This window comes from Oryctolagus cuniculus, chromosome 3 (genome assembly GCF_051225735.1).
Source record: "Oryctolagus cuniculus isolate XC-2025 breed Fujian yellow rabbit chromosome 3, ASM5122573v1, whole genome shotgun sequence".
In the NCBI taxonomy this organism is placed as follows: domain Eukaryota; kingdom Metazoa; phylum Chordata; class Mammalia; order Lagomorpha; family Leporidae; genus Oryctolagus; species Oryctolagus cuniculus.
The window spans coordinates 100105637-100249815 of NC_142869.1; the positions used below are offsets into that span (position 1 = coordinate 100105637).

Sequence of the window (144179 nt, forward strand, 5' to 3'; positions counted from 1 at the left end):
TTTGATTCTATCAGCTAGTATTTGCAGACACTAGTCTTTTTTATGTGATCGCTTTGGTTCTTAGTCCTATCATTACGATCAATTGTGAACAGAAATTGATCACTGGGACTAGTGAGATGTCATTGGTACATGCCACCTCGATGGGATTGAATTTGAATCCCCTGGTATATTTCTAACTCTACCGTTTGAGGTAAGTCAGCTTGAGCATGTCCCGAATTGCACATCTCTTCCCTCTCTTATTCCCACTCTAATATTTAACAGGGATCACTTTTCAGTTAAGTTTCAGCACTTAAGAAGAATTGTGTATTGATTACAGTATTCAACCAAAAGTATTAAGTAGAACAAACAAAAAAAATACTAAGAGGGATAACATATTAAGCTGCTCATCAACAGTCAGGGTGAGGGCTGATCAAGTCACCATTTCTCATAGTGTTCATTTCACTTTAACAGGTTTCCTTTTTGGTGCTGAGTTAGTTGTCACCTATCAAGGAGAACAAGTGGTATTTGTCCCTTTGGGATTGGCTTATTTCACTCAACATAATGTTTTCCAAATTCCTAACAGGGATCACTTTTCAGCTAAAATTTAACACCTAAGAATAATTGTGTGTTAATTCCAGAGTTCAACCAATGGTACTAGAACAACAACAAAAAAATACTAAAATGGATAAAGTATTACATTGTACATCAACAATATGGCACTTGTTGCTGCCTCTTCCATAGGGTTTGCGAGACACAGAATAGAATTGATACACCATCAAGCCCTCTTATAATCCCATTCATGAAGGCTCTGCCTTCAGGACTTAATCTCCTGTCAAAGCCAAACGTTGTATTATCATCACATTAGTCATCATGCTACAATCTGAATATCTGAAGATGCATTCATAACCAAAACTTCACTCCTAATAAAATGATAAGAGGAGGGTGGTATTTGGGGAGTTAATTAGATCTCCATGAGATCATTAGGATAGAACTTCATGATGTGATTAGTATCCTCCTAAGAAGAGAAGAGAGAACTGTCTCTTGACTTTGAGAGGATGTAGCAAACAGTTGTCATCTACAAACAGGAAGATTGCCCTTGCTAGGATCTAGATCTGCCAGCACCTTGATCTTGAATTTCAAAACTTTGAGACCTGTGAAAAATAAGTTTGCTGTTTAAGCCAGCCAGTCTATGGTGTTTTTATTATAGTGTTTACTGACTAAGGCATTGTGAATAGTAAATTAATTCATTTAAATCTTTTAGGAAAAGGAAATATACAGAGTTAGATCCCAGAAAGCCTTGATATCAACATCAATAAATCAGTAGATGACTCAAATCACTATCAACAGAAGAGTAACTAGAGAAGTTAAGAACATCTATAGTATCAGTGATCAAAATGAATAAGAATATCTAGATCTGGTATAATAGATTAATAATTGAAGAAAAACAAATTGCAAGACAAATACATATGATATATTTATGTAAAAGTATAGTTCTACATTCTTTATGCAGACAATACATGAATATTCATTGGGGACCTTATCACATAAGTGTGTTCATTGTGGGTACCAGGAGTGGATTGTAGGCAAATAAAAGTGATTGTATCCTATTGTTTTTCAAAAGGACATATTTATGTTTTATTGAACAACTTTTTCAAAAAGGGAACATTTTTACTAAACTTTTTATTAACATTGGTATGACAAAAAACCCTGCATAAGTACAGGAGAAAATGTATTATAATATACATTTTAGATATGTAATGAAAATGCATACCTTTTTATCTAAAACTGCCAAATAATTTACAAAGGAATACACAAAATACTTTCAAATATTGCTATATTTATAATTTTCAAATACTTAAATTAGGAGATTCAACAGCTTCTTTTACTGAAACACTAAGCAAATTTCAGTCATACAGTGAAGAGTAATTCCTTTTCCAATGAAAATGTCTAGAGGAGTTTAGGTAGGCAAACTATCATTCTGCCCGGATGGTTACATTGCTTGTTGCTTCATTTAATTTTTGGCAAATTGATCCATATTGCTGTAATGAATACATTTCTAGAAATCATAGGATATTTTAGTTTCAATTGGCAGGAAATATTTTCCTCAATAAAACCAAGCAGCGTATTTTCTAAGTTCTTTGCAGGGCAATGAGAAAGAAATTTTAATCATTAAGCTTTAAGGATTAAGACTGGGCTCTCTTCTATAAAACTTTAATATGTATCTCCCAAATATGATCTTACACCATGTCTTAGATAGCACAGCTATCCTCAAAGGCAGTTAATGGGTTTCTATGCAATTTTCTTTCTAAAAATGATAATTCATTGCTTTATAGTTTACAAATCTCATTCAGAGCCTTGTTTGATCTTTTCACACATGCAATGCCTCTGAAACTCATTTGTAAAGGCAATAGGTTTTAATAGAAAGAAAACTTATTAGAGAACTTAAATTTCCCATTACTTCTGATGAGTGCTGGCTCTAAGTGATTTCTGTGTACCCTAATGTCTTGATATGAAATTATTTCTAGTCTACTTTTCCCTTCTACAATTGTTGAATTAAGCTTGTTATGTAATCTTTAAGGATTCCTAATCTGGAAACCTAAAGTTTTTGTCAACTGACAAAACAACAGAAGTAGAAACTTCCATACACACTTTGTTTTGCCCACAGAAGTATTAAAATATTGTATAAAGTTATGTTCAGATTAAATGTTTAAAGTAAATAGCAAACATAAATTAAATTTGTGGTAAGATTTGGGTTTCATATACATGATATCTCATTATTTATGTACAAATATTCCAAAACCCCAAGTATAATTAATAATCCAAAAAACTTCTCTAAAGCATATGGAATAAGGGAAATACATTTTACAGTAGGATCTGTTATGCAAAAATGTAAAACATGTCCTCTACTCTCAGATCCTTAGACCCTAAAACAGATATTATAATCATCAATAAATATTTTCAAAGATGAACTTCAAAGATGTGCCATTGAGATACTATGAGAACCCAGAGATGGGAAAAAGTCTGGATATCATGATAGTTTCAAAGAGAATATGCAATGCACCTCCCTGCGATGGATAATACATAATAATGCATAATAATGTCAGAAAGAAACTGACACTCCAAGAAAATGCCAATGCAAAGAGAGGAAGCTTGGAGATGATGAAGAGGCCAACATATAGACTGAAGGAGGACTGACATGGTGACAGAGGTGAGACTGGAGAAGCCTATTAGAGCTAGAATATGGAAGATCTTGTGCATTACAAATGTAGTTCCAATTCAGGAACAATGGAAGCATCAGAAAATTCCAGGAAGTCATGTGATTCATCCCCACCAAAGAGTACATCACACAACAGTATGGATGGATGCAAATGAGACCAAATGCAGACATTTCAGTGAACTGTATGTATATGAAGTGAGCCTAGGGAATACAAAGTTCATCATATTCATATATGCCAAAATCTGAATATAAATTTCAACATTTTGGAAAATTCAGATAAATAAAAATACTTATCCTCAATACCACAGCATAATTACAAGTGGTTAATATTTCAATATGTTTATTTCTAGATTGTTTTTTATCACACATGTGCACTTTAAAACAAATATCTTGGCATCTATATGAAACACACTGTGATGTGTTCTGAGACATCAAATACTGGACTCATAATTTCTGTGATGTATTAGCAGTTAACACCACGAATTGAAATGTAAGGATTCTTACCATTTAAAAAAATTGGCAAATGTAGTGTGCTTGTCTGACTGCCTAGATAGAATAAGCTACTCTACTAGATATAGAATTTCTGGGCAAAAGGCAGTGTACATATTAAAGGTTTAAAAATGTCTATTCAAAATTCCTTTGGTTAAGCAGTTTGCATTCCTTACAAGCAGTATCTTTCCCCCACAGCTTTTAAAACAATATTTTTATTTTTCTTGACAATAGGCAAATATGATTCTCAATGTTTAATTTGCATTCCTTTGATTACTTATGAGGTTTAGCTCTTTTATGGTTATTGTAACTTGCCTGTTCTGTCAATTTTTCTAGAAGTGTTTGTAGTTTTATGTTTGATTTTCAAAAGGCTCCAGGACCTTTTTGTTTAGGCAAAGTACGAGATAATAATTGAAATTAGTTATTCAGCCATGACAGTCTGTAGAGGCACCTCAAAAATTCTAAACATTTGAAAAACAGAAATATTAAGGCTCAGGTAAAAAAGAAATGTGTGCAAATATTTGATGGAAAAGTCACAGCTATGCAAACTTGCCTACATCATGCCACAATAAAGTTAAGGCATGGCCAATTGGCAAATTTCCAAGTTCCAAGAGAATGAAGCAATGGAAGTGAGAGCCTTTGTCTGTGTGAATATGAAGAAATTCTTTTGGGTTTGAGAGAAGAAGAATACATTTCGGTGTTTCCAATCGTGAGTTAACAAGGTCAATTTTCTATATTCCACTTTCTCTTAAAGTGTAAGTGAGAATACACATCAAAATGCCAAATTGCAACAACCTTGAAAAAATATAATAGGTATCATTCACCTATTAACTTCAAGAGAAATGAAAGAAAACAAATCAAGACAAAAATATACAAGAAAAACTCATCTGTCCTAAATGTTGGTCTCTAAAATATAGGCAAGTTGTTCCAAATAAAGTGAGAAATCTTTCCTAAATTTGCATGAATGATGTTCTGACATGCTTAAGAAAATAGAATAAAATATGCTGATTTGAATAACCATCATTGTGATCAAGATTTAGAAAAGTATTTCCAGCACATTAAAAAGCTTCCTCATTTTTATTTGTTTTCTATCACTATGAGTTGAAGCACCTTCTTTTCTTTTATTTATTTATTTATTTTTTTGACAGGCAGAGTGGACAGTGAGAGAGAGAGAAAGGTCTTCCTTTTCTGTTGGTTCACCCCACAATGGCTGCTGCGGCCGGCGCACCGCGCTGATCTGAAGCCAGGAGCCAGGTGCTTCCTCCTGGTCTCCCATGTGGGTGCAGAGCCCAAGGACTTGGGCCATCCTCCACTGCACTCCCAGGCCGCAGCGGAGAGCTGGACTGGAAGGGGAGCAACCGGTACAGAATCCGGTGCCCCGACCAAGACTAGAACCCGGGGTGCCAGCGCCACATGTGGAGGATTAGCCTATTGAGCCCTGGTGCCGGCCTGCACCTTATTTTCTTTTAAATCATGTAAATGGAATCATAAAGAATGTTTTCTTTTGTATCTGGTTACTTCTGTTCAACGTAATGTCTGAGATTCACCATGTTGTTGCATCAGCAGTATGCCTGCAGCAGAGGTATTCCTTTATTTTGTTGCATGATAGCCCCTGGTACAGAGATGTCACAAATTCTCCATGCTTCTGTTGATGGGCATTTCAATTGATTGTAATTTGGGGCTATTGTGAGTGAAGTTGCTATGTTCATTCACACACAAATATTTGTGTTGATAAATATTTCATTTCTTATTTCTTTTATTTTTTATTTACTTTAGAAATGAAATTTCTGGGTCCTATGCTATGTACGTGTTTCTCTTTTTAAAAAACAAAAAGGCAGTTTTCCAAAGAAACTGTACTGTTTTATTTTTCCATCAGAAACGTATGAGAGATTGAACTTTTCTACATCCTGACTAGCCATTGCTGTGGCTAACTTTTAAAACTATAGTTCTTTTAATAGTTGTGTATAGGTATCTTATTGTGGTTTTTAATTTTCATTTTCTCGATGGTTAATAATGTTGAAAATCATTGCATATGTGAATTGGCCATTTCTGTATATGCTTTTAACAATATTTTCTAGATATTTGCCTTCTTCTTTACTGTTTGCTTTGCTTTCTTACCATGCTTCATAGATTTTGGAAAAAAATCCTTTGTTCAATATGTGTATTTTAAATAATTTCTCCCAGTATGGCTTGTGTTTTTATTTTTTGTAGTGATGTCTCTAAAACAGGGGAATTTAGTTTTGTAAGCATCCATTGAAAAAAGCTTTTTCTTGTATATTCTTTTGTTTTTGTCTCCAATCTAAGAAAACATAGCCTCTCATAAGGTCAAAAACATTTTAAGAGGTCTGCAGCTCTTGATATTTACATAAAGATCTGTAATCATTTTTAGGTTCTTTTGCATATAATGTTAGGTGAAGGTTAAAGCTTTTATTTTTTTTTAAAGCTTTATTTATTTAATTGAAAGAGTTACAGAGAGAGAGAGAGAGGTCTTTCATCTACTGGTTCACTTCCCAATTGGCCACAACGGCTGGAGCTGGGCCAATCTGAAGCCAGAAGCCAGGAGCTTCTTCCGGGTCTCCCAGGTAGGTGCAGGGGCCCAAGGACTTGGGCCATTTTCTACTGCTTTCCCAGGCCATAACAGAGAGCTGGATTGGAAGCAGAGCAGTTGGGACTCGAACTGGCATCCATATGGGATGCTGGCAGTGCAGGTGGAGGCTTTACCCACCGAGCCACAGTACCAACACCTAAAGCTTCTTGTTATATATGACAACCGAGCAAATTGAGAACCTGGAAGTGGAAAGCTTATCTCAGCTGAAAAATGATTTGCACTCATGAGTTTGTTAAGTAAAACGTACTAGTACTTAGATGTTTCTGAAATACATGGGTTAAGAGAATGCTGAGGGACATTGAGGTAGGAAAAAATTCATTTATATTCAAAAGAATAATATCAGGTTGATCCCCCACTCTTTCCAATTCACTAACTCAGTAAGACATTGAAATATGAAAAGAGTTTTAGGGAAAATAATGCATTTGGAATGAAAGGAAATCTCAACTATACATCTCAACAATATGCTTTTCATGCTCTTCCAAGGAGGCAAAAGCCCTCTCTAACATATTGTAGATGTTTGAAAGCTGCATGAAAATATGAAGTTGTTGAGTTGGCAGTCATAATAAGTCTGAGTGGTCCCTATGAAGTCAGTTAAATTTAGCACTAAAGGAGCAAGATGTTTGGCTCAGCAGTTAAGATACCACTTGGGATGCCTCCATCCCATTTCCAAGTGCTGGGTTCCAGTATGGGCTCCATGTCTAATTCTAGCTTATTGCTAATAACTACCCTGGGAACAGTAGGTGACGGCTCAAGTGCTTGGGTACCTGCCGCCCATGTGGGAGACTTGGATTACTCCTCCTGGTCTCTTGACTTGGGTTGGCTGTACCCTAGCTGTTGCAGGCATTTGAGAAGTTAATGAGTAGATGGAAGATCAAGATTCTATCTCTCTCTCTCTCTCTCTCCCTGTTCTCTGCATTTCAAATACAAATAAATAAATAAAATTAGACAAAAATAAATGTATTGACTAAATTAACTGAGCACAAATGCCTCATTAAAAATAGATACATAGGCGCCGACTCTGTGGCATAGAGGGTAAAGCTGCCACCTGCAGCGGTGGCATCCCATATAGACACTGGTTCGAGTCCCAGCTGCTTCACTTCTGATCCAGCTCTCTGCTATGGCCTAGGAAAGCAGTACAAGATTGCCAAAGTCCTTGGGCCCCTGCACCCACATGGGAGCCCAGGAAGAAGCTCCTGGCTCCTGGCTTCAGATCCAGCAGCTCTGGCAGTTGCAGCATTTGAGGAACGAACCAGTGGATACAAGACCTCTCTCTCTCTCTCTCTCTCTCTCTCTTTGCCTCTGCCTCTCTATAACTCTGCCTTTCAAATAAATACATAAATAAAGAAATCTTTTAAAAAAGGTACATATTATAAAAAAATTGAACCTTAAATAAAAATATATAAAATTATATCAAATTAGGAAAATAATTAGTATAGGAAAAGAAAATAAATATTTAATTTAAAAAGTTTTTCATCTTGTTGAAAAGAATAAATATAAAATGCACTAAAATAATTGTGATAATTAGAGAATTATAGGTTTGAGTATGTTATTTAAGAATTTTAATCAATATTCTAAGTCCAAAGTGTTTATATAACTATGAAATAACTAAAGAAGGCACAGAAGAAATTACAGTCAAAACACTTGAAATCATTATTATAAGTTTTGCAATATATAATTCATAAATGTGCAAAAATCCCCTTTTATTTCTTAAAATTAATATTCAAGCACATTCTGATGCAGACTCATTGCATTTGGGTATTTTACGTTTACCAAAAGTTCAAGCATTTTTTTTCTATAAGCAGATTATGAAAGATAAGAGTCCCAGGCTTCATGTTCAGATATCTTTCGTCAACTGCTACATGTTTACAATAGACAAGTTAATGGCTTTATCTGTGCTGTGATTTCAATTGTAAAATACAAAATAACAATACTCTATGTTATAGCATTGTTCTAATGATTATTTGAGTTTGAATAAATAAACTGCTCAGGATATTGCCTGTTCATAGTGAGTACTGCGTTAATACTGGTATGTAAAACAAATTAGGAAGAGAAAGTTTAAAAGGGGAAAATCACCTCAAGCTCTGAGGACATTAGAATTACACTTGGTCTAAGGCTGACTGGGAGTTCACATTTTGTTCCAGTGCAAACACTTGTAACTGGGAGTTACAGCTCCTGATGCTAACTTGAGCAGTATTTAAAGTTTCTGCAAGCTCATTGGACATGTCCTAAAACAGTGCAGAAATTCAAGGAGCCAAGAAGGAAAGATTTGCAATTGGAAGGCTTTAGCATCATTAAAGCTTGATTATCCTGGTACAGTGGTCAGTTGCAATGAACGATTTCAGAATAGAAGAGTTCAAAATTCAAGAATAAAGATAGCTATTCAATTGAATGATGAGAAATTCAGTGTTTTCAAAGGAAAACATAGAATAGCTATTTGTTATGTTTGAACGAACACATAATTATCTTCTCTTTGAAGAAAATCAAAGATAAGCTGAATAATGACTTGGATGCTAAAACGCTCTATATATTTGCTATTGTGACTGGCATCCCTACTCTGAATGGGTGGCTGGGGAAAGAAAAGAAAGTGACAAGGAAATGAGGTCCAGCAGCCCATTTAGTTTCTACTCTGATTGCAGATTGAGGACTCTCTCTCAGGGAAACGCATTCCACATTTGAAAGCAGCATAGTGCAAAGATGAAAAAGAGAAAGAAATGTGCAGGTTACATTCATGACATAGGTCTTTGTGCTGCTGTTTCTCTGAGTGAGAGGCAGAAAGGGAAGATTATTTCAAATCTATAAAAATCATGCCAGAGAATTTGGATTACAAGTCAATAGGAAAAAAAAACTGCAAAGGCAGAAATTTAATACATAAAAATCATATGATTTATTAAAGTAGAAGTTTCAGGAAGAAAAACACTTCTGCACTTCTGATACATGTTGATAGGGAAGGGATATCAGATAAAAAGAAAAAGAAGAAAGGAAAAGAAAAGAATACTGAGCTTTTTTTTAGGTTTATTTTATTTATTTATTTGAAAGGCAGAGTTAGAGAGAAGGAGGTGGGGGGAAGGAGAGAGAGAGAGAGAGAGAGAGAGAGAGAGAGAGAGAATCTTCCATCCCCATCTGCTGGTTCACCCACCAAATGGCCACAATGGCTTTTTAAAGTGGTGATTCACTTATGGTTCACTCTCACAAGTGAATATTATTTGTGAATGATGTGTTTCAACCCATGATAAGTCCTGAAGATGCTTCTTTCTGGAACAGTAGGGCAAATTCAAGCAATATGTGGCTTATATGCTTGACACTGAAGGTATAGGATTGGGCAGAATCAATACAAAGTTCTGTTGAAATTGGATACATTTCATGTTTCTACATTTAAAAAGAAGACACCAGGGACCAAAGAGTAAATTTCTAATTCTTCCTACCCATGGTGATCCTCTTATAAATGGAAGAAGTGCTGATTATGAAAAAGGTAAATTACAAATGAGAAGGTAAAACATAAAAAGAGAGGAGCTGTACATACAATTTGTGCAATGATAGTGATTAGGAAATAATGATCTGAGAAGTAGAACTTTAGAGTGTATCTGAGAGGAAGAAAGAATTCAAGGGATAAGAGGAAATATATGGCTTCCTAAAACCTTCACTAAGTTTGCCCAGAAAGCTTGCAAGATTTGAATGAAACAAGGAGGCTAAACAAATTCAATCTCTATATGTCGTAAAGCATAGGGCCTCTTGATCTAGTTACTCTACTAGATAACAAGAACAAATAAAATGTAGTTACAGCAAAAATATTTAAGGGAGGAAGGGAGATTTGCTAAATATGAGAATAAATACCGTTAGTACCATATGCATGCAATAAAATGCCAACAGATAAACATTCCAAAAATTAATTAATTAATTAAATAGAACAAAAGAATAAAAAAAGATAAAGAGAATCAAATTTTTTGCATGCAGTTATTCCAATTTAAGTAATTGATATTCAACTTCTGTAGAAACTTTGTTGGACTGGCTTATGGGAGCTGGATTGTAAATATGTATAATATGCAAATAACTTTTAATATACTTGAAGGATTTAAAAAGAGGGATAATAGAAGTGAAAGTGCTATACAACGAATATCATTATAGACCTTGTGAATGGTGAAAGATATACCCAAAGAACATTTCCAATTCTTGTCTCATAGCTACTTATATGGATTTAATTTCCTGCGTAGAGTTGCTCACAAAATATAAACCCTTCCTTATTGAATTTATTTTCTTTCAACTTATCTTTTTTTCAGAACATTAACTCTCAGGACTTCTTTACAGTGGAGATTCATTTGTCTGCTTTTCTGTGTTTGTGTTTATTGTTTTTGTCATCCATTTAGGCCCAAAGATTCTAAAAGGCAGGAAGCACATCCATTTATGTTGCCTGGTCCGGAAAAGTAAATATTATATGATAATGATTTTCAGAGATTAATTCACTAGATGATATTTAAAACAATTCCATTTCGGAAAATAAATTCAATTTCAATTTCTTCTCTAGTGTTTATCTTTTAGTAAAATTCATGGTAAAATTGAGTGAGTCCTCTTAATACCATATTCATTTCTAAATTATAAGACAAATCTTGCTTGCAAATACTGAATATTTCTTTGAAAATGGTACTTTAATTACATTTTAAGAATCTTAAAGGACTCTCAGCCACATACTAAATAGTAATACAATAGTCAAGGCTTTAAATGTCCCACCCATATCAACATAGTATAACCACAATAGTCCTTTGTGATTTGCTTTTATTACACTTTGCCAGAACTACCCAGCAAAAACTTTTCTTCAGTCTTCGGTACATTCTCAGTTTTAAATACTCCCTTATAAATGCATGCCTTTCCTTTGCTCAGAACCTACTTGCTTCTGTAGCACATTATTGAAATTTTCCTATGTGTTAGTAATAGTTCAGATTTTTCAACAGAAAAAGCATCAATTCCAATTATTTCTGTTTTGGAACAATTTTAATAATTAAAAAGGACCAAGGTGATTTTTATGTGTACAGCAGAAACCAAGGTTTATGGGAAGGAAAAGAAAACAGGTACTTCTCTGAAGGAAAACCTAATAATACGGAATCATTGTGTTTTGTCCAGCAGACTTCATACAAATCTTTCTTTGTTTCCGGTTGGTGCTGCAGCTCGATAGGCTAATCCTCCTCCTGCGGCGCTGGCACTCATGGATCTAGTCCTGGTCGGGGCACCAGGTTCTAGTCCCAGTTGCCCCTCTTCCAGGCCAGCTCTCTGCTATGGCCCAGGAGTGCAGTGGAGGATGGCCCAAGTGCTTGGGCCCTGCACCCCATGGGAGACCAGGAGAAGCACCTGGCTCCCGGCTTCGAATCAGCGTGATGCGCCAGCCGTGGCGGCCATTGCAGGGTGAACCAACGGCAAAAGGAAGACCTTTCTCTCTGTCTCTCTCTCTCACTGTCCACTCTGCCTGTCAAAAAAATAAAAAATAAAAAATAAATCTTTCTTTGTTCCCCATTTCTCTAGATGTCCATTTCTTTCCCCCTTCATGGAGACCACCATCCTCTCTCGCCTAGATTTATAAGGAATGCCTTACTACCTGATTTTTCAGTCTAGTATTCTCTTTCTACACCCTAGTTTCCATGTTTTTCATACCAAATAATTGTTCCATGATGGAATCTAGTTTCCCACCACTTTAAATATCCTCAATAGCTCAAGATTATCTTCAGAGGATCAGTTTAGTATGCATTAAGTAAGGATTTCAACAGTTTGCACCCCCATAGAAACACAAAGTGAAATATATTGTTTGAGTACTCGTTATAGCATTAAATCTCAATGTACAGCACATTAAGAATAGAGATCCTACATGAGGAGTAAGTGCACAGTGACTCCTGTTGTTGACTTTACCAATTGACACTCCTGTCTATGGCATCAGTAATCTCCCTATGCTCCAGTCATGAGTTTCCAAGGCTATGGAAGCCCTCTGAGTTCTCCGACTCTTATCTTGTTTAGACAAGGTCATAGTCAAAGTGGAGGTTCTCTCCTCCCTTCAGAGAAAGGTACCTCCTTCTTTGATGACCTGTTCTTTCCACTGGGATCTCACTCGCAGAGATCTTTTGCCAGAGTGTCTTGGCTTTCCATGCCTGAAATACTCTCATGAGCTTTTCAGCCAGCTCTGAATGCCTTTAAGGCTGATTCTGAGGCCAGAGTGCTATTTAGGACATCTGCCATTCTATGAGTCTGCTGAGTATCTCACTTCCCATGTTGGATCACTCTCCCCTTTATTTACTCCATCAGTTAGCGTTAGCAGGTACTAGACTTGTCTATGTGCTCCCTTTGACTCCCAGTCCCTCCACCATGACCAACTGTGAACTGAAACTGATCACCTGGAACAGTGAGATGGCATTGGTACATGCCACCTCGATGGGATTGAATTGGAATCCCCTGGTATGCTTCCAACTCCACCACTTGGGGCAAGTCAGCCTGAGCATGTCCCAAATTATACATCTCTTCCCTCTCCCATTCCCACCACCATGTTCAACAGGGATCACATTTCAGTTAATTTTCGACACTTAAGAATAACTGTGCATCAATTACAGATCTAAACCAGTCATATTAAGTAGAACAGATAAAAAAACTACTAAGAGGGAAAAAAAAAAAAAAGAAATTATCAATTCCCAACTTGACTCTCACTGGGATTAAACATGACAATAGGTCTGCTCTGATTTCATCATCATTTAAAAAAAATCATCTATTATTCTTCACTTTATGTTTCTGTGTGGGAGCAAACTGTTGAAATCCATACTTGATGTATACTAAGCTGATCTTCTGTATATTAAGATAATCAAAAATGAATCTTGATGTGAATGGAAGGGGAGAGGGAGTGGGAAAGGGGAGGGTTGTGGGTGGGAGGGACGGTATTGGGGGGAAGCCATTGTAATCCATAAGTCGTACTTTGGAAATTTATATGCATTAAATAAAAGTTAAAAAAAAAAGATTATCTTCAAAGTAATGACTGATTTCTCTCCAGTGTGCCCAATGTTCCTTGCTGTCTGATCCCCACTCACTGCCGTGTTTCCTCTGTGAACTCTCTGTTAGGCTCTTTTTTTGTTGTTTAATATTTTTTAATTTATTTGAAAGACTTACAGAGGGAGAAACAGAGAGAGAGGGAGAAACAGAGAGAGAGAGGGAGAAAGAGAGAGAGGTCTTCCATCTGCTGGTTCACTCTCCAAATGTCCACAGTGGCTGGAGCCAGGAGCCAGGAGATTCTTCCTAGTCTCCAACAAGGGTGCAGGGACTCAAGGACTTGGATCATCCTCCACTGCTTTTACAGGTGCACTAGCAGGAAGCTGGGTCAGCAGTGGAGCAGCGCCCCCCCCCCCCCACTCTGCCTTCCTTCTACTATTATTGTAGTTGAGTTCTTGGCTGAAACATTGCTTCTCTCAAGTATGTAAATGTATTTGTTTCCTAAGAACAAGGTAACACAGTGAGCTTGGACGATAATTGATTGTCTCACAGCTCTGGGAGGTGGAAGTCCCAGATGAAACTAGCAAGGATGCAAGGAAAAGTTGTTACAGGCCTTTCCTCTATTCTTAGAGGTTTGTGGGTTAGTGTTGGTCTTCCTTGCCCTGTGGATGCCTCACCTTCATCACTGCCTTCATTTCCACATGACATTCTTCTGTGTACCTTCGGCTATCTCCAAATTTGCCATTTGTACAAGGACACCAATCATACTAAATTAAGGCCCACCCTGATGACCATTTGACTTAACTGCTTCATAAAATTCTTTCCTCCGAATGTGAACACATTCTCAATGACTTATTGGGGATTAGAAATCCAACATGGTTTTTGAGGGACACCTTAAATCCATAACAATAAATGTGCTACTCCTTTCAGGAAATTTGCTAGATGGAAATTGTAATATTAAAACCGTTTTTGTTCCTATAATTCTTCATTGAAATGTTGAGGGAGAAGAGTCATTGTAAGGTTTTCATTTTTTGGCACAATAGAGTCTCAAAGAGTTTTCTTAATAAATAGATCCTGATTTCCAAATAATTTGAATTTCAGATAGAAAGTATCTCACAAGATAAGACAATAGAATGATCCACACAGCCTGGGACTCTGAATAATTCCATCACAGCCTGACCTCCTATTTTAGGAAGTGTTTTTTCTCTGAGTAAGTCATGTTACATCTCTAGACCTCAGTTACTTCTCCATAAAGTCAGACCTAGCTAAACGAGCCTGTCTCTTGTTAGAGTAATACTTTATACTTCTAGAAATAATTATTCAATTTTAAATTCTCCACATCTGCTTGTCTTTTTAGGAAAAGATATCACCAATCCTATGAAATATTTTCTGACTTCTGTCACAAGGATTTTAAAATCCCTCAATGTATAAGGACGAAATTCTGTGAGCTTCTCTTCTTTTCTGAATTGTCTACAGATTATTTTATGATTAATGACTGCATAACTTCTCACCCAACTGGGGAACCATTGAGAAAGAAATGTATACTAATATGGGGTGGGTGTTGTGGTGCATTGAGTTAAGCCAGTGCTTGGGACACCTACATCCCATATTGGAATTTCATTTCAAGTCCTGGCTACTCTGTATCTGATCCAGGTCCCTGGAAACACATCCTGGCAGGCAGCAGGGTATTTTTAAGGACTTGAGTTCCTGCCACCCATGTGGGAGACAGATGTTGGGTTTTTGGCTCCTGATTTTAGCCTGGTCCAGCCTAGCTGTTGTGGGTGTTTGAGGAGTGACCCAGAAGGTTGGCGACCTCTCTCTCTTTCTCTCTCTCTCTTTCTCTCACTGTCTTTCAAAAAACAGCTAAATGTATAAGTAAACAGATCTTTCTTAAAAGAGAAATGTTCACCAAATATTTTGCTAGATTTGCAGGCATCCAAGAGACACATTAAAAAAATGATATATTGTTATCCTAGCTACAATTTGGGTATATGTATTTGAATGCATGGGATTTGAGTGGAATGGAACTAAAGTTCCAGAGGGCAAAAAAAAAACAAAGGTTTAGAAAAGATCATATATATCATGCTATTTGATAAAGAATAAGTAAAGGCAGAAGAGGATGGGAAGAGGAAAGAAGAAATTTCTGGGAACTGAGAGATAGCCTGGTAGGAGCAGACTGTGCAGCTGCTGAACAGCGGCACTTGGAGCAGGGAAGAAAGTTCCTGAACAGTCCCATGCTCTAATTTTGGGTTCCTCTGATGTTCCCAGAGCTTGCAAGCAAAAAGTGCAGAGTGAAAATTTCCCTTTCATTGTGACCTCATAGCATGGCTATGCATCTTCAAATATAATTCCACACATTACAACAGGACAGACGTCTCCAGGGCTTATTCAGATTACTCCAGTAATTGTTAAGGTTTGCTTTTTGTAGTCCTTGTCTGTTGTCTGCATTTTTACTCTTCATGGTTTGTTACCTGTAGTCAAGCATGTCCCAAAACCTTTATGTGGAAAATTCTAGGTTAGACAATTGATAAGTTTTAAGTTGGGCTCTCTTCTGAGTGGTGTGATGATTCTCATGCCATCCTGCTCCATCCTGCCCAAGACATAGGCCACTACTTTGACCAGCATACTCATGTTGTACACTCTACCTACCTGTTGGTCACTTACTACCTGTCTTGGATATTGGATCAACATCATAGTATCATGGTGCTTATGTTCAAGTAACTTGTATTTAATAATGTTTCCAAAGCACAAGGGTAGAGATGCTGGCAATTTGTATATGGTAAAGAGAAATTGTAAAGTGTGTCCTTTAAGTAAAAAGATGAATTCTCTTGACTCAATAAGAAAAGAAAAAATTATGTGCTAGGTTGCTAAGATCTATGGTAAGAACAAATCTTCCATCCATGAAATTGTGAAGAAGGAAAAACAAATGTGTGCTACTTTTGCCACACTACATCAGACTGCAGAAGTATGGCCAGAATGTGTGATCAGTTTTTTTTTTTTAAGTCCGAAGAGTATTAAATTTGTGGGTGTTGTGGGTGGAATGCATGAACAGAAAACATGTTCAGATTGATGGCAACGTGTTGCACCAGAAATACTTGAACCTAAACAAAGACTTCTAGAAGTGATCACTTGAACAAGACATAGCCACTTACTGCAAGTAGGGGATAGTTTCACAGATTCAGGAACAGGTTTGGATTGAAAATATAAACATGACGAGAGAGGCTGTTATTGTTCTTAATCTCTTACTGTGCTTAATTTATAAATTACTTTATCATATGTGTTCATGCGTAGAAAAAACATAGTTTTAGTGTATACAGGTATACATAGGGTTCGGTACTGCTTATAATATCTACTTAGTATCTTGGAACACATTATCCTCAGATAAAGGAGTACTACTTTTATGACTTCAAAATAACTTCCAAAGGGCATTGTGGTAACAGCTGTCTAGCATATGAAATACAATTTGTATATTTTTATGGACTTCATTTATTTATGTAACCTTATTCAACCTAGATGTTTGTACAGACAAATTATTTGCTCTTGCCTAGTGCTCTTCTACCACATGACTCACCACTCTTTCATAGGAAGATGAAAAACTTACTGCAGTTATAGTACACTGCAAAATTCCCCATTTTCATGGATCGAATGTCATAATTAGAAAGTAAAAATAAAAACAGCAGATGGGAGAGGGAACGAAACAGATTTCGGCAGCATCCCTTGGATGGCTGGATGAGCAGATTGTGGGAAACTGGAAAACAGCAACCGAATTGCCAAGGATGAAGTCACCAATCAGTTATAATCAATTGACTGTCAAACCACAATCCTGTGCAGATTTCTCGTGGACCTCAGCCCCTTATTTTTTTGTGAATGAAATACCAAGGCAATTTTTAAAGTCAAACAAGCCTAAGTTAAAGATCTAGAAATTCCCCATTACCCCCCATATTTCTTGTATCTTCACTCTCATCTCTAAAATTCACAGCACTGATGCCTAATAAAACAATAAGCCAGATGTTTATAATTAAAAAAAAAAACAAATCCTTTACTTGTTTACCATATAGTTTATATAGTACAAATAAATTCCAAGTATCCTTTTTAGTGTAACTTGTTACTTATATATCACAGGGATAAAAGGAAAAATTAAATCCTTTTAGCTAGAAAAAACTACCACAACTGCAGAATGTACACAGGAAGGAAGGTAATAATGCACAGTTAACTTCTTGATTCTAAAACTCATTTATTTAAACTATACTTAAGAAAAATTTTGCCATACATTTAACAAATATTTATGAATTAATAAATCAGATAGGGTACTCTTTTTAGATTCACAAATCTAATCCCAAATGAATTATGTGAAATAAAAGTGACAACAATGAAGCAGATTAAATGAGTTTTAGATAAATGTCTAAACGTAAGACAGACCCCTGTTTTCAAACTGCAACCAAATGGCCTAGGACAGGAAAGAATGGAGCAACTCCAAGAGGAAGCTTTCTGATGGATGGCAAGAATGGCAGTTCTCTGAAGAGGCTGTTGAGGTAGGTCTGATTTACTAGCTCTATTCTTTTGTACAGATGGCTTGATGAAATAAAATACATGTCTCCATCTATAAAATTTGAATAACACAAACTTACAATGTCTTGTTAAATTTAAACAAATTAAGCATATAATATAACCCATGTTTTCATTATTATTACTAATATTATCATTTTCTTAAAAAGTTTTAATTTGTTTCACAGTTGGAGAGGGAAAAAGAAAAAGAGAGAGAGTGAGCTCCTATCTGCACTCCCCAAATGCACACCATGATGCCAAAACAGTAGATGGGAACTCAATCCAGGTCTTCTACATGGGTGGCAGGGACAAACCATGTGCGGCATCACCTGCCAATTCTTATGGTCCACATTAGCAGGAAGCTGGAATTGAAAGCAGAATCAGGACTTAAACCAAGGGACTCCAAATGAGAATTGGGTTTTTTTGTTTGGTTGGTTGGTTTTTTGGTTTTTTACTTATTTGTTTTTGTTTTATTTGAAAGTTAGGGAGCCAGAGAAAAATCTTCCACCTGATGGTTCAACCCCCAAATGCCCACAACAGCCAGAGGATCCCAGATCAAAGTCAGGTGCCATAAATTCAATCCCGGTCTTCCATAAGGCTAGTTGGGACACAAGTACTTAAACCATCATCTGTTGCCTCCCAGGGTGCACATTAGAATCAAGCTGGTTTGGATGCAGAGCTGAGACTTTGGTCAATCACTCCCATGTGGGATGTGGGCATCCCAACTGGTGTCTTAATCTTTGCATCAAATACCTGCCCCAAGAAATTGGACATCTTAACTGCTAGGCCAAATGCTAGACCCTAATATTATGATTCTTACATGCATTCCTTTGTGTTTTGGTGCTCTTACAATGCCTGTATCTTCTGTAAGTTTTCTCTGATCCACTTATTTATTTGTTGTCGACATCTTAAATATGACAATAATACAACAGAAATTCTTGTTTATATTCATATGTTTTCTTTTGCTATAGCAAAAGTCTCTGAGACTGGAAACTTAATATGGAAAAGCTATTTGGTAGCTCACAGGTTTGGAGATGGAAGGTGCAGGATCTCCATCTCTGGTGAAGACCTGCTTGACTGTATCACAGTATGGGTGGAGGGGTGGGAAGGGAAGTTGTAACATTCAAAAGGGGCCATGTGCGTGGGGTGTCAAAAAGGTCAAGTGTATAGGGTGGCCATCACTTCATAATAACCTATTCTCATGAGAACTAACTCACTCTGAGAGATAAGTACTAACATCTTCAAAATGTGATGCTGGCCATGATCTTATTACTTCCCACCAGATCCTGCTCCTAAAAGGTAAAACCAGCTCTCAGCATCATTGTATTGGGAATTAAGACTCCAGCCCATGGACCTTTGGAGGTGAATCTTCTACCAAACCACAGCATTTTGCAATAAGCCAACAACCCTGAATTGCCTTTTGATCCTCTGCTTGGCAAGAGTTTTTCATGAGTGTTCTCTATAATGCAAAAGCCAAGAAAAATAATTTATATAGAGTATATTAAATTAAGCACCATTCTATTCTTATTCAGACTAGTAAATATTACTTAGAATTTTATTTGCTTATAGAGAGTAATCTACACAATATACAACAAAAAATGAGAGGTTTAACTTGGATAATTAAATGTTTTCGTTCTATTAACTGATTTAGCTGTCTAACCACTTTGGAAAGAAATTCTTCTGCAATGCACACAGAATAGACTGCGCAAAAGTGTCTAATGAATAAATCAGTGGATGAATGAGTGTATTTAAAAACAGAAACACTTTTTTATCCTCTCCACAAATACTCAAGATAATGCACACTTTTCTTGATTAATCAAAGTCTTTATATTGTAAACCAATTATGATTCATTTTAAAAGCTATGCTTTATTTTACTTTAGGGTAAGTATGCAATGCTAAAAATTGTGATAAAAATAAAGCTATCACAATCTTATGATAAGTTAATAGAAGCATAATGTAACCTAACAAAGAAGGAGATAACTACATTTTTTCCCACATCTATCCAACAGTATGTAGTACAATACAAGTATTTTAGGCACAAATGTGATTATCAGGAGAAATTTCTACCTGGTGTTAAAAAATATAGATGGAGAGTAAGCAAAAGGGGAAAATTATGATTTGGAATTACAAAAAATAGCAGGTGATACTTGCAAAACTTACCATCTGAGTCTCATTCCAGGAAGTAATATAGGTTAAGAATGCAATAAAGGGACCGGCACTGTGGCATAGCAGGTAAAGCCGCTGCCTGCAGTGCCAGCATCCCATATGGACACTGTTTTGAGTCCTGGCTGCTCCACTTCTGATCCAGCTCTCTGCTGTGGCCTGGGAAAGCAGTGGAAGATGGCCCAAGTCCTTGGGCCCCTGCACCCACGTGGGAGACTCAGAAGAAGCTCCTTGCTCCTGGCTTCGGATCAGCACAGCTCCGGCCATTGCAGCCAGCTGAGGAGTGAACCAGTGGATGGAAGACCTCTCTCTCTCTCTGCTTCTCCTTTCTCTGTATAACTTTGACTTTCAAATAAATAAATGAATATTTTCTTAAAAAAAAAGAATGCAGTAAATTTTAGGAATATCTGAAGCACACATTGCAAGTAACAATAAGATACTACTTATACATTTCCAAGTAATGCTTTCCTTTTAGTAAAGTATGTTGGTTTATATCTGCTTTATTTTAATAAGTGATTTTTAAATGTTGAGTACTTAAAAAGTGAGATATAATAATGCAGATTTTCAAAATATTTTTATTCAAAGGTATACTTAGGGATCACTTGAAGAGAATATGGAAAGGATTATGCCATGTTATTTGTTTTTTAATTGTGTATGCATGGAATTAGTTTTGATATTGATAGATTGAAGTGTGTATTTATAATAGATGGATTCTAGGTGGGAAGAAAATTAGTCTACAAAGAATAGTATTCTGCCTATTTAGTGTAGATGTTAATGTGTGAACCAATTTCAGTGGTTGGAAATATTTTTCAAGCTAATATTTAGCTATATCACCACAGGTAAACAATTGTGGATGTTTAGTTCTAGATAGCATTGTAGCTGTAGCTACAGTTTTCAGGACAGCAAACATTTTTATTCAGAAGAAAATTTTCTACTGGTGAAACTTACTTAGAAGATTAAAGTTAATGAAACTATATATTTGAAATTAGCTTCGTGATATCTGATAAAAGTGCCACCAGGATTTTCATAAATGTTGAGTTTTATTCATATTTTTAATTCATCAACAGAGTTCTTATGAACCTATCAGGAATCTATGATTCATATAAGATATCATTTAAAAAAGCTTTTATAGCCTTAAGGTACTCACATTTAGTGGTTAAAAAAACAATATATAACTAATAAAAGAACACAGGAAAGTGGCATTAGCTAGAATGCATTCTGGGATGGAGATACTATAACCTGTAGAGAATGCACCAAAGTTTCTAAGGGCAGGTCAGAAAAGGTCCCCCCCAAAACAATGGTATTTAAATTAAACCCTTAACTTGGACCAGAAGGAGTTTGTTTTTACCAGGTGGGAATTATAGAACTGGAAGTTAAGCTAGGCCTTGATTTGGAGATTGCTCTCTTTGTGATAGAAAGGGGAAAGAACTTGGGGAAATGGATGATAATTTTTATTTATATATTTAGAAGGCTGAGTTACACGGAAAGAGAGAGAGAGAGAGAGAGAGAGAGATCTTCCATCTGCTGGTTCACTCCCCAAATGGCCACAACGGCCAGGGCTGGGCCAAGCTGAAGCCAGGAAATAGGAGCTTCTTTTGGGTCTTCCACGTGAGTGCAGGGACACAAACTTTACTTGGACCATCTTCTGCTGTTTTCCCAGGCACATTAGCAGGAGCTGGATCAGAAGTGGAGCAACTGGGACTCAAACTGACGTCCATATTGGGATACTGGCATCATAAGCGGCAGCATATCCCACTGCACCACAGTGCTGGCTCCAAAAGATAAGAATTTGACTTTCCTGGAACAAAGAGGAAGACGTGTAGGTAAGGAGAATAAACAGGTGCAAATGTAGATAGGAGATAAGGGAGGTGTTGAAACATTGGTTGCCCTGCTCATGGACTTGTACTTTATATATTTTTAATCAAAAGGCAATGAATGGTTTCATTCATGGGAGTAACAGCTAAAATATGCTTCAGAAAGACTGCAAAGCACTAAGGTCATGACCAGAACACTTGGACTGAAGGCAGTGATTGGTTAAAGACCTTTCACCTGGTCTAGATGAAGGATGATGAAAGCTGAACCAAGGCAGGGCTGACATACTAATTTATCTTCTTGTTTTCAAAGTAATGAGAAGTTTAAGGAGATAGGAAAATTTTTCTACTGTATTACTTTTACATAAGAAAACTGTGGCATTCATACTGAAGTATAATTAAAACATAGTTTATTATAATTGTGCTCATGTGTAAGTTTATTCTACTATCATATCTAATAGCTATGCCTGTGATAATGGTTCCACATATATCTCTGTGCCAAAGAAAAAGCAACAGCGGTTCAATTTGTCTAAAGGTGATGTGCTCAGTGCTATTATTATGGGTAGGAAAAATAAAATTCCCCTGATCAATACAGAGTCTCTCTTCTCAGAGATCAGTCAGTTCACCTTGACAAGGTAATGTTATCCCTTTGTTCCTTATCTTTTTCCTCACTCGGTGTGATTCTTGATTCTTTTATTTCTGCCAATTCTGGGTACTCAATCCATGTAGCTAAGTCCTACTGTCTTTTCCTAAAATGTGTCTAGAGTTTCTGGGTGTCCTTCTTTAGCATTTTTGCTACTCCGGCTCTTCCTCATTCATCCACAATTCTTCATGTCCACCAGTGATGGGCTTTTACTAGTCCTACATAGTTCTTTTGTTTAGCACAACAAAACTTCTTTCCTAGTATGTGTTATGTTAGCTCAGTTAACTAGAATTTATATTGCCCTTATTCCTGGTAAAGTACCATTTTTGATGCTTAGTCTTTATAGCCTATCTATAAAACTTATCAGGGAAAGAATTTATCACCCATTCTCTTACCTTAAAATTGCTACCAATCAATGAAATTAAGTCCTAAGCACTAGATTCAATGCTACTTAATCTTTTTCTTTCATTTTATAACCTTATGTAATTTTATTAAAAGGAGAGTGAAAAATCTGAATTATAATAGGACATATAAAATGCTTAATTTATAAGATGTAAGCAGGAAATTATAAAAGCATGTGAATATAAATTAGTTAACACATTCCTAAAGAATGTTCATAGTGGATGATATGGATTTACAGATTCTTTTTAAGATTCTAAGAAATGATTCACAATTTCCTCTGAAATTTATATCTGAAAAATCTTTCTTAGTAAAATATTTATTTTTTTAATATGCATGCTCTAAGTTCCTTTGATAAGGAAGTTTGCTTTCAAATATATCTACTCCCTCTAAACATATATAAACAAAGTGAGAAATTATAATTTTATTTATTTTCTTGAGTATTTAGGTGGTGCTTGATTAATTTATATTATAATGCCTATAATTTCTATGTGAAGCATGATATTACAATTTCAAAATCTATGAATATCTGTAAAAAATTGTGGCACAAAGATTTCAACAATATTTTCCTGTACAAAACGTTTAGAAGCTGCTCTTCAATTTCTATTTATCTCTAGTAGTCCCAGTGCTCCACAGAGTTTAATTCAATCATTTATGTGTAAAAAATATCTAAATGAATTTTCTTAAATCTAATAGTCATAATTATATCAGTGACTTAAATATATGTAGGAAATGACAATTGTCATAGCAGCTAAGATGCCATTTCGTATCCCATATTGGAATTCTCGGGTCTCAAGTTCCAGCTCCATTTCCTATTCAGCTTCCTACTAATGCATTCCCTTAGAGGAAGCAGATTTTAGCTCAAGTGCTTGAATTCCTGCAACTGATGTGGGAGACTTGGAATATGTTCCAGACTTTGCCTTTTGTCTTACTGTCCAGAGTATTTGGGGAGTGAACCAGAAGATTCTCTCTCTCGCTCGCTCCCTCTCTCCCTCCCTCTTCTCCCTCTCTCCTTTCTCTCTTCTCTATCCGCTCTTTCAAATAAAGAATGTAGAATTTCTTTGAACATTATATAGAATTAAGGACAAATATTTAAAAAACAAAACTTGTAAGTGTAATTTTTGAGTTTTCATAATACCCTATTACATAGCCTTCCTAACCACATATTTTATGTATTTATTTGAAAATCAGTGACACAGAGATCTTCTATCCGCCCCCTGACCAGGAAAATTAAAGGAGCTGGGAACTCCATCTGTGTCTCCTATTTAAGTATATAACTGGCAGGGAACAAAATTCTTGGGCTATTGAGTGCTTCCTTCCCTAGGGTGTGAATTAAAAGGACATGATCCAGAATCAGAGCCAAGACTCTAACCCAGGCACTTTGACACGGGATGTAGTCTTCCCAAGAGGCTTAGTAACTACTGCACCAAATGCCTGCCCCAAATCTATATATATATATATATATTTTTTTTTTTCCTATTCTGATGCTAGAATGCCTTTGTAGTAGCATCTTCCCAAATATGGAATCTTTATTAGATTGCACAACTTTGGAATTAAGCAGAAATATTTTTTTTTCTTTTTTGCATTGCTTTAGTACTCATTTATGTGGTATGATATATGTTTTTATAGCGTTTTTGAGGTTTCTTGAATCAATCTTTGACATGTTTCCTAGCAACAGACTCTGAAAGATCATTTTTGAGGGTAAGTGAGAGGGTAATTGTTTTTGGAGAGCCATCAAACTTAGGATAGATTTTTTTACGTGTAGTTATCTAGTTATTAAAAATGGAGCATCAAACTGCAGTCTGTTCTACTTTTTTTGTAGTAATACATGACACTGTTTACGTAAAGCTCTTTGAACAAAGCTTCATACAGAAAACAATCTAAAGAATTGTATTTAAAATTGAGTTGAGGTAAAGTTGTATACTTTTCCCATAAAGTTAAAATTTCAACATGCAAAAGATAAATTTAAGTATTAATCATTCTATATTCAAATTCAATTAAGTATATTATAGCTTAAGAATGAAATGTCCACAGAAAACTATGTCATTCACCAAAAGTAGTTTTTCACCACCACCACCACCACCACCACCATCACCATCACAGAAGAAGCACAAGGTAGAGTAAAATACCCATTTTGCAACTTAAATCACAATGTGCAATTTAAACACATACAGGATTGTTCATTCTTTTGAAATAAAGATGGCTATTTTTGCTATGCTTTAACTTAATTTCTAAGAGTGGTGCTCTTAGGCTTTGGTGAGTTGAAGGAGCTTTGAAAGTTAAGGATAGAAGCACAAATATTTAAGACAAAGAAAAAATTTGCAGGTAATTGCAGACTCTATTAAAGCCTTAATTAAAGGGCACTAGGAAAGCGAATTAGTGCATCTGAGGTTTTAATCAAACTGCTATTTCAACCAATTTATTAATTGACTCCAGGATTAGGTTGTAATGTGCACTGCTAAGATGTTTGTGCGTGATCTGAAAACCCGAGGACTATCTAACTTCTTGTTTCAGGAACAACCAAGTTGAAATGTGCATTTAAAAGTGATCTAGTTTTGTAGTGATAACTGCAGATCCTATAGTTAACATTGATCATTTTGCATGTGTGATAGCTAATTCTAAAAAAATATAATTTGAAATTTAGCAGACACCTGGTGAGTGGCAGAATGGTTATAGATAGCTTTTGATTCATCTCAAGAAATCCTTCTCAATCTGGACACATTCATGATTTAAAATAAGAACACTTATACATAATTATATAGAAATAAAATGTTGTCCAAATACCTTAAAAAAGATATTTGCAACAAAACCAAATTAGCTTGTCAAGAATATAGAGCAATTCTACGATTTTCAATCTGAACATTGAATATGGGGCCTATTTTAAACTGGGGCTTTCATTGAAAGATTGCCCCACTTTATGCAATAAATATATGCAATATTAAAGGCAGAATAAGACAACTTCACATGTTTCTCTTGATAGAATATAATAAATATATTACCTGCTTTAGAAAGAGAAGACTTCTGATCTTCTGTAGTAAGTTGTTGATTACTTCATCTAAAAAGGGACTGACTCAATTCCATTATGAATTTCCTTTCTCCTAGAATATTGTAGACACTAGCTGATGTCCTATTTTGCTACTTGAACAGGAAAATAAAAATTCTTCTACTTAAATATAAATCTTGAGGCTGGTACAGTGGCATAGTGGGTAAAGCTGCCAACTGCTATGCCAGCATCCCATCTAGGTACTGGTTTGAGTCCCTGCTGTTCCACTTCAGATCATGCTCCCTGCTCATGCACCTGGGAAGAACAGCAGATGGCCCAGCTCCATGGGCCCCTGCACGCTTGTGGGAGACCCAGAAGAGGCTCTTGGCTCCTGGCTTCAGCCTGGCCCAGCCCCGGCTGTTGCAGCCATTTGGGGAGTGAACCAGCCGATGGAAGACCTCTCTCTTTCTCCCTTCCACCCCAACTGTACCTTCCAAAAAACTAAAAATAAATCTTAACATAAATAAGACTTGTAAAAGTCTTTGGAAATAACTAAAAGCCAATTTTGAATTGTCAGCTTCAGCAATAGGAATAATGCTTATCCACAATTTGCTGGTTCCATCACAGAGATTTACCAATTAGGACTTATTAGAAGTGAGAACAGATTTAACCATCCCCGGTTTGGGTGAATAAACATAAAGTTTTTAACACCAATAATTGCATTAATAATGATTTTTAAATTTTCTGTATTTCTGATGTTTTGGCATCTGGGGTCTGACTGCTCCTGAAATAACTACCCTTTCCAGAGCCTGGCAGTTCCTGGAGATAGTAAAGGCCTCACCTGCTTATGCAAACCCACCAATCCAGAACCCATTGCTCAAACACCTCCTTAGACCTTCATAAAATTATTCAAAGTAGTCGATCTTAAACTTGCTTACTCTGCTTTCCCAATACTTCCCAAAGAAGCACAAAGAGAGTTCTTGCCTGCATTTTCTCCCTGATACCTCTACCTGCTGATAGTCTGGTACTCTTCTCTGTGGCCTGTTAAGGTATGTTATGCTCTCTCCTCTTGGGAACAGATTTTTCAATGTCAGTCATCAACTGATCAGTTGGCCTCACTATATGGAAACCATAATAAAAACTACATTTTTGACATGAGTGAAAAGCAGATTTACTATTTAAAAACCAGATTTGTCTTACCACTTCTATGTGTGGTGTGACTTTCTAGCCATAACAGTAAAATTAGAAATGTCCTATAAGTACATGCTTTGTTTCACGCTTTCTACCAATTCATCAAAGAACAAGCATTGAGTTAGCTTAGGTGGACAGCAACAAGTGACAGTGAACCTGCTAAGAAACACCTGAATGAAAATGCTCTTTACCTCAACATTCTACAACAAGCAGCCTTTTATATATCTTGCCTGAAGTATTGGCATCTTCCCATAAAGATAAGTGAAGCACACAGGTTAAGTGAGTTCTTCTTTGTATATAAGGATGCTTTAATGGAACGTTCTTGCCGTAAAATAATAATTTGGAAAAAAAATCTGTAAATTTGCTACCTTTTACCATTCTTTGGCATTTGGAGTAAATTGATTTAAATATCATTTTACTATTCTGGATTTTTTAAAAGATTTTATTTATTTGAGAGGTAGAGTTACATACAGATTGGGAGAGACAGAGAGAATGGTCTTCCATCCGCTGGTTCACTCCCCAAGAGAAGTGAGGGTCTTGAAGCACTTCTTGATGAGGAAGCTGCTTGTTCTTACAGGTATTCTATTTAGTTCTCTTACAATCTTCATCTTCCTGAAGCAGATGGCTCACAGAGTAAGCGTTAGCTTCTTTTTTGCTGTAGCACAAAGATTGTTTAACATGCAAACAGGAGATTATGTCCAGCCTCAACGTTGTTTAAACCAAGGGTAGAAATTATTTTCATTCTGATTCACAATGAATTTCTATAACTTGTATCCTCAGTATTTGTCACAGGAACTGAAATATGGAAAGATTTAAATATTGTATATGCTTAACTTATTCTGACTTGGAGAGATTAAGTCATGGAGATTTTCCCTGCATCACAAACATCTATTTTTATGAAGCAGGGATTGAAAGAGTGCAAACATTTGAAATAAAAGGACATTGCTTACGAACTCTATTAATTTCTCTGTTTAGTGTTCCCCTATACTTTTACATTCCTTTCTGGTATCTCTGTCATTTATCATTTTTCTCAATTATGTATCATACCCTGCATTTTTCTCATCTCATGCTGGGCACAATATGCATTTCAGTTGTATATATTCAATAGAAATTTAAAATAATATACTTTCATTGCAAAAATTCAAGAATTTTAGAAATGCTAATGGGAACTTGCTAGGAACTTTTGTTTCATTGTTTACCTGTGAAAATGCACCTTCATAGAATGCGTCTTATACCTATTCAGAGAGATCTCCTTGACTGCTTAGACCAATTTAGGGTGTCCATATATCAGCCATCATAAACAGTCTTGTGTTTGCAAGGTTCATCTTGATTATTTAACCATCTTATTATGCATAGCATTTTAAACACCAAGACATAATGCAATTAAATTCAACAAAAATTACTATACATCATCCATATGAAAAACAATCTGTTATATTCTAAGGAGTTAACATAAATAAAATATTCTTTCTTTCAAAAGTTAATAAAACATGGCTTACCATCTAGAAGAGAAAGCTTCTATTTGTGTAATTAAAAGAAATATGAGGCCGGCGCCGTGGCTCAATAGGCTAATCCTTTGCCTTGCTGCACCGGCACAACGGGTTCTAGTCCTGGTCGGGGCGCTGGATTCTGTCCCGGTTGCCCCTTTTCCAGGCCAGCTCTCTGCTGTGGCCAGGGAGTGCAGTGGAGGATGGCCCAAGTGCTTGGGCCCTGCACCGGCATGGGAGACCAGGATAAGCACCTGGCTCCTGCCTTTGGATCAGCGTGGTGCACTGACCGCGGTGTGCCGGCCGCGGTGGCCTTTGGAGGGTGAACCAAGGGCAAAGGAAGACCTTTCTCTCTGTCTCTCTCTCGCTGTCCACTCTGCCTATCAAAAAAAAAAATAAAAAATAAAAAATAAAAGATCTCTCTGTCTCTCCCCTTCTCTCTGTAACTCTTCCTTAAAAAAAAAAAAAGAAATATGAAGGAAAATGACATAGATACTAATGTGGTATACAAGTAGTGTGTTGAAAGGGCTTAGAGGAAGGAACCTGCACTTCTGAATAAGACTTATTTTAGCATGCAATTTTGGACAGCCTTTTTAAATTCAATCACATTTTTTCTTATACCTTTTTATTTCTTATAAAGATATTTTTCATCCTGGATATACTTAAAATTCTTGCATTCCATCTTTTTCCTTGCCAGGGGACCACAACTAGGAAAATTCCATGAGTTTCTGACTTCAAATAAGATGCTGTGAGAATTGGCTTCAGAAGACAGAACTGACATTCTTTAATTTCCAAGTTCTTACTGTGTTAAAATAAGCATAGCATAAAATTGACCATTTTAACCAGTTTTAATTGCACAGTTCAGTGGTATTAAGTGTGTTGATTTGCAACAATTACCACTCTCTATCTCCAGAATACTGGTCTTATAAAACAGAAACATTACACCCATTAAAGAGAAACTCCCCATCGCTCCTTCAAGCTTCTGACAACTACTGTACTACTGTCTGTTTCTATGGCTTTGTCTACTTGAAGTACCTCATAAAAGTAGAATCTTGCAGTATTTGTCTCATTGTGATTGGTTTATTTCACTTAGTGTGATGTCTTCAGAGTCATAAAGTATAGAATGTGTTAGAATTTGCTTTATTTTAGGGATGAATAATACTCATTATATGAATATACTGCATTTTGCTTATCTTTTCATCCAGAGAACTGATATACTTACCTTTTCACTGATAGGAAATTTTTTAAATGTTATTCTTAGACAATTATGTCTTAGGTGTCTTTGATGAGTCTAAACAATGAGGACCAGCCGGCGCCGTGGCTCACTAGGCTAATCCTCCACCTTGCGGCGCCGGCACACCGGGTTCTAGTCCCGGTTGGGGCGCCGGATTCTGTCCCGGTTGCCCCTCTTCCAGGCCAGCTCTCTGCTATGGCCAGGGAGTGCAGTGGAGGATGGCCCAGGTGCTTGGGCCCTGCACCCCATGGGAGACCAGGAAAAGCACCTGGCTCCTGGCTCCTGCCAGGATCAGCGCGGTGCGCCGGCTGCAGCGGCGGCCATTGGAGGGTGAACCAGCGGCAAAGGAAGACCTTTCTCTCTCTCTCTCTCTCTCTCACTGTCCACTCTGCCTGTCAAAAAAAAAAAAAAAAAAAAAAAAAAAAAAAAAAAAAAAAACAATGAGGACCTGCAGTTGGTCATTTCAACAGAGTTTGGACAGGTTGCCATGTTTCTTTCTGCTGTGGTATCCTATTCTGGGCCCTTCCAATAATGTGAAGATCAGCCAAATAACTAACTTGCTACCTGCTACTCAAAAGTTTACTGGTGATTGCAGCCATTATGCTATGCACATCAAATAGCAATGGAGGATGGGGCTGAGTTTGTATTTGTGGTAGGAGTAGCACACACATTGACCAGCGACCATTCTGTTTTGCAAGACCCAAAATGAGACACATCAAAGACCATAGACATACTCAGGTCAGGGAATCAGGAAGCTCCCCTTGTGTTTTGGACAGTAGAATACAAGCCTCTGTAGGTTACCCACAGGTGGAATACTGTACCTTTGATGATGGAATAAAATTCGCTTTTAAAAATATCTTTTGTGATATCTGTAGATTAAACAAAGAGAAGTGATTTATCTTCTCATGGCATTTGTATTGTGACTGTAAAATTTTCTCCTGTTTAATGATAGAGCAAAGGAATATCTGACTTCTTTTATAGCTCAAAGCAGTTCAATTTCTGCATAAAATATTTATCATTTTAATAACCTTTGAGAGCATCACTTAATATTATCATGTCATTTTGGGGGCAATTAAAATGGAATATTACCTTCTGCATGGTAATGTTATAAGGAATAAAGGAAGGATATATGGTAAACAATTTGTGCTTATTGATTGTGATCAACATTATGGTGATAACTGAAAAGGTTGTGATTTGACAATCATAAAGCAATTGGAGGGAAGTATTTGGCCCAGTTAGAATGCCCACATCCCAAATCAGAGTACCTAGGTTTAAATCCTATCTGTCTCCATTGCCATTCCAGATTTTTACTGATTTGTACCTTGAGAAACAACTAATGACTGAAGTATTTGGGTCACTGCCAAATTGAGTTTCCAGCTTCCAGCTTTTTCCTGGCCTAGCCCTTGCCATTGCAAGCATTTGCAAGATGGACCAGTAAATGGCAGCTCTCTCTCTCTCTCTCTCTCTCTCTCTATATATATATATATACATACATATATCAATATATAGATATAAATATAGAGATATAGATAGATCTACCTACATATAAATACACATACATACTTGATGTATGTATATATTGAATATAAAAATAAAAGTTATTTTAAAAATATTTATTTTATTCATTTGAAGGCAGAGTAGTGACAGAGAGATAGAGACAGAGACAGAAACATGTCCCTTCTGCTGGCTGCCCAAATGGTCACAATGCCTGGTGTTGAACCAGGCTAAACTAGGAGCCTGGAACTCCATATGGGTGGTAGGGCCCCAAGCACTTCGGCATTTTCTGCTTTCCCAGGTGCATTAGCAGGGAGCTGAATTGTAAAAAGGGTAGCAAGGATTCAAACTAGCACTCATATATTGGATGCTAGCATCGTAGGCAGCAACTTAACATACTGTATCACAGTGCTGGTCCCAATGTTTTTGGTTTGTTTGTTTGTTTTTAAAAGAAATCATTTGATGATATTAGGGAGGAATTCACAGAATGATATTGACAGGAAGCAGATTTGGGATTATGAGATAAACTCTTCAGTGAAGACATATATACATTAACTATTATTGGCTTTTCCAGAAAGTTTGATATTTAAAGGAAAGGGGGCCAGGCATTTGGTGCAGTGGTTATCACAACATTTGGAATGCCTGCATGCCATATCAGAGGGTTTGGTTTGAGTCCCAACTCCTCTCCTATTCCAGTTTCCTGTTGATGTGAACCTGGGGTGGCATCAGGTGATGGCTCAATTAGTTGGGTTCCTACCATCCATGAGAAAGACTTGGATTAAGTTCTGTGCTTCCAACTTCAGCCTACCATGTTGCAGAGATAAATGTTGTAGGCGCCAGGGGAGTAAATCTGGATTCAAGATTCCTGTATGTGTCTATATGTCTGTCTCTCACCTCTCTCTCTCTCTCTATCTCTCTCTCTCTCTCTCTCTCTCTCTCTCTCTCTCCCCCGCTCCTTCTCCCTCTTCCTCTCCTTCTTTCTCTACACCCCTCTATTTTAAAAATAAATAAAACATTTAAAAATACATCCTAGGCCAGCGCCGCGGCTCACTAGGCTAATCCTCCACCTGCGGCACCAGCACTCCAGGTTCTAGTCCCGGTTGGGGCGCCGGTTCTGTCCCAGTTGCTCCTCTTCCAGTCCAGCTCTCTGCTGTGGCCCAGGAGTGCAGTGGAGGATGGCCCAGGTCCTTGGGCCCTGCACCCGCATGGGAGACCAGGAGGAAGCACCTGGCTCCTGGCTTCGGATCGGCGCAGCACGCTGGCGTGTAGCAACCATTTTGGGGGTGAACCAAAGGAAGGAAGACCTTTCTCTCTGTCTCTCTCTCTCTCACTGTCTAACTCTGCCTGTCAAAAAAATAAAATAAAATAATGTAAAATAAAATAAAGTAAGATAAAATAAAAACACATCCTAAAATAATAAAGGAAAATATGCAATTGAACTAGTAGAAATCCAAAATCCAGAGAAACTTGCTTAAATGGTTATAGATTTTAAATTGAATTTTTTAAGATTAAAACAAGTGGGTTGGTGCTGCAGCACAGTGGGTTAAGCCACTACTTGCAGAAGTTTCATTCCATATCGGAGCAACAGCTCGAATCCTGGCTGCTGCACTCCTGATCGAGCTTTCTGCTGACGTGTCTGGAAGAGCAGCAATCCTGTCTACCATGTGGGAGACCTGGATGGAATCCCAGGCCCCTGGCTTTGGCCTGCCCAGCCATAGCCATTACAGTTATTTGGGAGTGAACCAGCGGATAGAAGATTTCTCTCTCTTTCTCTCTCTCTCTCTTCTCCTCCCTTCCCCCTCCTCCCTCTTTCCCTCCCTTCTTCCCTCTCCCTGCACCCGTTACTCTGTCTTTCAAATAAATACAAATACTCTTTAAAAAATTAAATAAAAACCACCTTTTATTAAGATAAAATCATTTTCAGAATGGGTCACACAACACATCCAATGGTGTGTTATATGCTGGAAATGCATCTACACACACAAAAAAATTGGAAAGCTTGAGAATTAAGCATATGCCAGGGAAATAGACACACGGAAAGCAAGGGTGGATATATTAGCATCATTAAACAAGGAAATCAGGGTATTTTATCATGTAATGGCTGTATCCTCTAATCTGTGTCGTGGCTGCTACAGCCAATAGAAGATGGTGGAGGTAACAGTCAGTGACTACTGAGGCTGGGACAATAAACGCCTTACTGCCTCTGGCTGGATCTCTCAGGCTGTCGTTCTCTGCACGTTCACAGAGTCCATGACCTCGGAATCCAGTCACCATCCTAGGAGAAGCCCAAGTCTAAGTGAAAACTCCAGTGGAAGGTGCTATAGTCAAAAATTCTCAGCTGAACCCAGCTTTCAGTTACCCCAGGTAGCAACCTTGAGTGTGAAAGTCCTCCAGATTACTTCCCTCCAGGTTTTCTAGTGACTCCCACGTATCAAGACTTCCTTCCTGAGCTTCCAGACAACCTTGTCGAGAGACAAGCAAAGTCTGGTGTGTTCCGTCTGAATTCCTCGCTCTAGAAATCCATAATCAAAATCATTTCTTTTGTTGCAAAATAATCCAATTTCTTGATTCAGAAATCCATAATCAAAATAAAACAGTTGTTTTGGCCATTGATATTGGTGTGGTGTTATTGTACAAGCAGCAATAGATATCTTTAAGAAAAAAAGTATATAGAATTGTGAAGGAAGTTTAAATGTTCATCAGCCAGAGGGAGAGGAGAGAGGAACCATAAATGAAACAATTAATAATAGACAAAAAAAGAAAAATAAATTTTAGATCAAGGTTCTAGAGTCAATCAGAATTGTAGGGAAAACCAGGGGTTGGGTGGGGGCAGGGGGCAGGGTTGGGGATGTTGGCAGTCAGACCATTGGTATCTGTAGAAGTCTGGGAAGCAGTAAGAGGACTGCCACCCAAAACATGGCAGCCCGATGTGGTGGTTATTAAATCGTAGGAACCCAGCAGCAGATGTTAAATAAGGATTCCTTATTATATCCCCTTTTCTGCTTAAAGTCAAAACCCCTGAGCCATTAATATATCTCCGGTCTTCCTCAGTTTCCATTAACTACACTCACATCACATGTACCCATACATGTTCTCCAAGTCCATTGAGTTCCCCTAAAAGTAATTTAAAACCCCTCAACTTTGTCTACATTCCCCATTCTTTAGATCCCTATAGAAAAAGGGTTGTGTATGTTACAGAATAATTTTGAACTTGTGTGCGACTGCATCCATACATGTAATAAAGCTGCATGATCTTTTGGCTATTCAAATGTCTTTGTCAATTGATTCCAGCAAAACTTCAGGGGCAGAGGGAAGAATTCCCGCCACACCCACATTGGTGACAAAAAACTCAGGACAAAGCTATGAAAAGCAAAACTAGAGCAGTTATGTAATTGCACGTATTTACTGAGTGCCTCCTATGATCTACACAGAAACAAGTACACACAAATTCACATTTCAGTTTCTGCCACCCATTTTATTATTGTTTATTATCATGTTCTAGGATGTCCCAGATAATCCCTTGCACACTTGGAAAATCTTTTCAGAAGAAAGCTTGTCTAATATCTTATAATTGCTATTCAAGATGTTGTTGCATTTTTTAAAATTGCAGTTAATGATGGCTGATTCATCATCCACTCATTGCTCCATCCTCATAGACGGAATTAAATGAGGCTTCTGGTGGTTTACAAAGAATATTTGAGAAATGTGGTAAAATCTTGCAGTCAACCATCTGTTCAAGGAGCTGTTTCTTTTCATGGATAACATAAGCCTTATCAACAGTTAAAACTCTTGATTTCTTACCAGAGGAGTCTGGACAGTGTCCAGCACAATTCAGCCACTTGCTCTCCTAATGCATTCTCAAAGCCAGAGAATAAATCATGGTTTGGAGAACATGTTAAAATATCTTCTAATCATTAAATAAAACTCATTTTCTAATTTCTTCTCGTTTATTTAAAGGTCACAGAGAGAGGCAGTGAGGGTGGAGGTGGGGAGTTAGGGAGAATTTCTGTCTACTGTTTCACTCCCTAAATGCCCGCAACAGTCAGGGCAGAAACAGGCTGAAGTTGGGAGCTGGGAATTTAATTCAGTTCTCCCACATGGGTGGCAGGAACCCAAATACTTAAGACATCGATCTGCTACCATCCAGGTTGCACACTAGTAGAAAGCTAGAATTAGAAGTGGACCCAGAACTTAAACCCAGACATCATGATATGCAATGTGGGTGTCCCAAGCAGAATTTTCACTGCTATGCTAAATGTCTGCTATTCTATCTTCTTTTGTATTTGTTTTAATAATACTATGACTGTGGACTAATGATATAAGTAAGTACTCAATTACCTTTTGAGTCTTTGTTTCTAGAAGTTGTAATGGCTGTTAAGTTCATGGTTGCTATGAACATCTCCAGGTGTTAGTGCACACAAAAAAGCAGAGATATGAAACACACTACTCAGTTTCTAAGTAGGTTTGGCATAAGTGTAGATTTTTGAAAATATATAATAAATAATATGTTTTGTAATGATACACTCAAAATAATTACCACCTGCTCTTGTTTCATTAGCCTCTCAGCCCCCTATGTGTCTTCTACTGGGTAATTGTTAATTCTTCCTATCGGCAGCCACTGTGACTACCCTCTTTTATTACAATTCCATTGCTCTTTCAGTAATGCCCTCAAAGTTTTCTAATGTTTTTCTGTCAACCATAAACAGTTACCATAAACTTCTCCAGGTGTTAACCAAAAAAGTGGAGATTTCAAACACAATATTCAATTTCTAAGTAGCTTCAGCATAAATGCATGTTTTTGAAAACATATTGAAGGGCCGGCACTGTGGCTCACTTGGTTAATCCTCTGCCTGTGGCACCGGCATCCCATATGGGCTCCAGGTTCTAGTCCCGGTTGCTCTTCTTCCAGTCCAGCTCTCTGCTGTGGGCCGGGAAGGCAGTGGAGGATGGCCCAAGTGCTTGGGCCCTGCACCCGCATGGGAGACCAGGAGAAGCACCTGGCTCCTGGCTTCGGATCACACGCAGCACCTGCCATGGTGGCCATTTGGAGGGTGAACCAACAGAAAGGAAGACCTTTCTCTCTCTCTCTCTCACTATCTATGACTCTACCTGTCCAAAAAGAAAAAAAAAAGAAAAGAAAACATATTGGAAAAATATGTTTTGTAGTGATACACTCAAGGTAATTACCACCCTTTCTCATCTCATTAGCCTGTCATCCTACTGTGTTTCTTCTGCTTGGTATCTTTTTACATATTGGTAGACACTAATGGCTATCCTCTTCGCTTACAATTCCATTGCTCATTGAGTAATGTCTTCATAGTTTTTTTTTTTTTTTAATTTTCTGCCAACCTCACTGTATAGAGACACCATCTTTTTCTTTTTCTTGACATTTTAAATATAAAAATCCTTTGAGAATCTCTTCTTGACTTTTTAAATTTAAAACATTTGTCTATTTGAAGATTTGTATATTTCATACAATTTTTATTTTTGTTGTCTCTCCACTAAAGCTGAAAGGTATAGAGTTTCCAAAATCACATCCAGCAGGCTGCAGACCAAATGTGGATTACGGTCATATTTTTTCTATTTGTCCACAGTGAATTAGTTTGGCTCAGTTAGTTTCTTTACCAACGATTGAGAACTGGGAAACAATCTACGTATCTGACTTTCCTTAGAAAAGCAGGGTCTGCAGTTATAAGGACACCAATGTTCTGAAGCCGAGTGGCAGTTCGCTCCTTTAGAAAGGCCTCTTTGCCAGTGTGTCACATTCACTCTGACTTTACTGTTTCCGATGCGTTCTGTGACTTCAGTGGTCCTGTAAGCATTTGAATTTGGAAGCCCTGTTCTAATCCAGACCTTGAGAGCTAGAGCTCTAAGCCTGAATTTCCAGCTGGCAGTTGGACAGCTTCATTCTAAACATCTTCCATTGGTCTTTATGTGTAAAACTCTCCCTGGCTTGTTCTGGCAAAAATTCTCTCAGATATTATGGCTGGAAGCTGTATACATTTTTTCCATTTCTCTTTCCTCTCCCATTGGTATTGATTAATAGTTAGCATAGCTATGGATTCAGCTGCTCTAATATATTCTCTCTGCCAGTCCCTCATTACCTCTTACCCAGGAACATTAGGAGCCTTTAAGTGAGTTTCCTACAAGTGTTAATCCTGTGTATTTCCCTTAGACCAATCTTCCCAGTGTAAAACTTTAATCATATTACCTTGCTCCAAACATGAATAAAAAGAAATTTCTCAAGTTAGCAAGCTAGGCCATTCAAAAGAGGAACCAATGTATTCTTTTTAGATCAGAGCATTTCAGAACCGGCATGACCTTGATGATGATCTAGTTCAATTCCCTCTACATGTAGCTAAGAAAACTGTGTCTCGAAGGGCTAAGCGACTTATGTATAATTCAGTAGATAGTTGGCAGTGTGAAGATCAAAACCTGGTTCTCCAGGTAACTTCCTAGGACTGCTTCCATCCTCATCAACCAAAGTGCCTGTGCCAGCCAGATGACTTGTTCCTGGCCCCTATTCCATTCAGCACCACCGAATTCTGAGTTGGTGCTGCAGAGAGAATCTACAAGTTAACTCCCTCCGTAAAAGATTTACTTATCTTCTTCCCTTATTGAACACAATACAGCTCTATTTTTTAAAATGCATTATACATTGTAATTTTGTTGGTGCACTCCCCATATTCTCTGTTACATTTCAGCAGCCTGGACTCTCTTGTAAGCACATTTCTGAAAGAGGGGATGATACGATTTTATATCATTATAGCAACAGTACATTGTGTTAAAGTAGCAACTAACAAGTTGAATTGCTATTGAACAGCAACCCTGGCCTCCTTTTCCGTTGTTCAGCTCTGCTTTCCTCTGCAGATGCCCATTATGATCTCTCTTGAGAAATTCTTCCTTCTGCCCCAGGACAGTTCTTTTCCAGATGATCCCCCCTGTGTGTGTTTCTTTCATGCTTACAACTGCTGGAGGCCCTACTTCTGTTTTGTTTTTCTTTAACCCATATCTAATTTAAATATTGCTTCCTGCCTGTGGCTTTTAGAAACAGAAATCAGGAACATTAGCTATTTGTATTTTCAGTTTCATCAGCGAATTGCAGAAATTTTCAAATTCTACTCGCTGGTCTAAGGGCCAAAACCAATATACTTTTAGATTAAGAATTGTTCGGCCACAAAGCCCAAATCTGTGAAAGTCTTCCAGGTTTGCAATTGAAGAAAATCTACACTATTCCTCTGGCACTTGCTATTATACCCTGAGAAATAAGCAATTTAGTAGTTACTTAGCCTAATATCTATTACTAAGTAATTTTAATTTCATCAAACTGTTCATTCCAGTTATAGCTCCATGCTGTGTTGTGAAATCTAATCAAATATTAATTTGAATTCAGGTGATAGCACTCTGGTTATCTCCTCATAATTAAACCCTTGTTTCAAAAGGAACTGAAAAAATGTACTTATGTCTAGAATAGCCTGCTACTTGTTTGTTTTTCTGAAAAATCAAAAAAAAAATTAATGCTGAGTACAGTAATACTCTGCCACATATTTAGAAATGCAGTCATGAGAATCTATATATTTTTATTTGACTTGACTGGGTTAGATATCAAATAATCTTTTACCATTAACCTGTTATCATCTTGACATAAATATATGAAGCCTTATCTGCTAATTGTAGTAAAATTAAAATTGTGAAAACTACCCATTCACTTAACATTTCAAATACTTAACTTCTAATATCTTTCATAAACTGAGATAAAGTAAATTATTGCTTGTTTCCAAAAGGTTTTCACATCATTTTGCATTACATTTAATGTTAGGCCTTTTTTTGTAAAAAAAAAAAAAAAAAGCTTTATTTTACTTGAGAAGCCTGGTTTGATTTTCTGTTAGTTCTCTACAAACATATTGAAGGCAGAGACTAAGTCCTACTAGCAATGAGAACAATGCCTTGGATGTACCAAGGGTAGATGGAATATCTGTTGAATCGTTACTGCAACCCAACCTCTAACTAACTTATTTTAATTTCAAGTCATTATTCTTCTACAATTTTCTGTTACTGCCTCCTAATATATTTGCTCTTTTCCCGACAGAGACACATATAGTATAGCTGCAACAGAATTTTTTTGTCAAAAATAAATATATAATTATGGTGCTTAGGAATATGTACAGGCTAAATTATCAAAATATATCAATCAGTGTTTTGGATTTTCACAATTCAGTAGATACCACAGCATTTTTATATGATGACAGCAGGAATAGGTCTTTGAGATCCAAAAAAGAATAACATAAAGTCCTGATACTGAGGATCACATAGTACTGGGAAAACAAGGCAAGTACATATTACAAGTACAGAATGTCATGGCAGTACAGTGGAGGGTGTAGATACAAAGACACAATGAGGCAAGGATATCACACTGAGAAAATAACAACTTGGTTAGGTTTGAGGTATGAATCATCATTCAATCAGGTAGGGAAAAAGTAAGGGAATCATTTTTTCTTCTTTTTTTTTAACTTTTATTTAATGAATATAAATTTCCAAAGTACAGCTTCTGGGTTACAATGGCTTCCCCCCCATAACGTCCCTCCCACCCGCAACCCTCCCCTTTCCCACTCCCTCTCCCCTTCCATTCACATCAAGATTCATTTTTGATTCTCTTTATATACAGAAGATCAGTTTAGCATACATTAAGTAAAGATTTCAACAGTTTGCTCCCACACAGAAACATAAAGTGAAAAATACTGTTTGAGTACTAGTTATAGCATTAAATCTCAATGTACAGCACACTAAGGACAAAGATCCTACATGAGGATTAAGTGCACAGTGACTCCTGTTGTTGACTTAACAAATTGACACTCTTGTTTATGGCATCAGTAATCACCCTAGGCTCTTTCTCTGAAGGGAGGAGAGAACTTCCACTTTGACCATGGCCTTGTCTAAATATGATCAGAGTCCGTGAACTCGGGGGGCTTCCATAGCTTTGGCAGCTCATGACAAGAGCCTAGGGTGATTACTGATGCCATAAACAAGAGTGTCAATTTGTTAAGTCAACAACGGGAATCATTTTTAGCACTGAGATACTAGAGGCCAAAATAAAGCTAGGAGAGAGCAAAAGGAAAATGTTTGGTATGACTGCAGTAGAAGGTTGAGTGTAATTAAAGCTTGGAGCATAACAAGTTGTGATAGCATAAAGTAACTTGAAATAAAAATTTTAAAATAACCAAAGTTATATTTATTTCCTAATCTCCAGACATTAGGGTCTAGTTGCTTCTGAAGAAATATAAACATGAAAGCTATTCAGACACTTCAAGAATGGATATGAGGTGGTGACCTCACAATGAAAAAGCAAACAGGGATGAGCCCATGTTAGCCAAGTTGAAATGTTTGCTTTATCTGTTTTAGTTTAGAATGACACTAAAAGTAAAAATATATTAAAACATTCAGAACACACCCAAATAATTCTTTTTATATTGATAGATTTTTCTGATCACCTGTATATATTAAAGTTATTTCCATATAGTCACCATTGTCTTCAATATATGGTCACACACAACAACCACATACATATAAGTGAATAGAATCTGAGTTAAGTGGCACATTAAGGAGTACGTTCACATCTACCTCTATTTGGGGGTATTTGTTTTGGTACTTCCTAATTACACAAATAGGCAGCCTGAGGACAATCTGTTTATTCCTACTGTTAACCAAATGGAACGAAAAGTTCAACACCCTCCCCATTCTCATGAGATCACAGTAAGACTTGACAGCATGGCTACTGAGTTCTCTAGCTCTTACTCTCTAACATGATTACTCTTCACTACTCTTTGAAGCACTGGAGTTTTATCTAATATGACTAAGGCAGAGAAATTTGAACAGACTTTTTGCATGCATTTGTTTAAAATTGTGTATTTATCTGGTACCTACATGGCTCTTCATATGTGATTGCCAATATAACTCAGATGGTAGATAAAACAATCCCTGATTTGGCAGACAATATAATATCAAGTAACATGTATAAGAATGTCTAGCATTTTAACTATAAACATGTACACGTTAATAAATATAAAAATCAATGCTATTTTCTTAACATCCAATGAGTGACTAAAATGAATGTACAGTTTTTTAGTTTTTATCATTTATGTCTCCTATCAACAATAATACTTCTTGTAAAGACAGTGGTAGGGAGATAGAATGTGTACCCTTTTCCTTTAGATTATTTAAAATGTGACATTGAAGATAAACATGCAACTAGAGGTCTTCAAAAAGTTCATGGCATATGTGTATTGTGAAAATATTTGCATGCATTGCAAATTTTTTATCTTTTCTTTCTGCTTTCCATGAATTTTTGAAGTACCCCTCTATATGCTAACAATCACTAATTAGATAATATATTAAAAATTTTAAAGTATCATCATTTAATAGTAACTACTTTGATTTAAGTTAAGGGTATTATATCTTACTAATTATGTAATAACTACTGTAGTATGTCCCCCAATCTTGTGGCGGGACTAATGTATTTATTCCAAGATCTCTGGAAATTGCCTTTGGAGTGATGCCTTGCCAAAATAACTCTCCCTTCATAGAAGCAGCCTAAATCTAAATACTGCTTGGTATGGGATTGACCCCTCTTTAAGGCTCCACATGGATTTTGCCAAGACCTTGTCTGAGGCTGCATTGCCTTCTACCTTGTCCTCTACACATTACTGCTTCTTTTCATCACACAAGTGATGATTGCAATAAATTGTCTACTTGCAGATCTCAATATTATAGTTGCTTCCTAATGAGCTCAAGCTGAAATATGAGTAATGTAATTTAATAAAGGATGACACAATATTTTTTAGATGATGAATTGACATGGTGAGTAGATATACAATGTTAAATAATCTTATGTAGAGCTGTGTTTCTAGAGAAAGCAGATTTAATGAGTTTTATCTTAAAACTTTAGTTATCTTTCTAAAGACTAGGTGGTTCATCTTTAAGAAAAGGCATAAAATTGGTGATGAGCTGAATCTACTGTGAAGAACATTCTTCAAGCAAACCACAGTGGAGGGGAACCTTGGTTTCTCACATTTGTGAATAACAGAAGTCAATTTTAACATTAACCACACACCTTTAAAATGATGTTATAACAGACAAGGGTTTAGGTAGGCAATTTATTCATTCACTTAAAACTTATTCAGTATCTATCATGTTTCAGCACATCTGTTAAGAGCTGAAATTTTAAAAAAGTAATAACACATAGTCCCTAACAAGAACACACTTACTGTGTACAAGAGCTAGCTGATTTGAAGAATACTTTGAACAATAAGATGAATATCACATAATCTAGAGCACATTTTCTCAAAATGTGGTCCTCAGATGAGCAGTATCAAAATGCAAAATTTTGGAGAACCAGTTCCCAATAGTAATAAAAAGTGAAATTTTGATGGCAGCAATTCAGTCACAATTTCCATTTAATGAATAGAAAATCTAAGAAGGACTAAATTCACCCCACATCACTGTGATATATAACTACATTCTTAGACAACACTGAATAACAAACACAGTTGAAGAGCATAATGATAAACCTGTCATTTACAATTTTTTTAAGATTTTTATTAATTTATTAGAGAGGCAGAGTTACAGACAGAGATATCTAGAGAAAGCTCTTCCATCTGCTGGTTCACTCCCCAAAAGGCTTACATGGCTAGAGGTTGGCCGATCCGAAGTCAGGAGCAAGGAGTTTCTTCCTGGTCTCCCAATCAGGTGCAGGGGCCTACGCACTTTGGCCATTTTCCACTGCTTTCGCAGTCCATGGCAGAGAGCTGTATCAGAACAGGAACAGCCAGGACCTGAACCCGTGCCCATATGGGATGCCGGCCCTTCAGGCAGAGGCTTAGCCCACTACTCCACAGTGCCGGCCCCAACTATGGATCTTTTTGCACAGACTACTTCAATCCCTTTGAGGCAATTTGAGGACCACTATTTGAAATAGATGGTAACTTAAACTTTTTGTGTTACCAAGATCTGAGCCCAGGTTCTGAGTGTACAGCAGGCTTCTGATGAACTTTGAGAATCCATGGGACACTCTGAGACTGTTTGAGGTCCCAACCAGTATGTTTTTCTCCTGATATGATCTAGACTGAAAATACAACTTGGACTATTGTCTGAGACACCCAAACATATTTTAGACAAGAAAGTACCTATGTATGTTTTTGTTTTCATTGCAGTAACTCTTGGATATACTACAAATACTACAATCAAGATTTTATTATACTATTCATTTATTAGATTAATATTTTTGGAATGTCTACAATGTATTTTGGGAATATAACAATGTATAAGACAAAAACCCTTGTATCTGGAACTCACATTTTATTAGATAACAATTAATGTCAAGGAAGCACAAAATATATGTTCATGACGTGGTGCTCTGCTTTATAAGTAAGATGGTGTATTCTCTCCTCCATAAAAAAAGAAGGTAACCTAGAAATATTTAGAGAAAACAAAATTAGGAATTCTTAATGTTTTAGAGTAGACTTACAATGATGCATTTTAATTACATATCATCATACTCCTTTCAAAAAAATTGTTTTGAAAGAAAGAGAGAGAGAGAGAGAGAGAGAGAGATCTTCCATATTCTGGTTCACTCCCCAGTTCACATCAGGCTAAAGCCAGGAGCCAGGAGCTTTTTGCAGGTTTCCCATGTGGGTGGCAAAGGCTCAAACACTTGGACATTTTTACTGATTTTCTAGGCCATTAACAGGGAGCTGGATTGGAAGTGGAATAGCCAGTACACAAACTAGTGTCAATTAGGAATGGTGGTTTGACCCACTATGCCACAATGCTGCCTCTAGTACTCCTTTTTAAAAGATTTATTTTATTTATTTGAAAGGCAGAGTTACAGAGAGGTAGAGACAGAGAAAGAGGTCTGCCATCCGCTGGTTCACTCCCCAGATGGCCGCAACGGCCAAGCTGCGCCGATCCAAAGCCAGAAGCCTGGAGCTTCCTCTGAGTCTCCCACATGGGTGGCAGGGGCCCAAGCACTTGGACCATCTTCCACTGCTTTCCCAGGTCATAGCAGAGAGCTGGATCAGAAGAGGAGCAGCTGGGACATGAACCTGCACCCATATGAATGCCAATGCTGCAGGCAAAGGCTTAACCCACTAAGCCGCAGCACCAGCGTCTCTATCTCACTCTTTGTAACTCTTCCATTAAAATAAATAAATCTTTTTTTAAAAAATTGAAGATTTTGCAGTTCAGGTCATAAGAACCAAATTTTTCTTTAAGACTGGTAGGTAAAGGCATTGCACAAGGCTTTATGCAATAATGTAATGCATGTTCTAATTATTAGAAAATTTCCATGAAGTGGCTTAGTATGAAAAATTATGAAGACCTAACTCTAACATGCCTAAAGAACAGCTTGTGGAAATCTTACAAACTAGGAAAGATTTTAGCACTGCTAAATTTAATCCTATGGAACATCCTTTTCCAATAGGCAAAGGATTGGATCAACTGTGAATTCCAGTTCAGAATCAAAATGTGACAATTGACATTTCAGAGAAATTTAGTAACTTAACTTTGATGTTGGATATGGTATATCAGAGCTTCTAAAAATTCTTCAGTTTGGTTACAGTTATCTTAGAAACAGTAGCGGAATGCCCAGTTGAACATTAATCAGTGTGTGTGTATGCATGTGTATGTGTGTGTGTGCGTGTGTGTGTGTGTGTTTATGCTATTATGTTTGTCCTAGTATTGAATTAACTCCTTAAATCTGTGGCTCAATGAGTACAATTTAGAATCTGCACGGGAATCACAACAGCACAGTCACTTCCCAAGGTACTGTTTAGGGTAGTTAATCAGTACATTCCTCCTAAACTACAAATGTGTTTTTTGATAAAGAAACATAGGACAGGGGCTGGTGCTGTGATTTAGCAGGTAAAGCCTCTGCCTGCAGTGCCGGCATCCCATATAGCTGCAACTTTGAGTCTTGGCTGCTCCTCTTCTTTCCAGCTCTGCGATGCTCTAGGAAAGCAGTAGAAGATGGCCCAAGTCCTTGGGCCTCTGTGCCCACCTGGGAGACCTGGAAGAAGCTCCTGGCCCCTGGCTTCAGATCGGCTCAACTCCAGCCTTGGCAGCAAGGAGCCCTGTACTTAATCCAGGTGACCTATGTGGGTGCCTGGCTCAGCCCCTGTTATTGCAGCCATCTGGGGAGTGAAACAGAAGATGGAAGATCTTTCTTTCTCTCTGTAACGTTGCCTTTCAAATAACTAAAAGCAGTCTTATTTTAAGAAAAAAGAAGCAGTGAAAACTCCTGTGGAGAGACAGACCATCCAAACAATGGTATCATGATTAAATTATAACTTTCAGGTAGACTGTATCTTTCATGACTTTAAAAATCCTAATGATAATGGGATGTACAAACAAATAGACCACTGGAAGTTTATAGCCCAGTGCTGTGTTTTGTTTGTCCTTTTCATGATGTCTGCACAAGGATTTTTTGTTTTTGTTTTTGTTTGTTTTTAAATCAGTGAATTTAAGTATTTACTGTGCTTGCCAGGATACAAGCAACTTCATCTATACACACACATGTGCTTTAGAATGAGCACTTAAGCAGGGCCCATAACCAGTGGCTATCAAACATGCATTCATTTTAATATTGAACAATTGCAAGTCTCCAGAATCGTAAAAACCAGTGTCTTTTTAAAGGAGTACGCAAAAAATGAGGAAAAGTTCATCAGAGACTAAATTGTTTGGAATTGAATACATTAATGCTGTAGAAATGGAGTCCGTGCTTAAACTCAAGTTATTGTAGTTTAAAAGAATAGAGTTAAAAGGGAAAAAGAAAAAGAAAAAAAGAGAGGACATTTGTTAATGTTGTCTTGAAAACTAAAATAAAATCTTTTATCATGAAAGGAAAATGATTGCAAAACTATTTCCAAATTGCCTTAAAATTAATGAAAAAAAAAAAAAAGGAGCGACTCATGCAAATTGAATGAGATGAAACAGCTCCAGCCTGAATCAGAGTTACACTCCCAGTGTGAAGTGCTGCAAAAGTCTGCTAAATATATTTGGGTTACAGAAAAAAATCAGAAGCTAGTATTATTTCTTCAGAGGGGTAGGTGAGGAGATAGAATAGCCATCTGGGAGCAAAATCTTTTTAAAAGGACGTTTATCATTGGAACAGAAGGACTTTAGCTCTGCAATCTGGTTGCTATGTTTATGGAAAAAGCACCATTTAAAATGTAGACATTTTTCTATTTCGTGGGTCTTTTTTTGCATGAAAAAATAACTCTGGTTAGTATGTTACTCTAAATAATTATTGTGTCCTTTGTGTCTTACATTAACCCATACTGTACTTTCATGGTAGACATCACTAGGTTGACCTTGGAGGTGAAAAGATATCAGGGGAGTAAAATATTTCATCACAGTGCTATTCCTCTGCTGTCCATATTGTACATGCTAACATACACCTACCTCCTTTTCTCACACCGCCCCACAATGGCAACTTTCCTCTTCTTCCCTTCCCCCCACCATATGGCTCTACCATTGCTTGCAATTTTTTTCAATATGTTCCTGCTCATCCCCTGAAGTGAAGGGTGGTTTGTCTTGCTTCCACTTTCCTCAGTGCATCTTGATAATGGAGGCTAACTTTCCAATAAAGAAATTCAGCAATAGGTAAAAATTAAATATCAGTATGAAATTCTAAAAGAAAATTTTTAGGATTTTTTTTTTTTTGACAGGCAGAGTGGACAGTGAGAGAGAGTGACAGAGAGAAAGGTCTTCCTTTTTGCCAGTGGTTCACCCTCCAATGGCCGCCGCGGCTGGCGCGCTGCGGCCGGCGTACCGCGCTGATCCAATGGAGAGTTAGACTAAAAAGTGTATTTTGTGTTGCATATCTATAGAAATGAAGACTGCCATGTTCTAAAAGTATAGACAAATAGATCAATGAAACAGTGACCAAATTCAGACTCTTATAAATATAATCAACTGGAGAGGGAGACGATGTACCGTTTGGCACACATTCCCTCAGACTTACCCCTAAGGGTAAAACTAAAAATTTGTCATGGGACTCTAAATCCCATTAAGTTGGCAGGTACCAATGCCATCTTACTAGTTAAAGTGATCATTTTAAGTTCATAACTGATCATAAAGATAGGAGTAAGTGTCAAAGGAATCACATAAATAAGACCAAGTGTCTGCTAATAATAATAGATAGAATTAAAAAGGAGAGAATGTTCAAACATGGGAAGCAGGCCACACAGCACACTCATCGAATGACAAATACTCTAAGCAGTACTCTGGCCTCAGATCAACCCTCAAGGCATTCAGATCTGGCTAAAAAGCCAATGAGAGCATTGCAGGTATGGAAAGCCAAAAAACTGTGGCAAAAATGACCAACAGGAAAGATCTCTGTGAGTGAGATCCCAGTGGAAAGAATGGGCCATCAAAGAAGGAGGTACCTTTCTCTGAATGCAAGAGAGGACAGGACTTCCACTTTGATAATGACCCTGTCTAAATAATGTCATAGTTTGTGGACTTAAGAGGCTTCCATAGCCTTGGCAGCTCATGACAAGAGCCTCAGGTGATCACTGACATCATAAATAAGAGTGTCAATTGCTAAATCAACAACAGGAGTCACTGTGCACTTGCTCCCCATGTAGGACCTCTGTCCTTAATGAGTTGTACTATGAGAATTAACAGTAAAACTAGTATTCAAACAGTATTTTATATTTGTGTGTCTGTGTGGGTGTAAACTATTGAAATTTTTACTTAGCATAGAGTTGATCTTCTGTATATAAAGATAACTGAAATGGATCTTAATAAAGAATGGGATGGGAGAGGGAGTAAGAGGTGGGATGGTTTGGGGATGGGAGGGCAGGTATGGGAGGAAGAACCGCTATAATCCAAAAGTTGTACCTATGAAATTTGTATTTATTAAGTAAAAGCTTTCTATAAAAATATAACCAACTGATTTTTACAAATGTCAAATACAAGTCAGTGGAGAAAAGAACAGTGTTTAGAACAAATGGTGATATAACAATGGGATACCCGTATGCAAAACAAAAAGTCAAAGAAACAAATTTTGCCAAATATTTTACACCTCACCAAAAAAACTCAAGAGTCCTTTGGCTGTATGAAAATTTATGGAATTTCTAGGGGAATGCGTTTGGTCTAGCAGCAACGTCCTTTATAGTAGTTAATTGGGTTTTATACCTGGCTCTGCTGCTGATTGCAGCTTCCAAGTAATGTGCATCGTGGAATACAAGAGGTGATAGCTGAAACGGTTGCATCCTTGCCACCCATGTTGGAAACAGATAGAATTCCTTGCTCCCAGCTTTAACTTGGCCCAGCTCCAACCTTTACCAGCATTTGGGGAGCAAACCAGTGGACGGGAGTTCTCTCCCCACTGCCATGTGTATGTGTCTTCAGATAATTTTTTTTAAAAGGTGTACAACTTGTAGAAAAAAATCAGGAGTAAAAATTTGTGACTTTGAATTGAGCAAAAGGATTTAGATATGACACCAAAACCAGAATTCATTAAAATGCCATGCTAAACTGAACTTTGTAAAAGTTTTTAAAACTTTTTGGCTTATTGGCCGGCGCCGTGGCTCAATAGGCTAATCTTCCACCTAGCCACGCTGGCACACCGGATTCTAGTCCCGGTCGGGACGCTGGATTCTGTCCCGGTTGCCCTCTTCCAGGCCAGCTCTCTGCTGTGGCCAGGAAGGCAGTGGAGGATGGTCCAAGTCCTTGGGCCCTGCACCCACATGGGAGACCAGGAAAAGCACCTGGCTACTGCCTTCGGATGCGCCGGCCGCATCGCGCTGGCCGCGGCGGCCACTGGAGGGTGAACCAAGGGCAAAAGGAAGACCTTTCTCTCTGTCTCTCTCTCTCACTGTCCACTCTGCCCGTCAAAAAAAAAAAAAAAAAAACAAAAAACAAAAAAAAACAAAAAAAAAAACCTTTTTGGCTTGCAAAAACACTGTCAATAGAATAAAGAGATAAGTTTTTCGGTGGAAGAAGCTATTTGCAAATTTATATACATAAAATATTAAGAATGGTCAACTCAGTTTTAAAATTGGATAAAAGGTCTGAACACTTTACTAAAGAGACATTTAGGTATCTAAAAACCCATGAAAGATGTTCAATAACATTAATCATTAGGAAAATGTACATTAAAACTGAAGTGAGATACCACTGCACATATATTATAATTCTTATAATAAAATTTTAAAAATGAGCTGACAATAATGAATGTGAGGATGTAGAGCAACTGGAAATTTCATTCCTTGTGAATGAGAATGAAAAATGATGTGGTCATTTTGGATAGCAGGTTGAAAATTTCATGATTTCTTTGATTCTCTGATATGTCAATAATATTAAAAATTCCAGAGGGTCTGTCCAGGTGTACATCCATCTGTACTACCCTAAAAAGTCACTGTTTATCCTCCAACTCAGAAGAACATTGTAAAACCTGAAAGTGCTGTAGTTTGAAGCACTATCAACCCAATCTCAAGAACTTTTTTGAGGTGAGGAATTTTGTTACTTTTTGTTTGCTTCTGTCACATTGTTTGCTTTTAGGTTTCCTTACCAGGACATGTGGAATGTTGCTACTTTCTGGGTCATTTATAAAATATGGAATGAATTGATTGAACACCAAGGAAACCAGTTCAGAAACATATGAGTATTTGAAGTTTGGGTGCTCTAGTTGAAGACCAGTTTTCTCCTTTCCCAATTTTACCTAGAAATTACCTTGTTTCCAATGGGGAAATGGGTGGATCATAAGTGAACCCTGGTTAATATCAAGGGTTATTTGCATCAACTTAGTCAGGCAACAAATTTTTGTCCAGTTGTTGGTAGTAGTCAATGGGATATTGATCTAAAAAATCTATATTATGTTGGAGGGGTACCAAATGTTTTATTTTCGGCTCATTCATTTCTAACCTGGTACCTTTTAAAATGCTAGTAAAACAATTATATTTCCTAGAGATTTGTACTTTCTTTGCTTACTGTACTAAGCTAGGGTCCAAACTGTTTCACAAAAAAATACGTAAGGGATAATATCCTAAGCACTTAGGCAAAATTACATATTTTCTAAGGTTCTCTTATATAAATATGTGGCTCTTAGTTCATCTTAATTATTCCTTTTCCATGTTGGTTTTACATAAGATTTTTAACAGCAAATGAAAGATTTGATACTGCTCTGGGAACCATTGACATTCCTAGGTCTATTCTATATTGGTCTGTAAATTTCCTATCTTATCTAGGTTTGGGAGGTCCTTAAAAAAGACTCTAAGCTGACTCAGAGATCAGGGCTTAAAATCCATCACAGTGGGCTTGCTATGTTCTGAATGGCATTACCTTTAAGAGACAATTTTCTTTGTGAGTGTCTGGTCAGCATGAATTAAATTTAGTTGAGTCAGAAATAAGGATATATACAGAGTGTATTGAAAGTTTTATAGTGAGGGTAGGGCAAAACTGATATAAAGTCTATTGGTTAATTGCTATGTGAAAGAATTTAAAACAGAGATAGCGGGTTTAAGTGTTCACAAATTTAACCTGTTAAATTCATAGGAAAATTTAATGTGATGTTATCTAAAATATTTTATGTTTCTTCATATCTGTAAAAAATAGATATAAGTAGGTTTTTGAAAATTTTTCCATATATATTTATTTATCTTAAGAGCAGAAAAGCAAGTTTTTTTGAAAGGCAAAGGGATAGTACACACTCAGACTTGAGTGTGGGCAACCTGAAAAGGAAGATTTGCTAAATTTTCAACTTTAAAGGAATCTCTTCCTAAGTGTAATATAATTTTTAATTATAGTTGGTAAAATTATGTAATTAAAGTAATAGGATTTAAATTTAAAATGTGAGTTGATGTAAAAAACAAGACTCTGAACTAGCAAAAATATAAACTTAATGCGAATAAAAATCATAGTAGCTTAGCAGTGGTTGATCAATCTGTTGCTGGTGTACTTCTCAGCTCAGGCTCCCGCTCTTGTGGCTGGCTGACTACAATAATAGGTCCAACAAACACAGCACAGGGAAGCTTTGGAGAAAGTATCTGTCCTTGAATCAAACTCTCATAGACCAAATACGCAAAAGAAGCCATGGAGAAAAGTTTTCATCCATTTTAAATAGAAGACTAAATTTGTTCTACAAGTACAGCCTACTGAAAAGGGAGAACATGGAACTGAAATAGTTATAGTGGTTTCTGAGGACAGAGTTTTCAGTACATAATATTTGTAGGGATCTAGAATATGGACTGGAATTGTTTAACATGGATCTTCCAAGGAATGGAGGTAGCTGGGAAGGGGAGAATTTGTGATATAGCTGTTTAGTATTGGATCCACCAAATCAGTAGTCTTCAAGTGAGCCCTTATAAGGAAATTGGTGTTTGTTGGTGTTTGAAAAGTAAGTTGTTTTGCTCAAGCTGACTTGCCCCAAATGGTAGAGTTAGAAACATACCAGGGGATTCCAATTCAATCCCATCGAGGTGGCATGTACCAATGCCATCTCACTAGTCCAAGTGATCAATTTCTATTCACAAATGATCATAATGATAGGACTAAGAGCCAAAGGGATCACATAAATAAGACTAGTGTCTGCAAATACTAACTGATAGAGTGAAAAAGGGAGAGAATGATCCAACATGGGAAGCAAGATACACAGCAGACTCATAGAATGGCGGATGTCCTAAACAGCACTCTGGCCTCAGAATAAGCCCTTAAGGCATGCGGATCCAGCTGAAAAGCCCGTGAGAGTATTTCAGGCATGGAAAGCCAAGACACTCTGGGGAAAAAAAAATGATCTAAATGAAAGATCTCTGCGAGTGAGATCCCAGTGGAAAGAATGGGCCATCAAAGAAGGAGGTACCTTTCTCTGAAGGGAGGAGAGAACTTCCACTTTGAATTTGACCTTGTCTAAATAAAATTGAAGTTGGTGAACTCAAAAGGCTTCCATAGCCTTGGCAACTCATGACTAGAGCCTAGGGAGATTACTGACACCATAAACAAGAGTGTCAATTGTTAAGTCAACAACAGGAATCACTGTGTACTTACTCCTCATGTAGGATCTCTGTCCTTAACGTGCTGTCCAATGTGAAGTAATGATAATCTGTGTGGGTGCAAACTGATGAAATCTTTACTCAATATATGCTAAACTGATTTTCTGTCTATAAAGAGAATTGAAAATGAATCTTGATGTGAATGGAAGTGGAGAGGGAGTGGGAAAGGGGAGGGTTGTGGGTGGGAGGGAAGTTATGGGGGGGGAAGCCATTGTAATCCATAAGCTGTACTTTGGAAATTTACATTCATTAAATAAAAGTTAACAACAAATAAATAAAGGGGAGAGTGATCCAACATGGGAAGTGAGATACTCAGCAGACTCATAGAATGGCAGGTGTCCTAAATAGCACTCTGGCCTCAGAATCAGCCCTAAAGGCATTCGGATCTGGCTGAAAAGCCCATGAGAGTATTTCAGGCATGGAAAGCCAAGACACTCTGGCAAAAGATCTCTGCGAGTGAGATCCCAGTGGAAAGAACAGGTCTTCAAAGAAGGAGGTACCTTTCTCTGAAGGGAGGAGAGAACCTCCACTTTCACTATGACCTTGTCTAAACAAGATAAGAGTCGGAGAACTCAGAGGGCTTCCATAGCCTTGGAAACACATGACTGGAGCATAGGGAGACTACTGATGCCATAGACAGGAGTGTCAATTGGTAAAGTCAACAACAGGAGTCACTGTGCACTTACTCCTCATGTAGGATCTCTGTCCTTAATGTGCTGTACATTGAGATTTAATGCTATAACAAGTACTCAAACAATATATTTCACTTTGTGTTTCTATGGGGGTGCAAACTGTTGAAATCTTTACTTAATGTATACTAAACTGATCCTCTGTTAAAAAAAAAAAAAGAAATTATCAACTCCCAACTTGACTCTCACTGGGATTAAACATGACAATAGGTCTGATCTGATTTCATCATCATTTAAAGAAAATAATCTATTATTTTTCACTTTATTTTTCTGTGTGAGAGCAAACTGTTGAAATCCTTACTTAATGTATACTAAGCTGATCTTCGGTATATTAAGATAATCAAAAATGAATCTTGATGTGAATGGAGGGGAGAGGGAGTGGGAAAGGGGAGGGTAGTGGGTGGGAGGGACGGTATGTGGGGGAAGCCATTGTAATCCATAAATCGTACTTTGGAAATTTATATTCATTAAATAAAAGTTAAAAAAAAATCTTAAAAAAAAAAGTTAAAAACAAAAAAAAAAAGAAAAGTAAGTTGTTTGACAAGGTGAGTAATATATTGTTTTGAAAGGACATACTTTTGGCTGGAGGCAAAGTATTTCCTATGATAAATTGGCTTATAGAAATTTTGCAAAACAAACAGTTAATCCATGTTAATTCTGATGCCTTCAATTCCAAGTCCTGATGGCTAAGTTTTGTGAATGAGTGAATCTTTTTTTTCTCACATTTTCAGTTTGGGGTGGGGGGAGATGCAAAACAAAAGAAACCACAAACTTTGACACTTCAGCTCACCTAACACTTTTTCTACTTTATGAATATCTACCTATGCACACATTAGTATGCTGAGGTCACACATACATATAATATAATAACACTACCTTGCATGATTTTATCAATATTAACTTTAAAATACATGTAAATAATGTAAACCAGTACCAGTCACATAGAAGTTGTAGAAAGCCTCCTGGAGAGATATAAATTAAAAGAATGAACAATCAAAGTAATATTTTAAGTTCCCTGAAGTTATGGAATAATATAATACATGAATTTTTATGTTTGCAAAGCAACATCTTTATGTATATTTGAGATATATATATATATCATATATATCAATATCATATATATATTTGAGACATTCAACTTGTGTTTACTGATAATTGCTATACAAGAAAATGTATTTGTGAAAAAAGAATATTTGAAGAGTAAATTAAGAACAGTTTTATTGAGTTAATTTTTATTTTTAGGGAATTGCATATTATACAATTCACATGTCACAAAAATATAGTTTGATGAGTTTAGGTAGGCTTACATCATTGTTCAAACATTACTATGTATGAGTTTTAAAACACTTTAATCATCAGAATGACTTTCTTGCCCATTGCAGTCAATCCCTTCTACAACCCCCAACAACAAGTAACCACTCATATTTTCTGTGACTATAAGTTTTGCATTTTCAAGAAATTTCATATAAATTAAATCATATAGTTTTTGGTAATTTGCATCTGCCTCCTTCTATATGGCATAACGTTTTCATGAATCACTTATGATGTATGAGGGCCAAACATCTTTTCATATACTTATGGCTACTTAGAGGCTACTTTTATTCTCTTTTATGAAAACTTTTTTGTAGGGATGCTTAATATTTTCTGCTTACAAACTGTCAAATTTACTATACAATTATTTTCTCATAGTTTCTATAACTGTGTGTTCATTTTCTTCTTATTTACTCATTTATTTGAGAGGCAGAGACACTGAGAAATAGAGACAGACAGAGTTAGCTCCCATCCACTGTTCACTCCCAAAATGCCAACAGCCATATTTGGGCTGAAGCCAGGAGCTGAGACCGCAACCCAGGTCTCTAATAGGAGTGGTTGAATTAAATTACTTGAGTCATCATTGCTGCCTCATAAGATTGAGAGTGTCAGACTGAGGGAATCCCGAGTCAGGAACTTCCTGGTTGTAAATTCCAGGCTCAATACTTGCCCTTATCCATTGTCTTACTTGCTTCTTAAAAGCGCAAAAGTTTTTAATTTGACTACGTTCATTCATTTGGTCTACTTTTCCTGTGGTTCAAGTTTTGTTGTGTGTATGTGTTCTATCTAAAGAATTTTTTTTTTTTTTTTTTTTTTTTTTTTTTTTTTTTTTTTTTTTTTTTTACCGGCAGAGTGGATAGTGAGAGAGAGAGACAGAGAGATAGGTCTTCCTTTGCCATTGGTTCACCCTCCAATGGCCGCCGCAGCCGGCGCAATGCCGCAGGTGCACGACGCTGATCTGAAGCCAGGAGCCAGGTGCTTCTCCTGGTCTCCCACGGGGTGCAGGGCCCAAGGACCTGGGCCATCCTCCACTGCACTCCCTGACCACAGCAGAGAGCTGGCCTGGAAGAGGGGCAACCGGGACAGAATCCGATGCCCCGACCGGGACTAGAACCTGGTGTACCAGTGCCACAAGGTAGAGGATTAGCCTATTGAGCCGCGGCGCCGGCCCTGAAGAATCTTTCTGATATAAAGCTACATATGTTCTCCAGTTTCCTCTAATAGTTTTATGTTTAACTTTTATATTTTTTTTTTGATACATTTTGAGGTAAATTTTGTGCATTGTGAGATGAAATAGTCACGATTCATAGTTTTCCATACTGAATATACAGTTATTCTAGTGTGATTTGTTTTATTAAAAACTATTTTCTTGGCCGGCGCCGTGGCTCACTAGGCTAATCCTCTGCCTTGCGGCGTCCGCACACCGCACCGGGTTCTAGTCCCGGTCGGGGCGCCGGATTCTGTCCTGCTTGCCCCTCTTCCAGGCCAGCTCTCTGCTGTGGCCAGGGAGTGCAGTGGAGGATGGCCCAAGTGCTTGGGCCCTGCACCCCATGGGAGACCAGGATAAGTACCTGGGTCCTGCCATCGGATCAGCGCGGTGCGCCGGCCGCAGCGCGCCGGCCGTGGTGGCCATTGGAGGATGAACCAACGGCAAAGGAAGACCTTTCTCTCTGTCTCTCTCTCTCACTGTCCACTCTGCCTGTCAAAATAAATAAATAAATAAATAAATAAAAACTATTTTCTTTATATAAATATTTTGCATATTTTTCCAAAATTTGGCAAGTGAAAGTCTACTTGTGATTTTTCAGATTTGTTCTTTTTAACTATATGTCTCTGCTTGTATCAATATTTTACCATCTGATTACTGTGGCTTTAAATATAAAGTCAATTTCAAGTAGCATAAGTCTTCCAACCTTTGGTTTAAAAAAAAAAATTATTTTGCTTTGGGGACGACCTCATGGAGTAGTGGGTTAAGCCACTGTTCAGAACATCTACAAATTTTGTGAGCCTGGCTCACATCCTGGCTACTCTGTGCTTCCCATTCAGCTTCTTCTTGCCTGGAAGGCAGCAGATAATGGCTTAAGAACTTGGGTTCCTTCCAGTAATTTTGGAGACCCAGATGGAGTTCCTGGATTCTGGTTTAGGCCTGGCCCAATCCAGGCTCTCTGTCTCTCCCTTCCTCTCTTTCTTTCAGTCTGCCTTTCAAATAAATAAGTGAATATTAAAAAAAAAATTGCTTCTTCTACACCTGACATTTTTATATAAACTTAAAAATGTTCTGTAAAATGAATACTGGGATTTTAACAAGATTTTCATTAAATTGATATACTAATTTGAAGAGAAATGATAGTCTAGTTAAACTGAATCTCTCAACTGAGAAAAACATGTTTATATATATTTATTTTTATATCTTCTTTAATTTTTGTAAATTTCATGGATAAGTCTTACATTTATCTATCTTGTATATTTCCAAAATATTTTGATGTTGTTTAAAATGGATTTTTAAATTTCAGCTTATATTTTTATTGCAAAATGTTAGAAATAAAGTTGAGTTTTGTATATTGATCTTGTATCCAAAGCCCTTGCTGATATCATTCATTAGTTCTTGAAGCTTTTGCTAAACTCTCAGTATTTTTCTTCATATATAATTATGTCACCTGTGCATAACATGATATTTAGCTTTGTTAGGACTAAGCTTTTTGTTAAACCTAAGAATGGTATTAGGAATGTGATATACAGATGTATCTAAATGTGCATACTTCCTTTGATGTATTTAGCTTACAGTTCCTTTCAGAGGATAGAACTAGAAAATATATAATTGTGTTCCTGTAGACACAGAACATATATTACTATTGCACATAAATTGTATTATATATATTTGTTAATGAATGGGTAAATGGATAATTTTTTTCATTATAAACTGACTTTCTTCAAAAAAGATACTTGGTTTAGAATTATACCAGAAACGAATAAAAATAAATCTTTCTCGTAAATTGACATAGTATTCCAATTTTTTCAGATCTGATAAATAAGAAATGTTATTAATGTAGTTTTGAATTTTATTTCCCATATTATGCATAAATTTGGATATTTTCTGTGTTTTGGAGTTATTATTTTTTATTGGATTTTTAAATTAACTTGGGGATAATTCATGTTTTTATAGTGGTCAGTATCTTAGTCCATTAGAGTTACTTAAACTATCACAGTTTCAGAAGCTAGCAAGTTTAAAATCATGGAGAGGGCCCACTTTCTGGTTCATAAATAGTCTGGCCCTCTCATTAAGTGGCAGAAAAAGGAAACAAGCAAACTTACTTGGGACTCTATAGACACTAATCCCATTCATGAGGATTTCATACTCATGACTTAATCTAATGATAATCGCCTCATCTCCTAATTCCCTCATATTTATAATGCTTTAATATATGAATTTTGAAAGGACACAAGCATCCACACCATAACATTCTGTCTTTACATCCCAGGACATGAGAAGTTGTTCAAATGCCCCCTTGTGTCTTTTTGTAGTGCTTTTAAGGATTTCTTTTTGTAGACTTCAAAAAATTGTATTGCATATTTACAAATGTTTATTTTTGATTACAAATAGAATTTTCTTTTATATTACATTTAAAGGCTATATTTGTGCATAGGAAAGCAACTGATTTTTTATTCTAACTTCAGATATTTTAGTCTGATTTTTTATAATCATTTGAGTTTTATCATTGCATTTCTTACGTTATCTAGAAAAAATGTCAAATGATCTGCAAACACTTCTTATTTGATTATTGCTATGCCTAAAATTTCTTCAGCATATTTTTTTCTTTCTTGATATGAATATATTTCAAGAATGTCAGGTAATGTCTTATATGCTATGCCTAAATTATGTTTGTTTGAGACTTGTTGTTGAGATTCCTACATTTTCAGCAAAAATACCTCAGTTATATTTGTGTAATTTTTTCAACCAGTTATTCTGGTAAAGAGGCACATGCTGTTCCTTTGGCGGATTATTAACTTTAACATTATTTTGGGAGATTATTAACTTTAACATTAACTTTCCTTCTTTGTTTAATGTAGTATCTTCTAAAATTTCCTATGCTACAGTTAGAATTTTCCCTGTTATTAGAGTAAAATAATTAAGGAGATGCACAGTGCTTTTGTATGTTTGTTTCTCATCAATTTTTTCCCACTAACTCAACACTCATGGTTTCAATATGTGAATCAATTTCCTTTATATTTCTTATTTAATTCGTATTTTTGTTCATAATTCTGTCATATATTTTAGTTAACTTATTATACTATTTATGTGATTTTTTGTTTTTTTTTTCTTATTTTTTAATCTTGTTAATATAAAGAGAACAGATTCTATGAATTTGATAGATACAATTCAAGGAAGATAACCATATTTAACTCACTCTGTCCTCTCTCAATGACTGATTCTTTCTTTATTTCTTTTTCCTTTAATTTTTGCAATAACACAATATCAATTTACTTTTTAATCACACTTAATGTCCCACTAACCGTAATGTTCAACAAGTAAAATGTAGAAAGACCACTGTTCCACAAGAATATAGACAAGGGCTATATATTTGTATTTACAAGTACATTTAGAAAATTCCCTTTATAATATATTTCATAATGATATTAATACTTTTAGCTATGTTATTCCATAGCTTTAAATCGCATCCTTTAATATCAACCTATTGTGTAGAAAATGAACTTATTCTACTTTTCCTTACCTCCTTGCTTTTTCATACTATTTATTTAATTGTGTTATTTCTTCTTTTCCAAAGCGTGTGGGATTTATATCCTAAACTGACACTCCTATCTCACTTTTTATATCATCATATAAATGCTCCCATAAGTCATTTGTCATGTTTCCTCTGTCATTTTTGGTTGAAAGATGTCATTTTTCTAACTTAGATCTTAAGTACAGTGATTTAAGTATATTGCTCCCTGAATTCTTATATATCTAAAATTATTTTACAGTAAGATGTGTTCTAAGATGATAGGTGAATTGGGTATATATTGGATTTTCATTTTTAAAGCATTATTTTATTTAAAATTGACAAATAATACATATATAAATTCGCAAAGAATAATGTGATGTTTCATAGACGTTTACATTGTGGAGTATTGGCAGATTGATGATATTTGAATCATTGTTATATCCATAATATAAAATAATATTTAAATAGCAGGTGATTTGTAATATACTCACATCCTTTCTCTTTGGACATAGAAGCAACTGCTTCTTATCTCTAACAAATTGTGTTTTGGAAGTCTCTTATACTTTCTTAGATCAGATTACTTCATTATTGAATTGGTTAATTAATGCTTCACCTATCTAACTGTTGTGAGAGTAAGAATGAACACAAGTGAAAACTCATTAGAAAATGTGAATTAAAATTAGCCAAGTGATTGATTTCAAGAGAGTGAAAGCTTTAACATAACTTTCCTTAGAGGAAAGTTTTTCATACAACAATTGAAATAATGTTAGTTATCTATGTTTCAACTTCCCACCTTTTTTAGCAATTATATTTTAAAAAAAACTATTATCTCTGCCAATAAGAAGTAGATTGCAAGTTACATGGTCTCCTCTTGAGATGTAAAGATTCATAATTATAGTAATATGACAGAATGTGCTTACAATTTGGTTAGAATGGCCTACTTTTTACTTTGCTGTGGTAGTACAGATCTCTTGCAAGATCACTGAGATTTTGTTTGCCTTTGTCATATTCAGTTTGTTAACTTCATTTCATCTTCTTAGCTAAATGGAATATTGTATACTTCCTGTAAGAGCCATGAGACAAAGCATCTAGGTCATCCTTTCTTACAGTAAATTAAAAAAAATGCATCTTACCCACTGAAAAGTTTGCCTGATGGCATAATAGTTATACAGTGAAAAGTTACTTTTCCATATTGCCTTAGTGAATAGGAGGAATATGCAAGAACGTGCAGCCTTGTGTCTCCCTAGGTATAAGTGAGAAATGACCTTAATTATTTTAATAGCATATTAGTTGATCACTTGATTGATTTATTTTCTATTTTTGTAACCTTCAACAAAGGTCATGGACAACAGCAGTCATCAATAGCTAGAATTTATAATCAAGACTAAGTAGAACATGTTTGTAAACTTGTTCGAAAATGTAGTGCAAACCCATAGACTGTGTAGGAAAAAAAAACCACAAAAGGGAATTATTTTTGAGCATAGTGGCACTTTCCTATTGTATGCAAGCTGTACTTTTTAGAAAACTGCATTTCCAAGAGCTATATCAGGAGCAGATGGCCATAAAATCAATTGTATTTTTTCAGAAATAGTACTACATGAAAATGTCCTGCTCTTCATCAAAATTTGTTCTTGTGGTAGCGATAGTAGTATCAATATGTCATAAAATTAAAACTCCAATCCTGGAAATATATGATTATTTGGATCGAAGTTACACGTTATTGTAAATCCATAATTTCAAAGTTACTGATATGTAAAGATCAGAATTCAAGCTCTTCATTTTAACATAAGGGAATTTAAGCCCAATTTAATCATTTGCCCAATATGGAGTATCTAGTTGGTGATGCATGTAATACTAGATTCTAAGTCTCTGTTCTCCAAATCTAATTATATTTCAATTACTTTAGAGAAATCCCCCTTACAAAAATCTGAAAACTTGCTTTATACTTCTGCATGTGAAATCAAGTTTTCCTAGCACCATTTGTTGATGAGACACTCTTTGCTCCAGGGATTGGTTTTAGCTCCTTGGTCAAATATAACTTGATAATAGAAGCTTGGATTGACTTCTGGCATTTCTATTCTGTTCCATTGATCTATCCATCTGTTTTTGTACCAATACCAGCCTGTTTTGATTATAACTGCCTTGTAGTATATCTTGAAATCTAGTATTGTGATGCCTCTGACTTTATTTTTGTTGTATAAGATTGTTTTAGCTATTTGAAGTCTCCTGTGTTTTCATATGGATTTCAGCATAATTTTTTCTATATCTGAGAAGAATGTCTTTGGTGTTTTTATTGGTATTGCACTGAATCTATAAATTGCTTTCATAAGAATGGACATTTTGATGATATCATTTTTCTAATCCATGAACATGGAAGATTTTTCCATTTTTTTGTATCCTCTTCAATTTCTTTCTTTAATGTTTTGTAATTCTCATCATTAAGATCTTTGACATCCTTGGTTAAATTTATTCCAACGTATTTTATTTTTTTGTAACTGTTGTAAATGGGATTTATCTTAGAAGTTCATTCTCAGACTTGGCATCATCTGTGTATACAAAGTCTGTTGATTTTTATGTATTGATTATATAACCTGATACTTTACCAAACTCTTTTAATAGTCTACAGCCATACCACCCTGAATGCGCCCGATCTCATCCAATAGTCTTTTAGTGGATTCTTTTGTATTTCCTATATATAGAATCATGTGATCTGCAAATCAGCTAGTCCCAAAGGGACAAATACCATATATTCTCCCTGAGCTGTGATAACTAATAGAGCATCTAAAAGAAAATCTGTAGAAGTGAAATTGACACTTTGAGAAGCAATGACTTGAACAGCCCTTGTATTGACTGTCGAGTAACAGTTTTTTTTTCTTCTTACTATTTGTTGAACTCTGTACTTAACACAGAGTTAATCATATGTGTATAAAGTCAATTTAAAATAGATCTCAGTAAAAAAATAAAAGTGAGAATAAGAGAGGGAGGAGGAAGTTTGTAACTGTATGTACGGTTCTGCATACATTCCTATGGAGTTACTTCTAAGGAATAATTTAAAAACTTGTCATAGGACCCCAAATTCCCTTAAACTGGGTGGTAAAAAATTCCTTTTTAAGTGCCAAAGGGATCATATTAAGTGTTAAAGTGAACATATAGATAGGATTAAGCATTAAAGTGATCATATAAATAAGATCAAGTGTTTGGCAATAATAATAGATAGAATAAAAGGAGAGAATTTTCCAACATGGAAAGTAGTCCACACAGCAGACTCATAGAATGACAATTGCTTTAAGTAACACTCTGACCTCAGAATCATCCCTTAAGGCATCCTGGTCTGGCTGTAAAGTCCATGTATGCATTTAAGGCATGGAAAGCCAAGACACTGCAGCTAAAAAGGTTCTACATGAAGGATCTCTGTGAGTGAACTCCAGTAGAAAAAAAGTGGCCATCAAAGAAGAATATACTTTTATGTTTCTGTGTGGGAGCAAACTGTTGAAATCCTTACTTAATGTATACTAAGCTGATCTTCTGTATATTAAGATAATTGAAAATGAATCTTGATGTGAATGGAAGGGGAGAGGGAGTGGGAAAGGGGAGGGTTGTGGGTGGGAGGGACGGTATGGGGGGGAAGCCATTGTAATCCATAAGTCGTACTTTGGAAATTTATATTCATTAAATAAAAGTAAAAAAAAAAGAAGAATATACTTTTCTCTGAAGGAAGGAAAGAACTTCCACTTTGCTTATGGGCTTATCTAAATACTGATGGAGTTTGTGGATTAAAAAGGTTTCTGTAGCCTAGGCAGCCTCAGGTGGTCACTAATGTTACACATAAGAGTGTTCATTGTTAAATTAACAACAGTAGTCACTGGGCACTAACTTTCCATGCAAGACCTCTGTCCTCAATGAGTTGTATTATGAGAGTTAACTGTAAAACTTGTTCTCAAACACTTTTCTCTGTGTGTGTGTGCAAATTGTTGAAATCTTTACTTAGCATAGAGTTAGTCTTCTATGTATAAAATAAATTGAATATGGATCTTAATGGAGAATGGGACTGAGAATGGGAGAGGGAGGAGGAGGAGGAGTGGGAAAGTGGGTGGGAGGGAAGAATCACTATATTCCTAAAGTTGTACTTATGAAATTTGTATTCCTGAAATAAAAGTTTTCTTTGATAAAAATAAATTAATAAATAAAAACCGAAATCTGACGCTATTTACAGATGAGTTAGTTTGAAGATGTATCATGTCTGGCAGCTGTTCTATTAGGTCATGCTCTTGTGTAGCTCTGATGCATTTGAAAAACTTTATTTACAATGGATTATGATACATGATTTTTAAGGAACTATATAATTATCAGATATAGACAAGGTGCCTCAAAAAAGAAAGTTTATTACTTTTATTACTGATTCTGCTAGAAAAGAATGGGAGGAATAAGGCTTTCACTCATTTAATCCAATATATATATTTAAAAAACTTTCATATATGATAGACTTTGGGTAAATCTTAGGAATAAAAATGTTTATCAAAACTTAGTGAACATCCACATGAAAGACATTTAAGAAAATATAGTGAACCCAGCAGTCAGCTGCTTTTTCATCTTTTGTGTGGAAAATCTGTTGTTGCTGTGGCCTTTCTTACAATACAGACCTGGAACACTCAAAGAGAAAGAAAAAAGAGATTAATATTTGAGGTTGATTTGAGGTAGTTGTTTTATTCTCTTTTCCTTCTAAAAAGCCCTTTAATGTGGTTAATTAGTAGTACACATAAACTGAGATCCATTTTTTCCACCTTTTCTTAGAGGACGTATATAGGGAACACAGTTACTTTTAAATAAGCAGGATTGGTGAAGATCTATTCTGATCACATGTGTTAGGTGTTCTATGTGCTCTCTGTACTTGGATGTTCCTATCTTTTTCCAAATTAGGGAAGTTTTCTGCTGTTATCTCACTAAATGGGCCTTTTAATACATTCTCTTTCCACACCTTCAGGGAAGCCTAAGGTTGTTTAATAGTATCCCCAAAATCTAGAACACTATTTTCAATTTTTCTAATATCTTCTCCTTCTCCTCCTTTTTTTGTCTGACTGAGGTATTTCCAAGGATGTGTCTTTTGGCTTGGACAGTCTTTCTTCTGCCTCACCATGTCTGTTGTTAGGGCTTTCCCTTATATTTTTTAATCAACATATTGAATTCTTCACTTCTAGTATTTCAGTTTGATTTCTCTTCAAAATCTCAATCTCATAGGAAATTTTTTCATCCATGTCATGTATGAATTTCTTTACCTCATGAATTTGCTTCTCATTACTTCTGAATAATCCTATAATCATTCTTTTAGATTCTTTTTTCAGGCACTTCATCAATCTCTTCATCTTTACATTATAATATTGAAGTGTTTGTTACTTTTGGAAAGTCCTATTTTCTTCCTTATTTCATGTTCATTGTATTTCCATATTTATTTTTAGACATTTGTGGAAATGTTTGTAGGTTTCTCCTCTGATGGCTTTTAACTTTGAACTATACCTCTGTGGCTTAGTAAATTGTCTGCTGCATCAGTAGATATCCAGGGACATGTGCTGGCTGGGGCCAGAGAACTCTGGTCAGCGCCTGAGGTTTGGACAAGAGTTCTAGGTGACACTCATGTTGTGAGTAGTAGATATTCTCTATTGTCAACAGTAGGGAGAGTATGAACATTTCAGTTGGTATATTCACAGCCTCACCTCTTCTCTGCCAAAGTGATCAATTCCCTTGTTAGCCCTCAGTGGCTACACAACCTATCCCTGTAGGTACATGAACAACACTAAGGCCCTCAGTCTAAGCACAGAAACTTCTGCAATGACCCACCCCAGGCACTGAGGGAAACTGAGGCTCTGTAGCCAGACACAGTGATTGCCCAGAGACCTAGATCCTCCTCACACCCTATTGTGCAGTCACAGAATTCCCAGAGTCATAGCATGCAAGGCTGTCACAATCACAGGGTGCAGGGGATCTACACTCAGCCCCACAATCCTGTCCCATACATGAAGAGAGCCAGCTGCCTGTCGTGCTCTGCCTTGGCACTTCGAACTTGGGATGTATGTGATAGAGTAGAGGGAAAGGAGTACGCCACAGTCCTGAGTGGGCACCCAGGTACCTGCCAACGCTCCAGGTCAGTATGGACTGTGGATTTATCCCTCTCATAAAATCTCCTAATAGAGTGTGTGTGAGCTGCCACAGCCTCTACTCATGTTACTAAGACGATGCTTTCTCCATCCTGGTCTCCAAGCACCCTTGTGAGAGAATGAGGAAAAAGAGAGGCTGGGTTAGGTGGGCACCCTACCCCCAGCTAGATCTTTACCACAACACATGATAGTCAAACTGTCAACAGTAAAATATAAAGAAACTGTTCTAAAATTTGCATAAGGAAAATGCCGTATTACCTTCAGAAGAAACCCAATTAGACTAACAGCTGGTTTCTCATCAGAAACTTTTCAGACTAGGAGATAATAGAGAACATATAGTCCAAGTCCTAAAAAGAAAAAAAAAAATTCTAGAACATCATACCAACAATACACATATATCAATAGCTTTTATATACATAGAAAATGCCATGGCTGAGAAGGAACTTCTACCATCAATCCCATTCTCATTAGCTACAAAAAAATAAAATACCTTGCAATAAGTTTAACAAGGGTGTATAAGATGATTACAAGGAAATATAGAAAATGCTACAAAAAATAAAGGAAGACATAAAAAATGGAAATATCTTCCATGTTCATGGATTGGAAGAATTAATACCACCAAATTATCCACAGTCTGCAAAACAATTTCCACATTCAATATGATGCCAATCAAAATATAAATGTCGTTCTCCTCAGAACTAGAAAAAAGATGCTAAAATTTATATGGAAACACAAGAGACCCCGAATAGCTAAAGCAATCTTAAGCAACAACAACAAAGTCATAGGCTGATGACAATAATGATAATGCAGTTCTTCGGATGTTTTATAAAGATCTGAAATGTAGAAATGAAGGAAATTAAACTGTTCTTCAAATAAGTGCTAATTAGGATGGTTGAATATATAGTAACTTTAACCAACCAATATTTCTGCACATATTATCAGGGGGATAATAGAAATTTTATTTTACATGGGTAATAAAGTTTTTAAGAACATAATTTGTAGTAATTGAAATTATTCCATATGTGTGCCGAATAGAGTCCCGACTACTCCACTTCCAGTCCAGCTCTCTGCAATGGTCTGCGAAAGCAGAAGATGGCCCAGGCCATTGGGCCTCTGCACCCACGTAGAAAAACCGGGGAAAATTCTAGGCTCCTGGATTGGATCGACACAGCTCCGGCCGTTGTGGCCAACTGCAGAGTAAACCAGAGGATGGAAGATCTCTCTCTCTCTCTCTCTCTCTCTCTCTCTCTCTGCCTTCCATTCTCTGTTTGTATAACTCTGACTTTCAAATAAATAAATAAATATTATAAAAAATAAAATAATCATGACTGATAATGTCAAATCAGGACAAACTTTTATATATTCCCATGTAAATGTAATTTAAAACATATGATTTTATAATTTGACAATACTTTTGATAAAATCCAAGTAAGCCAAACTAGTTAATCTCTCTAGGAGAGCTAAAATTCATGAGGATCTCCAGAATCCCAACTGGAAATCCCAAGGCCAAAGAATTTATTTTGAAGCTTTGAGCTGCTGGCACTGTAGCAAAGCAGGTAAAGCCACCACCTGCTGAGCTGGCATTCCGTACAGGTGCTCATTCGAGTCCTGGCTGCTCTACTTATGATCCAGCTCTCTGCTATAGCCTGGGAAAGCAGTACAGGATGGCCCAAGTTCTTGGGCCGCTGAATTTGTATGGAAGACCCAGGGGAAGCTCCTGGCTCCTGGCTTCTGGCTCAGATCAGCTCAGCTTTGGCTACTGCAGCCAACTGGGGAGTGAACCAGCAGATGGACAACCTCTCTCTCTCCTTCTCTTTCCTTCTCTCTCTCTCTCTCTCTCTCTCTCTGTCTTTCTCTCTCTTTCCTTCTCTCTCTCTCTTTCTTGCTCTCTCTTTCCTTCTCTCTCTCTTTCCTTCTCTCTCTCTCTCCTCTCTTTGTGTAACCCTGACTTTCAAATAAATAAATAAATAAATTTTTTTAAAAAGAACTTTGATTCTGAGAGAATCTGTCTCTACCTCTCTCTGTAACTCTTTTAAATGAATAATAAAATAAATCTTTAAAAAATGCTGATGTCCAACCTCTATTTTAAAAATTAAAAATCAACCTAAATAGTCATACAAATTAATAGCTAAAAGTGTACTATAATGTTTTACATCTCGGTTTTAGAATAATTTTAATCTAGTTTTGGCAAGATTTTAAAGTACACAAGAGTATAGATTGGCTTAATATTTTTAAATGGCAATTTGGCAGTATCTAGCAATACTGAGACATTCTGTTCCACCAATTCCACTGATCTGAAGATGTACTCACACATGTAAATAGGTGAAGTGCTATTGCTTCTATATTAGTTCAAAATTAAATCGAATTTTGAATCTGTTTTATGGCTAAATACTATAGAAGACACTGACTCTGACACAAAGTAGTTACTATAATTATAGTAGTTAATATCATGACTGGTATCTGTGTTGAGTAGTTTCCATTTTTCCTCCAAATTCACTCTTCATCCATCTTATCCTGCTGTGGATCTGGAGAGCTATGGACTGCAACCACAGACCTCTTCTTGACATTTGCTTCCATTTGGATAACACCAGCAATTGATTTGAATGATGAATTTAAAAGAACTTGGATATTTGTTAGACTGACTCCCTCCATGCCAAACTGCCATGGTTTAGAATGCTATTTCTAATCATGGCTACAGTTTCAACCAGACCCCTATCTGGTTTCTGGTAACTATTCCTATTTCATGTTTCTTGAGACCTAGAGGTTGTAAGAACTCCTTGCTGCTGGGAGCCACAGGTACTGCATTATTCCTTATCTGTTTATCTGTTTTTAAACTTATTTATTTTTATTTATTTGAAAATAGTGCAGGGCACAGAAGGAGAATCTTCTATTTGCTCATTCACTCATCCAATACCTGTAACAGCTTGGGCTTCGCCAAGAGGAAGCCAACAACCTGGAACTCTATCCAGTCTCCCACATGGGTGACAGGAACTGTGATACAGGATGCTGGCACCCTAAATTTTACCTTAAGTTACTATACTACAGCATTCACCCCTCTTATCTGTTTTCTTAATTCTCATTCATGTCGTTGTAAATAGTCATATGGCTAACTTCCCAAATTACCTTGTTTGAGTGAACCCAATATTGTTCCTGACAATATCCTTAACAATATTTCAGTTTCCATTATTGTTGGCTACAATGGACTGAATGATTGTGCTCTCCCAAAGTTCATATTTTGAAATCTTAGCCTCTAAAATGATGGTATTAGAAGGTTGGATCTTTCTGAGAAAATTAGGTCCTCAGGGTGGGACACTCACGAGTGGGGTTAGTGCCTTTATAAACAAACCACAGAGAGCTCTGTCACCTTTTTTTTTCCTTAACATGTGAAAACACAACAAAAAGGCTGTCTATAACCTGGATGAGGGCTCTCACCAAATTCTCACATGCTGTCACTGATCTCAGATTTCCAGTATCTAGAGCTATGAGAAATGTTAGGGCCACTGCTGTGGCATAGCGGGCGAAGCCACTGCCTGTAGTGCTGGCATCCTTTATGGGCTCCAGTTCAAGTCCTGGCTGCTTCACTTCAGATCCAGCTCTCTGCCATGGCCTGGGAGAGCAGTGGAAGATGTCCCAGGTCTTTGGGCCCCTGCTCCCATGCAGGAGACCTGGAAGAAGCTCCTGTCTCCTGGCTTCAGATCAGTGCAGCTCTGGCTTTTGTAGCTATCTGGAGAGTGAACCAGCAGATAGAAAACTTCTCTCTCTCTCTCTGCCTCTGCCTCTCTGTAACTCTGCATTTCAAATAAATAAATAAATAAATCTTTTAAAATAAGAAACACATTTCCATTTCTTATAACCTACATAGTCTTTGGCACTTCATCACCAACAATCCTAACTGCCTAAGACACTGGCTGAGCTCAGTTTTTAATCAAGGATCCACCTTGTTGCCCCTTACATCTTTTCGTTCATGGAACAATATAATGGTTTCTTGAATATATGATCAGTCTTGATTATTCTGAATTAAAAATGGTAGTTCTATTAACTGTGAGAGCAATTGGCATAGGCGTATTTAATGAGATGGAAGGGAGTTCTAATCAGAGGCTTATAGAAAAAGCTGTTTTGACATAAGAAAGAAGTATATAAACACACCAATATTTGGAAAACAAATGTGTTTAAAGAAATTTATGTTGGGGAAGTTTTATTTGAAATCCATACATAATTTTCATAGTAAATATTCCATAACTTGTTTGAGAACTCTTTACATAAGAAGAGTAGTTTTGTGGTGGACTTTGTCCAGTGTGGGTGTGATGTCTGGCAACATCTTGTAATCATTACTAAAGCTGCATTATGGACCACACTATCATGCTAACATGGCTAAGCAGGTAAATGGAAACAACGTGGGTTTTCAAAGATGTAGATAAGCTGATAAATTAATCAATATTAGGGCTATCTTATCTTGTATATCATCTGTGAAATGATGTATCTCTTCTTTTTTCTTAAATTTTGAAGTGTTAAATGCAATACACATTTTATGGGGTACAATGTAATACTTTGACACAGATACTCTGAATAAACCAATCAAACTAGGCAACTGGGCTTTCCATTCCCATGTCTTTGTTTGGAGCTTACTAGATCCCCTCTTGCAGTTCTTTCTGCTGTATATTATATTTTTTAAATGATGTATTTATTTATTTGACAGAGTTACACAGAGAGAAGTGGAGAGGGAGGGAGGGAGGGAGCGATGCAAGGAGAGAGAGAGGAGAGAGAGAGCACTCTTTCATCTATTGTTCACTCCCCAGATGGCTGCAATGGCCTGGGGGCTGAGACTGGACAAAGCCAAGAGCCAGGAGCTTCTCTTAGGTCTCCCACTGGGGTGGCAGAGGGCCAAACACTTGGGCCATCTTCTGTTGCTTTCTCCAGGCCATTTAGCCAGGAACTGAATCAGAAGTGAAGCAACGGACATTTGAACTGGTACCCAAATGGGATGCCATCATCGCAGATGGCTGTTTTACTTGCCACACCACAGTGACAGCCCCTGAATATTATCTTGTTGTAAACTATACTTACCACATTGTACTACAGAACACCAGAAATTGTTACTCATTTCTGACTGTGCTTGGGTACCTGTTATTCAGCCTTCCTGTATCCGCTTCTCCCTACCTTTGCCACCATATTCTAATTACCAAGTACAGATATATATATATATATATATATTATTTTTTCTCTCACATATGAAAGAGAACATGTGCTTTGTCTTTCTGTTTCTGGCTTGTATCACTTAACAAATGACACTAGTGCCTCTCTTTTTGATGAAAATGTCAGGATTTCAATCATTTTTACCTAAATAATATTCTGTTTTATATATATATATATATACACATTATATATGTGCTAGATTTTCTTTATTCATTTATCCATTTGTGGGATCTATTTGATTCCATGTATTAGCTATTATGAATAGTGCTGCAAAAAACTTGGGAATGGAGGTATCTTTCATATGTGATTTCATTTCTTTCAGACATATACTGAATCTGGACAACTAAGTCATATGGTATATCTATTTCTATGTTTTGAAGAAATATCTATACAGCTCTGCATAATGGCTACAGTAATTTGCATTCCCGTTGACAGTGTGTTAGGTTTCCTTTTTTTCTCCACAGTCTCCAAACATCTGCTATTTTTTGACTTTTTAAAAATTTTAATTAGCTCTAACAGATTCAGCATGGCTTGTAGGTAGAATTCTAAGAACATAATGTTATTCCATTCATCCCTCCCTTGCTGCCTTATGCTTCCCTCTCCAATATAGTGTCATCTATCTGTGTTCACTTTGCTGCAAACGGTAGAATTTCATTCTTTTTTATAGCTAAATAATATTCCACTATGTATATATACCACATTTTACCGTGGTAAAATGTGATTTTACTTTGATTGATTCCAACTTTTGGCTATTATGAACAGTGCTTGTAATAGACATTCTAATTGTAACTGTGAGATGATATCTCATTGTGGCTTTGATTTGCATTTCACTGATGCATGGTGATAATGAGCATTTTCCCTTATACTTCTCTTTGTTATTTATCTCATTTTGAGTTAGTTTTTTTCTTGCAGTTGTTGGCGTCCCAGTGAAATAATCAAAATTGAAACTAGAGAACACACAAAAAAATACAGCAAACTGACTTTTGAGTTGCAAATATTTCTGAAAATAATTATTTACAAGATAAAGTGAATATTATATATGAAATTAAAAATGTGAGTATATCCTTAGACATTGCTCTCTCTATATATATAAGGATATCAACAGATTATACATATGCCCCCAAATCCCAGTGCTCAATATTTATTGGTATATTGTGCTAGAATTGATAGTTGTTATGCTGTATTGTTTAAGGAATGATGACAAGAAAAAAAAAAAAGTCTGCACATGTTAAGCACAGATGCAAATTTTCTGTGAAAATTTTCAGACTGTAGTTGGCTGAACACAGCAGTGTGGAACCCATGAGTAGAAAAAGTTGGTTGTGTATCAAAGCCTGCTAAAAATCCATTAGGTTTAGGAATTTCTTTAGAAGGAAATTTGACAGACTGTGGCTTGTTTTGTTCTCTTTTATAGAGGAGCAAGAAAGGATGGTCACCTGCCACCTAATGGACAAGTCAATCATTCAGCTTATAAAGTCACTCACTTTGCAGATGGCCTAAGAGTTAAACTAATAATGTGTTGTCAGTCACCACTTCATTAAAACAGTCTTGAGACAACCATGACTGGGTCGTCTCCATTTAAAATAGTAGATGTAGAAAATTCCGTTTTAACATCTTTTTCCTGGAAATGGATATGTAAGTGGTAGACTAACACTGAGTGTACCAAAATGGTATAGTAGATAATTTAGGAGAAGGGGAGTATTCGGGATGGGCAGTAGATGAAAACAGGGGACCCATCTGGATTTGTACTGTATTTTTGTTCAGATTTTAAAATGACTATTCATTTGTTAAAAAATAAGCATCATTTGTGTACCTGTTAACAACAATCATAAATAATGAAATTAAAATTGTTGTAAAATTGCTGGATCATAAATTGCTTAACAATGGGAATTCTGCAATTTTGTATTATGAATTCCTTTTACCTATGTTTGTACCATATCCTATAAAAGTATTTCTATACTGTATATATAAACCAGAAGCAAAATGACATACTTTGAGATCATAGTCATGGAGAATTTCATGCTTTAGACACATTGAGGGCAACTGTCATACCAACTAGACAGAAAACAAGGGAACACCACACCTCATTCCCCAAAGATGTGTGTACAGGGCAAGGGAACATGTATTGTTTATCCCCAACTCTATGTGATTCATGTTCAGTTAATTTTGGATCTCTTGAGAAATGAAAATGAACACCTGACCTTTGGCATGCTTAATATAGCATTGTGCAATTCTACAGATTTTAATGAAATATTTTATCTCAGAAATCCTATAGTAAAAAGAAAAAATCATCTGAATCCTCATGGATGTATGGGTGGATTAGATTATAGCGGTATTAACATGTAGAGTTTTATAGTTCTGTTTGAAATAAATACAAAATACAGTAAAATATTAATTATATAAGATCGTCCCATTTATGAAAATATTAGTATCCATGAAATAAAACCATATCATAGAATTAAACCATATAAGGTAATCTACTGATCCCCAGATTTTTAAAATGTATTACTGAATCTTAGAATTTCAAAGGAATTTCTGGAATATTTTCAAAATCTATTAAAGAAAGAAAAAATATCAGAAAAGATTGCGTTGTTATAAAGCAAGCTGACCTATTTAAAGTTATTGTTTTGAAAGCTTATTTGAATAATAATCCCTGCAGCAATCTAAATATTTAAAAGCAACACTAAAAATCATAGTTGTGGTAAATTAGAGAAAGCTGTTATCTCTCACCATGTGGATCTGTTGATCATGACCTTTCCTACCGTGTTCTTTTCTCTTCTCCTCCATGTTGAGAGGCAGAAGGGGGAGGACGTGATGATTTGTGTACTGCCAGCATGATTGCCAGCATGACCAGCACTGTGAGATAAAGGCAGAATATGGCAGCCATCACCCTTTACTACAATGAAGGGGTGGCAGAAGGATGGATAATGGACTAATTGGCCTTAGAATTTTACACCAGCTGTAGAAGCCCTTTTCTTGATCTTTATTGTGAGGTCACTGACTATAAGGGGCTCTGCTATAGAAACCAACATATAATTAAGAAAGGACCTGAAAAGTGAAGTATAGCTGAGAAGTGACAATGTTGGACTACCATACCTTGAGGGGAAATTTGGCTGATGCAACAGAGTGCATATTTAGGACAGCCAAAGATACTTTTCTTGATGTTGAGACTTTCTCCTTGCCTCAGAGTTCCTTAGAAAGCACTGGGGTTTATCATTCTGTTGTTACTGTCACAGAAATAACAAGGGCTTTGAGACTTTCTACTGAACGTCACAGATGTTGGCAAAGCATTTATGTGGTCTTTAGAGATAAATGTGTAACACCAGACTTACATAAACACTATTAGGATGAATACAGCTTTTCAGCTACTTTTCTCTCTTTAGTGTCTCTGAGTTTGCAAATATTGCTTCTGAAATGTAAATGGAACTTCCTTATTCTCATACTGAGGCAGAGACTCTCAATTCTAATATTGAAACAAAAGATTATTCAGTTATGCAGCTGAGGTCCCATATTACAGATCATGTAATGATCCTTTGTGTGCTAAAATTTTGACATAGAAGTCTGAGAGGTATAAGGAACAATAGAAAGTCATTTCATGTACAGAATCCCCAGGCATTCTGGCATTTATAATAGGATTTTAAGGCATAACATCTTACAGGAACACATCTGCACAGGAACAGTAGTGTTTCAATTCTAGTCTTTTATCATCAGCAAGAAACTAGAAATACTGCTTCCTATGCAAGGGAAAAATTTGCTGGTGATTACAGTTTTATAGTTGAGCTCCTTATAGATGATTTCTCCCTACTTGTAAAGAAAGCAGTAGTAACTGTCTTGGATTTTAATGAGAGAAGTAGAAGGAAAGAGACCCAGTTGCATCACATTGCATTGTGTTGAGCTTGGGAAGATACTCCTCAGCTTTGATTATGTTTGCAAAGATAACTGTAATACATTTGGCAATAGTGTGCGTAGCCCTAGTTCACAAGCCTTCAAAACTGAAGGGCTTGATCATGTTCCTCAGATGCATCAGGGCACCTGCTCCACGAAGGCTTTCCCTTCTCTTTGCTCCTCATTTAAATTGGTGGGTAATAAATATTTTCAAATGGGTAAAGCACTAATTATAAGTTTAAGCTGATATCAGTAATATTTTGCTAATAATATTTGATGGCCACAAAGAACAAAAGCAGGTGATATGCACACACATACACACACACACACATGGAGAGGGGCAGAAGGTGGGGAGAGAATAATGGAGAGGGAAATAGGGAGAGAGAAAGAGAGAGAGAGAGAGAGAGAGAGAGAGAGAGAGAGAGCATGCATTATAGAGCTTCCATCCACTGATTCATTCCCCAAATGCCTACACAGGCCAGGGTGGAACAAGGAAAGGAGCCAGGAACTCAATATGGATCTTTCATGTGGGTAACAGGTTCTACTTGAGCTGTCACCACTGCTTCCCATGGCCTGCATTTGTTCAGAGTGAAGCTGCGACTTAACTCAGGTGGACCAATGTAATGAATATAATGTCCTTACCTTTTAAAATCTTGACATATAAAACAACCATGTAGGTGATGATCAATTAAATACCACTTAAATTATATGATTGTTTTCAAAAACTTCTTAATATCTCGAATAAACAGTATTTTCCGATAGTAATTAAAACAGCATAGTATTGGCATAAAAGCATATCCATTGATCAGTGGAACTGAACAGAGATCTTGGAGGCAAACTCATACATCTATAGGCAATTGATATTTGAGAAAGATTTTAAGAGCATGAATTGGAAAAATACAGTCTTTTTAATAAATTGTTCTGGGAAAAGTGGCTATCCACATACAGAAGACTAGACCTCTGTCTGTCACCATGTAGGAACATCAACTCACCTAAAACTCACCTAAAACTTTGAAATTCCCAGAAGACTTAAGATATATACCTCTGTACTTTGGCAAGGGCAAGAAATTTTTGGATCACAGCACAAAAACAGAGCAAACAAAAGCAAAAATAGACAAATTAGATTTCATCAAACTAAGAGCTTCTGGATGTGGGCATCTTAACTGTCCCTGAAAACCTTGCCATTTTATTTTATTTTATCTTATTTCATTTTAATGCAGAACAATAGAGAGAAGAAGACAGAGAGAGAGCTCTTCCAACTGCTAGTTCATTCTCTTAATGGCTGCAAAAGTCAGGTCTAGACCAGGCTGAAGCCAGGAACTCCATTTTGGACTCCCATATAGATGGCAGGGGCCTGTACTTGGGCCATCTTCCACTATCCAAGTCACATCAGCAAGGACTTGGGTCTGAAACAGAGCACCTAGGACTCAAAATGACACTCTGATGTGGATGTTAGCATTATGGGCTGGGGCTTAACCCACTGTGCCACAATGCAGATCCTCAAAACCCTGTCTAACTGGAATAGGGACCTTGCCTAAATTGAAGAGCCAACACTGATATCAGAGGAAATATTAACTGCCTTTGATTGATGAAGGACAGTACACAGAATTTTTTAGTAAAAATATACATGTAAATTATTTTAGTAAGGATACACTCAGTTTAATAATGGTGAAAATAAAAAGGAAATTGACCACTATTATAAAACATAAAGGGCTCTTTATACTTCAGATACTATAAGGAATACTTTACATGCATTTCATTTATCCCTAAGCCAATTTAATGAAGTATGTAATTTTATTCAATTTACTATAATAAAGAAAAATTTTAACACTAATAAGCAGTAAAGTTGGAAGTGAATACGAGTTCCTCTGACCCATATCCAGTCAATATTTTTGATTGTAAGGGGACACATAACATACCAATGCACCAAGTGGGCAATTAGGTGATTCTTTGTCATCTCTTGTGCACAAGGTCTCATGCTGAAGTTATCACAGAAGATTTCTCAATCACTGGTTTGACTCTTGTCCAGGAACTTTGTGCAGGGTTTCTTCATGTAGCTTTGGTTTCTCAAAACAGGGCTGCTGGATACCAAGGATAAGTCTCCCAAAAGGAAGAGTCTGGAGGCCTTCAAACTAAAAAAAAAAAAAATCAAGTCCACAGCATTGTACATATTAGAAGTGGTCACGAAGGCCAGAATATTGCTGGGTAGAAGGCAACATGCTCTATGTTTTACTGGAATCAGAACCAAAGAATTTGTATATATCTTTAATTCATTTATTTTCAATTGCAGAAAAACATGCATAATGTATAAAATAATAATGGACACCTTAACCATTTTTAAGTGTATAATTTAGTGGAATTAAGTTAACTCATGTTGTTAAGCAGCCATCACCACTGTCCATCTCCAGAACTTTTTCATTTTCCAAAACTGAAATTTGGTACCTGTTAAACAATAGCTCCTTGTTCTCCCAGCCTGGAAATCATTGTCTTACTTTTTGTCTTAATAAACTCGACAACTCCATGCACCTCATAGTAGTGGAATCATACTGGCTTGTTTCACTTAGTGTGATATCCTGAAAGTTCAGACATATTGTAGAATATTTCAAAAATTTTTAAGGATATATATGATTATAATATTGTACTGTATTTTATTTATCCTTTCATTTGTTGGTGGATGTTTAGGTTGTATTTCACCTCTTGACTGTGTTTTGAAAATGGGTGTTCAGTAATTTCTTCAAGGAGTGGAAGTGCTGAGTCATATGGTAATTCTATCTACAAGTTTTTAGAAACAGTCATATTGTTTTCTACAGCACTTTTACTGGTTTATATTCACAGCAACAGTATACAATCTTTCCAATTTATACCTATCCTTGTCAATACTTATTTTCTGTTTTATTTTCTTTCTTTTTTTTAAAGATTATTTACTTATTTATTTGAGAGGTAGAGTTACAGGCAATGAGAGGGAGAAACAGAGAGAAAGGTCTTCCATCCGCTGGTTCATTCCCCGGTTGGCCGCAATGGCCGAAACTGCGCCCTTTTGAAGCCAGGAGCCAGGTGCTTCTGAAGCAGGCAGGCATACAGGTTAAAATTGATCAGATTTGTGAACTGGAAGATCACGCCCCTGTGTGACCTCATGCTCCTACCTGATGCCTTTGCCACGCCCCTGCGTGGCCTCATTCCCCTACCTGGCCACACCTGGGTGCCCACCATCCAATCAGGTTAATTAACCACTCCCCTTTGGAAGTGGGTTAAAAGCCAGGACACGGTGTGGCCCTGCCAGCTCTTCTTCCCTGGCCTCTTGCCAGGACAGGGCTTGCTGTAGTCCTGAGCCTCCAGGACGCATGGCCTTTCGGCCATGTGCTCTAGGCTTCCTGGCCTAGATGCTCATCCACGTGGCTGGTTCCTGGTGCTCGGTATGAACCACCATTCACCTCTCTCCTAAATAAAGCTCTCACTCTCTTATGCATCTTCCTTACTAAATAAAACTTAAAATGTAGCATGCTGCCTCATTTATCTGTGCTGGTATTTAGAATTCTTCTCTAAATATTGGCAGGAACCCTCTCGGGCTTATTAATATCAGGGATTTAGTAATAAGCCTGTGGTGAAATCGTAAGGCACCCCAAATTCCGGTAGTACATGTGGCACCCCAGATAGCATTTCTAGGGAACTTTAAGGGGCCACAATTTAGTGTAGATTTTGGGGGTCTTTTCCGATTTCACTTCTTCCCGGTCTCCCATGCAGGTGCAGGGCCATCTTTTACTGCTTTCCCAGGCCATAGCAGAGAGCTGGACTGGAAGAGGAGCTGCAGGGACTAGAACTGGCGCCCATATGGGATGCTGGCACTGCAGGCAGAGGATTAACCTACTGCTCCATGGTGCTGCCCGCTGTTTTATTTTCTTAAAGTACCTTCCTAATGTGTATGAGGTATTGTTTCATGCTGGTTTTGATTTTATTTCCCTGATCAGAGATGTTGAGTTTTTTTAATTAATAATTTCCTATAACTTCATAAATACATGTCCACTCAAGTTCTTTTGCATTTTCAAATCAGCTTGTTTGTTTTTGTTGCATCACAGCCATTGTTTTTTTTGTTGTTGGTTTTTTGTTTTGTTTTGTTTTTTTTTTTGACAGGCAGAGAGAGAGACAGAGAGAAAGGTCTTTCTTTTTCTATTGGTTCACCCCCCAACAGCCGCTGCGGCCGGCGCACCATGCTGATCCGAAGCCAGGAGCCAGGTGCTTCTCCTGGTCTCCCATGGGGTGCAGGGCCCAAGCACTTGGGCCATCCTCCACTGCACTCCCAGGCCACAGCAGAGAGCTGGACTGGAAGAGGAGCAACCGGGACAGAATCCGGCGCCCTGACCGGGACTAGAACCCAGTGTACCGGCGCTGCTAGGTGGAGGATTAGCCTAGTGAGCCGTGGCGCTGGCCAGCAACACAGCAATTCTTAATATATTCTGATATCAATTGTTTAGTATACATGTGGGGTATCACTCAGTAGATTGTGTCCTTTGAACACAAAATTTTATATTTTAGTACAGTTCAGTTTATCTATTTTTTATTTGTTGCTTGTGTTTTCAGAGTCATATCTAAAAAAGTATTTCCAAATATAATGTCATAAATATTTTGCAGCTTTCTTCTAGGAATTTTCTAATTTAAGTCCTACCTTTAGGTCTTTGATTCATTTAGTGGTAATTTTTGTATGTGGGGAAAAGTAAACATCCAACTTTATTGTTTTGTGTAAATATCTAATTTTCCCATTAGCTTTTGATGAACAAACTGTCTTTTTCCTGTTTTATGGTCTTAGCACCCTTTTGAAGAGTATATATCCTTACACATGAGGGCTTATTCTGGGACCTCTATGTTTCATTAGCCTGTGTGTCTGTTGTTAACACGTGTATTACCTTGTTTTGATTAATGTTCATAGTTTTTATTTTTTTATATTTGATGTCCCTTGAGTTTCCATAGGAGTTTTAGAATTTTTCATTTTTGTTTTTGAAATGCAACTGGGATTGTACTATTAATTTCCCTGTAAGAAATTGTTAGTGCATGGAAATTCACTGATCTTTGTGCTTATTTTGTGTCTTATAACCTTACTGAGTTAATCTAGGAGATCTACCAGAGTTTTTTGTTTTTGAATCTGCAGGGCTTTTGATGTGTAAGATTGTGCTATCTGTGAGCAGTGATAATTTTACCTTTTCTTTACAATCTACTGCCTTTTATTCATTTTTTTTCCTTTACTTCTCTGATTAGAACTTGTGGTACCGTAGTTAATAGAAGTGACAAAAGTAAGCACCTTGACATTTTTCTGATCATGGAGGAAAGTTGTCAGTCTTCCACCATAGAGTACAATGTCCAGTGTTGTGTCTGTCTCTTAAATCACCACATCACCTTTTGATATTTTGCTTAAATAGCATTCTCTTTTCACACGAAGACATTATGTTTGAGCCTCAGTGCATCAAGAAGTGTAACTTTTGGCAATTATGCTATGAGGCAAGGTAAAGAAAACAGTCCAAAGATACCTCAGACAACGATAAAAATGCTAGCCAGCTAGCCAGTTTGTCAGAAGTGGAAATGTAAAAAATAAAGTTACTATTATTTTACTAAGGGAACACTAAGTTACTGATAATTATTTTTAAATCTCCCCAATATTAAAGCTACTTCCTGGGGCCGGCGCTGCGGTCCAGCGGGTTAAAGTCCTGACCTAAGGCACCGGCATCCCATATGGGCAACAGTTCTAGTCCTGGCTGCTCCATTTCTGATCCAGCTCTCTGCTATGGCCTGGGAAAGCAGTGGAAGATGACCTAAGTCCTTGGGGCCCTAAACCCACTTGGGAGACCTGAAAGAAGCTCCTGGCTCCTGGCTTCAGATCAGCTCAGCTCTGGCCCTTGTGGCCATTTGGGGAGTGAACCAACGGATGCAAGACCTCTCTTTGTCTCAATCTCCCTCTGTGACTCTGTCTTTCAAATTAATAAAAATAAAATCTTAAAAATATAGGAGACCTGTGTGGAGTTCTTGGATCATGGCTTCAGGTTGTCTCAGTGTTGGCTTTTGCAAGCATCTCTCCCTCTGTCTTTTCCCCTCTCTCTGTCACTATGCATTTCAGTAAGTAAGAGTAAGTAAATAAGTAAGTAAATCTTTAAAAAATGAACACAGTTAGCAGTTTAAGATGACCCTTTAAAATATCCTTTACAAATGGCAATGGTAGCAATTCAAATAAATGAGAAAAGAACAGATAATGGAACATACTATGTTGTGAAAACAGGATATTGATTTGTAAAAAACTTAATTTACGTCTTTAGCTAACACTGCCCCTAAATCTATTCCAAAAGAGCTAAAATATTAAAATAGAACACTGCAGCCATCAACATACAAAAAAAATCAGAAAACAGTTTTTATAATGCCAGGGTTCAGAAGACCTATCAAAGAGGATGATAGTAAAGATTGACATAAGTGACACAATAAAAATTAAAACTTATAAATGGAAATTGCACAAAATTGAAAGAGAATATTATCACATATTTGACCAATGGTTGTCCACAAATGGACAAAGGAACTGTGCCAAAAATAAGGAAGAGTCCATGAACAACAAAAAATAATGAATTAAAAATAAAATAAGCAGACAACTCAGAACAAAAACACACAAATAACCAAAGGACATTGTTAATTGTCTGACCCAACTTCAATTACAGAAAAACAAATATTATTTATTTTCATATTGAAGTGACATATTTATCAATGGATTTCAGTATTTTTAAATAAAAATAAGCTTATGTTTTCATTCTGTTTTCTTTATGTTGAAAGCTTTGAGGATCTGTGGCACTGAAGTGTGTTTGTTGTCTATTTGCTCGTTGATCCATTGTTTTTTCTCTGCGGTATTCTTCATTGTAGGAGGACTGGTTCTTACAGATTGCATTATGCATAATCCCTTGTAAATTGCCTTCTTGCTGAGTTTGACCAAAGAATCTATTGAATTGGTAGAGACTAAAGTTTGACAGAGGACAAAAGTTATTTCTTCCCCTTTCTCCCTCAGGTACTGGCTTTGACCTAGAACACTGGTCCTTGGCTCTACTTGCCAACTCTGGCTTCCTGACTCTAAAAACACCTCTTCCTCCCACTGTCTCTCCACCTACTCAGCACAAAGCACTGGCACCAGTGGGTGCTGGCAGTAAGAGGGTGCATTTTGTGGATAGAAATGAAAAATCATATCAAAATCAATGAAATCCTAGTCTGTCTTTTTTAGAGTTATGTGCCAGGAATTCTAAACAATATCAATGATGACAAGTAATTCTTTAACAAGACCAGTGCTTTCAATTTACCCACTCCTACCTCCAGCTTGTTTTGCTACTGTTCTCGTCCTAGGAGTGGCAGCAAAATTTCCTGCTGTTACTAATCATAGGGTTACCTCACCATCTTTGGGTTGTTTCTTTACCCCATTATCCATGCCACAAATCAAAAATTTTCCATTAGAACTTTAGAAGTTTCTTTTCTCCTGTTTGACCCTAACAGATTTAGTAAATATATGTGGAAACTGACTCTCTCCGTTGTTGTGTTTGTGAAATAGATATACATTCTTTAGGGGCAAATTTGCTAATATTTATCTCATTTTAAATGCAGAGTTTCTTATTGTAGAAGTAAGAGTGAGAGGCAGAAAGGCTTTTGGTTTCAAGATTAAATTCTCTCATATTAATTACTTGAATTATTATATAAGTAAAACTAGTTGTTTTTAATTTGACAAGGGAAATGAAGTCCTCTACTTTAAGTATATATTGTACTCCATCAGGCTGAGGGAATAAATGTGCATCTCTTATTATTGGGGTGTATCTAGATAGAAAACGGTCTAAATATCTTTAAACAAGCATGACTCGAATAAATCACAGAGAAGTAGAAGGAGAGTTATAATCAATGGTGTGGGATGGAGCTGCTGCTAGGATGCAGTTTTCCAGCAAAAGACATAATGACTTGAAGTGTAACAAGATATGCTATGCAACCTGATATAAAGAAATCAAATGCAAGAAACATACTAGCTCGGAACGAATGCCTTCTGGTTTTGTAAAAGTTCAAGTGCAGGCAGGCTTTCAGGGATTACATTTGTGAGGCTCCAGGGAGTCAATGAATTGGGAGCCATGTGTGTAATTCTAGAGTTGGTATGGATAATTCACAGCCAGACAAGGCACGTGGTGCTGAGTAGTGCAAAGCATCAGTTCTCAGAGTGCATGACAAAAATGCTGGCGAATGCAGCTATTGCAATGGTCCTACACAGGTAATACGGTTTGGTTGTGGACTTACTCAGTAATACATCTTACACATGACCATAATATAACATTTTTTAAATTAATTTACTTATTTGAAAGGCAGAATTAAGGAGAGAGGGTAGGAGGGAGGAAGGGAAAGAGAGAGAGACAGAGAGGGAGAGAGACAGAATAAGAATAAGAATGGCTACAGTGGCCAGGGCCGATCCAGGCTGAAGCCAGGAGCCTGGAACACCATCTAGTTCTCCCATATGGGTGGCTGGGTATAAGCACTTGGACCATTTTCTGTTACTTTTCCAGTCTTATTTGCAGGGAGTTGAATGGGAAGTGGAGCAGCCAGAACCTGAACCAACATCCATAATTGCATGCCAGTATTGCAAACTGTGGCTTAACCCACTATGCTATAACTTCGGCCACAGAAACAACATATTAATGACTCTGGAATCAGGCAGACCTGAGTGAATCTGTACACTTACAAGCATTGAAGCAGTGAGCCCCTGGACATAGGACTTAGGTTACCTTCATTTTCACTTTTTCTTTTGCAAAAGCAGTTAGCATCCTGACATCATATAGTTATTGTATGATGTGAGCACTTATATAATTTTTTGTAAGATTTATTTTATTTATTTGAAAAAGCATAGTTACCAAAGAATCAGAGACAAGAGAGAGAGGTCTTCCATCCTCTGGTTCACTCCCCAGGTGGCTGCAACAACTGAGGCTGAGTTGGGTGAAGCCAGGGGCCAGGAGCTTCTTCTGGGTCTCCCATGTTGGGGAAGGGGCCAAGGACTTGGGCCATCCATCTTTCTCTGCTTTCCCAGGTTCATTAGCATGGAGCTGTAAGAGAATTGGAGCAGTCAGGATTCAAACCGGCCCTCATATGGGATGCCAGCATTGCAGGCTGGGGCTTTAACCTGCTTTGCCACAGCTCTGGCCCCAGAAGCACTTATTATAATTGCCCAATACTCTTCAGTTATCCAGATATTCACTTTTTTATTAATAAATCAAAAGAAATTCATTAATGTGGTCCTGTATTTAAAATTGGTTTGCTGTCATTCTGAAATCTTTCAGTAATTGTGGAAAGTATGACTATTTTTTTTCCTTTTTTTTTTTTCTGTTAACAGGCAGAGTTAGACAGTGAGAGACACAGAGAGAAAGGTCTTCCTTTCTGTTGATTCACCCCCCAAATGGTTACTAGGACCGGTGCACTGCGCCGATCTGAAGCTGGGAGCCAGGTGCTTCCTTCTGATCTTCCATGCAGGTGCAGGGCCCAAGTACTTGGGCCATCCTCCACTGCCTTCCTGAACCACTGCAGAGAGCTGGACTGGAAGAGGAGCAACCGGGACAGAAAATGGCGCTTCAACTGGGACTAGAACCCTGGGTGTCGGCGCCGCAGGCAGAGGATTAGCCCAGTGAGCTGCGACACTGGCCAGCATGACTATTATTATGTTATGTTCTACAGAAATGTATTTTTTTTTGCAGTTCAGACAAATTGGAATCAATTAGATGTAAATATTATGAATATATAGTGGTGACACTAATATTTTATTTAGCAGATCCACATAGTACAATAAATAAAAGCAGTCATTTTAGATGAAAACAAATGAGATGAGAAAAATCTCAATGAAGTAACCATTTAGAGAGAGAGTAAAATGTTGGCAATCTGACTGATAGTGGGTGTTCATATTCAAATTCTGCAATATGAAAGGACATTATCAGTTTCACTGAAGAGTTATTATATTATTCATAGTAAGTAATGCACAAAACACCTACTATGTTAGTAAGTGCTAATCTAAGCTTCTCATGTAAATCAACTCATTTCACCCTTACAAAAATCTCTGTGATTACTATCATTATTCCCATTATACAGATGAGGAAAAGGAACCAGAGTCTAAAAGCTATTTCAAAAAGTTCACACGAAAATGAAGTTAAAAGATAAAGTTTATTGGAGTTGAATAATTTTTAAATCCATGCAAATTTTTTTTCATATCATGAGTTGTTGAAATCAAGAACGTCTAAAGGTACAAGTATTTTTTTATTTGAATTGTTAGCTGAAGAATAGATGAACACAATAGAAATATACAAAGCAAAATTGTGAGGCCTGGTGGAGTCTATTTCCAGTGTTGTATTTCTGTCATTAGCATTTGAATTCAAAAAGATATCACTATAGCAACTCTATTTTGGTGTGTCTGTGCCTGTGCAAGTTTTTTCAGGATTCCTTTTTCCAGAATAAGGAAGCTCCCATTCATTACCACTTTTCTGATAGTCATTAAATAGCTTTACTGCATTTATTAAATTACTTGCAAGGTTTTTCCCTATTCTATTATGACAAATTAAATTGATTGGTTTTCAAAGTGTTTTAACACTTTCATTCCTGGGAAATATCTCAGTTGGTTATTGTGTGTTATCCTTTTAAAACGTTATACAGTGCTATATTTGATTCACTAATACATTGCTGTGGACGCTTGTGTTTATGAGGGATATTGGCAGTCTGTCTGCTGAGCCGCCTGCCTGGCCTGGTCAGGTGTAATCTCTCTACTCAACCATGTAACCTTGCCCCCCCCCCCCCAGACTCTGTCTGGAGAGGTGCCGTCCTTACGGATGTCCCTGCCCTAATAAACCTTGCTATTTAAAAGGTGTTTTTGTTTTTGTTTTTGTTTTTGTTTTTTTGGTCTGGCAATGTCACCATTATAAAATTCACTGTAAAATATTTCTCTGCCTTTCTATCTTCTGAGTTTGTATGGAATTAGTACTATTTCTTTCTTAAATATTTGATAGAATTTGCTAGTGAATCATTTTAGCCTAGATCTTTCTTCATAATTTTCTGCTTTGAATTTAACTTCTTCAGTAGAGGCAGAGATATTCAAGGTGTCTCTTTCCTCTTCTCAATTTCAAATAGTGGTTTTATGTAGCTTATTTATTGGATGGCATAAAGTTGGCCATGATGTTCTCTTACAGTTTTATATAAGATTTTATTTATTTGAGAGGTAGAATTACAGTGAGAGGGAGAGACAGAGAGAAGGATCTTCCGTCCGTTGGTTCACTCCCCAAATGGCCGCAACATCTGGAATTGCTGATCTCAACCTAGGAGCCAGGAGCTTCTTCCTGGTCTCCCACACAGGTGCAGGGGCCAAAGGACTCGAACCATCTTCTACTGCTTTCCCAGGCCATATTAGAGAGCCGGACTGGAAGAGGAGCAGCCAGGACTAGAACGGGCATCCATATGGGATGCCAGCGCTTCAGGCAAAGGATTAACGTACTGCGCCACTGTACTGGCCCCATTCTTTTTATTTTTATTTTTTTTTTTTATTTTTTTGACAGGCAGAGTGGACAGTGAGAGAGAGAGAGACAGAGAGAAAGGTCTTCCTTTTCCATTGGTTCACCCCCTAATGGCCGCTGCGACCGGCACGCTGTGGCCAGCACACCGTGCTGATCTGAAGCCAGGAGCCAGGTGCTTATCCTGGTCTCCCATGTGGGTGCAGGGCCCAAGCACTTGGGCCATCCTCCACTGCACTCCCGTGGCCCCACTCTTACAATTTTTTTTAATCTATATGATCTTTTTATACAACCCACTTTAACTTCTGATAGTGATAATTTGTGTTTTCTGTTTTTTATTGATTTTTTCCAACTAATTGTTTATCAATTTTGTTGATTATTTTTCAAAGAACTAGGTTTATTTTTTTATTTTTTTTTAACTTTTATTTAATGAATATAAATTTCCAAAGTACAGCTAATGGATTACAATGGCTTCCCCCCCATAACGTCCCTCCCACCCACAACCCTCCCCTTTCCCACTCCCACTCCCCTTCCATTCACATCATGATTCATTTTCGATTCTCTTTATATACAGAAGATCAGTTTAGCATACATTAAGATTTCAACAGTTTGCTCCCACACAGAAACACAAAGTGAAAAATACTGTTTCAGTACTAGTTATAGCATTAAATCTCATTGTACAGCACACTAAGGTAAAGATTCTACATGAGGAGTAAGTGCATAGTGACTCCTGTTGTTGACTTAACAAATTGACATTCTTGTTTATGGCATCAGTAATCACCCTAGGCTCTTGTCAAGAGCTGCCAAGGCTATGGAAACCCCCTGAGTTCACTGACTCTGATCATATTTAGACAAGGCCATGGTCAAAGTGGAAGTTCTCTCCTCCCTTCAGAGAAAGGTACCTCCTTCTTTGATGACCTGTTCTTTCCACTGGGATCTCACTCGTGGAGATCTTTCATTTAGGTTTGTTTTTTTTTTTTTTTTTTTTTTTTTTTTTTCCCCAGAGTGTCTTGGCTTTCCATGCCCAAAATACTCTCATGGGCTTTTCTGCTGGATCCGCATGCCTTAAGGGCTGATTCTGAGGCCAGAGTGCTGTTTAGGACATCTGCCATTCTATGGGTCTGCTGTGTATCTCACTTCCCATGTTGGATCCTTCTCTCCCTTTTTTATTCTATCAGCTAGTATTTGCAGACACTATTCTTGTTTATGTGATCCCTTTGGTTCTTAGTCCTATCATTATGATCAATTGTGAACAGAAATTGATCACTGGGACTAGTGAGATGGCATTGGTACATGCCGCCTTGATGGGATTGAATTGGAATCCCCTGGTATGTTTCTAACTCTACCGTTTGAGGTAAGTCAGCTTGAGCATGTCCCGAATTGCACATCTCTTCCCTCTCTTATTCCCACTCTTATATTTAACAGTGATCACTTTTCAGTTAAGTTTCAGCACTTAAGAAGAATTGTGTATTGATTATAGTATTCAACCAAAGGTATTAAGTAGAACAAACAAAAAAATACTAAGAGGGATAACATATTAATTTGTTCATCAACAGTCAGGGTGAGGGCTGCTCAAGTCACCGTTTCTCCTAGTGTTCATTTCACTTTAACAGGTTTCCTTTTTGGTGCTCAGTTAGTTGTCACCTATCAGGGAGAACAAGTGGTATTTGTCCCTTTGGGATTGGCTATTTCACTCAGCATAATGTTTTCCAAATTCCAAACAAGGATCACTTTTCAGTTAAAATTTAAACACCCAAGAATAATTGTGTGTTAATTACAGAGTTCAACCAATGGTACTAGAACAAAAAAAAATACTATAATGGATAGAACTAGGTTTCAACAGGAATAACTTTCTTTACTGTCTGTCTCATAGTTAATTTGTTTCCTTTTGTTTTTATTATCTTCCACTTGATATGTATTTACTTTTCTTTTTTCCTCTGTTCTCTTGAAGTAGAAATTTAGATTGTGATATTAGACTTTTCTTAACTTAAAAAATAAATAAGTGATGCTAATAAATTTCTTCTACATACTATTCTACCTTTATCCCACAAAATTTGATATACTTTGTTTTGATTACTTATTTGTCTTGATATATTTTGTATTCTGTAAATTTTGTTTCTTTGACCATTGTGTTATTTAAAATAGTATGGTTAATTTATAAATCTTTGTTGGTTTCCTAAGCATCCTATTGTTATTTGTTATCAATATAATGCCAGTGTGATCTGATAATATATTTTATATTATTTGAATCATTATAAATTAATTGTGACTCATTTTATGATCTAGCTTCTTAACATACATTTGTAAAACATGTGTAAACAAACTTTTTAATATGATATTTTGTAATATCAAATTGTGTTAAATTGTAATATTGTATTTAATTTCTATTTAATGAATATAATTTCCAAAGTACAGCTTATGGATTACAATGGCTTTCCCCCGCCATAACTTCCCTCTGACCCCCACTCTCTCTCTCCCCTTCCATTCACATCAAGATTCATTTTCAATTTTCTTTATATATAGAAGATCAATTTAATATAAATTAAGTAAAGATTTCAACAGTTTGCTCCCACACAGAAACATAAAGTGAAAAATACTGTTTGAGTACTCGTTATAACATTAAATCACAATGTACAGCACATTAAGGACAGAAATCCTACATGAGGAGTAAGTACACAGTGACTCCTGTTGTTGACTTAACAATTTGACATTCTTGTTTATGGCATCAGTAATCACCCTAGGCTCTTGTCATGAGCTGCCAAGGCTATGGAAGCCCCCTGAGTTCACTGACTCTGATCATATTTAGACAAGGCCATGGTCAAAGTGGAAGTTCTCTCCTCCCTTCAGAGAAAGGAACCTCCTTCTTTGAAGGCCTGTTCTTTCTACTGGGATCTCACTCACAGAGATCTTTCATTTAGGTGTTTGTGTTTTTTGTTTGTTTGTTTGTTTTTGCAGAGTGTCTTGGCTTTCCATGCCCAAAATACTCTCATGGGCTTTTCAGCCAGATCTGCATGCCTTTAGGGCTGATTCTGAGGCCAAAGTGCTATTTAGGACATCTGCCATTCTATGGGTCTGCTGTGCATCCCGCTTCCCATGTTGGATCGTTCTCTCCCTTTTTTATTCTATCAGCTAGTGTTTGCAGACACTATTCTTGTTTATGTGATCCCTTTGACTCTTAGTCCTATCAGTGTGATCAATTGTGAACAGAAATTGATCACTGGGACTAGTGAGATGGCATTGGTACATGCCACCTGATGGGATTGAATTGGAATCCCCTGGTATGTTTCTAACTCCACCATTTGGGGCAAATCTGACTGAGCATGTGCCAAACTGTACATCTCTTCCCTCTCTTATTCCCACTCTAATATTTAACAGGGATCACTTTTCATTTAATTTTCAACACTTAATAATAATTGTGTATTAATTACAGAATTAAACCAATAGTACTAAGTAGAACAAACAGAAAATATACTAAAAGGGATAAAATATTAAGTTGTTTATCAACAGTCAGGGCAAGGGCTGATCAAGTCACCTTTTCTCATAGTGTCCATTTAACATCAACAGGTTTTCTTTTTGGTCTTGGTTAGTCATCACCCATCAGGGAGAACATATGATATTTGTCCCTCTGGAACTGGCTTATTTCACTCAGCATGAGTGAAATTGTTTAATATACTGGAAGTTATCTAAATTAAAGATGGAATCAAAAGGAAAGGCAATTTTAGTGTATATTTAGATATTGATTGGAAGTCTGTGTTATAATTAACATATATTGAGTATATTGATTGGTGATAATCAATTACAAGTCTACACAAGTAAAAAAAAAAATGCTTCTAAATCCTGGTCAAGAAATATAGTTGTGCATAGGAGAAGATGTAACTTGAACAGGGTTCAAATGTTGAGAAAACTGGAATTGCCACAGTTCAATTTATAATCATTTTCAGGACTGGGAAGCAAAATAATGGTATAAATTATTTTAAAGCGGGCAATATCCCTCACTTGAATATATAAATAGAGATTACTTTTGCAGTAGGTCAGCAAATATATCTTTTAGAAATCTGCTATTGGGATAAAGTATTAAATTGCACATCAAAAATCAGGACAAGGGTTGATCAAGTCACTGTTTCTCATAGTGTCCATTTCACTTCAACAGGTTTCCCCTTTGGTGCTCAGTTAGTTGTTGCCAATCAGGGAGAACATATGATATTTGTCCCTTTGAGACTGGCTTAATTCACTCAGCATGATGTTTTCCAGATTCCTCCGTTTTGTTGCAAATGACCGGATTTCATTGTTTTTGACTGCTGTATAGTATTCCATAGAGTACATGTCCCATAATTTCTTTATCCAGTCTACTGTTGATGGGCATTTGGGTTGGTTCCAGGTCTTAGCTATTGTGAATTGAGCTGCAATAAACATTAATGTGCAGAGACAGCTTTTTTTGTTTGCCAATTTAATTTCCTTTGGGTAAATTCCAAGGAGTGGGATGGCTGGGTTGAATGGTAGGGTTATCTTCAGGTTTCTGAGGAATTTCCAGACTGACTTCCATAGTGGCTTAACCAGTTTGCATTCCCACCAACAGTGGGTTAGTGTCCCTTTTTCCCCACATCCTTGCCAGCATCTGTTGTTGGTAGATTTCTGTATGTGAGCCATTCTAACTGGGGTGAGGTGAAACCTTTATTTGCATTTCCCTGATTGCTAGTGATCTTGAACATTTGTAATATCAATTAAATTGTGTTAAATTGTGATATCAATTAAATTATGTTTCATAGAGTCCTCTATGTCCTTATTTTATAAATTTTTATTTTTAATTTTATTCTTTTTTTTCTAATTTTGCATCATGAAATCTGCATCCTCTGATTTAGAATTTGTATTTCTCCATTAGTTTTGTGAGTTTTAGGTCATGTATTTGAGGTTCTCACTAGGGGTATTAATATTAGGTGTGGTTACATCTTCCTGATGAATTGACACTCACCTCTGACTTTATGATTCTGAAATTTGCCTCTTCAACTTGAAATCCATTTTACCTGATATTAACAAAACAATTCAGTCTTCTTATTATTATTTCCAAGGCATATGCTTTTTTCTTTCCATGGACTTTATTTTTTTAATTTTTTATTAATTTATAGAAGTTTCATGTATTTCATATATACAGATTCAGGAATACAGTGATACTTCCCATCCTACTCTCCTTCCTGCCTAAGATCCCATCCTTCTTGCTCCTCCCTCTCCTATTCCCACTCTTAATTTTTACAAAGATTTTTTTCAGTTAACTTTATACTCATAAGATTAACCTTACACTAAGTAAAGAGTTCAAGAAAGAATATAAAGAAAAAAAAAAAGCTCTGTTCTTTGACAGTAGACAAAGGCTGTAAATGACTATCAAATCTCAAAATGTCAACGTCACTCTTATACATTACCTATAAGGTACTCTATTAGTTACCACAGATCAGAAAAACCATATGGTATTTATCTTTTTGGGACTGACTTATTTTCATTGACTTTTGACCACCTCTATATCTATTTGCAAAGTATACCCCCTGTTGACAAGACACGTGGGTCATGCATTTACTCAATCTGCTATCCTTTGGTTTTCAACTGGTGTTTTTAATCCATTAACATATGATGCAATAATTATCATGGCTGGATGTATGTCTAAAATTTCACTATTTGTTTTTGCTTGATCTTTTTCTTACCCCATTTCCATTTTCTGTCTTATATTTAATAAATTAAAAATACCTTTCTAGTATTTTTGTATTGTAGATATATCTTGTTATTTTTCACTGATTATTCTTTTTTTTAAACTTTTATTTAATGAATATAAATTTCCAAAGTACAGCTTATGGACTACAATGGCTTCCCCCCATAACGTCCCTCCCACCTGCAACCTTCCCCTTTCCCACTCCCTCTCCCCTTCCATTCACATCAAGATTCATTTTCGTTTCTCTTTATATACAGAAGATCAGTTTAGCATACATTAAGTAAAGATTTCAACAGTTTGATCCCACACAGAAATATAAAGTGAAAAATACTGTTTGAGTATTAGTTATAGTATTAAATCTCAATGTACAGCACACTAAGGACAAAGATCCTACATGAGGAGTAAGTACACAGTGACTCCTGTTGTTGACTTTACAAATTGACACTCTTTTCTTTTTTTTTTTTTTTTTTTGTTGTTGTTGTTGTTCTTGTTGAAAGGCAGAGTGGACAGTCAGAGAGAGAGACAGAGAGAAAGGTCTTCCTTTTGCCATTGGTTCACCCTCCAATGGCTGCCGCGGCCGGCGTGCTGCAGCCATCAAACCATGCTGATCCGAAGGCAGGAACCAGGTGCTTCCTCCTGGTCTCCCATGCAGGTGCAGGGCCCAAGCACTTGGGCCATCCTCCACTGCACTCCCTGGCCACAGTAGAGAGCTGGCCTGGAAGAGGGGCAACCAGGACAGAATCTGGCACCCCAACCGGGACTAGAACCCGGTGTGCCGGTGCCGCAAGGTGGAGGATTAGCCTAGTGAGCCACGGCGCCGGCAACACTCTTGTTTATGGCATCAGTAATCAACCTAGGCTCTTGTCAAGAGCTGCCAAGGCTATGGAAGCCCCCTGAGTTCACTGACTCTGATAATTTTTAGAAAAGGCCATGGTCTAAGTAGAAGTTCTCTCCTCCCTTCAGAGAAAGGTACCTCTTTCTTTGATGACCTGTTCTTTCCACTGGGATCTCACTCGCGGAGATCTTTCATTTAGGTGTTTTTTTTTTGTTTTGTTTTGTTTTTTGTTTTGTTTTTTTTGTTTTTTTTTGTTTTTTTTTTCCCCCCAGAGTGTCTTGGCTTTCCATGCCCAAAATACTCTCATGGGCTTTTCTGCTGGATCCGCATGCCTTAAGGGCTGATTCTGAGGCCAAAGTGCTATTTAGGACATCTGCCATTCTATGGGTCTGCTGTGTATCTCACTTCCCATGTTGGATCCTTCTCTCCCTTTTTTATTCTATCAGCTAGTATTTGCAGACACTATTCTTGTTTATGTGATCCCTTTGGTTCTTAGTCCTATCATTATGATCAATTGTGAACAGAAATTGATCACTGGGACTAGTGAGATGGCATTGGTACATGCCGCCTTGATGGGATTGAATTGGAATCCCCTGGTATGTTTCTAACTCCACCATTTGGGGCAAATCTGATTGAGCATGTCCCAAATTGCACATCTCTTCCCTCTCTTATTCCCACTCTTATATTTAACAGTGATCACTTTTCAGTTAAGTTTCAGCACTTAAGAAGAATTGTGTATTGATTACAGTATTCAACCAAAGGTATTAAGTAGAACAAACAAAAAAATACTAAGAGGGATAACATATTAATTTGTTCATCAACAGTCAGGGTGAGGGCTGCTCAAGTCACCGTTTCTCCTAGTGTTCATTTCACTTTAACAGGTTTCCTTTTTGGTGCTCAGTTAGTTGTCACCTATCAAGTAGAACAATTCTAAGAATCACACATCCTAATTTATTCACAACTCAAATTAGAGTTAGTATTTTTTAAGTTTCCAAAATTTTAGAAACTTGAATCTACGCCTTTGAAACACTTGCTTACCAGCCTTTATATTCCTTTTTCATATATATTATACTTACATTTATTATAAACTATGAAAGATGTTAATGATTGTATGATATGTATTTCAAAGTACCTAACAGCAAATGTATTTTTATTTTTTACTATTTTAATGCTCTTCATTTATTATTTAATATCCAAGTTCTTCTACAATTATTTTCCTTTAATCTCTCACATTTCCTTCAGCATTTTTTTCTGTAGGACCTGGTAGAAACAACATTGTTTAATTTTCCTTTACATGAAAAATGCAGAAGCCATTGTATACTGTTTTGTTTGTTCTGTCTTTTGACTGATATTAATATTTTGTCATTAGAAAAATTTCCCACAGCCTTTAGGTAGTTTCATGTATTTCACTTAAAGTTTGTGATTTATATGCATGAATATTGGTTCAGAGTTACAAGTGATACTTGTGGGAAGAGCCATTACTCACCCAAATTGGAGACAGAATTTTCTCTTATACTTCTTTTAATTAAAATTTGCAGTGGAACAAGTAAAGGTAGTGAAAGATGTGACATTTACCTGCTCAGGCTGGAGCCCATACTTCCAGGGTAGAGACTGGTATCTGAACTGTGAGGTGGAAACTATGTGAAATGCTGATCCTACTATTCAGTGGGTCCATCTATTATAAAGGACATTATATAAATGACTCTGTATTCTACAAAAATATAAACCCACCCTTTGCCATTGTCTGCACATTGAATAATTCAAGGTTTTGAACAGTATTCTCACCTCATTCCTGAACTAGAAGTGGAATCATTAGGAAGTATTACAAAGAAATGGAACTGAAGAAAGAAATGACTTTATTCTCAGTTTCTACTACTGCAAGTTTCCCTGTCCACCACTCTGTGTGATGCCAGAATTCCTGGGGCATTCGTTCTTTTCAACTTACATGCAATTTCCTGGTGTTCTGGGTTTTTGTATTTCTGCCCTCCAGATCCATTCTTCAATCTGTCCGTTCATGTGTAGGGGTGTTAAGTGGTGGCACCTGCATCTTTTCTGTCTTGCTCATGCTGTTTTAAATAGTTGCTCCATTAAACGTGGACCATTTTCTACTTAGATTGCAGCATTTATTTCTTGCACAACCTTACCCAATATGCCTATTTTTATATTTCTCATTTAAAATAGTGAGTTCTTTGGGGATGGCTTAATTAGATTTATATTTCATGGCCTATCATACTTCCTGACCCATGAAATGACTGGAACAATGAGTGGACTTCCCAGTATATTAAATTTTTAGTAATTATTTCTTTTTGCACATTACATACTTAATTCATGCTGGCTGTGATCATTTCGGTATTTGTCATTTACAATATACATTGTTCTGAACTGTAAAAGAATAGAAAACAATTGTTTTCTTTGTGCATTAGAAATCCAGTTAGAACAATATATCAAATCTGCAGTCAGTGTGTCTTTTCATTATGGTGCCTATCTCTCAGGATGTTTCCAAAGACCATTTGAGATTAAATTTAAAAAGTTGATGGAGTTTGTTGTTTAGTGATGAGTTGTGTTGAGGGGTGAGGAGCTGAGATATCAGACTGGATTTTCTGTGATATTATGAGATGATGAAGCAAATGAAGATACAACAAGTAAACATTAGGAAAGAGAACAAGAAGTAATAGAACAAGAAGAGACAGAAATGCCAGGATTAAAAATTTATTGTGATATATTAACTCATATCCTCTAATTTTGAAATAAATTATTTTTCCTACTTTTCCATGAGTAAATACATTTTATTCCCTTTCACCATCATCCCATGCCCTACAGCACATGCTTCAAAATGTTTGTAAATGTAATTTGGAGTTAGAAATTGGTATTAATATATGTTCTTATGTATAATTATATTAGATTCTTGTGCTTGCAAATTGTATATACTCTTTGATCACCAATATGTCCATCCTCTCAGCTCATGCAATAAAGCTTTATAAAGACAAATGATGGCCACAAAAGTTAACTTATATTTTGAACTTAGGTTTATCTTTCTCTGCATTTTAAAAAAGTTACTACGTTTACACTTTACCATCCATATATATGTGTTTCTGTACATACATAAACTGTAAAAGTTCTGCATAGCATGTTATTCCTGTACTTGGCACATTGCTTATTTCACTCAAAATTGTTGTAAAGATCATTATATTTATATGTGTGCCTTCATTTAAATAATTTGAATAATGTGTTTATTTATTCATACTTTCTATTCTCAATTATCTGTTAGGCCTATATTTCTAAAGTGAGATCATGTAGTTTACTCACATAAATGCTGTAACGTGACTTCCTTCAGCGAGGCATCGGCAAGAGAAACAATGTACATTTCAATAAGTATCTCTCCAAAAGTTATAGTGGCCCTTTGAGAGAATATGTACAGTTCTGCGTACTCCTAATCAGATCTACTAGGAAAAGGAGTAACTGTGATACTTATGGATAACTTGTTAGATCAGCAGTGCTGTTGGATTTAACTGGAACATCCAACTATTCCTTATCTGAAAATGTTCCCTAGAAAATTATGAATATGATTCATATAAAACAATTTCGTTTGAAGGAAAAGACATTTTAACATTAGAGAAAAATTATTCTAGTTGGTCTGAAGAAAACAAAAGGTGATTAGTTAATCCATAGTAACAGATTTTTTCCCATGATAAGTAGAAACTTTTACTTATAAATAAAAATTCGAAAATAGTTGGTACTTAAAGCGTGTAACCCTTTTCTCCCCCTTTCTCTCTTCACCTTATTGTTATTATTTAAGAAATGCTGTAGTATTCCATTTGACATATCAGCTTTCAGGACCTGGAGAGCGTTTCCCCCATCTAATTGAACACCTGTGTGTTCTCTCGGATTGAACCAGGTCTGGTAGCCTCATGGAGTGAGCCTACATTTCATGTGGGAGGCAGAACATGCAGTTCTGATTGAGGAATTCACTCATCGAGCTGTCTCACCACAACATGTTAGCATGTTTCTAAACAGAAAAATTATTTATCTTAAATATTCAGCATTCCTTTTGTTCCCTGGGAAATGAAGGAATTTCTGATTCCAATATCATGAAAAGCTAAATTAGAACTGTAACAGCTCAGTTGCATGAAGTGTAATATGTAATGAAATTGCTATGTTAAAATAGAGATCTAATGATACCTTCATTAACTTAATCATTGAAATGGCAAGCCCTTTTCCAACATAACAGTTTCTATAGATACCACATGCTTATGATCAGAATTGCTTCTCCGAATGTGTTTTTCTCCCCTACTTGATTGTATTTTACATCTTCTTTCTGGCTGTAAGTTACAATTAAACATAAGGAAAAATAGTGCAAGGCAAAATATACTTTGCATCTATTTTACTGCTCAAATAAATACACAATCTGTACCAAACAGACTTTCCTAGTGGGCAAATTGCAAATGACTCCCTAGATAGATTCTAGACTTTTTAATACCATTAGGTTCCTAACAAGTGTTGTTGAAAAAATTTCCTTGTAATCTAGCCACCTACCAAACAGCATATTTTTTTCAAAAATCCTGTTTAAGCTGTCAAAATAATTTGGTAACATAAAAGATGGAGCATGCCTAATAAATGTATTTTCATATAAATCAATTTCCTTATTACTTGTGTCTTTGAAACTTTGTGACTTGAAAACATTTCTTTTAAGATTTTATTATTTGAAAGTCAGAGTTACACAAAGAGAGCGAGAGAAAGTATGATCTTCATCTGCTGGTTCACTTCCTAGATGGCTGCAATGGCCAAAGCTGGGCCAGGCTGAAGCCAGGAACCAAAAGCTTTTTCTGGATTTCCCACATAGGTGGCAGGGGTCCAAACACTTGGGCCATCTTCCTCTGCTTTTCCTGGGCCATTGGTAGGGAGATGGAATGGAAATGGAGCAGCCAGGACACAAACCGGCACCCATATGGAATGCTGGCTTTGCTGGTGGTGACCCACAATGCGATAACACCTTCCTGAAGCCTTTTAAAAATTAATGTTGAAAAATAAAGCTTAAAACAGGAGGACTGCTTGACAATCTTCAAAACAGCCATTAATCATCTTCTCCACTATATAAAGCCAAGCAACTGCCTCCCAATGTCAGTAGGAACCAAGAGGTTTACTCTCCGAAGATGAACTAGAGATGCGAGAATCGTGGATTCCAGCTCATATTCATCTTTGGAGTAAAGCTTTCTTTAAATGAGGAAGAATATAAGAAAACTGAAGAAATAGTTTGAAAATTCCAAAATGGAATTGGAGCAATATTGCACCAGAAATTATTTGAAAGGGCAAAAAGGGAAATAAATAGACTGGAGGAATGGTGGCTGAATGTTGCCAACTTGGATGTTCATAATCCATCACAACTGAATGCCAGCTATGTAGGTCCTTTCCCCCAATCTGAATACTTCCAAAAGAAGGTACTCAGTTAGAAAGTGGCAGTACAATTTTTTGGCATAACTTGAACTACTGGCAGATATTAAGGAAAGAAAAAAGCACCCTTTATAAAATGAAAACGTCCTCTAAATACACATTGATTCTAAATGCTGTTTTCTACCTATAAGGTACAAGAATTACTAGAGATTCAGATATGAATAATTTTAGGACTGAAAATGAAGAGCCTTCCCCAAGTCAACTTGCAGTGCTGTGTCATGAATGAGTTTTGTCCTTGATGTAGTACACGAAGGATGTGTGATCACCCTACCAGAGTTTCTCAGACAACTGATGCACATCTACATGAAGTGCTACAGTGCACCTGATGGACCTGAGATAGCAGTGCTAACTAGTGAAGGACAGACCCAGTGGGTTAAAGCATAAGACAATCTGATTGTTCTTGATCCAGAGAACTTGACTTTGCTAGAAACAATTCAGGACAAGCCATATGTAATACCAAAGGATTATTCTCAGATAATTGCAATGTTCTTTGGTGGAGATCCTATGGTGTGCTGGGTAAAAAATCCTATAACTTGATTTTTTTTCTAATGATGTCTTTGCAATTGTTATCGTGCTCCATATGAGGCAATGATACTTGTGCACATTACCTATTACACTGATGAGAAAATTTTACAAAGTGAAAGAAGATGGGAAGACTTAGAGAAAGTGTGGAAATTGCCACTTCCAGAGGAAGTCTTCAGGGTGGATGAGAAAATATTAAATGGAATCAACCAAGCCAAAGCCCAATATCTGTCTCAGAGAGGCATGTGATCTGCAGATTGCAGCGTATGACTTTACGTTTTTGGCAAAAAGCTAACCAAGACACTTCTCAACGATACATTTGTTCAACTTGCACTTCAGTTGGCCTATTACAGACTTCATGGATGCCCTGCTTGCTCTTTTGAAATAGCTATAATGAGATGTTTTTTTCATGGCCATATGAAGACTTTGTGATCATGTAGGATAGACTCAGTAAGGAGGTGTCAGTCCATATGGAATCCTTCTGCTTGCCTGCCTGACCAGCAGCAAAGCATAATAAAATGATGGAAGAGTGCTTGGCTGAAAAAGGATTTGACCATCACCTTTCAGGGCTCTTTTAGGTCATAGTAAAAGAGGAAGGTCTTCCTGCTCCAGAACTCTTCTCAGACCCACTTTTTTGCAGACATGGCGGAGGTGGAAATTTTGTTCTTTCAACCAGTCTGGTTAGTTGTTTGTGAATCTAGGAATTGGTGGTTCCCATGATTTGCAGTGGATATAGATTCTTCTTCCACATCAGAGACAGCTGCTTTGTTGTGGGTTATACAGCTGGAAATCATGTCTGAAGACAGATGCAAAATGCTAGTTCAGCTAATTTCTCATACTTTCAATGATAGGATACAACTGATGAACACCATTCATCTTTGGAGACTTGTATTTCTTAAGCACTTGCCAAAATACACTATACTAGGTGCTGGAAGTAGGTTGGTGACGTGAGATTGGAAGGAATGTTGTCTTGAAAAGGAAACATGCCAAATGCAAAAACTAACAACATTTTCCTGGATTTATTCTGCATTAAAAGGTAGAAATATCTGTATGCTTTCTCTGATGCAGTAACAGTAGAAATTATGATATAGTGAATATAAAACTTGTACAGTATTACAGAAAAGCCTTAACAGTGCAAACCTACAGATTTTAACAATATAAGCTTTACTGTAATTTTTAAATATTTATGTTGGCACTTATATGCTATAAACCTTCTCTAAATATCAGTGTAGAGTTCATATTTCAAGCACTTTAACATTTTCTAATTGACAAAGTTTATGGAATTCATGATTGGATGTTAATTCTCCTGAAATCAATGTCTTCCATATTCACCACAGGAATATATACTATTAGGTTGGATGGGAGAGTCCACTCTAATTTAATCATGATCTAGAATGATTTATTTACAACAGAAAGGGAGATTTACACAATTCAACATCTAAAAAAAATCTTTAAAACCTTAACAAAATCCAGTATACTATGTCTCTGTAGTTTTGTCACTTTAGTAACTTTAATAATTATAGTTTGTGATTTTTGAAGATTTCAGTGTTGAATCAGATCCTCAGGATTTTAAGATTTTGCTTTTCCTCCCTGTTCAATTTTGTAGTTTCTATTTTCAGAAAATAAAATCTTCAAAATCATATAAAAATAATGAGAAAATTGTAAACAGACCACTCATGAAGAACTCAACAAAATTTTGTGCTACTTATGAACCGACAAGTTTTATGTTTCAAATTTTGTACATATAATTTCCACCTAAGTTATGGAGAAAATTATGGCAAAGACCCATGAAGTGATGAACTGCATTAGAGCCTAAGGCAAAAAAAGAAAATTCAGTAATACTGAATCTATTTTAATGAAAATTTTGATATTTTGTTCATCACAGATTTTTGCATTAATTTTAGGTTTTTTAAAAGATTGCATTAAAAATGATTTCTTTTGATTACTGACTTTTTGTCACCCCTTTGAATTTTGCACCTAAGGCAAGTGTCTCACTCACCTCACTCTCCTCACTCAAGTCACAGTTTTGCCAAGAATGATACATTGTAGTAATTAAAATTATTAAATTATACTTAACATTTAATAAATTATAACTATTAAAATGGAAAAGTACTATGAAATTTCACAATTCTGATTCATTTTGATTTGGGTATTATAATACTGCTGGTCACTTTACCCCTAAATGTCTTTAAACAATTTGCCTTGTGTCTTTGGCAGAAATTATGTCATGAGAGTTACATTTTGTGTACTATAGTAAACTACATACATTATAATTTATGAAATACAAAACTAAACACATTGATTTATTTAATAAATAAGAATGTTTCTAACTCACTTATACTTCAGTTAGATTTTTTTTAATACTGTGACTCAAGGCACATTCAAATATTTTACAATATTAAGAGTTCTTAGAGCAGCAGGCATTTTGTCTGGCAGTTAAGACATAGATATTAATCCTCATATCTCATGAATTTGCCTGGGTCAGCCTCAGCCGTGCTTCTGATTCAGGCTTCTTGCTAACGTGTACCCTGGGAGACAGTAGTGATATTTGGAGCACTTCCACCCACTAGAGACTTGGACTAAATCCTAGAATCCTGGCTTCTGCCTCTTTAAACAAACAAAAACAAATGGTAGGCACTGTGGCATAGTGGGTAAAGCCGCCATCTACAGCACTGCCAGCCCATATTGGCACTTGTTTGAGCCTTGGCTGCTCAACTTCCTATCTAGCTCCCTGCTTATGTGCATGGGAAAAGCAGCAGAAGGTGTCACAAGTGCTTTGGCCCCTGTACCCACATGGGAGACCTGGATAATACTGCTGGCTCCTGGCTTCCACCTGGTTCAGCCCTGGCCATTGCGGCCATTTGGGTAGGGAACCAGAGGATGGGAGATCTCTCTTTCTGTCTCTCCTCTCTCTCTCTCTCTCTCTTTCTCTCTCTCTCTGTAACTCTGCCTTTCAAATAAATAAAATAGATCTTTGAAAAAAAAAAGAAAAATTGTTGCAAAAATATTTTCCATGCTCAAATGATATTTTGAAGAGTTACATAGGACATTCTTCATTAAAAGTTTTATAATAAATACTTTTTAAACCTTGATTACTTAGTCTTTTCCAAAATTTCTAACTCTGAAATCTTTTAGTGCCCTTATAGTGTTATGTAACCTGTTAACCTCTATAAGTAGTACTTACAATTTTACAGAACACAATTTAGGAAATGCAGCTCAGTAGAAATTATTGTCATTAGTTGTATTTTTGTATGGCAGCATTTTTGTTTTTTTCTTAGCCTTGACATTATTAGATTTCAGATATTTATATATTTGGCAATACTTGACCTGCTTATGACCTTATTTTATAGCTTTGAACACTAAACAGGGCAAACATTGATCAAATACTAAATTAAGTGTTCTATATCCTTCAGGTATATATTAATTTAACAGAAAATGACCTTTTGAAAAACACAAAACCTGTCAAATATTGAATACTTGATGTGAAATTTATAGTGTCTTGTATACTCTTAGTTCTACTTTACATAATTTTTAACATCTTCAGATATCTAGACTTTCTAATAAATATCCTGTACTTTATAAGGTGATTTAAAAAATCCCCCATGCTTTCCTATTCATTTTCAACTTTTTCCTGTCTTACTGCTTATATTTATTTCCCAGAGAAGTGTTTTAGGGATGAAAGGAGCCCTGTAAATATCTCACATTGCAACACGGTTCCCTAAAATCATGAGTTCCTCAAAGGTACAAGTTACTCTTACTCGGACAAATAACCTACCCTAAATGCATACAACCTAAATAAACAATAAGTGCACTATGAAAGTTTCTCAGCCGATTAAAGTAGAAAAATGGTGTGTGTGTGTGTGTGTGTGTGTGTGTGTTTCCTTCCACTAGGAAGGAATTTCACATATCTTTTTTTGATTTCTTTTGAGCGATTATCAGGTGATGTAATAGTGGCACACAGCCAAGCATAGAGGAGAGTGTCTGCACTGAAATGGCAGTGCACCAGAGTTGAAAGTCCATGCTCTTCTATTTACGGGTGGCAAGAAGTTGTGAAGTACTGTCATTGCATATTCCTATAAAATGGAGATTTTACCGCATGTATAAGAGGATTAAATGGCACTATTTGAAAGAGCCTAATAATGCCTGTCAGTTAAATTCTTGTGAATTTTCTGATGAAGAATGTGCCATTTCCAAATGTTGCACTTTAGCATAAAGATTAATTTGCGCTAAAGGAACTTGAGAAACAACAGGTGCAAGAAGGACATTCTAATTTCCACTTCACTTACTGAAAACAGGAGATTAAAAAGTCCTGTGTGAAAGACCCTCCTGCCACCCTTTGTACAAGGAGAAAAGAAACGTTCTTTGACAATGAGTCATAGCTGAAAGAATTTTGTATAAACCGATCTTGTTAAAATATTTCATATCTTCTTTCAGCCTCCTCACATAATATAGTTACCTTTCCACAATAGCTTCTTTCTGTTCATCCTAATATAAAAGTATTTAAATTTTGACTCTTCTTCAGGTCTTCATTTCTTTATGAAGACATCTTTGCTGTGTGCAACTTATACAAATTTGTATGCTTTTTCACCTGTTAGTAAGTCTCGTGCCAATGTAATCCTCCGACTGAGAACAATGTTCACATACCACTCTCCTTTATGTAAAGTCAAACTTCAAGGTGTTCCCAGTTGTGGTACTTGGCTAAGACTGCCATAAAAGGGTACCAGACTGGGTGACTTAAACACCAAAAGTAGACTCCCCCACAGTTCTTTAGGCTATCAATCCAAGACCACAGCGTTGACAGTGTTGGTTTCTTCTGGAGCCTCTTTCTTGGCTTACAAAATCACTCTTTGCTTCTAGTATCTTCATATGGTTATTCTCTCTCTAACTGTGTCTGTGTACAAATAACCTTTTTAAAATACTTTTATCATCGTGATTTAGGGTTTTTTAAAAATAATTTCAGTTAGCCTTAATTTCCTTTTTGAAAACCTCATTTCCAAATATAGTTTGATTAAATGGGGTTGAGAATTCAGCAAATGAATTTGGGGAGTTGTGGAATATAATATAGCTAATAACACCAGTGACTTACAATCTGTCCCTTTCTTCTCTCCCTTTTTTTTCTCTTCTTCTGCTTTTCCCTCTTTTCTTTCCCTCTATCTTTTTTTTCCATCATTATCTACATGGCTAGCCATAGCATACATATTGTATATTTAAACTTCTCAGGTCTCTGTCAAAACCAGGATTCTGTGTCCTGCAAACAGCAGAAAATACATATTAAGCTTCTTGAGTTTCCTCCTGGTGATTTCTCCTTCTTTTCTTCGAGGGAAAAGAGGAAAGTGTCCAAGGCAGTCCGAAATTGTATTCAAGGAAGTTCTCTTCTTTGAACTTGTTTTTCAGTTGTCTATTTACCATATTTGTGGTTATTAGGCCAAGATTTGCAAAAACCAGTTTTTTCAAGCCCTAAATAAATGGTCTAATAACTCAGATTGAAATATATTTCACCAATTATTTTGTTACCATATATTTAAAGATTCCACTACATCGATGAAAAACATATTGACTAGATAATGTTTTGGGGTGGAGGTATTTCAGAAACACCTGACCAGCTTCAAAACTTCTGTTTTTGGTTTAAACAGAAAGATAAATAGACAGACAAAGGCTTTTCTGTTTACAAAGATTTCATGATGCTCCAATAACATTTTGTTTTCCTCTACACGATTTTTGTTCTTGGTCTTGGACGTTACGAGGGTCTCACAGTTTGCTAAAATCTTCGAGTTTGTATTTTTCTAAACATTATGGAAGACTTTAAGTTCTTTAAGATCATTTTGTTTTGCAGCTACTCATCCTCTGGATAAGCCAGGGAGATTGATTGAATATAGGCATGAATATGAGCAGAATCTACCAGTTGCAGCTCCCTCTCTCTCTCAGATATATATCTATATGTGAATATATACAAATATATATTTGTGTTAGGGGATATGTATATATAAATAAGATATATGTTTACATATGTAGGGATATATATATATATATATATATATATATTTACACACATGCACACACATACAGGATATGTATCTCCTAACACAAATTTGATGTTACAGATGCACTTTTTTCTGGAGACTTGGAAAAGAGAAAAAAAAATCAATAGTGACAATAATGACCAATAATATTTATCAGTGTAATACCTATACATATTTCCCTGATGGTGAGCACATGGTTCTTTGATTTGGAACACTTTTGGATAGAGGATTGTTATTAGCAATATATACATTATAACTTAAGTGTTTCTTCAGAGTATTTCCCATAAACATCAATATAAATATTAATTTATTTGAGAGGGATAGATATAGATGATGGATAGATAGATAGATAGATAGAGATAGAGACAGAGAAATTGTTCATCTACTGATTCATTCCCCAAATATCTACAACAACCAAGGCTTAGAACTGTCTAAAACTGGGAGCCCGCCTAGTTATCCAGGTCTCCTATCTGAGTGGCAGGGATTCAATTACTTTACCTATCATTTCCCGCTTACCAGAGTACCCGTTACTGGGAACTTAGAATTGGGAATGAAGCCAGGACACAAGTACAGGATTTAATTATTTATAGTTTAATTAATTGATACATATCTGGGGAGATAAGGGTTTAATTTCATATTTTTACATGTAGATGTCCAATTTTCTTAACACCATTTACTGAAGAGATTGTCCTTCTTACAAATGTGATCTTGGTACGTTGTGAAAAATCAGTTGAGGGCAAATTGATTTTTTTCTGCGTGCTCTGCTCTATTTCATTCATTGTTGTGTTGATTTTATGTCAGTACTGTGATGGCTTTGCTCCTATTGCTTTGTAGTATACTTTGATGTCAGGTATTTCAGTGCCTCCACTTTGTGCTTTTTTACTCAAGATGATGATGATGAGGAGGAGGAGGAGGAGGATGAGGATGATCTTGTTATTTTGAGTCTTTGGTGGTTGCAGTATGATTTTTTTTTCTATTTTTTGAAGAACATAATTGGTATTTTGATAGGAATTGCATTGAATCTGTAAATTTGAGTGATATGAGCATTTTAATAATACTTCCTCCAGTCTGTGAACATGAGATATCTTTCCACTTATTTGTATTGTTTGATTTCTTTCATCAATGTTTTACAGTTTCTATTGTACATTTCTTTCATCTCCTTGTTTAAACTTGTTCCTGTTTTCTTGTTTTGAGGAACACCCTGTGGCACGTCTTTTAAGCCTGGTCTGGTGGTATAAATTCCCTCAGGTTTTGTTTGTTTCTGAAAGTCTTCTTTTATCCATCATTAATGAATGACATTTTTTTTTTCTGGTAACAGTTTTTGCAGTGGCAGATTGTGTTTTGTTTTGTTTTGTCCTTCAGCACTAGATATATAATCCCAATTCATACTGACACAGTTTCTCTTGAGAAGTTTGATGTTACAGATACTCAAGCTCTTTTATATGTTATGTTCATTTGTCTTGCTCTTTTAGCATTCTGCTTTTATTTTTGACCTTTGACAGTTTTTATATAATTAGTCTCATAGAGGTCTTATTTAGATTGAATTTTGACTTTCCTGTATCTGAATATTAATATCAATCTCAAGTCTTGGGAAGGTTTCTGCTATCAGTTATTCAAGCTTTTTTTTAAAAGATTTTATTTTATTTATTTGAAAGTCAGAGTTACACACACAGAGAAAAGAGAAAGAGAGAGAGAGAGAGAGAGAGAGAGAGAGAGAGATATCTTCCATTTGCTGGTTCACATCCAGATGGCCACAACAGGAGCCAGGAATTTCTTTCAGGTCTCTCACGTTGGTCAGGGGCCCAAGGACTTAGGCCATCTTCTGCTGCTTCCCCAGGCCATAGCAGAGAGCTGGATTGGAAGTGGAGCAGCCGGGACTCAAACCAGCACCCATATGTGATGCCAGCACTGCAGGTGGCAGCTTTACCCGCTAAGCCGCAGCGTCGGCCGCCCCAGTTCTTTAAGCTTTCTGTCCCTTTGTCTTTATCTACTCTCTCTTGTTCTTCAATGACCTGAATAATTGCTCTTTTGATAATGTCCCATAAATCCCATCATCTTTCTTCATTCCTTTTCATTTTTTAAAAATGTTTTCTCTTCTGACTAAATCTTCAATTCATAGATGACTCTCTCTACAGCATTTTTATATTGTTTGTTGTATTTTTCAGCCAGAGAATTTGTTTGGTTTTATTCTATGTATTATTATATCATTTAAATGTCTCTAAAACCTTCTGAACTCTTCTGTCTATTTTCAAAAAATTCACTGAGCTTACTTAAAACACTTGTTTTGAATCCTGTCAGGAAAGCCACACATCTCTATCTCTTTAAAGTCAGTCGCTAATACCTTAATGTTGTCTATTTGATGATGTCATGTTCCCTTCATTGTTCTTCCACTTTGTGATCATGCATTGATGTCTGTGTACTGAAAATGTAAGTATTTGTTACTGTCTTCACCATCTGAGTTTTTCTTCTTCTCCTTCTCCTTCTTCCTCTTTCTTCTTCACATTCCTACAGTATACCTGTCCAGAAATCCTGAGGTATTTTGGCCTAAGCTCATGAATGCTGTATCCATTTTAGCACCAGAGGGCATCATAAGCCCACTTCACCACAATTCGTTCTAAAGTTCACATGTATTGTTTGCTATATGTCTCATCCAAAATCTTTGCTTCTAATGTATCTCTTGTGAGCTAAACATATCAATACTTGTAAAGGTTCCTATGGGCTGATACCTGAACTAGCCTCTTGTGAAAGGTCTCGGAATAGTACGAAAGCTGAATATCTAGTTTCTGAATCACCTTCTCCATCATAGAAACCAAGAGTCCAGGAAAATTCTCCATATATGATACTGTGTGGGCTTGGTGGAGAGGTATTGCCATCAAGATAACTGATCACTTTATGGTTTGACTCTTTTTGTAATCAGCTCTGGGGTCCAAGGGGAAGTCATACCTTCACTGCTGAGTTTTAAGGTTTTCAAGGTGATTATCCTGCCTCTCTATAGTTTCTAGCAGCTACTCTGGTTAGTGGGGGAGAAAGGAGAGAAAAGCTAGGGGAATCCTCCTGCACCATTTTGCTCATGTAATTTTACATTATTTTAATAATTATTATTAACATCACAAATATCCCATTATGTTTTTTTTTTTCTTTGACAGGCAGAGTAGACAGTGAGAGAGAGAGACAGAGAGAAAGGTCTTCCTTTTCCATTGGTTCACCCCCTAATGGCCGCTGCAGCCAGCACGCTGCGACCGGCGCACCACACTGATCAGAAGCCAGGAACCAGGTGCTTCCTCCTGGTCTCCCACAAGGGTGCAGGGCCCAAGCACTTGGGCCATCCTCCGCTGCACTCCTGGGCCACAGCAGAGAGCTGGACTGGAAGAGGGGCAACCAGGACAGAATCCAGTGCCCCGCCATTATGTTTTAAATTACCTATTCCTGTACAAATCTTTTCAGAAAGGCCAGATGAGTTAACTCTACTGCTGTTATTCCATCATATCAAATTTGAAATGAAAGTGCAGTTTAATGGCCTATATTGTGTTAGAGTCAACAGTAGAACATGGTGAACTTAGTTGAATCTACAGAGAAGGAATAAAAAAAAACCAGTTGTGTTTTGCTGCATATGTAGAGATTAATATATTTGCTTCAAAAATATTGTTTGATAACTGTGATGTAACAGCTATTCAATTATTTCCTCTTTAAAAGGAAATATCAAGGAAAAACCTAACTGAGGTATTTATGTAGCACTGATATCAAACATGTTCTACCATTCATTAAATCATGTAAATACTACCACTCAGCATCTGGGCTGTTCAGTGAGTACTGACAATATGTCAAGTAGATTTGTTTCCTTCATTTCAGACACCCAAACCTAGCTCCTGGTAAGGTTTTGTGTGATAAAAGGAAGATATATTCTCAATTATAGAAATGAAATTCCATAAGTTGCCACTCTTGCTTTATCATTCATTTTTTTCTTTCTTCCTTGATTTCTCAACAAAATGAAAACATAGCTCAGAAATCTTTTAAGTGGATAAACACTAAAGATAAGTGTAAAATACTTGATATTTTTTCATGCAGTGTTACTCTCTCTTCTATTATAGTACTCAGTAGAATGCAGAAGATATAAAAACATAGAGTCCTATATCCTTTCTTTTACTCCTCCAGAAGTATTAAATGTAGTATTTTGTTTTTTTAAATTAATTTATTTATTTGAAAGGCAGAGTTGCAGAGAGGGAGAAGGGGAGAGACAGAAAGAGAGAGAGATGTTCCATCTACTGGTTCATGCCCCAAATGGCCTCAATGGCCGGAGCTGGACTGGTCGGAAGTCAGGATCCAAGAGCTTCCTCCAGGTTTTCACATGAGTGCAGGGGCTCAAGGATCTGGGCCATCCTCTGCTGCATTCCCAGGCACATTAGTAGGGAGCTGGATCAGAAATGGAGTAGCCAGGACATGTTTATACTCATATTGTTTATACTCATATTATTCATTTCACTCTTATTACATGGTGCTAAAGGAGTTTAGCATGGTAGGCCCATTTTTCAACTCTCAAGATACCCAGACTTTAGAAGGAATTAAGAGAACCTTATCCGTATGGCTTGACTATAAAATGAAGTTAATTTGATTATAAATAAATTAATTGTGGGCATATGAGTTGATAACATTCTGAGTACAGGACATTAGACCCATCAAGATGTCTCAACTAATCCCGGTGCTGTGAAGTAGTAGACTAAGCCTCTGCCTTTGGCACCAACATCCCATATTTGCACCTGTTTGTGTCCCAGCTGTTCCTCTTCTGATCCAGCTCTCTGCTAATGGCCTAGGAAAGAAATGGAAGATGGCCCAAGTGCTTGAGTCCCTGAACCTGCATGTGAGACATGGAAGAAGCTTGTGGCTCTGGATCAGCTCTGCTCCTGCCTTTGCGGCCAACTGGGGAGTAAACCAGTGGATGAAAGTCCTTTCTCTCTGTCTCTCCCTATCTTTGTCTGTCACTCTACCTCTCAAATAAATAAATAAAATATTTTTTTTAAAAAATGTCTCAACTGATTGTTTCCAAAGAGTGCTGCTTATGATCCCTCAAACTGTATCAACTGGTTAGATCTACCTGGGGAAAGAAACCTATAGCTATGATAAGAGGCAAATTTAGAGGTGGAAAATATTTTAAACATACATTTTAATCACATTATTCAGAGTCTGGAACTCCTTTCCTCTATTTTAAATATCATATTTTCTCTCTAACTCCTCTTTGACTGACTTGGATACTTCAGCCTTGTGCCACCCCCTGACAGCAGACAGAAATAGAGGACTTCAAAGATCCAAGGAAAATGATACCACTAAATTGAGAGTGCATCTTCCTTTAACTTCTCCTTTCACCTAACAACCACTTCTTTTCCTGTACTTTTAACCCAATTGATTTGGAGGGACAGTTAAGCTGATATCACTTTGTGATGATATTGCTCATTGAAGTAGATCACTGAGTACCATTTTCCCTTTCTTTCCATACTCTGTGCTCTGTCTTCCTGTTCTCCCAGCTACTTGGTGAAAGCTTACTCCTGGTTCTGATGGCCCTGAAACACTCAGCATCCGTGTTAGTATGAAAATCCTCAGTGTACAGTCTGCATTACAAGATGAGCTACTGAGAAGCATCCGGTCCCTGACATTTAGCCACATTTTGCCATTTTGGACCTTAAAGATGTTTTTGGGCTTAGAGTCTGTACAAAAACTATTCTGTCAGTTTCCAGTTTTTTCACTTCTAACCACAGAAATCTAAATTAGCCACATCATCTTCAAACATGTGTAACACAAACTACTCCCATTTTTAGGTTTTTCTCTAAAGTTCTCATTATTCTTTTCCCAGTTAATCTTTTTGACAGTAGTTTTATCAATAGTTGTAAACTATCCTGAAGAAATATGGTGTGGATCAAGTGAGAATTGTGGCCCCCACTAATTATAGTTGTGTGATAGATAATTTTTGTTTTTTTCAGATTCATCATCCACCTTTCTCAATCTTGTACCGTGCCTTTGAAGTCATATGCTTAGTGGATTACAAGAATAAATAGCCTTTTCTTTGGGCTTAGATTTGATCAATGAGACTCAGTGAGGAGAGTGAAATCAGATTATTCGTTTTCTGACTATCTACTGGATTTAGGAAACAATTGAAAAAGTCCCTCTTTGAAAAGCCACAACTTCTATCTCCTGTCAGGGGCTCTTTGTTACAGCCGCATCTCTGATTACTTGGTAATCATTCCTTCTTGGCTTCAAGTGTGGAGGCTGTAATGTTTACCTACTGTAACTAATCCTTTTGCTTTTGACCAACTTCTTTTGTTTTCTCTTGTTAACTCTCTGTTACCAAGTTTGGATGTCAAATCTATTTCCACATCCTTGTTCAATGTGCTCGCCATCATGGAAAGCAAAATATATCCTGTAGAGTCCATTATGAAGAAAAGTTGAGACCATCTAGAATAAAATATTGGGGTAGTCTTCTACCACCACAACTAAGGAGATCAGTTTGGGTATAGAAGTATTATCTGTTTTCATTCACAAAGTTCTTTTCCTACCCTGAAACTTTCTGACTTAGCTGATAAGGGACATGTTACCTATCTTATTTTGGTGAATGTTTTATTTACCTGCAAGTCATTTAATAATATGAAATAATTCATTTGAAATACCATATCAAATTTTTTTTCATTATGAGAACATTATGTTCAACAGCCAAAATATATGTGTTCAACAAAGTGTTAGAAATGGAAAATAGTCAGCCTAAGTCTTTCTTGAATTATAGAGAACATATAGTCATAAAAATTCCCAAGAATATTTTTTCAGATATATTCATTTTTGATTAATGAAGGCCAAGTCCTTGTCAGCAATTTTTATGTATTTGCTGTTCCTGAATTCGAAATGAGATCTAAGACTAAAGGTGATGGAAAATCTTTGATAGCCATTGTGGAAGAGTTTCCTAGATGGGGGCTGGCATTGTGGTACAGCAGATAAGCCGCTGCCTGTGATTCTGGAATCTGTATGAGCCCTTCTTCCAGTCCTGGCTGCTCCACTTCAGATCCAACTCCCTGCTAATGTGGCTGGGAAAGTATACTTGAATCTCTGCCACCATGTGGCAAACCCAGATAGAGTTCCTGGCTACTGGCTCCTGGCTTCAGTGTGGTTCAGCCCCTGACACTGAGGCCATTCAGGGAGTAAAGCAGGGGAAGGAAAATCTATTTCTCCCCCTCCCTCCTTCTCATCCCTTCCCTCCTTTCTCTCTGTAACTCTGCCATTCAATTAAATAAATCATTCTTACAAAAAAGAATCTCCAAGACGAATATAATCCCCAAAGCATCCGACAGGATTTGAAGTAATATTTCAGAAGTCTGCTTTTCAATGTGTTACAAATGAGCCATCTTGCAGTGTTCTACTATCACAAGGTTAACTCTCCAATATTTCTTTGGATAAAACTGCTTTTTTAGAAAATTCTAACTTGTATTTTATAGATTGTTATTAGACAACTTAAATAATAAATATATGTGATAGCTTTCCAAATTTATGCACAATTTTATGCACAATTTTATGCATTCAAAAATCATTATTTGTGTTTCTCTGTATTCTTCTCTGTTTCTTAATCTTGAAATGAACTACATTTAGGCAGTTTACACAGGAAGAGTCCAACATAGAGATGTGTATACATTTGAATTAGCTCAATTTTATAGCATTTATATTGTAAAACTTAGGAAAACTAGTGTGCGCTATATTCTGTTGTTAAGATTATTGTTATTTATTTGCATTTTGAAACTAGTAAATTAATTTTATCTTGATCTTAGATAGGTATCACATTTTTTGATATATTTAAATCTTTATCACCAATATAAATTAATAATGTGGCAATTATCTTGACAAAAAATACCTTTTTGGGAAATATTAGGTTTTAGCTTCATGTATATCATGATTTTTTAAAAAAAATGAAAATTTCCTATTTAATTTGAAACATTATAAAGTTCTTTTGTCAGTTTAATGATTTTCAGAGAAGTGCTTACAATATACCAAATGCAAAGAGCAATAGTAGTTGAAGTGTCTTCTCCTCTTTCATTTCCATGATAGTTTCACTTTTAAAGGTTGAAATATGAAAAAATGGTAGCATTTTACCTTTGAAACCTTAAGACATTCACTCATACTACTCTGCAAAACAATTTTCTGTTTCTGACCTTTTGGTTGTTCTTCTGATATCCAGCATAGCCAAGCATGTTGCAAAATATTATGGCAACTAGATTTCATAATATGTGATACATGATGTCTGTCTTTACTCATCGTAAAATCAGGTGAAAGTTCAAGCCACCACTCCCCTTTCAAAGTATAGAGCAATAAGAAAGTTGATGGTATAGTTTTTATAACAGAATCATTTTCAAAATCATATTTTTATTTATTTATGTTTCAAAATCAGACAAATTTTCTGACATATAAAGTCCAAATTAGGATTCTCTTGATAGGGAAAAGTTGTTTTTTTGCTTACATGTGAGAGCAATAAATTGTAGGAGAGTATGAATTGCCATTGCCTAGGGTAGAAATATGGTCTCAAGAGGTTCCTGTTTAACTTCCCTGTTCAATATTTAGTGGCTCACTGAGAAGTCAGAGCCAGAAATTCAAAGAGCCAGCTGGCAATGTAGAGAACAATTTGGCCTTCAAACTGACCCCTTCTGAGGATGAAATAAAAAGAGCATGTAAGCTTCTTAAAAAGATAAAAGTGTTACAGACAAATGGGAGATAATGTTAGTTGGGTCAAATAAAATTTTGGGACAAAGAAACTTATTTTCTTTTAATTCTTTGGGGGATCCTAGGAGCACAGTAGGTCTGCAACATGGACTTTTCAATGGCTTCTAGATGATTTCTGGAGGAAAATAATTCCAGTGGCTTTTTAGGTTCTTGTTGAAGACATACAAGGAACAGAAAATGAATTGTAGTCTACAAAATAGCAGGTGTATAGTACTTAACCATCTATAATGTATAGATCACAAATAGATTTGCATTGTATGTTTCTCTTAGGCAGAATTTTACTTTTTAAAAGCATAGATTTAGGGACAGCTTTAGTGGTATACTTTACATATACCATTCTTCAGTATATCCGCAGGAACTCAAGAAGGATCTGGCACAAAGGTTGTTGTTTTGGCTTATAAGTAAAATCTTGTCATACATTTCATCCAAAAATCCTCTGATTATCAGATGTCTTTAATATATTACCCTTGAGGCAATTTCATTACCATTAGCTTAAAGTGGAACCACAGAATGCAGGAACAAGTGAACTGACAGTCTGAATTTCCATAATACACCCTGTACAGGAGAACGTGCTTCCTCCTCAGGGTGTCCTACCCGCTGGAATGCATGTAATGTACCTCGAAGGAGCAAGCTCAGACTTCATGCTCTGATCAGTACTAAAGAGGAGCTTGTGTTTGAATTTAACGGTCTGTGCTCCTTACCTTGAAATTATCAAAAATTTTATCTAAGAATTTGGGTCTTATCATTATGATCAATTGTGAACAGAAATTGATCACTGGGACTAGTGAGATGGCATTGGTACATGCCACCTTGATGGGATTGAATTGGAATCCCCTGGTATGTTTCTAACTCTACCGTTTGAGGTAAGTCAGCTTGAGCATGTCCCGAATTGCACATCTCTTCCCTCTCTTATTCCCACTCTTATATTTAACAGTGATCACTTTTCACTTAGGTTTCAGCACTTAAGAAGAATTGTGTATTGATTACAGTATTCAACCAAAAGTATTAAGTAGAACAAACAAAAAAAAATACTAAGAGGGATAACATATCAAGTTGCTCATCAACAGTCAGGGTGAGGGCTGCTCAAGTCACCGTTTCTCCTAGTGTTCATTTCACTTTAACAGGTTTCCTTTTTGGTGCTCAGTTAGTTGTCACCTATCAGGGAGAACAAGTGGTATTTGTCCCTTTGGGATTGGCTTATTACACTCAACATAATGTTTTCCAAATTCCTAACAGGGATCAGTTTTCAGTTAAAATTTAAACACCTAAGAATAATTGTGTGTTAATTACAGATTTCAACCAATGGTACTAGAACAAAAAAAAAATACTAAAATGGATAAAGTATTACATTGTACATCAACCGCCAGGACAAGAGCTGATCAAGTCACTGTTTCTCATAGTGTCCATTTATTTCAACAAGTTTCCCCCTTGGTGCTCAGTTAGTTGTTGCCGATCAGGGAGAACATATGATATTTGTCCCTTTGGGACTGGCTCAATTCACTCAGCCTGATGTTTTCCAAATTCCTCCATCTTGTTGCAAATGACCGGGTTTCATTGATCATAATGATAGGACTAAGAACCAAAGGGATCACATAAACACAAATAGTGTCTGCAAATACTAGCTGATAGAATCAAAAAGGGAGAGAATGATCCAACATGGGAAGTGAGATACACAGCAGACCCATAGAATGGCAGATGTCCTAAACAGCACTCTGGCCTCAGAATAAGCCCTTAAGGCATGCAGATCTGGCTGAAATGCCCATGAGAGTATTTCAGGCATGGAAAGCCAAGACCCTCCGGGGGGAAAAAAAAACCTAAATGAAAGATCTCTGTGAGTGAGATCCCAGAGGAAAGAATGGGTCATCAAAGAAGGAGGTACCTTTCTCTGAAGGGAGGAGAGAACTTCCACTTTGACCATGGCCTTGTCTAAATATGATCAGAGTCAGTGAACTCAGGGGGTTTCCATAGACTTGGCAGCTCATGACAAGAGCCTAGGGTGATTACTGATGCCATAAACAAGAATGTCAATTTGTTAAGTCAACAACAGGAGTCACTGTGCACTTAATCCTCATGTAGGATCTTTGTCCTTAGTGTGCTGTACATTGAGATTTAATGGTATAACTAGTACTCAAACAGTATTTTTCACTTTATGTTTCTGTGTGGGAGCAAACTGTTGAAATCTTTACTTAATGCATGCTAAACTGATCTTCTGTATATAAAGAGAATCGAAAATGAATCTTGATGTGAATGGAAGGGGAGAGGGAGTGGATAAGGGGAGGGTTGCGGGTTGGAGGGACGTTATGGGGGGGAAGCCATTGTAATCCATATTCTGTACTTTGGAAATTTATATTCATTAAATAAAAGTTAAAAAAAAAAAGAAATGACTCCAATTTCAGATGATCTTATTTCAAGATCCATTGTTTAATTACATCTGCAAAGATCCTTTGTCCAAAAAACATCACATAGGGTGAGTGTTGTGGAATTGGGTTAAGTATTGCTTGCATACTATATTGGATTGCCTGGGATGGAATCCTCCCCCTGATCCTGATCCATCTTGTTGCTAGCACCTACCTGTGAGGCAGCAGATGATAGTTTTACTTGGGTCCCTGCTACTCATATGGTAGACCCAAATGGAGTTCTGGTCTTCTGGCTTTGGCTTGGTCCAGTTCTGGCTTGTATGGGTATTTGGGGAGTGAACTAGTAGACTGAAGATCTCTGTCTGCTGCTCTGTTTCTCAAATAAATGAGTACAGTCTTTTTTTAAAGTAATATTTCCAGGTTCTGGCAAATAGACACACAATTCAACACTCTATAGTTGTTGATTTGGTAGGACTAATATCCAAAATCTGCCTCCAGTTTACAGTTGCTCTATCTCCCAAGTTTTGCTCTCCTTGCTGCAAGTTCTATTAGTACTCTTCTTTCATAATAGCATTAACTTCGGAGGCCAAGTGATAAGCAATTACAAACTAGACCCTTTGAGAAATAGAGACCCTTTATAAGAATAAAGTGCTGAAATTCACCTCCCTAAAGCAATTTACAGATACAATGCAATTGCTATCAAAATACCAACGGAATTCTTTACAGAGTTAGAAAAAAGCAATTTTAAAAACCTGTGGAATCATAAAAGACCTCGAATAGCCAAAGTGATGTTGAGCAAGACAAACCTAGCTGGAGATATCACAATACGTGATTTCAAAGCATACTACAAAACTCTAGTAGTTAAAACATCTTGCTACTGCCATAAAAATTGATATATAGATCAAAAGAACAGAGAGCCCAAAATTAATCCAAATTTAAAACCGAAAATTAATCTTTTTTGCTTTTTACTTGTTAAACTTTTTATTTGGCAATTTATTAAGCCTTTTTATTGTAATGCAATTTTAAAATTTGTTATATCAAAAACTTAGAAAAGTTTAAAAAAGGAATAAGGAAAAAGTGTTGGAGGGAGAGAGGGGGAGGATAAGAGTGAAGGAGAGTGAAAGGGAGTGTCATTGTGTTCTTGAAATTGTATCCACAAATCACATTGAATCTGTTAAAGGCTAATTAAAATTAAAATAAAAAATGAATTCTAAAAAAATAAAAATATATTTTAAATTATATAGCCAAAGTGTTTAAAAATTAAGCAATGACAAAACAGTAAAAGGGAAGTAATTTGATTTTTGGAATTAACTGAAGGAGTCAGATGATTATTAAACTAAATCACCACTGGTAAAACCAATGTGATTGATGACTATTGCATATGGTTTCTTTTGGGTATATACTATTATGAACCTTTTCTTGTAGGATTGCCCTACTATTTTGTTTATTCAATGTCTTGCCATTGTCTTATACTGGATAGTATTGGCATTTGCTTTCTCTTACTGCAGACTCTGGCTGCTTTCTCTTTAAGAGAGTAATAAAAACAGCACCAGTGAATGTTAATATAATAATAAAAAATCAATGAAATAAAATTACAAGATTGTAAACTACCATTGAAATGACAGGCCGGCACCACAGCTCACCTGGCACCCCGGGTTCTAGTCCCAGTTGGGGTGCTGGTTCTGTCCCGGTTGCTCCTCTTCCAGTCCAGCTCTCTGCTGTGGCCCAGGACTGCAGTGTAGGATGGCCCAGGTGCTTGGGCCCTGCACCGGCATGGAAGACCAGGAGGATGCACCTGGCTCCTGGCTTCAGATCGGCGCAGCGTGCCGAACCTTTCTCTGTGTGTCTCTTTCTCTCTCATTGTCTAACTCTGCCTGTTCAAAAAAAAAAAAAAAAAGAAAAAAAAAAAAGAAAAAACTAGTTTTCAAGAGCAGTCCATATGTACATACATAGATATATACGTGCATACATAACTACTTGTTTCAAATTTGGAGCATGGGTTGTGTATGCTACTTCTTTTTGGTAGAAATAAGAATGAAAGTGTTTTGGAAACTTTTCTGGGGGTTTCCTGGAATTCATTTGAATACTTTAAAAGTATTATTTTAGTCTGAAGATTGTGTACTGAAATAATTTTCTCTCTTGTTGAATTTGAGGCAAACCAGGGACTATGTTGCTTACTGGACTGAGAAAAGGTAACATTCATTAAGTCACATCACTCAGTTTTAGTAACTATCTATAAGACAGATTTAGAAATGGATCAGGGTCATTTTTACCACCTCTAAGTAACTGCTTTTGGATTGGAGATGGCCTGATGCTGTTACATTTTTCTTTACATGATTATTATTCAACTATAACATATTTTTTAATATGAAACTAATACAAGAAGAAGAACTTATACACATGCTTGAGTTCACTTATATTAAGTATATAGTGCTTTTGTGGTCTTATAGCTGTCTAGAACAGTCAATTAAAGAACATTTGGTTCTAATTTGTATAACATTATTGTATTATAGACTGGATTGTCTCCATCCCTCCTCCCCCAGTTTAAATGTTTAGGCAACTGCCATAGGTGGGACTGTATTTAGAGACAAGGATTTTATGGAGGTAGCTAAGGTTAAAAAAGATCCTAATGTTGGGCTCTAATAAGATAGAACTGGTGTCCTTTCATGAAACAGACACCAAGTGCTTATTCTCTGCTAAGTAAGCACATAGGAAGTTGTGAGGACACATTGAGAAGGAAGCCCTCAGTGAGACAAGGAGAGAAACCTCACCAGAAACTAAGTTTTCCAGCACCTTGATCATGGACTGACTTCTAGCCTCTAAAATTTTAAGAAAATGCAAGTATATTGTTTATATCACTCACTCTGTGGAATTTTGATATGGTAGCATGAGCTGACCAGTACACATACAGAAATTTGATACCCAGCCCTTTACTGTCCATCTCTAGTTGCAACGACATGGTTAAACAAAGTCTGTTGGAAATTATGTCATCTATGACTTTGCTGACCCACAGTCAAAGCGTTTCATTTTGTAGAGTGTGGGAAATGATTTTGAGCTTAATCCAGTTCTTAAAGGACAAAAGTTGGCAATACAAAATCTTCCACCAACACTGTCTCTAATTAGTCTTCTTCAGACAGTTGAGGTAGGTATGACTAAGACAGATTGTTAAGCCAATGTAGAATAAAAACCATTCTGTTCTTTAAACTTTTTCTTTACCAGGTTTGAGATATTCCTCCCTCAGAAGTCAATGAAACCTTGTTTGCTATCCACACTTTTTGGCCAATTAGAACATTTTATTCTTGTGTCTTTATGACATATTTTCTCATGGAAGTTGGAAATAAAAAGCCACCTCTTTCTTCTTGGGAAAGGTGACACATAGCTGTAATATGCCTTGAAAATTAAAATACTTGAAGGATATGAAACATTCTGTTCACGTTAGGAATAATACATATGGCATTCATTCCTTATGTCTCTGAAATGAGTTTTTTTTTAAATACCAAAATAGTTCTAATATCTTGTAGAGGGTGAAAGAACATTCATGAAATCCATAAATCATTGAAAATTAAAATCAGTTGCCCATCAAGTGAGTCTCTTTTTTAATTTAGCTTACTTAGCACTTCTGCTTTGTACTTTGAATTTGCAAAGTGGTTATGAGCCTTATTAGTTAACCCTTGTAATGTACCCAGCAAGTAGATGGATGGGGAGCATTAGTGTGACATACATTAGTGTAGTCCTTTGAGGGATGTCATCAAAGAAACACATGGAGGTTATACAATTGTCCATCAAGCCTGAATAAAAATCGCTTGGTCTTAATTTCTTATCTTTTGACCCTTAGCTATAATAAGAGTGAAACTAAGCACAAGATCATCCACAAGAATATAATGTGTAGTCCCCTTTAAAAATGAAAGCTCTCAAATGCATTTCCTTAGGGTACTGAAGATCTATCCATTGAAGAAGTATATTAGATATATATTTCTTTGTCACTTCCCCATTTAAGATGGGATCATTTTAAAAGGCTATGACATAAATTGTTGTGGAAAAGATCGATTAGTTTAAAAGCTTTTTCCTTTTAACAGATCAGATAGTCATTATATTTCACCCTTTTGGTGTGATTTTCATTGAGCCACTTTAATCATTTATTCATTTGAAAAAATTTCACCAAAACCAGCAGTTTCTAGAAATCTATGTATTGAGTTCTGGCTTTCTGATCTCATCGTTGAGCTTGAACTTCTGGGAACTGAGGACAGCTACCTGACTTTGGAATTCATGTCCACAGAAACAGATATTTTTAAGAACTCTTCAACTTTCTTCATAGATCAGATTCACTACCTCATTTATAATCCTTTATCTCATTTTTGGACATATCAAGGAATGTTTATAAGTCATCAAGAGGGATATGCTACCAACTGAAGGTGAAGAAAGATATTTCTGTCAATCCAACCAAGAATCCTAAGTGATACACTCTGTGGCTGAATCTTTTAATAGCATATTTTCCCTATGCATTTGTTATTTCACACCTACATGACACCTTTATTTGGAATTGGACACAGAGAAAAAGAGTGTCTTTGGTAAATTCACACTATCCCATTGTCTTTTTTATAGCATAAGTGAAAAACTGGTGGGGAATACTTTTATATATATACTTCTATAAAACTAAATGTACATATATGGATGATTCAGCCCCCCCCCCAAAGATGGAAATAGCATATTAAAAGAGTAAATATCATAAATTCATAATAAATATTTGTAATTATCTTTTTGCATTTTATGAAGTATTCTCACATTGAAAATTTAACTTGATACTTATATTGCTTGAGAATCTAGTATTATATATTATTGTTTGTAATTGACAGATAAGGAAATTAAAGCCCCAATAATCTGAGACTACAAAGTTATATGGATGAAATATTATGTATTTTTAAAAAAAGATTTACTTATCTATTTGAATGGAAAAATTACAGAGAGGGGAAGAGAGAGAGAGAGAGGGAGAGAGAGAGAGAGATCGAGATCTTCCATCAACTGGTTCACTCTCCAAATGGCTGCAATAACTGGTACTGGGCCAGACCAAAGCCAGGAGCAAAGAGCTTCATCTGGGTTTTCCGTGTGAGTGGCGGATGCTCAAGCACTTGGGCCATCTTTCACTGCTTTCCCAAGTGCATTAGCAGTGAGCTTGATTGGTAGGGGAGCAGCTGGGACACCAACAAGGGCCCATATGGGATGACAGTGTTTCAGGTTATGACTTAACTCACTGTGCTACAACGCTGACTCTAGATGAATCTTACAAATCTTAGATTCAGGACACGAACAGTTTGATATGAAGCTCAGAGGATGCTCCTTATAATTTTCTGTCATTATTTTGTATTATGATTTTAATATCCAAGAATATTAAAAATATATCTTATAAGATGTATAATATCACCTGTTTCACTTAAAACTATGTTTGTAAGTCATGACTGAGATATCAGTAAAAATCATAGTACATTTCTCATATCAACTCACAAAGATATAGAAACAGTATCTACCATTTTCCATAAGTTGTTAAGTGTTTTTGCTATTTTATTTGCAATTAACCAAGTAGGTAGATTCCAAATGAAAACTGATCCAGAAGTGCTTCAAGTGATTACTGCATAAGAGCTAAAAAATACTTTTAAAATCTCCCAGAGGGTATTTAAGTGAAAATTCAGTAACTGTCACATGAATCTTGTTATACAGCCTAAAATTTTTGACACTTCCTGTATCTCCACAATGTGTCATTAAGGAGAGTTAACGTGCTTCTGAAAGGACCCATCCTATGACAAATCCTACCCACCTTATGAAATCATGCCTTATGGGGCTCAGATCTTTGATGTTTACTTGTTACCTAGAGAATCAAGTCAAATCCTCTCATCCTGATGTTCAAGGACTGTCAAGACTGGTCCCAGGTTCTTTCTATTCCTCTGCTAACTACTTATATTCATAAATCTACTATTTTGCTCAACCTATCTCCTGATGCTGCTTTAGATTTGCTTTGTGCTAAGGACCACTTAAAATGTCTTACAATTTTTTCCTAACTATCCAAATGCTATTCACTTGTTACTATTCGTTGCAAGACAGATTCCTTCCAAATTGTCTTTTTTGGAACTCCAGCTTTATGCAATGCTACTGTGTAAAATGTACTGCCAGTTTTGCATGATACTATACACTTTTAAATCTATGGCATTGTCTTTACATATACTATTAATGTGAAGTAATGTAATCCAACACATAATTTACTAATCATTAAATGTTAGGTTCTGAAACCAGCTGAGCACTTAAGTACATTTTCATACTTAGAGAGGCAACCTAGTCATTGCTACTATGATTATTCCTATCTCATGACTGGGCAAACTGAGGCCTACAAAGTTTCAATAACACAGTTATTGTTATAATGGTGACTTAATTGGCAAAATAAGAATTTGAAACCAGGCATTTCTGACCCTGGACCACAGTCTTTTCATCTCACATAGCCTGTATCAAGGATTATAATTGAAGAAGAAAGCTATGAATGCAAATTACTTGTACCCTACATGCAATCCTGTAGCCTAGATTTAATCATCAAATAGAAAAAGGACATTTGTAAAATGTGAAATACAAATAAAGGTTGTGTCTTTGTTAATAGTAATATATCAAGGTTAATTCCTCAATTTTAACAAAGAGCATCCTAATAAAAGATGTTGATATTAAAGAAAGCTGGACATAGAGAAAATATCTGCACTATCTTGGCAACTTTCCGTACATCTGCATTTATTCTCCAACTTTAAAAAAAAGTTTTAAGCTTTGTATAAATAATGTACCTCTGCGCATAATTATTATTCTAGTCATATTATCTCATGCATGTAATTTTATCTGTTTCCATAGTTTTAAAATATTATGTTTACTTCTTTGATGGAATTTGTCTTATTTTCTTATATATCTATATATGTGTGTGTGTTTGTGTATGTGTGTGTATGAGGGAGAAAGAAAATACTTTTAATTTTGTAAACTTTATGATGGGTAGCAAGGTGTCTCATTATTTGACTCCTTCATATAAATTTTCTCAGAATGTCATATAATGAGAATAGAAAAAAATTTGTTGAACCACTTCTAGTTTGTAATTGATGGTCTTAAGGTGATTTTTTTGGAGTTATGGTAGACTTTTACATACTTGGAAAACCTCTATCCTTCCATTTCGTTTTTCACCTAGGGTATAAAAGCAAGATGCTGCCTAAGATGTATAGTTGCAGTCTGTGGTTATTAAATAAAAGACCTAAAGAAGTCCTGTGATTTCCACACTATGAAACATGCAATGTTGGAAAAAAAATCCATCACCAGATACTGGTTTTAGACATTGTGAAGTATGAAATCCAGTATGGCTCAGTATCCATCACCCAAAAAATGCATACCTTGAATTCAGAAAGGTATAATGGAGTGTTTCAACCCATACTCTGATGTTTTCGCTTTTGGCTTTTTATTTTACAATACATTGAAGTGAAGGTGTTTTGGTGAAGGAGGCTAAGCCACTTCTTGGGACATCTGCATCTAATATCAGAGTGCTGGTTCGAATTATGGCACCTCTGCTTCTGCTCAGCTTCCTGCTAGTGCATCCTGGGATGAAGTAGATAATGGGTCCAGTGGTTGTGCTGCATGGCCAATCCCTGGTAGTTGTAGGCCTCTGGGGACTGAACTAGTGGGTACAATTTCCATTTCTCTCTCTCTCTCTCTCTCTCTCTCTCTGTCTCTCTCTCTCTCTCTCTCTGTTGTTGTGCCTTTCAATTAGATGAAAATAAATAAATAAATGAATTAATGTAAAAAGAACATTGATTGTATTCTCTAGATGTCTCAAAGGTAGTTTCATTTTTCTTGGCTTAAACTAAAGGGAAGATTTGTAATGATAATGATGATAAACCATGCTCTTATTTTGCTAGTCAAATTTGGAAGCCAAATAATAATATCACATAAGATATGTGGCTTCATAAAGAAAAAAATCCCTCCCAGTCCCAGTCTTCAGGCTCAATTCTAACAGCAGCAGGCCTATCTCTGCAGAACTTGGGTGCAGTAGGTAAAACAGTGACAAGGGATGCTGACAAATCCATCCCTCCTCCTGTAAGTGTTCTCCTCCTGAGTTGAAGGTAGTTTTTAAAATTAACCCCCTGCTGTTAGTGTGCCTTGTCTCATTGGTAAATGTAACAAATCAGAGGCAGTCGAATTAGAATTCTTTGCCCTTGACATCTGAAAGTACTGCTCAGTGTAGTGAGTTAATGGGATTTTTGCAATGGCATATTACAGCATCCTGATTTCTGAACACTTTCATACTTAAGAACAGAGTGACAGGACACTTAAAGTCATCAACCAGGAAAGATTTCTCCACTCGTGCCTTGAAAATGGGAATAAATGTGCAAATCTATACAATTGTGTTTCCCTCACCATCTATCTTGTCAAAATGAAAATCGACATGGGAATCAAGTCAAATGTGCTTCAGCAGATTAGAGAGAAATAATGTATATTTTTCCTCTTGAGTCACACAGAGCAACTATCACTTCCTGCTGTGCTAATTTGTCTTGGGTTAGCGGTTCTGAAGGTGAAACTCTGAAGGTCCTATGAATGAGAAGCTTTAGCTATACAGGGTAAAATCCACACAGCCAGAACAATACGGGAATTGTAGAATATAAATATAATGTTCTCTTCAATACTGGTAGAAATAATTAAAATTGAAGTTTTAAAATCATATGTAAATATTTTTGTAAAGATTAAGAAAGTTGTTTTTATTTCTGTTGTTCATTCTGTATCTTCTGTTATTTGTTTCCATGTGGATGTGGATGCGGATGTGTGTGGGGGTGGCAGACAGGGGAATGTCACAAGAGGTCTAAGGGGAAGCCTGTGAGAGGAAAAGAAAGAGAAGACTGCTGGGTAAGACTTAAAGAATGAATTTTGGTCCCTGTCAAAAGCCAAATGTGATTCACTGTATAAACCACTCATTCATCACCCTGCCTACATGTTTGCTTTCTCCACTAACTCTATTATACTCCCTTTAGTATACCTCTACCACCATGATAATTTACTCACTTCTGTATAGATCCTTATTCTTTCTCAAAGAAATGACATGCTGCCCTCATTTATGAACCCAGTTGTATTTGTTTTTTTTTTTTTTTAAGTGATGACATTGGCATATTCAAAGCAAAGGGCAGACAATTCTTAAATTTTTTTCATGGATCGCTGTTTGAAATCCATCAAGGCAGCCTACATAAACAAATCAAAATATACAGTCCTCCTACTCCCTGCCCTTGGGAGTTACCAGAAAGACAAGTTGTCTGGGAAAATCTCATTACTGCAAGACTCACTGTCCAACCAGCTATTAGTAGAGAGAAATCAAGGAGAAAAGTAACCCAGGTGACTGCCTCAAATTGACACAGATTAACTTTGCTTTGTCCAGAATCCTAGTGGAAGACTGCAGAGTTGTACAAAATCATTTTCAGACATAGCTCTAAGAACAGAGGTAAACAATGATACACATGCTTGAATTGCAGTGGGTAACACACAAGTGGAAGAACCATGGGCAAAATTAATTTGTTCCAAAGCTTTTTAACAAGGAACAGTTTCAGCTAAACTTTAATATGTTGCCATGGCTGCCAATGTATTTAATTGGGAAGGCTATTAAACAATTTGATTGCAATAGGCAAAATTCTTTGAGGTTGTGGAGCCACACTCATGGCCATGGGTTTATCTTTCTCATTGCATTCAACAGAGAACACGATTTGAATTCACCCATAAAGCTCTGGATTTTATTGTGGACAGAATTGCTTTCTTTCCAGGAAACAATTCCCATTTTAAAAGTGGGCCTAAAGTGTCTAGGCTTCAGCCAGATGTTCATGAGAGAATGATTAAAATGGTTGCTGATTTCATGGTGAGTGTTTTCCTCACCATTCTCACATTGTACCTTCAAGGGTCAAAATGATCCACATCTTCAGGTTACATTTTTCTGAGTTATTTCATACTGGAGTAAAATCAGCATTCATTTTACATGTGTAAAAATATTCACAGGGAGTAAATATTTGATATGGACATAGATACCATATTGAGGCTAAGACAAATACATGTATCTGTGGAGGAATGAGAATTTATATTCTAAGATCGTGCCTATTTCTATTAAGTTAAAATTTTTGTAAAAATTTGATAACTAAGAATCATTTTGAGATTTTTATTTCAGTTAACCATATTTAAAGTCTTTATTTGTAGTGATCTTACATATAAATTTTTTATATCAACCCAGAATATTTGCATTTTTGAAGGGGTAGTAAATATGAAATGACAATTTTCCCTGGGGAATCCAACTCTTATGAGTAACTCACATATATATTGACATTAAAGCTACAAATTTTAAAACATATGGATGACATAAGGTATTTCATTACTCTATGATTTGTCCAAAAGTTTGGTCACTTTTAGGTTTCACTTACAACAAGTCTGGATCTCTTTATTTGGGACTTCTTAAAATCATACATTAAAATACAAGGATCTACAGCAACTCTTTTTGATATTGATATTTCCAGTGCATTTGATTCTTAAATTTCATTCTGTAAATACTTTTACATGAATCTATCTGCAGCTCAGAAAATGTAATTATCTTCTGTAATCTCTTTACATTTTTAAAATAACACTAAAGCAATTTCACTATCTTTGATGCATTGTATTGTTGAAGAGATAAGGAAACCAAGTGATTTCAAGTTTAAGAAAATTAAAAATTACAGTCACCTTATAAGAAAAAAATATGACTTTCATACTCTAGTTGAGGAGATTGAAGCTCAGAGAAATTATTGTATTCAATGAAACTTAGCCAATTTGGGGGCAGGCAAAAAAGCTGTGAAATAGCCATAGGTCCTCATGAAGCCCTTGAAAAAGAGTTAGAAATGATGGCAGCATTGGTTTGATTGGGTGAGGTTTGGGTTATCTATCCTCATTTTGAGTACAACTTCATATGTGATAGGTGTTTGTTGAAATTCCAAGTGAAGATATGTTAGAATTTCTTCAAAAAAGAAAGTAGCTTAGGTTCTTTATTGCACTACACAAGATGACCAACTGGTCTACTTTTCCAGAAACTAAGGGAGTTGCCAGGAAACAGGAGTACTAATTCTAAAATGGGAAAATCTTAGAAAAGCAAAATTGAATTGGGCTCCCTACTAGTGTACTTCCCATCAAAGTATTTATATTGTGAAGCATGAGCATTCATATGTGAAATAGTGCACAATGAAGGCTCTCCTTTACATGGAACATGACCCTGATCCGCAGCTTCACATGATTGACATTCCAAGGATATATACACATCCTCTGGGTCATGGCTTGGTGCGGACTGACCCACCTGAGTCTTCTAGTGTTGACTCTTTTTAAAAATATGTACTGATAGCCACACATAGATATAATTATATTGTTGAATAGCTTTTACTTCACTAGAACAAGGGCTTTCAATCTTTTTTTAAACACAATCAACAGTAAGAAATGCACCTTACAATCTATTCTGTATACAGATGTTATATATAAATGCTGCCAATGTTTCACTTATAGAACTTGGGTTTGAGTCTAACAGCTTTTAGAAGAGTGCATGTAAACTTTCAGGTGCAACAAAGTTCAGCATCAGAGCCTTCATTTCTTAAATGTGCCACTTACACTCAGTGCTCATCCTATGGTCTGAGGGTGTGTATCTCAAGCTGTAGTGAATATTCCCATCCCAGGGAGCATGCTAAATTCACAGTATCATGGCACATTATGAAGAACTTAGTTCTGGGTTTTATTTTGTTTTATATGATAGACCCTAGAAACTCACTTATAACAAACGATGTAGGCACAGTTGATTCTCTGGCTATGTTGAACATGGCCTTTTAGTGCTAAAATCTTGAGCTATTTCATAGCTTGGACTTCAACATTGATTTATTTTTCTGTACTGTACTTTTTCATATAGCAAGTATATGCTGAAATGTGTGAGAGATCATGTCAGTATAGATTTTACATTGGTAGAACAGATGCAACTATGTGAATAAGATATAATTATTTTTATTAAAGAAGTTTACATGAGGCTTAGTGCAAGACTTGATTCTGTTTTCACCAAGCAATACATACTACTGCAGAAATATGTGCAGATAACTGAGACCACATTTTTATTCATTATAAAGATCAGTGTGCTGTGAATGACAGGAAGGTAAGTGGTTAGGTGACCTGTAAAAGGTACAACAACTCAGGTAAGACATGAAGAATTAATGTACTAAATAGTAGAACTTGAAGATGGACATAGGTACTCAAGATAACACAAACAGTAGAAAGCAGAAATTTCTCATTGTCTAATAGGCGAGGTAGATAAGCAGATGATCATCCTGACTCAGTGCAACATGGTCTGTGCTTCGGTGTTTGCAAGATGCACTGGTATCAGTGGGCTGGGAATCACTCAGAAATACCGTGGTATGCATTGTAAATTGATTTTAAAGCAAGGATTAGAGGGGTGGTGGATGAGCATTTGACCCCTATATCAAGGTGACTGGAAAACAAGATGAACTCAGAATCTTGAAATTTCTTTTAATAAATTCAAGAGATAATGCTATTTAAAATTGCCATAGCTTGAAACAAAGAAAGTTAAATTTATTTGTTATGTATTCAATAGTAAAGCCATGGATGTAATTTAGATTTATGAAATGTGGAATGCTATAATAACTATCTCAATTTTATATAATCTTCTTACATAGTCTACATATAGCAGAATCATTTGTTGAAAATCCTCAGGACCATTCTCTAAGACAGTTTGTAGATTGATGACTCTCCTCCCTCTGACATTCCTGTTCAATTAGGTAGAGGTCAGACAGACATCTGTTTCATATTTCAGCAATGAGTATTAAAGACTTCAATGGAATTGGAGTTTCCTAATTTTAGATCTTGGCACACACAAAGCAAATTCACCTTTTCACTTATAAGAAAATATGACATTTAGTTGATTTTTTCCAATAGTATCATTTTAGTTTCTCTTAAAATTTCTCCCTGTATTATTTATTGCCTTAATTTGTTATTTCTAGCTTCCATCCTCAACTTTCCTGTACCTCTTTATATACAGCTTGATTCAGGATCAAATGCAGTAGAGGTCTCATTAAATGCTGAGCAGCCAGTTTTGACAAACTCTACTTTCACACAAGTTACACAAGAGAAATACATAATATAATTTTTATGGTTGACTGCCTTGAGAAAATTTAGCACACCAGAAGCATAATTCATTCAAGAAAAAAAATCTCTTTAGCTGAGTTATTACCTGAGTGCAGCTCTGCTGTTGGAAATAAAGTTTGAAAGCTTCTGCGTACATAAGGAGTACAAATGGATTTAGGTCATCAATAACGTGACTTAAGTTCAGAATTGGAGAGTCAAGGGATTTCCCTCTAGCAAGTAACAAGAGTACTCATTGTGCTTTTGTCTCTGATGTGACAGAGTGTATGCCCTACATTTCACATATGTTAGTTTGTTGTAGCCTCACAGCCCTGTCATGTGAACCTTATTATCCCCACTTACAAGATGAGAAAGCTGAGGATCAGAGATATTACATAATTATCACAGGATCACAGTACTGGGTAATGTTGAATTCAAGTCTGTTAAAATCTGTAGACAAATATTACCCACTGACATCCACAAAATTTTTACTTCGCATTCTAGAGGATGTATTCATCATCGAGTGTCTTTAAACATACATTTGATGTTCTGCACATTGTCAGTGCAAATAAGACAGAAAACCAAAAGTGAAGCAGAGTGAACCAAAGAAAAGCATGCAAAGAGTTTTAGTCTCAGCAACTTCATGTAGTCAATGTTTTAATAGAGAAGTAGATGGAAGGGGAAAGGAGCCAGAGTTGATTCTGATGCTAATACTCAACCACATGGGACTGTCTATTCCTTGCCAAATCATTTGTTTGCTTTTGTTTGCAAAGTCTAATTGTATCACAGCGCAAAGTGTGAAGTGCTAAGTGAAATGTTGCCTTGCCATATCCATCTATATTTAGACAGAGCTTTGATTTCCTAAATCCAATATTTGCATATATCCGATATAGTTTAAAGACAGAACCAAACCACAGTGGCATTTTAAGAAAGTCATTTAGAAAGTACATGAAAAAGAAATCTAAGACCTATAACTTGAGATATATTTTACCCTTTATGGTACTGATCCCTGGCCTAATCCTTTATCCCTTTGGTCATGTAAATTTTTTTTTGTTTCACCTGTATTAGAAGTCTTTTTCATGAGAGACCAGCTCTACCTACTCATCTTCATGAAATGAAAACAAAGGAATGCTGTCAAACATCAAAAGACGTCTCCGTGGCTCTCTATAAGTCTGGGTCTCCCTTTCTCTGTGAACTTTCTGTGATAGTCCTCCTGGAGGGCAGAGAACGCTCCTTCAGTAGTCTTCAGTCTTAGATGTCACCAATGGAACACACAAAAAGACAAATTCTCTTAGTCCTAACTTCCATTTTCTGGAAAAAAAAAATCTACCTGTTTTCTCCTTATTCAAATCTCTGCTTTTGGTCCATGTAATGTTAATAAGGGCTTATAAGATACAAATATGGCTTTAATTCCCCCAAATGGTGATCTGAGGTCAATTGGGGACTAGTCTGAGCAAAACAAATAACCCAAAGATGAACCATCTTCTTTTGCTGATGTATATACGTTACGGCCTCTATGACTGAAGTATCTTCTTATTTTCAAAATACTCTCAAAATATCTTTACAATAAACATTGTCTGATTGTATCTCTCCCCCAAAGGAGCAGTCTTGACGTGGCTGATGGAGTAACTTTCGCTTTGTCACTTATCTGACCAGTGTGGATCACAACATGACTATCAGGTCAGCGATGGATGCCAATCAGAAAAGATTGAATCAACTACACCAGAGTCCTGATTGAATTATGCAATTTGTTTTTTTTTTTCCATTTATCACTAAATTTATATTCCATTTCCAGTATGCACAACCCTTCCATGAGAACCATAGATATATATATCAGTTAATTCTTAATTCTGTTCTCATGTTCTTTGTCTAATTATCTTGTTTGCCATTAACCATAGACACTGATGCCATCTGTTTTTATCCTTCAACCTCTTGAGAATAGGGCCAGTACTCAATGATTTGCCCAAATGCTTGTAAATTTCCCCATAGACACTCTTAGTAATTATCATTGAAACACAATAATCATGATGACGATGATTCAGAATAACATGAAAAATATATTAATTGGTAGAATGATACAATCAGTATCTGAGAGTGATAATAAAAATTCATATTTAAGAACATTAGGTCTCTAGACAAGGCATCTGTTTCTTATGGCTTACAGGCTTCAAGTCATATCAGAAAAGTTGAAATATTTAGCACATTATCATGTTAAACAGTAGTTCCATAATATAATAGATGCAGTAAAATTGTTCAAGAGAAAATATTGTTTACCTTTTTTATTTAAAAAAATAGTTTTATGTTAGGTTGCAGGCTAATAAAGTACAAAATTCATCTACCAGAAAAATAATGTATAAAAATGCTGATGGTTATTTTTAAAATTTTTTATATTTTATTTAAGGTATACAAGTTTCATATATTTCATATATACAGATTTAGTTACATAGTGTTACTTCCTACCCTGCCCTCCCTCCCTGCAAATAAGCAGGAGTCAATAAACAATAAGGATCAGAGCAGGAATAATTGAAATTGAAACTAAAAAAAATACAGAAGATCTACAAAACATAAGGCTGTTTTTTGAAAAGATTAACAGACAAAACTTTAGTGAGACTAACAAAGAAAAAAGAGGGGAACAAACAAGTAAAATTAGAGAAGAAAAAGAAGACATTACACCTGACACCACTGAGATACAAAGGATCATAGGAAACTGCTATAAAGGAGTATTTGCTAGCAAATTGGAAAAATTGAAGAAATGGATAAAATCCTGGATATTTATAACCTGCCAAGATTAAATCAAGAAGATGCAGAAAGTCTTACATTGATTTAATAATTTAAAGTCTCTTTGCAAGGTATTGTCAAGTGCCTGATGGCTTTAGTGATGAATTCTACAAAACATTTAAAGAGAAACTAACTTCAATACTTTTCAAATTATAGCAGAATATTTAACAGGATGAAATTCTGCCAGTCTCTTTTTTACAAAGCCAGCATCACTCTAATATGAAAAAAGAAGACACAGCATGAAATGAAAACTACAGACCTATGTCCTTGATGAACATGTGTGTAAACATTCTCAACAAATGTGATTATAGAGTGGAATAAAATTACGTCTTTGCAAAAAAATAAAGAAAAAAAAGAAGGAAGGAAGGGGATTGAAGGAGGGTGAGGGAGAGATAAGGAAATAGGGTTATTTTCTCAGAAATGTACCTATGAAATACATTAAATCTGTTCTATTTATATTTTAAAAAGTTAAAAAAAATGCTAGTGGGGCTGATGCCGTGGTGTAGCTGGTAAGGCCACCGCCTACTGTGCCCGCATTCCATGTGAGCACTGATTTGGGTCCCCACTGCTGCACTTCCAATCCTGCTCTCTGCTGTGGGCAGGGAAGGCAATGAAGGATGGCCCAAGTCCTTGGGCCCCTGCATCCATGTGGGAGACATGGGGAAGACACCGGGCTCCTGACTTTGGATCAGCCCAGCTTCAGCCACTGCGGCCATTTGGAAAGTGAACCAGTGGATGGAAGACACCGCTCCCTCTCTCTCTCTTTTTCTCTCTCTGTCTGTCTGTCTGTCTCTCTTTCTGCTTCTCTGTAGCTTTGCCTTTCAAAATAAATAAATAAATAGATAGATAGATAGATAGATAAATAAATAAATAAATAAACTACTAGCAATCCCTGTCCAAAACCATATCAAAAAGATAATATATCATGATCAAGTGGAATTTATTCCAGAGGTGCAAGGGTAGTTCAACATTGCAAATCCATACATGTCATAAATTATATCAACAGGATGAAGAACATAAACCATGTGATATTCTCCATAGATGAAGAGAAAGCATTTGATAAAAAAGATTGTGGTATTTATTTGTGATGGAATGTTATTCAGCCATAAAAAAGAATAAAAATTCTGTCTTTTGCAGCAAAATGAATACAACTAAAGACCATAAGCTTAGTGAAACAAGCCAGACCCCCAAAAAGAAATACGGTATATTTTGTCTGATATGTATTAGCTAATACATAGAGTTAAAAAAAAAAAAGAAAAGAAACTTAATGTAAAGGAGTGAAACTGACAACTTATGATGTGATTTTTGTTTATAGCCCTTATAATCATGTGGAATGGTGATCTTTTTACTTTTTATTGAAACATAGTGGTTAGTGTTGCATTAAGCCAGTGATTATAAAGTGAACTAAAAGCATGCTATTTGATAAATTAAAAAGAAATAGAGAGTCAGGGAAGTATGGTTATGTCTTCAAATTACATCTATAAAATGCATGAAATTGGTTCTTTTTATAACAATAAACATTTTAAAAATTAAAGAAGATTCAACATTGCTTCATGATCAGAAACCTCCCACAAGTTAGATGTAGAAGGAACATACCTCAAAATTATAAGGTTGTATATGACAAGCCAATAGCTAATGTCATTCTGAATGTGAAAAGCTAAAAGCATTTTCCCTTGGATCCATAAAAAGATAAAATTTCCACTTCCAATGCTCTTAATAAATGTAGCATTGAAAATATTAGCAAGAGCAATTAGGGAGGAGAAATAAATAAGGGGCATCAAAATTCAAATGGAGGAAGCCAAAATATCCATGTTTATAGATGACACAGTGTTGTGCATGAAAAATCAAAATGTCATATAAATACACAATGGAATATTATTCAACTATAAAAATAATGAATTCTATCCTTTACATCAAAATGGATGTAACTGGATGATATCGTGTTGAGTGAAATAAGCTAGACACAGAATGATAAATTCTGCAAGTTTTCCCTTATATATGGGAGCTAAAATTTAAAAAAGAAGAGATGGAATGTAGGAAGAAAGAAAGGGAGGAAGAAATAAGAAAGGAAGATAGAAAGAAAGAAATGACTATACACTGTGTTTATCTGCTTTGTTGTAAATAGAGTTTTGTTGCCGCGGCGGCCATTGGAGGGTAAATAGAGTGTTTTGTTGAACTTTGTTTTGAGTCTTTGTCAGGCACACGGTCAGGAGCTATATACTACTGAAGGGCTGATGATATGTGACTTTCTTGACGTTTACTGTATACTGGTAACATTGACATGTTGTAATTTGATTGTTATTTATGGTACTTGTCTGTGTTCCTGATAAACCATGATCTTTGGCTATTTTTTTCTTGAAGTTTTTAGTGGAGCATTAACCCTTTGACTATAATATAAAATGAATATACAATGTCTCCAAAATAAAAAATCTTGATGCCTAAACTTTTCCCCAAACTTTTTGTGTAATAATTGAAAAATTTGCTTTATTTTTCAAGCTTCCACATGATTATCAAATCCAGTTAGGGATTAGTACTCCTGCCATAGTATCACTGGTATTTACAATTAGCTGTTACAGCCTTAATCTTCAAACCTGGATAGATTAAGGCAGCATTGAAGTAGCTTCTGGAGTATTTTCTTATATGTTATCTTTCATTCATTCATACATTTATCAGTTCAACTAACAGTGACTGTGCTCCTGTTAGGAAGCAGTAGTTTGCTGGTATTTGAAGTGTAGTGATGAACAAAAATCTTAGCACTGCACTTAGTGGAGATGGAAGTCTTGTAGGATAAAATATGGATCGAATCATTACTGAAATAAAGGTATAATGGCAAACTTTAATACATGTTATCAAGGTAAAGGATTTGGTGAGAGTATAACAAGATCATCTGAGATTACTGAGTGAGTGGAAATGTCTGTGGAATTTTTAAGAAAGGGTCTTTTTAAATCTTTTTTTAAAAAGACTTTATTTATCTGAATGACAGTTACAGAGAGACAAGGAGAGATAGATAAATCTTCCATCCACTGGTTCACTCCTCAAATCGTGGTAAAGGCTGGGGCTGGATCAGGCAAATGCCAGAGGCCAGGAGCTTCATCCAGGTCTCCCATGTGGGCACAGGGACCCAAGGATTTGGGTCATCTTCTGCAGCTTTCACAGGCACATGAAGAAGGAGATAGATCAGAAGTGGAGCAGCCAGGACTTCAAAAGGCCCCTATATGGGATGTTGGCAGAGCTAGGACAGTTTAACACATTATGCCACAATGCTGGCCCAAGAAAGGGTCTTAAAAGGTAAAGTGTGGGGGCCGGCGCCATGGCGCACTATGTTAATCCTCTGCCTGCGGCACCGGCATCCCATACAGGTGCCCGGTTCTAGTCCTGGCTGCTCCTCTTCCAGTCCAGCTCTCTGCTGTGGCCTAGAAGGGCAGTGGGGAATGGCCCAAGTGCTTGGGCTCCTGCATCCACATGGGAGACCAGGAAGAGGCACCTGGCTCCTGGCTTCGGATCGGCCCAGCGCCGGCTGTAGCAGCCATTTGAGGAGTAAGCCAATGGAAGGAAGACCTTTCTCTCTGTCTCTCTCACTGTCTGTAAATCTACCTGTCAAATAAATAAACAAAATCTTTTTAAAAATAAGTTAAAGTGTGATTTCTTAAAAAAGGAATAAGAAAAGGAAACTGTTGGCAAAAGAATCACCCTAAAAAAAAAACTCTGGATGCAAAAAAAAAAAAATCTTTGTTTTGTAAAAATGAAAGTAAGCCACTATGTTGGAAACAGGAAAAATGATGAAGGATGATTAGTAAGGTGTAAATGTGGAGAAGCAGCAAATGTCAGCTAATGCAGGGCTTGAAGACTTTGGTATGGATTAGATTTTACTCTCTGTGTGTGTGTGTGTGCTCTTTTTTTAATTTTTAGTTTTATATCTACCAAAATACTATGAAAAGGGGTTTCAATAATGGAAGCCAAATTTAGTTTCTAAATTCCAAAATTATTCCAATATTCTGGCCAGGTTTCTGGAGACTGATTTGAAGAGGTACAAGATTAAAAATAAGATCAGTTCATAGGCAATTGCCCTTGTTCAGGTTATAACATAACAATATATGTCAAAAGGAGAAAATTGCAAAAAATGGGTGAAATTGAGGTACAATTTGAGAAAAAGATCAGCAACTCTGATTAGGTACAGCATGGTAGGGAGAGGGAAATTTTATGAAATCTTAGTTCTTTACATTATTATCTGTGAGACATGAAGCAAGTCAATTGCTTGGTTTGGAAAGGGTTTGTTTCCCACGAGGTTATGTGCCGGAAGTCTGGTCTTCAGTGTGGCAAAGTTGGGAGGTTGCAGGAACTGGAAAGAGGGGCGTGAAGTCTTAGGGAACCTGCTCACTGAGAACACTACCCTGAAAAGGGTTTGAAGTAGCCCAGGTGGGACACTATGTTAGTTCTCATGGGAGGGTTGTTAGAGAACAAAGGTAGTCTTTCCCTTTGCTAAGGCCTCCTGCTTGCCATGTCCTCTCTGCCTCTGGCACACACTCCTGCCATGAGGAGTTATGCTCTCTCCAGAGGCCCAATGAACTGGGCTGTCCAATTTTAGGCTTTCACCCTCCAAATTTCTGACCTAAGTTGTGGTGACTCTGTGCCTCTTGCCCCCACCACGCTCTTCCTCTCAGAATGAATCCACTTCAACATCTGGTGGGCCAACGTGACTGAGAGAGCGACAGCGCGTCGGACTCGGCGAGATCCCCCCTGGATTTCGGCAAGAAGGCCCCTCGGTGTTTTGTGTGCTGTTCGGTTCTGTGAGGGTGAGCACAGAACCCCCTCCTACGCCCCTTTCCTTGTCCTTGCCCACGGTCTAAGTGACCCCAGGTTAGACACACACCGCCCAGAAGCGTATGCCACTTCTAGGCTCCTCCTTTTACTTTTGGTTTACCCGGCGAATTCACATAAGGGACTGATCATCCCAGAATTCGGAACCAAGTCATCTTCCCTCACTTGAGAGAGGTGACGCCCCGGAGACACCATGCGGGCATACGGTGGCCTTGACCTAAGGAATCAAGGAAGTCCCCCACTAAGCACAGGACATACGTAAGATCTGATACACCACTGTCTTGTCTGTATAACACAGGGACCCCCTGCAGAATGCCATCAACACCTGAGGTGCTAGGAATTTGCTTTGTTATGGCAGCAGTGCTGGGCATATCTTTCCTTTGGCTAGAGTTGGTGTGGCGTGCTACTCTTAAGCGCTCAAACATGGGAAAGATGCCTGTCACTCCAGGCCTCTGCCTCACAGACAATAGTTGATGACTTAGGGAGAGAGAGCTCTGACAGTGAAAATGACATGACAGCAGACAATGCAGCATTGCCTAGTCAGCCACCCCCCAAATACTCGTGGGATGAACTTAGACAACCTCGAGGCAATAACCCATGCAAGGTCATCCACACCCAGTGAGGATCCCCACATTGGTGGCAGTCCCCAGGCACCCAGGCTCTCAGGGCAGCTTCTAGACCCCATCCCACCCACATGTTTGCCATTAATGTAGGAGCCGATGCAGAGTTCAGGCCCTGGATTCCAATGCCTGTAAAAAGGCTTCTGCTAACCAAGGGTCGAGGATATGTTTGTGTCTTTCCAGAGAACGCGGGACAGCCCATTTGGGTACCAGCCAGAAACATCAAGCCTGCAACTGGCAGCCAACCAGAACCACCTGAACAAAACTGAGAGTCCGCCTTGTTAGTGAATGCATCTGCCCTATCATCCTACCCTTAGAAACTGCCCATAGCCATATCCATTAGCTTTATACCCCACTAGCTCTGGTCAGCCACTCGAACAGCCCACAGCCTGTGTGTGGTCACACCAATCCTGATTACCATTGTTCCTCATTGCTACCCCCATCTGAGCAAGCACTCCTGTGGTCTCCCATTTTGAACGCTGGTTAGTCAATGACAGGTAAGATCCCCTGGGGGACAACCTAAGACAGGCACAGCCGCGTACGAAGACCACACGGAAATGGGGTCAACAATGGTATGGCCAAGAATCATGCCTCTTGTTGCTCAAAAATAAAAGAAAATGGGGAAAAATGGTAGAATGAGAAGGCCATGCCAAGATGGCTGCTGACAACAGAAATTGCCTGGCAACAGGCTGTGATTAAATGGCTTCAGAAACTGCCTGGCAACAGGGTGTGATTGGTTAAGGCATAGACTGCCCCTTGACTGGATTGGCTGCCTTGGCTATATAAGCTGCTGTAGCAACTGCTTGCCTCTGGCCTGCTTTCACCGGACTCCAGGGATCTGTGTGGTGACTCCGCGCTTCTTCCCCCCCCCCCCCCACGCTCTTCCACTCAGAATGAATCCACAGCAACACTAAGTAAACTCTTTTTCTTTATTGAGTATTCTGCCTTGGGTATTTTGTTCCAATAACAAAAAATAGACTAATAAATTATTTAACCTTTTTGTGCTAGAAGATATCCATTAATAGAATGAGAATAATGCTAGTTTCTCCCTGATGCCTACACAAAAATTATGGGGGCAACACAAAAGTTTCCCAAAGAAGCAGGCATTTAGCCTCATTGTTAAGATGCTGATTAAGATACTCCCATCCCATATAACAGTACTGAGGTTTGATACGTAGTCCCAGCTCCTGATTCTTGCTTCTGGCTATCGCAGATCCCTCAAGACATTGGTGATGACTCAAGTAGTCCTTGTCACCCACATGGGAGACCTAAATAGTGTTCCTGGCTTCTAGCTGGCCCCAACTAAGAGCTCTGATGGGCATTTGGGAATTGAACCAGCAGATGAGATTTCTCAATGTCTATCTCTGACTCCATCTCTTCCTTTCTTTATGTATGTCTACCTCTCAAACAAATATAAATATATATTTTTAAAGTTTATGAGAAACTAGGCATTTAACCTAGTCAAGATTTCTGCATCACACATAAGAGTATCTGGGTTTGATATCAGTTCTCACTACTGACTCCAGCCTTTTTCTTATGCAGACCCTAGGAAGCAAAAATAAAGCTCATATAATCGGGTTCATGTGAGAGATCTGAACTGAGTTCCTAGCTTTAAGCTTTGGTTCTTGATAGAAGATTTTGTAGGCATTTGGGGAGTGAGCCAGCAGAGAAGAGTTCTCTTTCTAACTCTGCATCTCAAATGAATTAGTTAATTATTATTTTTATTTTTATTTTTTTGGACAGGCAGAGTGGACAGTGAAAGAGACAGAGAGAAAGGTTTTCCTTTGCCGTTGGTTCACCCTCCAATGGCTGCCACAGCCAGCGCACTGCAGCCAGCGCAACTGATCCAAAGCCAGGAGCCAGGTGCTTCTCCTGGTCTCCCATGGGGGCACAGGGACCCAAGCACTTGGGCCATCCTCCACTGCACTCCTGGGCCACAGCAGAGAGCTGGACAGGAAGAGGAGCAACCAGGACAGAATCCAGTGCCCCAACCATGACTAGAACCTGGGGTGCTGGCGCCGCAGGCAGAGGATTAGCCTATTGAGCCGTGGCACTGGTCCTATTTAATTATTTTTTAAAAAATTATTTAACATCGTGAAAATATATGAGAAAAACTGCATGAGTATCAAAAACTTTACATCAAAATAAACATCTTTAATTCCAATTTTTATGAGCTTATTTTTTTGGAGAGGAAGATAAAGAGTGACAGAGAGAAAGAGAGAAAGACGGAGTTCTCACTTGTTAACTCCGTTCCCAAAGGTCCACAAATTCCTTGGCTGAAGTGGGAGCCTGGAATTCAATACATTTTTCCCAAATAGCTGACTGGGACCCAACTACTTGACCCATCATCTGTTGCCTCTGAGGGTCTGCACCAGGAGGAGGCTGGGATTGGCAGCCAGAGCCGGGAATCAAACCCTGGCTCTCCAATGCTGGAGTTGTGTCCAGGTACCCCAACTCTCGTGTCATTATTATCTGCTAGTCCAAACACCTACCCAACAATGAATTTTTTGTAGTACATATACAGTAGTCAACTGCTGATGTACCAAACACCACCATGAAAAACATTTTGATCAAGGAAAGCTTAGGTTAGTGAACTTAATGCAACAATGATATCATCACCTTGACAGACTTAGTTTTCTTCCAGAACAGGATGACTAAGGATGATAATTATATAATAATTATGCTTATGTTAATTCAAATTTGGAATCTGTTTTGAATTCATATCCAAGCACTTGCCAACAATAGTCACATCTGCTTTTCTTTGCATCTCTTAAGATATTTACAAGTAACTGTAGAAGGAAGCAAGTATTTAAACATAGAATATTACCAGTAACTACTTCTGGCTAGTATCAAAATAACCTAACATTCAGTTCTTTTAGCAAGAGCAAGGGTAATGTTCCTCCACAATCACATTTCAAAATTACCAATTTCAGAATTTTTTTTTTGCTTCTTTTTTTCTGTCTCTTTGTTTTAGGGATACCTCCGATAGACTTCATATAAAATGTACAATGCCTGTAGACATATTATTGTTTATTGTATTTATAATAAGGATTAACCATTAGTAGCAGGTAAAACCATGAAAACATCCACATAACACAACAGCTAAGAGTAACCCTGAGTAATTAGATCATGATCAAACTCTATTCCGAGAAATGTCCAGTTTTAGCATTGAACTCTGAGTGCCAGTGCATCCAACTCCTGTTTTCCATAGATCAGAAGGAAAGTTCCTCCAACTACTTTAGGTTTATTTGTATTTTAGGTGTACCTAACAATTTATTTTTCTTGGGATTTGCAGATATATTGAAATTTCCAAAGTTAAGTTACCAGGAATCTGCACTTGAAAATGGCACAGGAAAGTGTTCTGGCTTCCAGTGTTGTTTAAAACAGGCTACAATTTGTGTGTATTTTAGTTCAAAAAACTGATGAAGGGGAAGGCATTTGGAACAGTGATCAAGATGCTGCTTGAGGTGCCCACAGCCCATATCAAAGTGCATGGGTTAGACTGCCAACTCTGCTTCTGATTCCAGCTTCCTTTTTAACATTTGTTTGAATTATTTGATTTCATTTTTATTTGAAATCATTTTATTTGAAATCTTCCTGGGAGACAGCAGATGATGGGTCAAGAATGTGGGTGCCTGAATCTCACTCAAATTGAGTTCTGGGTTTCTGGTGTTGGCATGGCCCAGATCCAACTCTTACAAGCATTTGTGGACAAAGACAATGGATGAAAGATCTCTGTCTTAGTTTTTGTCTTTCAAATAAATAACAAATGATTATAATTAAAAATAAATAAAGGCTAATAGACACCCAATAAATAATAAATAATTGGTGATTTTAGTAATTATTTTTCCCAAAAGAAGCCTTTTACTTAGGGAATATAAACATCATGCATTTTATAAGTATGACTTTAGCAATGTAGTGATTCTTTCCACCATACCCACCCTTCCACTCACACTCCCACCCTTCCTCCTCCTCCCTCTCCTATTCCCAGTTCCATGCTCCACTAAAATCCATTTTCATTTAACTTTATACACAGCAGACCAACACTATACTGAAGAAAGTGTTCAACAATTTGCACCAAAAGAAACACAAAGAACTTCCTGAACAGTTGAGACAAGGGCTGTTCAAAGTCATTGCATCTAGAATTATGGAGGCATCATTTGGATGAAGTTGTCACCTACTGTGAAAAGAATTTGGAAAAAAGGGAGAAGAGTTCTGTTTAGAGTCTTAAGTGTAAAAAGTGATGCTGAAGTATAGAAATCAAATAGGTTGTTGGGCTGAGGGTCTGGAGATAAGAAAGTCTTGTATGTAGAAATACAAATGTTAATGGTTTAGAAATAGTGTTTGAAGCCAAGGATGAGGATAAAGTCACATACACAAAGAGCAAACCGAGATGAGAAGAGGTTCCCGCTCTGATACTTACTGGGAAAAATGATCACTAATGCTTCTCTCAGACTGCACTCTCGCACTCACACCCACATCACTTTATTCTATTAATGCACAAAGCACTATTTCTTAGTTTTCTCAATAACAGGTTATTCAGGCTTTAAAAATTGCTTGACTTGTGTCCTAAAACCTGGCATAACTCTTGCTATGCACTGTCCTTGAGCCTGAAGCACCTCTCCTCTTCCTAATTTTGCTAAGAAGTTGCTTTTCTCACAAGAATGGATTTGGATTTTGTCAAATGCTTTTACTGCGTCTCTTGATGTGATCTTATGATTTTCCTTCCTTATCCTGTTAATGTGATGGATTACATTGTTTTTCAAATGTTAATCTATCCTTGCATAACTAATTTCACATGGTAAATCTCACATGGTTGTTGTATTTTTAATAGATTGCTGAAGTATATTTTCTAGTATATTGAGGACTTTATTTTTACTTTCTTGTGATTTATTTGTCTAATTTCAGGGTGATATTGGTCAGATTGAATGATGTAAGAATTATTCTCTCTGCTTCTGTCTTCTGGAAGAGAGTAAAGAAAATTGTTTCTTCCCAGTAGAATTCACCACTAACCCTATCTGGGCCCAGTGCTTTCTGTAATGGAATGTTAGTAATTAATGACTTGATTTCTTCACAGATAAAGAATGCATTCAAATTGCTCATTTCTTGTATGAGTTTTGATAGATTAACTCTTTCAGGGTATTTCAGGGTATTGATATGGCACCTTATCTGCTATGTTAAATGTCTGTCCCACTTACTCATCACACTTTCCCTGTCCTTTGTCATTTTAATTAAGCCTTAATAGGACTCTATTTTCTTTCTTTTCTTAATATACCAATTTCACTTTTTAAAAGTGATGTTCTAAAATTTAAACTGCATATTTACAACTAATGAAAAACTATTTTACTTATCTATTTGTTTATTTATTTAGTTAGTTGAAAGAAAGAATGGCAGAGAGAGGGAAAGACTTTTCCTTTCACCAGTTCATTCCCCAAACACCCAAAACAGCCAGGGCTTGGCCATGCTGAAGCTAGGACATCATCTATTGTCTTCACAGGTGCAATAGCAGGAAGCTGGATTGGAAATGGAGCAGCCAAGACTCAAATCAATACTTTAATGTGGGATGTGGGTATTCCAAGCAACAGTTTAACCCACTGTGCCACAGTGTCAGATTCTAACAATTCAAAAATATCTTATAATATCAAATCATTTCAAATTTCTTCTTCCTGTTCATTGTGTTGTAGCTCTCATTCATTTTGTTTCACATAAGCATATATTAAATGTATGGAACTGTGTGTGTGTGTGTGTGTGTGTGTGTAACATGTATGGAGAAGGGCTATAAATAATCATTGAATCTCATAATATCAGTTTCACTCCAATATATTATATTTTAGAAAATCTATTAGTTACCACATATCAAGGAAATATATAGTATCAGCCTTTTTAGATACTTGTATAACTAAGTATAATAGTTTCCAGTTGCATCTATTTTGTTGCAAAAGACAGGATTTCATTTTTTTAACCACTGAGTAGTATTCCACAGTGTGTATATGCTATAATTTCTTTATCTTGTCATCCGTTGAAAGAACTCTGAATTGATTCCATATCTGTATTTTAACTGTTGTGAACTGAGCTGCAGTGAACATGGGATCACAGATAATTCTTTCATATGCTGATTCAGTTCTATTTAAATAAATTCCAGGAGTGGGATTGCTGGGTCACATAGTAAATCTATTTTCAGCTTTCTGGGGTATCTCCATACTATCTTCTACAATGGGTACACCACTTTACATTTTCACCAGCAGTGGATTAGGGGACTTTTTTCCCCACATACTTACTATCATTTATTGTTGGTTAATTTCTGTATAAGAAGCAAATCTAACTAGGGTGAGGTAAAACCTCATTGTGGTTGTTATTTGCATTTTCCTGATGGCTAGCAATCCTGAGCATCTTTTCACGTATCTCTTGGACATTTGAATTTCCTCTTTTGAAAAATGCCTGTTCAAGGCCGGCGCCGTGGCTCACTAGGCTAATCCTCCACCTTGCGGCGCCGGCACACCAGGTTCTAGTCCCAGTCAGGGCACTGGATTCTGTCCCGGTTGCCCCTCTTCCAGGCCAGCTCTCTGCTGTGGCCAGGGAGTGCAGTGGAGGATGGCCCAAGTGCTTGGGCCTTGCACCCCATGGGAGACCAGGATAAGTACCTGGCTCCTGCCATCGGATCAGTGTGGTGCACCGGCCATAGAGCGCCAGCCATGGCGGCCATTGGAGGGTGAACCAACGGCAAAGGAAGACCTTTCTCTCTGTCTCTCTCTCTCACTGTCCACTCTGCCTGTCAAAAAATAAAAAAAAGTAAAGAAAAATGCCTGTTCAAATCCTTTGCTTATGTCTTAACTGGATTATTTTGTTGTTGTTGAGTTTATTGAGCTCTTTATAGATTCTGGATATTAATCCTTTATCAGTTGCATAATTTGCAAATATTTTCTCCTGTGAGTTTTCTCTTCACTTTGCTGAGTGTTTCTTTTGCAGTAAAAAGCTTCCCAGTTTGGAGTAATCCAATTTGTAAATTTTGGCTTTGATTGCCTGTGCTTCTGGGGTCTTTCCAGTAAGTCTTTGCCTATGCCAATGTCTTGCAGAGTTTCCCCTATGTCCTCTAGTAATTTGATATTATTGAGTCATAGATTTAGGTCCTTGGTCAATTTTGAGTGGATTTTTGTGGAAGGTATAAGGTAGGAGTCTTGTTTCATACACGTGGAGATCCAGTTTTCCCAGCACCATTTGTTGAAGACACTGTCCCTGCTCCAGGGATTGATTTTAGCTCCTTTGTCAAAGATTAGGTGGTTTTAGGTATGTGAGCCGATTTCTGAAGTTTCTGTTTTCTTCCATTGGTCTACACATCTATTTTTTTTTTTTCTTTTTTTGCCAGTATCAGGCTGTTTTGATTATAACTGCCATGGAGTATGTCTTGAAATCTGGTATTGTGTTTGTTGCCTCAGGCTTTGTTTTTGTCATGTAAGATCATTTTAGCTATTCATGG

General features: G+C 36.7%; 1 pseudogene; it reads left to right on the top strand.

Annotated features, from left to right (window-relative positions):
• Positions 1 to 24843: 24843 nt before the first annotated feature.
• Positions 24844 to 99154, top strand: LOC100343892 (peroxisomal carnitine O-octanoyltransferase pseudogene; annotated as a pseudogene).
• The last annotated feature ends 45025 nt before the right edge of the window (positions 99155 to 144179 follow it).